The following is a 144179-nucleotide window of genomic DNA, read 5'->3' as shown; positions in this document are numbered from 1 at the left end:
AATTTTACTTAGTATGTTAGTTGTGTTGTTGTGGACTCTATGATGCAAATAAAAGTTAAATGGTTCAAGTCGGCATTGAAATTGGTTGTAGGGTGTCGTAGGAATTAATGTGATTTTAATATGGTTTTATGTAGTTGTGAGAATGAAGTTGCTAAAGTATGAATTTTTGTTGTAGTTTATGAATTTGAACGAAGGAAATGTGTTGTTGTAGCTTTTGTTGCATTTGTAGAGTTTCGGGTGGAATAGAGTTGGTTGGATTGTTTTGAATGTTGTGCGGGTTACTAATATTAGAATATGTTTCAAATTGATTGTTGGTGCTGTTGAAATGATTGTTGGTATGGTTGTTGATGAATTTGGCCGAGTTGGATTCTCGGGGTTAGTTGTATTTACAGGGGAAATGCTGCCGAAATTTCTGTAAACAAAGTGTTAGTTGAAGATTAAACTTCTAAGTATCTATAGCTAATGTTTGGTATACACTAATATTATTGTAGATCTTGCGGGGCCAAAGACTTGAATTCGGATTAGTTAGGGAGCGGGCTAAGGTATGTAAAGCCTAACCTTTCTTTCTTTTGGGATGTCCTAGTTGCAAGTAAGCTATGATATGAGCCTCGGGGTAATTCCATTCATAAGATCCGAGCATGCCTACAATTTTTATTCACTTCTTGATGTTAGCATTCCTAATGTAATCGAACTATGGTCTTTGTGTCTTTGGTATGATTGGATAATAAATAAGTGTTAAGAATTTTATTCCAAAAAGTTTTATGTTGGATAATGGCTCTAACTTTCATAGACGAGCTCGGATCGCTCCGATACGTTCTTAGGGAGTCTTAAAGAGTATAAGGTCTGTAATCTTCGTAGGCGGTTTCCAATTGCTTTGAATCTCGTGGTAAAACTTCAAATGCCTCATAACTTTCTTATACTAAATCGGAATGACCCGAAACTTGTTTCGGAGTCTTCAAGCGTCGGTAAGTATTCTTATCCATCGAGTCTTAAAAGTTGATTTATGTGCATTTAGTTTCTCACTACCCTGCTCGTGCATATGGTTGTTAACTTTCTTATGCTAACTCGGGCTTACATGAAATGTGTTTATGGTGTACTAATGATTTCAAGAAAACTCGTTTTGTACTAAAAGAAGCATAAAGTTGATTTTCAAAACCACTCCGAAGGGGGTGCGAGATTTTACTATTTCATTTCAGTTACGATTTATGTTTACTCTCCACGCCATTATTATCATTAAGCCGGAAGCGGCTGCCCAAAGGGGCCATTATTATTATTAAGCCAGAAGCGGCTGCCCGAAGGGGCCATTATTATCATTAAGCCGGAAGCGGCTACCTGAAGGAGCCATTATTATCATTAACCCGAAAGCGGTTGCCCGAGGGGCCACCACTATCATTAAGCCGGAAGCGGCTGCCCGAAGGGGCCATCATCGTCATTATACCGGAAGTGACCGTCCGAACGGACTTGTGTGATACTAAATTTATATGGTGCATTCTAGAATTTGCGTATGCTGTACTTATATTGCGCATGCTAGAGTTTGGGTAAGGGCCACAGGACTTGGTTCAGAATGCCATTTCAGGTTACTTACAGTTTGACTTCTAAACTTGTTTACTGCTGCACTCTCCTTGTTTATGATTCCGTGATGCTTTACATACTTGGTACATATTCCGTACTGACCCCCTTTCTTCGGGGGCTACGTTTTATGCCCGCAGATTCAGGGACGCACTTCGACAATCCAGCTACCTAGGAGGGATCAGCACTGAGGGTCAGACAGTTCCACTTGCTTCGGAGACTGTTCCTGTTTTGGTATAATTTTGTGTATGTATTGTGGGTCATACTCTTTAGAAGTCTGCGAATGGCGTGGGTGTCATGGATCACTGTTTGGCCTTGTCGGCCATTATTTTGCTGTACAGAAGTGTTGGTAGCCTCATTGGCTTGCCTTGTCTTATGTTATGTATATACATAAATATGTTTTGGTATGTTTTGAGTTGTAAGTCGACTTCGGTATTTTATTTTCAGTTTTCAGACTAGTTAAATAAACCTTGTCGAATGCCATGTTTGAGTACAGGTAACATAGGTTGGGTTATCGGGCAGGTTAAGCTCGACCGCTCGTCATGGCCTCAAGTTGGGTCGTGACATATTCTTTATCGGCACTTTATTCAGTTGCCTATAATCAATACACATCCGTAGGGAACCATCTTTCTTTCTCACAAATAGGACAGGTGCTCCCCATGGTGATGAACTAAGCCTAATAAACCTCTTCTCAAGCAAACCCTTCAGTTGTGCCTTTATCTCTTTCAACTCAGCGGGAGCCATTCGGTAAGGAGGAATAGAAATAGGCTTAGTGTCTGGTAGTATATCAATAGCAAAATCAATCTCTCTTTCCAGAGGAAGGCGTGGAAGTTCATCTGGAAATACATCCGGAAATTCATTCACTATCGGGACAGATTGAAAAATTGGTGGCTTTGTGTCACACCCCGACCTTACTAGGGTGTGATGGGCACCCGACCCTTACTTAGGGCCGAGCGAACCCTCAGACTCTTGCTGCACATAAAGTTACGTCAAACTTTTAAATCAAATCAGATAAAATACATAGTAAATTTTTTTTTTCTTTCTTTCAAAAATGTTCTTTCTCGAAGCTTCCAAGCGAACAAATCTATAGTCATACAAAATTCAATACATAACACAGATCGACATATCGGCTGACGGAGCCGCTTACAGACTGACATACTATACCCACGACGCTGTCTGCAAAGTCTCTAATACCATACAGAAACCATAACACATATACCATACCCTGACTTGGCAGTCCTCCAGGAGCAAATGGAGTTCGCCACCACTGCTGAAATATCTTTTATAGGGTCCTTATGTCGTCTGGGAGTACCTGCGCGGCATGAAACGCAGCCCCCAAGGAACAGGGGTCAGTACGGAATATGTACTGAGTATGTAAGGCATAGAATACAGAAAGCAGAACTATAATCGAAACAAACAGTACCAAGAGTACGGATGTTATCCAGATTACCAAATTACTTGTTTCTCAGACACAGTTCATACAGACCAATACCGACCAGACAGACCGACACAGACCATACCGACCAATACAGATACTACAGACCGTACAAATCATACAAAGCATAACAAAATCATACAGAGCATACAGAATGCCGACATACTTACTTTCCAGACACAGATCGCACATACCGATACCAGATGTCAGAAGAAGTGTGGCACGTACAAAACGCACAGATAAGGTCATACGTCAGACGGAGTACAGAACGTACTGAATACTCAGATGATGTCATATATCAGACGGTACACAGAACGTACAGATTACTCAGATGATGTCATATATCGGACGGAATACAGAACGTACAGATTACTCAGATAATGTCATATATCGGACGGAATACAGAACATACAGATTACTCAGATGGTGTCATATATCAGACGGAATATAGAACGTACAGATTACTCAGATGATGTCATATATCGGATGGAATACAGAACGTACAGATGATGTCATATATCGGACGGAATGCAGAACATACAGAATACTCAGATGATGTCAGAACATACAAAATACTCAGAATCGTATGTCACATATGCGTATAACAGAACCCGGCCCTGTGATAAGGGACGCGGTAAACAGAATCATCATATATCAAATTCATGTATCATATATGCATATATCAGAACCCGACCCTCCAGTGAGGGGTGCGGTAACAGAGCCCGGCCCTCTAGTACGGGACGCGGTGAACAGACAGATCATATGCTGTCCTGGCCACCACCCCATATCAACATATCATCAAACCATATAACAGAGCCCGGCCCTCTAGTACGGGCCGCGGTGAACAGACAGATCATATGCCATCCTGGCCACTACCCCATATCAACATATCATCAAACCATATAACAGAGCCCGGCCCGCCTATGAGAGACGCGGTGAACAATGCATAGGAATGCGTACAATAACAGAACCTGGCCCGGGACGCAGTGAATCATATCGTAGCGGACACACGAGGACATAACAGAACCTGGCCCGGGACGCAGTGAAGGATACATTGAGTCATGCACGAGCAGAGTCGTGAGAAACCACATGCATAGGAATCAAGACCCGACAGACCAGTATACTTACCGATACCTGGGGGCTCGGAACAGATTTCAGGTCAATCCGACGTAGTATGAGAAAGTTACGTGCGTTCGAAGTACAGAACGCTTTATAAGCGTTTCAGAAGCCTTTTTCGGAGAATCAGAGTCATAGTCATATCAGGCACCTTCGGATGTCCTTACGAATCAGATCAAATAGAGATTTTGGAACCACACTTACGTATAAGAAAATTATGGACGTCTTGATACAGAAACCTCTTCGAACATTTCAGAGCAATCCGAGATCGTACACGGAAGTTAGGGACGTTAAATCTTACAGAAGTTCTCGAACCAGAATAAACATATCAGAACGCTCATATCAGAATACTGATTTCAGAATTCTCATATCAGGATACTCATATCAGAATGCTTATATCAGCAAACTTACATCGAAATACTTATATCAAAATACTCGTATCGAAATACTTATATCAAGGACTGACATCAAAATACTTATATCAAAATATTTATATCAGAATACTTACATCAGAATACTTATATCAAAATACTTATATCAAATACTTATATCAGGGGATGAACTAGGATCACAAACTCAGGTCAAGAAGAAGAATCATGATTCATTTTAAGCTACTACTCAAAAGTGCCACCATCCTCATATAACCGATCTTCCACTTCCTTTCGTAATCTAAGTCTTTCAACTTCTCAATACTTTAAACAACTTGGAATGATCATAAAAGTTACCTTTGATTGAGTAGGAATGAGCTTTGAGTGGAAACACTTCACTTGAGCAAAACACTATTGTTATACCCCGTAAGAGTCCATGCTATTTTAATTAAGACAAGAAAGAATGAGTTAAGAAAGTTCAAGGAAAGTTAATCGAGTTAGTAAGAATATCGTTATATATATATGGTTGCCTTAAGTATCCCGAGGTGACATCGTAACCTAAAGGATTTGAAATCGCGTTATGAGCGTATATGAGTATGTATATGTATGTATAAGAGGTTACATGAGGGTCGGAAGAGGATTAGAAGTTAAACGAAGCTGAACGAACTGAATCCAAACAACTTCAGTAAAATCTCAGACCAGATTTTTAGCCCATATTGTTGGGGGCATATCTCCTATTATATGAGGAGTTTTAAGGTGTTTCAAAAGCCTAAAATGAATTTCATCGAGTCTAGTTTCCAACGCAATAAACCGCTCGTCAAAAATGATATTTGGATAAGGAGATATGGACGATGCAATTTGGGCTGGCAGGGCAGCAAGTTTGGACCCGACCCAAACACTAATGTTTCGGCCCATGAGGCCCATTAACGTTAATATATATGGCAAATTCACTTGAGGGCTGATCATTTTCAGCTAATATCCTCCAAAAACATTAGAGAGAGAGAGAGAGAGAGAGAGAGATCCTAGGCTAAGGAAGCCATTTTGATCAAAATCCGAGCTCCGAATCCCGAAGCTCATGAAGAGAAAAACGTTGTACGTTGCGTTTCCTTCAATTTGAGATAAATATTGGTCTTGGGGGATGAAATTTTCGTGGTGGAGCTTCTGATAAGGTATTTATAAAATTCCTTTTATGTTTTTAAAGTGTTTATTTAGAGTTTTAACGAATTAGAACGGAGAAAACAACATTATAAACTCGTTTGTTGTTTTGTTGAAATTTATGGGTGAGGGGCTGTTTTAATTGAAATTGATGGACTGATTTGAATTAATATTTTGGTTGTTGTAATCATGGATATGTGAAGAGAGTGAAGGAATTTAATGGTTAGAGTTGGAGTTAAATTGTTGTGGGTTGTTGTAAGGATTATAGAGATAATAATGTGGTTTTATTGCACATGAGTAGATGATGTGGTGTCGAGTGGCTGCTGTTGTATTTCCCTGAAATTTTCTGAAAATATTGCATGAAATAAGGTATAAGAAGTGCATATGGGCTGCTTGGTGTATTGCAAGTGTTCGTTAGAATTTCGGGCATCGTTATGTTATAGTTGGGGGCTGTTTTGATATGTTGTTGTTCTTGTTGAAATAAAAGAATTGAAGATATGGTTGTGTCCATATGTTATTGTTGGTATTTCTGTGTCAACAGGAGAGCAATTGGAAATTCGGATAGGCGAGTTTATAGGGGAAATGCTGCCGAAATTTCGGTAGGCAATTATGTGATTAAGCTTAGATTCTTGAAAAGCTTGAAATTGACAATTGGTAAACATGACCATTTGTAGATTCTGGACGAAATTGGAATTGAAGCCAAGCGAGCATAAGGCGCAATCGAGGTATGTAAAGCCTTCCCCTTTGTTCTTTGGCATGTCCTAGGTGTGCTAGGTGGAGATTTTAGCCTCGGGGGCAATTCTGCTCATCGGAAACCGAGATTGATTTCTTGGTACTATTCATTCAATTCAATTGAACTTCAAAAGGTGCTTTTGTTGAAAAAAAATGGTTAAACCTCCATAACTTTCACAAATGTAATCCAATCACTCCGAAACTTTCCTGGATGACTCCGTAGAGTCTAATGGGCGTGATTCATGTCTGCCACCCCGACTTGACCCGAGGTGGGCCCGTTACCCCCGGCGCCCCTCCTATGGTTTTGTTTGTCTCACTTCGGTGCGACAAGTCTAGGGACTTATGGCTATTGTCCCGACTACTAAACGGGAGATATTTTATCTATCCTGAGACGGATTTTAATTATTATTGAACCAACTGCGGGGACAGAAACCCTGATATGTGTTGTATGGCTTTAGCCAATGTACTCTTGTCCGGAGTTCGCAGGTAACTCCTGGTTATTATGCTATTTACTATACGATAGGTGTTATGACTACCTTCATGAGCGTTATAAAATGTTTTTGACATCTAAAACGTTTTGAAAACCTTACCCTGATAATTTGGATAAACTACTTATCTTCTGTATTTTGTGATGTACGATTTTAGCATACCTGAATCTTGTGTGATGCATGATCCTAGCACGTGTGATTTATGTTTGGGAAGTAGTGATTTGGTATCCTGTATGGTTGTTTTCTGTTTCACCGAGTCCCGGGCCGGTTATGTGAATATGCGCATATGTAATATTGGCCGCTGGACCCTCGACCGCGGCGTGTCCGACATTGACAGCTGGACCCTTGACCGCGTCATGCCGGACGTGTGGCATTGACTGCTGGACCCTTGACCGCGTCTGCCGCACTTGTGATTGTGCCTGACATAGACCGCTGGACCCTTGACCGCGGTATGTCAAATGTGTGATTGTGACCGCTGGACCCTCGACCGCGGTATGTGTGATTGTAACCGCTGGACTTTTGGTCCCGGGTATGTGTGATTATAACCGCTGGACCCTTAGCCGCGGTACGTGTGATAGTGACCGCTGGGTACTTGGCCGCGGTATGCGTGGTAGCGACCGCTGGACTTATGGCCGCGGAAATTGTGTTTTGATTCTTTTATATGTGTGAAACAAAAATGTTTTTCAAAAGAAAGTAAAGAATTTTGACATTCTAACTGCCGTATTTGCCTGCTGGAACCTCTTGGGTATGACTTGTGCACTAGAGGCGACCCTGTGGCGACCTGGTTATTCGTGCACACCCCAGTGCACTGTCCATTGCGCCCCTCACTAAAGGGCCGAAACTTGAGGTAAATGTATACTACCTGTGCTTGTGTAAGTTTATGATTCTGCATGCATGGTTCTGCCTGTTACATTTCTGGACAGCGGATTCGAAGAATGATTCTGTTGGTGTTGCTTCTGCATGATTGAGCCGGACTATGCTTCAGTCGGCTATAGTTCTACACCCCTAGCTTCGGTTGCGGGTATGTCAGTCGCACTCTGTGCCCCGATCCGCACGATGATCCTGCCAGTTAGGCTTTGTACCACTGTTTCATATCACGATTTAGACGGCTACACCCCGTGCTAATGATATATATCGTGGTCCTGGCCACACACTCTGTATTTCCGTTTCGGACTAGGATCCGATACTACCTGTTCTAGTTCTATACTTCTGGCTCGGTTTTGCTTATATTGTTATATTTCTGCTTTACATACTCGGTACATTTCCGTACTGACCCCCTGTTCTTCGGGGGCTGCGTTTCATGCCGCGCAGGTACTCCCAGTTGAGTTGAGGATAGATGGAAGATGTTCCAGTGCAGATAGCAAGCTCCATTTGTTCCCGGAGTGCTGCCGAGTCAGATTCTGTATGTTATGCTTTTGGGATCTTACTAGAGACTTTGCAGACAGTGTCGTGGGTATTGGTTGTCGGTCTGTGTACGTAATGAATTTTGTATGATCACAAATTTGTTCGGCTTCAAAGCCACGAGAAAGAATATTTCTGAAAGAAAAGTTTTGCTATGTACTTTATTATTTGTTTTAAAGAAAAAAAAAAGAGTTGACGTGATTTTATGTGCAGCGAGAATCTGAGGGTTCGCTCGGCCCTAAGTAAGGGTCGGGTGCCCATCACACCCCAGCGAGGTCGGGGTGTGACAACTATGTAACGACCCGCCTAGGGGCCGTGACGCGTATCCGGGGCTAACCACCGAGCACCACTCGTTCTGCTACTCATCATGCTCACTAAGCCTTATTTTATCAAATTCATATTTAAATCATAAGATAATCATCTTTCATTTGAAACATAAACACTTTTATATAAATAAACCTTTCGGCCATCAAAATAATATATATATATATATATATATATATATATATACATACGTTAGTAATCTCGTGAGACCATATAACCCACACTGCGTATCTACGAGCCTCTACTAGAGTACTAGACATATGGACTGGACAAGACCCCTTCGTGCCCATAATACATATATATATCTATATACACAAAAGAATGAACCAAGTAGCACCTCCGGAATAATAGAGTGCTCTCAAGTCAGCTACTGGCTCCTACGAGTCTGGATCAAGATCATCTCCCTATCTACCTGTGGGCATGAACACAACGTCCAAAGAAAACGGACGTCAATATGAACATTGTACTGAGTCTGAGAGGCATAAATAATGAAGATACGTCAACGAGATAAAGAAAGCATCAGTAAGGAGAAACTGTATATGATTGTCACTTATAAAAGAAATAACACATGTTGTCTTACTCATAATTATCATCATATCATATATGCATAAATGTATAAGTTGCCCGTCCAAACCAGATCGGTGTGATAATCATTAGCTTGCGTCCAGGACTCCCGCGTCCGGGGTATCATCTCATGCCGCCCACTAGTGGTGTCTGCCCATGTCACCTGGACATGGTGTATACATATAGCTGCACGCCTTAGCGGTGTCTGCCCGGACATATAGGCGCGGTGTAATATCATCAACATGTACTCACCATAATGCATGCATAGAGACTCAAGATAGCTATACTTTATCGAGGTGACTTAAGGTCGTGAACCCCCAATTCCATTATGGAACATTTATAAACATTTTGCCTCACCTTGAAAGAAATAGTAAATAAGGTTAGTGTATACAACAAACGACATCAATAACTTTATAGAAACATCATATCATAAACTCTAGAATCTTTAGACTCAAGCTCATCATCATCATTATTAGGCTCATAACGTATCTCTTATCTCATATAGCTATTCATGAACATAAACTCATAGCTTTCCGGAATGTAGGAGAATCATGAAGAGGAAAGAAAAGTCATGCTATAGGATTCATGCCATAGAAAGAAAGAACTACCCTCACATACCTTTTACGCTTAACTAATCTATCGCTTGATCATTCTCCTTCGATGCTCGCGTTTTTACCTTCAAGAGGATTCGCATTAACATTAGTTAATCGGCTATAAGAACGTTTTACTATTTCTAGGAAAAATTGGGCAGCATTTCCTTTGTTTCCACTACTTTTCCGACATTCTATATCAACTCCCAAACGTTCATAACAATATTCACAATATGGTAAACAATAATCATCAATCATCTACATTTCCCACAATTCACCATATTCCTTCAATTTCTCCACAATTATGGTTATAGCTCACTATTGCGTTTTCTCATATATAATACTTATTCCGTGGTCTAAATGTCATTAATAACATATTTACAATCACAACATATCGATAATCATGACTCAATCCAAACCTCTACCCAACAATGTCACTATTCCCATGTTTATGACCCATTTTCTATATCTTTCTACAATCCATGGGTTTTTAACTTTTAACACCTTAAACAATCAAGAATGATCATAAAACTCAGCTTAGATGATGGATGAACAACACTTGAGTGGAGCTTCTCTTCTTGGACCAAAAACCCTAACTCACTTCCCTTGCGTTTTCTTAGTGTAGATGAACTTTTACTAGGTCTCATACACTTGATTTCATGGATTGGGTGTAGTTGATCATGGACAAAGTTCTAGAGGCTTCTTGGTGTGTGGAGAAGTGGAAATAAAATGAATTAAAATGAGAGAAGTGTCCTTATATAAAATCTTGAAATCAGTCCCGACCGAGATATACGGGGCGTCAATCTGATCGTCGAAGTCATTAAATTTCCAGTGAGCAACCTTTCGTTTCCTTTCATTCTACAGTGAGAAGGACGGTCCGTCGAACTGATCGACGGAGCGTCGATCTGATCGACGGAGCGTCGATCTGATATGTCGAATTGTCTTCGCGCTAACTCAATTCTACGACACAATCGACGAATCGTCGGCTCGTCGACGGTACAAAGAACGACCGTTGAACCCCCCTTTCGCAGAACTGCACTGGAGTTTCATTTGACGAACTATTCTCCCTTGCCTCTAACTTCTTTGGAATCTTAATTAGAATCATTAAACATCCCTTCTTACTTGTAGGGACATCATGTACACCTTAATTTACGTTAGTCCATTCACCGCTCAGCAACCCAAAGTTCCGAGGTGTAACACCCTAGTTGATACAAGACTAACTCCATCGAGCTTCATGAAGATGGAGTCTTTGAAGATCATGGGAGGTCCACATACGATGACCATCAAGATATGGGAGATAGCTTGGATGGAAGGCTTCAAGAACGTCACATTCAAGATATGGAAGATAGCTTGGGAGGCTATTTGGAGAAGGAGGCTATGCATGCAAAAGGGGCTAGTACTTAAATACAAGCCTTTTCAAGTTTCACTTCCATGGAAGACATCCAACAAGGCCCTTACTTCATTAAGGGTATAATTGTAATAGAGCTAGTTGTCTTCCTTATTTTCTTAGTATAAATAGTAGACTAAACATTTCAATAGGGGACTTTTGATGAATTGATTAATTGATGAGTGATTTTGAGAGTTGTCTCTAGAGAGAGAAACTTGTGAGAGAGGCCATGGATGGCTCTTGTTGAATCTTTGATTGTTGAGAGGTTGGTTGCTTGGGAATTTAATTCCCTTGAGGTCAAGACTTTAATATAGTTTTGGTTGCTTAATTCTCTCTAATCTTCTGTCTATCTTTCTATCTTTTCTTTCCCTTTTGTTTATCTTCTTAATTTCTCGCTTTCGCGTATCCGTTATTGTATCAATTGGTATCAGAGCTTAGTTTAGGTTTGTTCCACCAAATCTAATCTTGGGTTTTGATTAAAAAAAAAAATCAAAATTCAAAAAAAAAAAATTGAATTTCGTGTTGATTTTGTTGAATCTAGTGTTAGATTAGAGTTTCTTAGTGTTTCTAAAGTCTAAATCTTCAATTCGAGTCAATTTGGAGTTAGGGTTTGTGTTCCACCACTGTTGAGCTTCAAAGCTTCAAGAACAAGGTTGGTGGGTTTGAAGAAGGTGAAAAATTGAGGGCTCAAGTTGATTGGGGTTTGTTCTCTAGTTGATAAGGACTCTAAATCCGAAATTTGGAGGTATTTGGCTAAGGATTGAAGGATCTACCATTTTTGAAATTTGAAGCTTTGAAAACTTCAAGAACTTGAAAGTGGCTCTTGTTGAAGAAGGTGAAATTGTGGGTTGAAACCTATTGGGCTTTGTTCTCTACATTAAAGAGAACTTAAATCCAAAATTTGAGCCAATTTGGAGTTGATTTGAGGGTAGTTGAATTTTTGAATTGTTCTTGTGTTCTTGAAGACCTTCAAATCTTCATAAGGAAGAAGACTCTCCAAAGGGCCATTTGATCCAGAAGTTGTCAAACAAAGTTGTGAAAAAGTGTTATAAGACCCAAAAGAGGAAGATACCAGGTTTTGTGGGCCCAAGTACAAGGAAAATTCAGAGGAAAAAAAAAGGCATCGAATTGGCCCATATGCGACACTACATGCGACACATGCGAGTCGCAGGTGGTGTCGCACCTTGTGACAGAGACTTGAACGTTTTTGGGGGTGCATCATCAGCGCGACGCAGATCACCATCGCAGGTAGAACCTGCGAGTCGCAGGTGGTGTCGCACCTTGTGATAGAGACTTGAGAATTTTGGGGTGCATCATCTACGAGACGCGGATCACCATCGCGTGTTGAACCTGCGAGTCGCATGTGCTGCACAGGTGTCGCAGGTTGCACATTTCAGGTTTTTCAACTTTAATTTTCTTTGATTCCATTTCTCAAAAAAATCTCTTGATCCTTAGTTGATTGTCTTGTGTCCCTAATCCTTTGGTAGGGAACAAAAAAAAAAATTCGTAATTTCAAATTGATACCTTGGATCAATTGGGGCTTCCCGGTCGTGTTTTCAAGTTATCACCTACCCGGGCCTGAAATTTTAGTTATTTTCCCGATTTTTGCATTCCATTTTCTTGTGTCTCTCAACTAGTAGCCATTTAGTAGTTGTTCCTACTTGTGTTTGCTAGTTCTTGTGTCCGCATTTCTTTCGTGCTTTTCTTCGTTTTGCTTCGTTGTTAATTTCTTGGTTCAAGTCCATTAGATTGAATAGAGTCGTCCGTCTTTCTTCGAGTCTAACAAGAATCCATTCCGACCTCAAGTAGCAATTGTGCACCTTGCAAGCAACCGAATCCAATCGAGAATCAACCTCGGCTAATCCATTTGAGTGGTAAAAGGCAAGAGTGTGTGAGTTCATTTGAGTGGTGCTAGCCGAGCACAAACGAGTGTAAACACGAGTGTGGTGAGGTTTATTTACTACTAACGTGTTCGCTAAGTGTTCTTTGGAGGTACTTCTCCATGGATTCTGATTCATGTGGTGGCGATTATGATTGTTATGACGATGATGGTTGTAGCTACGAAGGGGAGGACTATGAGAGCTATCAAGGGTGTGACGATGGGGAATATGAGGGCTATATGGGAAATGGTGATCATGAGGAAGTTCAAGGAGAGAATTACTATTTTGACGGAGAATATGATGAGAGTGGTTCTCATGTGTCTCATGAGGAAGATGGGGATGAAGAAGAACCTTGTTATGCTTTGTATGATGAAGATAATAAAGGTGAAGAGTCTTGTGCTATACCTCGTGATGATGAAGACGACTTGAAATATGACTCTCCTTCGCATGTGTCTTATGGGTCTTATGGGGAAAATCCTTATACAAATAGGACTCGTGGAGGGTATGTCTATGGAGGTAGTGAAAGTGCTAAAGTTGATTATGGAAGGACTTCTAATGGGAATGCATATGCCACGTCTTGTAGTACTTCCTTTCCGAAGCAAAATGGCATGGGTGGGAATGTGAGTACTAGTTGGAGTTGTCCTATGCTAAAGAAAGTGGTTCCAAAGAGGCGATTCATGGAGACCAAGGTAAACCTTTGTGGTAGAGAGGGAATCCTTGTGCTTGATGATGATTGTTACACCAATTTCATCACCCCTCATGCAGTTGAAGAGTTAAGGCTACCTTGTGTGATTAGGCGAAATCCTTACTATGATGAGGGAGGATATGGGGTTGATAGGAGGGTGATGGTATCCATTTCACTTGGCGAGTACCAAGAGGAGGTTTGGTGTGATGTGCTTCCAATGGATAATTGTCATGTATGTTTAGGAGTCCCTTGGTTCCAAAAGCATGGAATCCCACATGAACAAGATTGGCATCAATTTGTAGTGGACAAGAAAGGAAAATTTCTCTTTCCATGCATACTTACTAGGAATAGTCCAAGTGTAAAAGTGTGAGATACCCATGTGAAATGGCCTACCTTGGCTAGGGAAGCTTGTGGAGAAGAATATGAGAAATGGGAATCCATAATAGATGAAATCTTCACTAGCTACAACTATTCACAAGAAATGAAGATGGACTTAGCCGTTCAAACTTTTGACTCAAAGCTTGTCAACTATTGGGAGTATGTGAAATGTTGTGGGAGACAAGTGAGGAGTCCCATCAAGACTTGGGAGGACATAAAAAGGATATTGAGAAGCCAATATCCCAAGCCACATGTGAGAAGAAATGAATCTTTGAGGGGTACCTCTTTTGAGAGAACCCCATGCTTGAAGGCAAGGACGGCGGCCACAACCATTCCTTCCATTGGTCAAAGGAGCTTGCATGAACACCAAGGTAAGATCACTTATCCTTATACTCCTACATCTTTGTGTGATTTTAATGTCATGTCAAGCATGAAAGTTAGTTTACCTTGCGTTAAGCCTAATGCTTCTTTGTCGTGTATTAGTAATGCCATTGTTGAAAGTGTCCCCACACTAGTTGATCCTATTGATGATCGAATTGTTCCTTCTTGTAAGGTCGATTTGTGTCCACCTAGTGTTGACACTTGTGCTTTCAATGATAGTGCATTATTGAATGAAGGTGCTCAAACACTAGTTGATCCTTTAGATGACAAAATTGATTCTTCTTGCAAGATCGATTTGTGTCCACCTAGTGTTGGCACTTGTGAATTGATTGGTAGTACAATGTCATATGGTCATCATGTTAGTAATTCTTGCGAGTTTGACATACTACCAACTCGTGTTGAAACTTGTATTGATCAACTTGCTTGTAATGATAATTCACTACTTGAGGATCTTTGTGATGTGTTTAAGGTACCTCTAGTTAGTGATAATGTTGATATAGTTGGTCAATTGAAAGAATGTGACATCTCACCCTTGTTTGTTTCATGTCAAAACGAGTCTCTTGATCGTACTTTAGTGTCACGTGATAAGACTCCAATTTGTAGTGGTGATGTGTGTCATGTAGATAGTCATGTGAGCGAAAACGCATTGAAAGACGACATTGGTTCTTTTGAGAGTGAAATGACATGCTTTGACTCCTCATTGTTCATGAATTACTCTCTTATAAAGGATAATGTTTTATTTGAGGATGACATGACTATTGAGAGTGAAATACCTAGTGGGATGTTTTGTAATGTTGAAAGCGTGGCCACTTTTGGTGACTACATGGTATTTGACAATCCACTATGGGATGATAACTCTCTTCCCTATGATGGAGATCCTCCCTTGAGGAATTGTGACCCACTTATTGGGAGGGGAAGTGTTCAAAAGGAAGGTGAAACTTGTCTGCAAATTGCTAATTCTTCCTTGGGTGTTCCGAATAGTAGTAGTATGATTGACCATGCTTTTGAGTTTAATAGTGAAACTACATTTGAGGACAACACCCTAGATGAAGTTATTTTGCATGACACCTTTCTTTATTACCTTTTTGCATATGATGACATTCATGATCTTTTTGGGAGTGCATCTTATGGAGGAGGGAGTCCTATCGGGGTACTCAGTTGTTGTATTACCCGTGATATGTGGGTATCTTTTCCCTTTGATCCCGGTGAAGTCTTAACTTGGTGTGAATGGTGTTATTTTGCAATTGAGGGTCATTTGTATGTCCTGCCAACTTGGTGTCTTGAAACCCTTGGCTCTTTTAGAATATCTTCATTTCTTAATCTTTGGGTTAGCCAAGTTCTTAGTGCTCTATTTGAGAGTTTATGTTGCTTGAAAATGGTTGATAGTGGCTATATCCCAAATTTGTGCTTACTTGGCATGGTGGTAGGTTAGTCCACCCTAACACCAACCCTCATCCTTTGAGGACTTGGTTTTTGTTTGTCTCCTTTAAGGTTTTTCAAGGTTTAGATTCGAGGACGAATCCTTTTCAAGAAGGGGGGAATGATACAAGACCAACTCCATCGAGCTTCATGAAGATGGAGTCTTTGAAGATCATGGGAGGTCCACATAGGATGACCTTCAAGATATGGAAGATACCTTGGGAGGCTATTTGGAGAAGGAGGCTATGCATGCAAAAGGGGCTAGTACTTAAATACAAGCCTTTTCAAGTTTCACTTCCATGGAAGACATCTAAACAAGGCCCTTACTTCATTAAGGGTATAATTGTAATAGAGCTAGTTGTCTTCCTTATTTTCTTAGTATAAATAGTAGACTAAACATTTCAATAGGGGACTTTTGATGAATTGATTAATTGATGAGTGATTTTGAGAGTTGTCTCTAGAGAGAGAAACTTGTGAGAGAGGCCATGGATGGCTCTTGTTGAATATATGATTGTTGAGAGGTTGGTTGCTTGGGAATTTAATTCCTTTGAGGTCAACTTAAGAGTTAGGTGCTAATTAGTTGTGTAATTAGGAGGTCAAGACTTTAATATAGTTTTGGTTGCTTAATTCTCTCTAATCTTGTGTCTATCTTTCTATCTTTTCTATCCCTTTTGTTTATCTTCTTAATTTCTCGCTTCCGCGTATCCGTTATTGTATCACTAGTTCCACCTCCAATAAGATTCCTTGTCTTGGATGAACCCTAATGAGTTTCTTGCACTTGATTCTCATAGTTTGATGAAGTTGATCATTAGTTTCTCTGGAATTCTTATAGGATAAGTGTATGGAACTCTCTAGAAGCCTTGAGAGAGATGGAGAAGTGTGGGAAATGACATTAGTGAAGTGGGATCACATTTAAATACTTGAACTTAACTCAGCCAGTCGGGTGTTCTACAGACACTTATATGGTCCGTACAACATTATACGGTCCGTATAAGTGACCGTACTTCACCATCAAAGAAATAATATTTCTGTTGGGTGCTATACGAACCCTTATACGGACCATATAAGCGGTCGTATAACCCCACCTCCCAGAAATCGTTTTCGTCCTTCATTTGATCTCCAATCCTTATGGAACCTTCTTGACAGTTGTTTAATACTTCATTACCAATCTAAGTATCATTATAACTCTTCCTTAAGACATCATTAAGTCAACATTAGCTCGGTACTTTACAGATTTTTTTTTCCAAAACTGTTACACCTCAGAAAATCTTCCGTTGGAACGCAAGTGAATGAGCTAGTGATGCATGCAAATGGATGTGGATGATTAAAATGAGAAGTCTAAGAAATATGAAAAGTTGCAGATTTGAAATCTGCCCAGTGGTCGTAAAGTGCAAAATACGGACCGTAAATTGGTATACGGTCCGTAAACTAACTGGTCGTAAACTGCCATGCAAGGCTTCAACTTTCTGCCCAGTCGAGAAATGGTAAAATACGACCAGGAGGACGGACCGTAAAGTGATTTACGACCCGTAAACCATGGTCGTAAATCACCATGCATGCAGCCAAAGTTTCTGGTTCTGGAAATGGTTAATGACGACCATGAGGGACGGTCCGTAAAGTGGCATACGGACCGTAAACCTCCATGGACGACCACTGTTCACGCAACTCAGATTTTTGCAAGTCATTAAATAAAGGGACCAACACTTGTTTTATTTCATTACAACATTACACCACTTCTCTCTAAAACCTCTCTCTACATTTATTATACAAGTTTTCAAGGATATTTAAGGATCAACAACATAAAACAAGGTGAATCAAGAGTAAGAACATCATCAAAGATTATCTAGGTCAAGAAATCCAAATGGAGAAAAACTAGGGTTTTGCTCAAAGTGGAGTATCATTAACCAAAGCTTGTTCCTACAACTTCTAAGGTAAGATTCCTGATTTTTATATGATGTTTAAGATATTGGAGAGTTGAAATGCATGGATTGTAGAAAATATGGTCAACTAGGTCATGAATGATGAATAGTGACATTTTGAGGAATAGTTTGAGTTGAATCACGAATGTTGTTGTGTTGTGATATGAATGTATTATAAATGGTATTAAGATCATGAACTAGCCACTCTAGACGAATGGACGAAGTTGGATGATATGACCATGAATGTGGGTGAATTAGAGGCAAATTAAGGAATCTAGATAATGTGGATAATGTGAATGACTAATGACCATTGTTATGATATTAATGAAGGTATAGATGCTAGCATTGGAAGGAAGCGTGCAAGTGTAGAATAGTCCGACGAAAAGGTATGTAAGGCTAACTCTTCTTTCTTATGGCATGGTTCCTTGGCCAAACTCTTAAATCCTCTATATGAGTATGTTATATTCAAATGATTGACACTCCGAGCTCATAAGCTCACGATCCTCGATATGTGCTATGATTGTACTACGCACCCCATATGACGAATAAGCATAAGATATAGACGTAGCGAAAATGATGATGATAGTGATGACGATGATAATAAAAATGATGCTAAAGGTGCCTACGGGCTATTATACTTACATGTGCCTATGAAGGGCTATAATGACACCCCGAGCGTATAACGCCGGGTAGGATATATGTATATGAATATGTATAAAGTATGTATACGATTACGAAACGCGCGCACACCTCTGCAGATGGTACGGATAACCCTGAAGCCTTGGTAGGGCCAGGTATGAGTAACCTTGAGCCTTGGTTGGCCAAGTATGTATGAAACACCGATCCTATGAGGTCGGGTATGTTATGTAAATGCTATGTAGATGAAATGACTATGTATATAATACGAATAGGAATGTGATAAGACTATGTATAAGAATACGAATAAGGACATGTATACGAATATGAGCACAAGTATGGTACGAGTACTATTATGGAATACGGATGATGACGTAGGTGTACAAATACGTATGAAAAATGGGAAGTCCTACGAAAGGCAGGTAAGCACTATGACGATGATATTATTGTATCCCCCTCCTATGCTATTTCATATGTTGTTCATGATGCTTATTTATTGATGTTGCTCATGCTTTACATACTCAATACATTCTTCGTACTGACGTCCTTTTGTTTGTGGAAACTACGTCATGCCCGCAGGTGCACAGGGAGACAGACTTGATCCATAGCTGCCTATTCGGAGATTACATAGAGAGCTCCATTTCCTTCGGAGCCATATCTTTTGGGTACTCATTCTTTTGTGTATATAATTATGGGCATAGCGGGGTCCTGTCCCGCTAATGTTATATGTTATACTCTTAGAGGCTCGTAGACATGTGTGTGTGTGGGTAGATGTGTTTGGCCTTGTCGGCCTATGTTTTGTATATCATTTTGTCGTCCACGTTGGCCCATGTACATTGATGTGGCATAGATGCCTATAATGATATAAATGTGTTGTTGTCTAAATGGGACTAGTTGACGAATGAATGGAAATGCATGTATAATTATGTGACGCACCTAGATGTAAGCATGCGAGTAAGCTAAGAGGGTGCCCGGGTGGGCTAGCACCGGGTGCTCGTCGCGGCCCCGAGTCGGGTCGTGACAAAAGTGGTATCAGAGCAGTTCAGTCCTAGGGTGTGTCTACGAGCCGTGTTTAGTAGAGTCTTGGTTATGGGTGTGTTGCGCGCCACACTTATAAACAAGAAGCTGCGGACATTTTAGGAATAAATGACCTTCTTTCTTCATAAGAATCGTGCGATAGAGCTATGATGTAGGAAATTCTTGCTCCTAAATCGTGTGTTGTGTATTTCAGAGATGCCTAAAAAGGGAAAGACTACGGCAGCCCAAAAGGGCAAGACGGTAGCAGCGAAGCGGGCTAAGAAAGCACCGCCACCGGTAGTAGAGGAAAGTGAGTCCCAAGGTGCGGCTCAATCTCAGTCCTCCCAGACAGTGCCCGTCTATGAGGAGCGTGAGGGAGCCTCAGCCCCAGCTCCAGCACCTCCAGCTCCTCCACCGAATGCTTCGGGCCAAGAGGTAAAAGAGGCCATTACTTTGTTGACTCAATTGGTTGCGTCCTAGGCTCAGAGGCATAGTTCAGGGTACGGCGATAGGGCTGTTAGTGCAAGAGCCCGTGATTTCAGTACTTTGAACCCTCCGGAATTCTTTGGGTCAAAACCGGAGGAGGATCCCCAGGACTTTATTGATGGTATGCTAAGGACGCTCCGGTTGATACATGCTTCGGACACCGAGTCAGTGGAGCTAGCGTCATATAGATTGAGGGATGTCTCGATCCAGTGCTATACGGTATGGATGGCTTCACGGGGAGCAAATGCACCTCCCCCGGTATGGCAAGAGTTTGTTGATGCTTTTCTCCGTCATTATATGCCCCCAGAAGTTCGGCGAGCTAGGGCCGATAAATTCTTAAATTTGAGGCAAGGTAGTATGAGCGCCCTCGAGTATAGACTCCGTTTTAACTCCTTGGCCAGGTATGCTTCGGCTATGGTAGCAGATATGGGCGACAGGGTACATCGGTTCGTAAAGGGCCTAGGGCCACATTTGATGGACAAATGCTTGACTGCGTCCCTTCAGGACGGTGTGGATATTGCACGCATTCAGGCACATGCTCAAAACTTAGAGGAAAGATTACAGCAGGAGAGAAGTGAACGTGAACAGGATAGGGGACATAGCAAGAGGGCCAGATCTTCGGGCCTAATAAGTGAGTCCAGAGGCGGACACAGGCAACAGTTCCCTAGACATTCGGGCTATTCTATGACCAGTGCACCTCCACGGTTTTCAGGCCAGAGCCTTGATAGATCTACTCATCCCGGGCAGAGTCAGAGTTATTCGGGGTCCCAGATTAGAGGTGATTCAGGCCAGTCAAGGCCACCTATACCACGATGTTCCCAGTGTGGGAAGTCGCATTGGGGTCAATGCCGATTGGGTTCAGATGGTTGCTATTCATGTGGTCGACCAGGCCATATTATGCGTGATTGCCCCTCAGTACATGGTAGAGGTAGGGCCCAACCATCAGTGTCGGTAGCCAGATCTTCGGCATCTGTACGCCCTACGGGGCCAGGTTCACATGCGCCAGTCGGCCATGGTAGAGGCAGATGGAGAGTCCGCAGTACTGGCGGTCCTCAGCACCGTATTTATGCCTTGGTTGGATGCCAAGATCTAGAGTCTTCTCCTGACGTGGTCACAGGTATATTATCGGTATTCTCTCATGATGTGTATACTTTGATTGATCCGGGATCCACGTTATCATATGTTACTCCTTATATTGCGGGTCAATTTATAGTTGAGCCGGAGTCGATCAAACCTTTTGAGGTGTCCACACCCGTGGGTGAATCGGTAATATCTAGCCGAGTATATAGGGATTGTATAGTCACGATTTGTGACCGTCGTACCATGATTGATTTGCAAGAGCTAGAAATGGTAGATTTTGATGTTATTATGGGCATGGATTGGTTGGTGTCACGACCCAACCCCGTGGGCCGTGACTAGTACCCGATCTGGGCACCCAAACACATATATCCAATGCTATCTCAACTGTTATCAAACGCATTCAAGTATAAAGAAGAAGCCGTCAAGGCTATATTTTAAATTTAGATAATTTCCAGAAAATTTTTGGCAGAGTTTCCTTTGTTTTACAGACTATCCAAAATAACCCTGCGCACAGAAAATACCAATAAAGGCCACACCGGCCAATAAAGCAACATATAAACATATGCGGACCGGCCGCCGCGGCGAATGGGGTCGCCCCAAACACAACATATACACACATCCGTACAGAAAGACCCTAACCCACAAACATATCTACAGGCCTCTAACAGACTTACAGAGTCATATGACGGGACAGGGCCCCGCCGTACCCGGAGTTGCCATACATACAGAATATACAGAAGACAGAAGGTATATACCAAAAGTACACGCTCCGGACCAAAGGAGATCTTCAAAATAGCAGTATCTGAGCCCTAGACTGGCGGCGTATCTTCAGGTGCGTCTGTACCTGCGGGCATGTAGCGCAGCCCCCGAAGAACTGGGGGTCAGTACGAAAAATGTACCGAGTATGTAAAGCAGAAACATAACAAACATAATCATAGCATGAACCGGAAGCACAGAAGTATAACGGACAGAACCATAAATCAAACGGACGGACAGAATTATGGTCCAGACGGACGGGCAGAATCACAATCCATACGGACAGGCGGAATCAGAATCCATATCAGACAGACAAAATCAGAATCCAATCAGACAGACAGAATCATAATAGGGCACAGGAACGTGGTCGCCACTCCTGCCTCTGGCGCCACAACATATCATATTTCAGAAGATTTCATATCTTCGAACATCTCCGTCACATAACACATCATATCATAACCACGGTAACCCCAGGGACAGATCACACGCCGGGAAACCGGACACATCATACTTCGTAACATATACACGGTAACCGGGAACGACATATACCACAGTACCTCGGAACCGGACACATCATACTTCGGAATTAATACATGGGACCCGGCCCCCGACAAGGGACTCAGCGGCCCATCCGCACGATATAAACCGGCCCGGGATCCGATGAAAGGAAGCATTGAGACATCCACGAACAGATTAATGAGAATCCACATACATACAGATCGTTATACCGACTCAATCAAACTGAAGTAGGCCAAATGGCGAGTCAAATCAGGGTATTCAGATAGCGTTCATAATATGCGCCTATATCCTGCTTGGGAAGGCACGACGGATTATTACCAGAATCAGATTTTCAGATGTCAAAGCCATTTTGTAAAATTTATATAAAAAGTAGTCATATCATGATCAGAATAATAGTCCAGATGTTGTCTGAGAAAGTCGGACAGAAACAAAGTAGTTAAAGTTATACAGAAAGTATCGGGCCTTGAGGGCCCACCTCGGGCCAACCCGAGGAGACGTACGTAAATTACAGATAGTAGACCTTATGAGGTCGTCCATAATCATTTGGAAGTATTCCGACTCCGTTTAGGAAGGTTGCATACTTAAAGCTCACTTTGAAGACAAGTTATAAGGAAAATGATTCAATCTCACTGAAGGAATTGGGGCGGATTTCCATCTCGAATTTCGAGGAACGGAGTCGTATCTAAGGCTCGCGGTCGAGCCTATTATGTTCAAAACATGCCTAAGAATGAAGGGGTAAGGTTTACATACCTCGATTGCGCCTTATGCTCGCTTAGCTTCACTTCCAATTTCGTCCAAAATCTACAAATGGTCATGTTTACCAATTGTCAAATTCAAGCCTTTAAGAATCCAAATTTTATTACTTGCCTACCGAAATTTCGGCAGCATTTCCCCTATACATATAGCCTCCCCGAGATTCAACTCGGCTCAACACAACCAACAACAACCCAACAACAACATCAACAATTTTCATAATTCACAATATACGCAATTAGTCTACTTTACGACATAATGCAATAATCCTGATTTCGACTTCACACTTCCAAATCAATACCAACATATGCCGTAAAACAGCCCGCACATTATTTTCCAAATTTTCCCAACCAACCAATTCGCGATATAACTATTTAATAATTTCGCAAAGAGGACAAAATTAACACTAACAACATCAATAACAACATCCTCCACATTCTACAAGTTAAATACATTTGTTTTCATCCAAAATTTTCTTCAAACCCCATTCTACAATTCAGCCATACCAACAAACGAATTTATCACGTTATTTCTTCGTTCTAATCCGTTAAAACTCTAAATAAACTTGTTAACAATAAAAAAAAAAGCCTTATTCATACCTAAAGTGCACAGCCACCACGTCCACCCTCTTATTTTTAGTTGATTTTTAGCTCAAATCGAAGGCAACGCGACGTAGAACACTTTTCTCTTCATGGGCTTCGGGATTCGGTTCTCCGATTTTGGTCAAAAATTGATTTGTTTTCTCTAGGCTCTCCTCTCTCTTTTTCTCTAGAGTTTTCCAGGTTTCTTGATCTGAAAATGAGGGAGAGAAACTGATTTTTTTCTATTAAAAGCGTGGGTAATGGGCCTGACCCGAATTGGAATCGGGTTGGGCCCATTTCACTGCCCAGCTTGACCTTTCGACCTTAAAACGTCCATATCTCCTTGTACCGACGTCGCCTGGGAGCCCACGACCTTCCGTTGGAAATCTATTTCAATTATCTACAACTTTTATTTCTGGGCGTTTTCCCAAATTCCAAACTTATAATGCCGTTTTTGCCCCTCCAAGTTAGGTCATCCGAAAACGTTTTCTTAAAAATATTCGTTTGGAGGGCTTCCACTTTGATTTGGCCCCAGGGCCCTTCACGGGTTGTGTTTAACTTTACATATACGATTCATATAACTTTTCACATGTCCCAAAAAAATCTTGATGTGTGGGCCCCACCTCAGCTTACAAATAATTCGACGTTCGAAAATGCAGGATATAACAGTTGGCTTCTTGTTATGCCAATGTTGATTGCCGAATGAAGATGGTTCGTTTCAAGTTTCCGGGAGAACCACTCCTAGAATGAAAAGGGAATGCGGCATCACCAAAAGGTAGATTTATTTCCTATCTAAAGGCAAGGAAGATGATCACGAAAGGATGTATTTATCATCTAGTGCGAGTTCAAGATGTAGAAGCTGAATCGCTGACTCTTCAGTCAGTTCCCGTAGTGAACGAATTTCCGGATGTGTTTCCGGAAGAGCTTTCAGGCCTTCCTCCCGAAAGGGCGATTGATTTTACCATTGATGTGTTGTCAGGCACCACACCTATATCTATTCCTCCATATAGAATGGCACCCGCAGAATTGAAAGAGTTGAAGGAGCAATTGAAGGACTTGCTTGATAAAGGCTTTCATTAGGCCTAGTTCATCTCTGTGGGGAGCGCCCGTATTCTTTGTCCGAAAGAAAGATGGCTCCTTGAGAATGTGCATTGATTATAGGCAATTGAATAAAGTGACAATTAAGAATAAATATCCTCTCCCGAGGATTGATGATTTATTTGATCAATTGCAAGGTGCCAAATGGTTTTCAAAGATCGATTTGAGGTCCGGGTATCATCAAGTGAGAGTAAGGGAGAAGGACATCCCCAAGACAGCTTTTAGAACAAGATATGGTCAATTTGAATTTCGGGTGCTGTCATTTGGGCTAACTAATGCACCAGCGGTGTTTATGGACCTAATGAATAATGTCTTCAGGCCCTTCTTGGATTTATTTGTGATTGTATTCATCGATGACATCTTGGTGTAATCTGGGTCCGAGGCAGAACATGCGGATCATTTATGTATTGTCCTTCGAGTTCGAAGAACTCGAGAGTTATGTGCAAAATTTTCCAAGTGCGAGTTTTGGTTGAACTCAGTGGCATTTTTGGGGCATGTCTTTGCAGCCGATGGTATTCGAGTGGATTGCCAAAAGAGTGAGGCAGTGAAGACTTGGCCAAGGCCCACAACTCCTACGGAGGTTCGTAGTTTTCTAGGCTTAGCAGGTTATTATAGGAGATTCGTTGAAGGTTTTTCTTCTATTTTTGCACCGCTCACAAAGTTGACACAGAAATTAGCAAAGTTTCAGTGGACAGATGCTTGCGAACGTCGTTTCCGAGAGTTAAAGGGTCGATTGACTTCTGCCCCAGTTCTAACACTTCCAGAGGGATTGGAAGGATATGTCGTTTATTGTGATCCTTCAGGCGTTGGGCTAGGCTATGTATTGATGCAACATGGCAAAGTGATTGCGTATGCTTCAAGGCAATTGCGGAAACATGAGCAGAATTATCCTACCCATGACTTAGAATTGGCCGCGGTGGTCCATGCATTAATGATATGGAGACATTACTTATATGGTGTCCATGTGGATATTTACACAGATCATAAGAGTCTTCAATACATCTTCAAGCAGAAAGAGTTGAATGTTATATCCCGTATTTTATACGCTCGGATATTCCAAAGTGGTCGTGACGAAGTAAAGGGAATGACCATTTTCAAAAAATTTATTATAATGTATAAGTTGTTGTGAATATTATTTACGAACATTGGTAGTATGAAAATATTGAGAAAGGTTAAGGGTAAAAAGGGAAATTCGCAAGTGGTCAATGGAAATAATGTGGAAGGCTAGGCGTAAAATGGGAATTTCGCCAAGTTCATGAAAATTCAAGAGAAGGCCACATGGTCACATGGTGTGTGGTGTATGCCATATTTAATTAATAATGGTAATTTTGCATGTGCATGGTTGAGGCTTGTAAGAGATGACAATTGGTCTTCTTAAATTAATTTCAAGAAAAATCAAGAAAAAGGTGGAAAACTCTAGAGAGGGAAGGAAAGGGACATGAGGCCATAAGTGAGGGACTAAAACATAAATATGGAAAAATGGGGGAAGGCATATATATATATATATGCAAGTTCATCTTCTAATGGAAGAAAAAAAAAAAGGAGAGAAGAGAAGAGTCTCGGCCAACATGGCCAAATTTTAGGCCATGAGAATTGATGAAGAAAAATTAGTTTCTCCTAGTATTCCTACTAATTTGAAGGTCCTCTACAACATGGAAGGGTTGTTGGAACAAGAACATCAATCATTTGCACAAATTCATAACTTTAGCCAAGTGAAGAATCAAAGGAGAAAGGTAAGGTTTCATCTTCCTTGTGTATGTTATGGATGGTTTATGAGTAGTATAGTGTGTGAAAATGGATGAAATTCATGAAATATGAATATGTATGGTGGTTGGCCGAAAATGTGTTGCATGGTATAGGAATAATGAATTAATTTTATGTAGTATGTTGGTTGTTGTTATAATGTATAGAAATGGATGAAAATTCATGAGGATATGTGTGTTGTTGTTGTGGCCGTGTGCATGGTTAAGGGTGGAATTAATTGTTCAATGATTTTATGTAGTGTTTTAGTTGTTGTTGTTGTGGATTCTATGTGGATAATGAAAGTGCGACGATTTTAGTTGAAGTTGTAAATATTGGAGCTTGGCCTTATGATATATATGTTGTGTAGGAAAAAATGAATGAATTTCTATGTAGTATTTTGATTGTTGTTGACATGTATGCTACGACGGAAATGAGGACTTGATGATTTAAATTGTTGTCAAAGTAAATGTATGGTTGAGGTTGAAGTCGAAGGTCTCGGAAGAAATAGTATGTTGATTAAGTTGTTGGAATGTATGTTGAATGGAATGTTAATGTTGTTGATAAGAATTGTTGGTATTGTTGATAGTTTGGCCGGGTTGAATTCCCGGGATTGTTGTTGATTAGAATTGGCCAAGTTGAACTTGGTGGGATGGCATATTTACAGGGGAAATGCTGCCGAAATTTCGGCAGACAAAGTGTTACTTTCAAGAATCAACTTCTAAAGGCTCTAATCAAGTTTTTGTAAACATGACCAATTTGTAGATTTTGGCGGATTTGGAACGTGAATTTGGAGTCGCATAAGAAGCAGAAAAGGTATGTAAGGCTTTACCCTTCTTTCTATGGCATGTCTTAGACGGAATATGTTGGATATGAGCCTCGGGAATAACTCTACCCTCCGGAATCCGCGCATAAAGTTTTCTTTTTTCAATCAGTAGAATTGAACTAAAAAGTGTGGAAAATGTTGGAATAATTTCCTAACCCTCTAGAACTCGCATAAATAGGACCCGACTACCCTAAAACCCTCACAAGTAACGCCATGACATGTAACATATGTAAATTTGGTACGCCACCTCATTTGACCCGAGGTGGGCCCATAGTCCCCGGATTTTCCTTATTGTTCCGTTTGACCTATTTTGAAGCAGAATCCAAAGAAAACTTCTGATCCTTATCCCGTTCACCGAGTGACAAGTACTATAACTATGCTAACGAGGATACTTCTATGATGACAATGATAATGATGATGTTAAGAAAGGGGATATGCTTATGATAAGTACGACAAGAATGATTCCATGACTAAGAGTCTTGAGCTAAGAATCTAATGAGAATGTGGAAGTGTTATACTAGTTCTTGAACCTCAATTCTATTCCTTAGCTATGACACTAGTTTCTAAAAGACTTCAAAGCATATGAATTGGCTGTTATAATGCCCATGATTTCATTCTATGCTCTCTCTTAAGGCTATTTTCCGTTGATAGTCTCACCTTAAAATACTCGTTCCTACAAGGTGAGACAAAGTGACCATGATTATTCCATAATGTAATCGGAGGTCACCGACCTTATGTCACTCCGATGGACACATGACTTTCTTTGGGCTCTCGTGCATGCCCATTTGTATGACATATGTATATGAATGTGAATATGTATATGCATATGTATATGGGGAAAGGGGAAGGGCCACTGTTATATCACCACCTGATTCAGCTGGATTTCGTCCCGTACGCGGGATGCCCGGACGCGGGATATGGGAGAGACGGATACGACGTCTGTATATGTGATATACGTATATATTATGTTGGGACACTGTTGGGGAGGGGGGTGGGACAGCCGATGTACTCGGCGTCTGTGAATGTAAATAAAGGGCACCGTTTTCTGAAATGTTCTGTTTTCTGTATATGTAAATAAGAAGCACCGTTTCTCTGAATAAGAAACTAAGCATTCATGGCATCCGCAGAAAGGTATTCATATGTACAGGTTACATCTGTCCCAGGATAATCTCCATATGTCTATTCCGTTATTATTCATACTGCATATTCCTTTATTATGTCACTATTCATGCCTTACATACTCAGTACATTACTCGTACTGACCCCTCTTCTTCGGGGGCTGCGTTTCATGCCGCGCAGGTACTCCCGGATGATTAGAAGACCTTACTAAAGATGTTCCAACGGAGATGGCGAACTCCATTTGTCCCGGAGAATTGCCAAGTCCAAGTATATGCTGTGATGTTCTGTTCTATGTTAGAGACTTTGCAGACAAAGCAATGGGTATTGGGTTGTCAGTCTGTAAGCGGCTCCAGCAGCCGATATGTTATTATGTTTCATGTCACGAGGCTTATATGATGTCAGATTTTACTTATGAAAAAAACAAATATATGTGGGGGAGCTTACTATGTATTTCTTTCTTAATTGATTTAAGAGTTTCTATATGTAACAAGAGTCAGCGGGTTCGCTCGGCTCCAGATATGGGGTCGGGTGCCCATCACACCCTAGAAAAGTCGGGGTGTGACAAAGTGGTATCAGAGCAGGTCGGTCCAAGGGTTGTCTGCAAAGTCGTGTCCAGTAGAGTCCTGTTTATGGGTGTGAAGCCGGCCACATTTATAAACAGGAGGCTGCGGGGCATCTACGAAATGTTGACCTTCATTCAGTCTTAGATCGTGCAATAGAGCCAAGCCATAGGAAATGAGATTCCTGGTACTAATCGTTAATTTTCGCAGACGTCCAATAGCGACGGAAAAAGGCGAATGACGATATAGTAAGACACAAAGGTAAGTTGGGATATTTGTTCTGTTACTTAGGACAGGAAGTTCTGAATGGCTGGAATATGTCATACAGCTGTATGTTCTGTAAAGTATCGTCGATAATTGTTACGTACAGATTGTGAAGAGTAGGAATGGTAACGAAGATTCTGTAAGAATGGATACGCCTAACAGGAAGGCGCGTGGGAAGGAAATATTGCAAACCGGCAATAGGTGAGATGCGTTGCTCCAGAAAGGTCATGGATTTGGTATGGCAACGGAGGTGTGGACGTTACTATCGAGGATCTGGAAGTCCAGGATAGGGGGTAGTCATATACACAGGCGGGAGGTGAACATTGGAAATCAAGGACGGCAAAACGGTAATTATAAAAGAAAGGACGTGTTACGAAAATGGTTCGGAGCCTGTAAGACTTCGACTTGCCCCAGAACAGGTAATAAAGGTCATGTGAGGGAGCTGACGCGAAAATATCGGCATTAAGGCACCGAATTTCAGTGATGCTTTTGGGTTAAGCGTGCTCAGGTAGGAGCAATTCCATGATGGGTGACCCCCTGGGAAGTTTATAAGGAATTTTACATATTCGGACATAAAAGACAAATGGAAAACTAGAATAGCCTACGTGAAACTACGACATATAAGGTGGCTGGAGACCATAGGAAGACACGTAGAACAAGGCAGACTAGCTCGGTGAAAGGACAGAAAGTGCACCACAGTCCCGGGATTAGGATAGGCTTGCACAGCGCTTGGGAGTATCTTGTGAACTAGTTGATAGTAAATATGTATGTAGACATGAATGTGTAAGATATCCCGCATATGATTGTATCGGTGGCGTGCGAGCCCCAGCAACCGAAACTACGGGGAGAAAGGTATTGATTACGTAAAGGTACCGGAGTACGAGTGACAACAACAATAAATGGTACAAGTGTGGCAAGTGAACTGTTATTATTTTACTATAGGTTGAGGTCGGAAATTCTAGTATAACGATACTCGGAAGAAGAAAGTGAGTGTGAGTAAATGGAAGATAGGAAGCTTAAATGTCGGAAAAGGGGAAAGTTAAGAAAATCTTAGTAAGTGAAACCCCCGCGAGAAACTAATGATAAAAGTGCGAGACCACTGGGATGAAAATTCAAGTAGGCATGTGAGACGAGATAGAGTGAGGTGAAAGGAAACAAGGAGAAATGTGGAGAGGTTGAGAGTTAATTTCAACAAGTAGGTCTAAGAGAATGGTGACCAGGGTAAAGGAATGTGAAGTAAGAGAAGAAATGCTCAGGATGGTGATGGTGTTAAGGTGAAAGATCTGTAAAAGGACAAGTATGTAGCTATAGTAATATGCTTAGAGGTTTAAAAAAGTAACGGGACGCTTAAGAAATACGGACGCACAGCTACAACATGAACACGTAGTTAAGAAAGAATTACGAGCAAGAGAGCTAAGCAAGTGAAAGGACGAATAAAGGATAGAAAGGTATGGAAATGTGGACAAATGAGGACCTAAGCAGTAAGTAAAAGAAAAGCTTAAGATAAGAAGTTTTCGATATGTTAGGTACAAAGCTGGAAAAGAAGGTGAGGGATAAAGGTATAAGCGAAGACTTCATGAAGGACTATGAGCATGTAAGGAACCCCTTAAAGGGGGGGAGGCCATATCGGGCTTACAAGGAATGACGATAAACGCAACGAGCACCAACACATGAAGTCAAGACAAGTGTACCTGTATTGAGAGATACGAAAAGAGACTAAAGAAGAGTTGTAGTAAAAGTCTAAAGGTGTGGCTTTTGTTAAGATATGGTCATGGAGCAGTAATAGAAGAGAGATGATCTGAGAAAGACAAGGATAATACGTTGGCCCAACAAAGTAGAAAGCCCAAGACACGGGGAGAAGATTCATGTAAAAGCCTAGAAGTTCGATTATAAAGGGAATGAGGTAAAGGACAAGGAGTGAGCGTCAAGGAAAGGACGACTGCAAAGTGATCCTCCCGAACTATTATGACACCCCATAAGACCAGTTGACCATTCGAGGATGAATGTTCTAAAGGGGGGGGAGGATGTTATATCCCGTATTTTATACGCTCGGATATTCCAAAGTGGTCGTGACGAAGTAAAGGGAATGACCATTTTCAAAAAATTTATTATAATGTATAAGTTGTTGTGAATATTATTTACGAACATTGGTAGTATGAAAATATTGAGAAATGTTAAGGGTAAAAAGGGAAATTCGCAAGTGGTCAATGGAAATAATATGGAAGGCTAGGGGTAAAATGGGAATTTCGCCAAGTTCATGAAAATTCAAGAGAAGGCCACATGGTCACATGGTGTGTGGTGTATGCCATATTTAATTAATAAGGGTAATTTTGCATGTGCATGGTTGAGGCTTGTAAGAGAAGACAATTGGTCTTCTTAAATTAATTTCAAGAAAAATCAAGAAAAAGGTGGAAAACTCTAGAGAGGGAAGGAAAGGGACATGAGGCCATATTTGAGGGACTAAAACATAAATATGGAAAAATGGGGGAAGGCATATATATATATATATGCAAGTTCATCTTCTAATGGAAGAAAAAAAAAAGGAGAGAAGAGAAGAGTCTCGGCCAACATGGCCAAATTTTAGGCCATGGGAATTGATGAAGAAAAAATATTTTCTCCTAGTATTCCTACTAATTTGAAGGTCCTCTACAACATGGAAAGGTTGTTGGAACAAGAACATCAATCATTTGCACAAATTCATAACTTTAGCCAAGTGAAGAATCAAAGGAGAAAGGTAAGGTTTCATCTTCCTTGTGTATGTTATGGATAGTTTATGAGTAGTATAGTGTGTGAAAATGGATGAAATTCATGAAATATGAATATGTATGGTGGTTGGCCGAAAATGTGTTGCATGGTATAGGAATAATGAATTAATTTTATGTAGTATGTTGGTTGTTGTTATAATGTATAGAAATGGATGAAAATTCATGAGGATATGTGTGTAGTTGTTGTGGCCGTGTGCATGGTTAAGGGTGGAATTAATTGTTCAATGATTTTATGTAGTGTTTTAGTTTTTGTTGTTGTGAATTCTATGTGGATAATGAAAGTGCGACGATTTTAGTTGAAGTTGTAAATATTGGAGCTTGGCCGTATGATATATATGTTGTGTAGGAAAAAATGAATGAATTTCTATGTAGTATTTTGATTGTTGTTGACATGTATGCTACGACGGAAATGAGGACTTGATAATTTAAATTGTTGTCAAAGTAAATGTATGGTTGAGGTTGAAGTCGAAGGTCTGGGAAGAAAAAGTATGTTGATTAAGTTGTTGGAATGTATGTTGAATGGAATGTTAATGTTGTTGATAAGAATTGTTGGTATTGTTGATAGTTTGGCCGGGTTGAATTCCCGGGATTGTTGTTGATTAGAATTGGCCAAGTTGAACTTGGTGGGATGGCATATTTACAGGGGAAATGCTGCCGAAATTTCGGCAGACAAAGTGTTACTTTCAAGAATCAACTTCTAAAGGCTCTAATCAAGTTTTGGTAAACATGACCAATTTGTAGATTTTGGCGGATTTGGAACGTGAATTTGGAGTCGCATAAGAAGCAGAAAAGGTATGTAAGGCTTTACCCTTCTTTCTATGGCATGTCTTAGACGGAATATGTTGGATATGAGCCTCGGGAATAACTCTACCCTCCGGAATCCGCGCCTAAAGTTTTCTCTTTTTCAATCAGTAGAATTGAACTAAAAAGTGTGCAAAATGTTGGAATAATTTCCTAACCCTCTAGAACTTGCATAAATAGGACCAGACTACCCTAAAACCCTCACAAGTAACGCCATGACATGTAACATATGTAAATTTGGTACGCCACCTCATTTGACCCGAGGTGGGCCCATGGTCCCCGGATTTTCCTTATTGTTCCGTTTGACCTATTTTGAAGCAGAATCCAAAGAAAACTTTTGATCCTTATCCCGTTCACCGAGTGACAAGTACTGTAATTATGCTAACGAGGATACTTCTATGATGACAATGATAATGATGATGTTAAGAAAGGGGATATGCTTATGATAAGTACGACAAGAATGATTCCATGACTAAGAGTCTTGAGCTAAGAATCTAATGAGAATGTGGAAGTGTTATACTAGTTCTTGAACCTCAATTCTATTCCTTAGCTATGACACTAGTTTCTAAAAGACTTCAAAGCATATGAATTGGCGGTTATAATGCCCATGATTTCATTCTATGCTCTCTCTTAAGGCTATTTTCCGTTGGTAGTCTCACCTTAAAATACTCGTTCCTTCAAGGTGAGACAAAGTGATCATGATTATTCCATAATGTAATCGGAGGTCACCGACCTTATGTCACTCCGATGGACACATGACTTTCTTTGGGCTCTCGTGCATGCCCATTTGTATGACACATGTATATGAATGTGAATATGTATATGTATATGTATATGGGGAAAGGGGAAAGGCCACTGTTATATCACCACCTGATTCAGCTGGATTTCGTCCCGGACGCGGGATATGGGAGAGCCGGATACGGCGTCTGTATATGTGATATATGTATATATTATGTTGGGACACTGTTGGGGAGGGGGTTGGAGAGCCGATGTACTCGGCGTCTGTGAATGTAAATAAAGGACACCGTTTTCTGAAATGTTCTGTTTTCTGTATAAGTAAATAAGAAGCACCGTTTTTCTGAATAAGAAACTAAGCATGCATGGCATCCGCAGAAAGGTATTCATATGTACAGGTTACATCTGTCCCAAGATAATCTCCATATGTCTATTCCGTTATTATTCATACTGCATATTCCTTTATTATGTCACTATTCATGCCTTACATACTCAGTACATTACTCGTACTGACCCCTCTTCTTCGGGGGCTGCGTTTCATGCCGCGCAGGTACTCCCAGATGATTAGAAGACCTTACTAAAGATGTTCCAGCGGAGATGGCGAACTCCATTTGTCCCGGAGAATTGCCAAGTCCAAGTATATACTATAATGTTCTGTTCTATGTTAGAGACTTTGCAGACAAAGCAATGGGTATTGGGTTGTCAGTCTGTAAGCGGCTCCAGCAGCCGATATGTTATTATGTTTCATGTCACGAGGCTTATATGATGTCAGATTTTACTTATGAAAAAAACAATATATGTGGGGGAGCTTACTATGTATTTCTTTCTTAATTGATTTAAGAGTTTCTATATGTAACAAGAGTCAGCGGGTTCGTTCGACTCCAGATATGGGGTTGGGTGCCCATCACACCCTAGAAAAGTCGGGGTGTGACATTGAATTTGCGGCAACGACGATGGCTAGAGTTGCTAAAAGACTATGATATTGGGATCCTGTACCACCCCGGAAAGGCAAATGTGGTGGCTGATGCTCTTAGCCGTAGGTCGATGGGAAGTCTACGTGATGTACGACCAGAAAAGAAAGAGATGGCCCGTGAGCTTCAACAGTTAGCTAGCCTAGGAGTCCGAGTAGTGGACTCAGGTAGCAGCGGAGCTACTATCCAGAATACAACAGTCTCGTCGCTAGTAGCAGAAGTGAAGGAGCAACAATATGAGGATCCCATGCTAATGCAGTACAGAAATACACTCCCTCAGAAAAAGGAGTCATCATTTGACATTTCAGGAGACGGAGTTCTCCGATGTAGAGGAAGATTATGTGTTCCCGATGTGGCAAGTTTACGCCACCAGATTTTGAGAAAAGCTCATAGTTCCTGTTATTCTGTTCACCCCGGAGCGACGAAGATGTATCATGATCTTAAGTCTATATATTGGTGGAATGGGATGAAGAAAGATATAGCGGAATTCGTAGCCCAGTGTCCTTATTGCCAACAAGTGAAGATTGAACACCAAAAGCCGGGTGATTAACATGGACTTCATTTCAGGCTTACCCCGTTCTCGACGTAAGTATGATTCCATATGGGTGATTGTGGATAGACTCACCAAGTCAGCTCATTTCTTACCGGTCAGGATGACCTATGAGGCAGAAGATTATGCGAAGCTTTATCTTAAAGAGATAGTAAAACTCCATGGCGTCCCGGTATCTATTATCTCCAACAGAGGGACTCAGTTTACAACTAAGTTTTGGAGGTCTTTCCAAGAGGGTTTAGGGACCCGAGTTAGCCTTAGCACGGCATTTCATCCCCAGACCGATGGACAAGCTGAACGTACTATTCAGACTCTTGAGGATATGTTACGAGCATGTATGATAGATTTTGGAGGAAATTGGGATGATCATTTGCCACTCATTGAATTTTCTCACAATAATAGTTATCATTCCAGCATTCAAATGGCACCATATGAAGCTTTATATGGGCGGAAGTGTAGATCTCCAATTGGGTGGTTTGAAACCGGAGAAACTAAATTGATAGGGCCAGACTTGGTCCAGCAAGCTATAGAGAAAGTCAAGCTTATTGTTATATCCCGTATTTTTATACGTCGAGTTATTCGCAAGAGAATCGACTCAAGTTAAAGACGGGATCATTTTCGGGCACGAAACAGAAAATCTTTAATTTCCGGTCTCTATTAGAAAATGAATTGTTTATGAATTTTACTTAGTGTAAAAATATTAATGGAAAGTTGGGATTAATTTACCATGATTAGATTATTAAGTGGGGATTAAAAATTTAATTATTCAATAAACAATTCACTAGTGCACTAAGTGGGCCCCACCAAGACATGTGGCCAAATTTAATTGGCTCAAGCCTTGAGTGGGACACTTGTCACTCCTAGGGGCTGAAAATATAGTGAAAAATCTGTTCCCAAACCCTCATTTTCATCTTCCACAATAAGCTAGAGAGAGAGAGAAAACAAAAGCCATGGCATTCGGCCATGGCTAGCAAATTGGAGCTCAAATTTGTTGATCCAAAAGATCATATTTTTCCAAGTATTCCAACCAGTTAGGAAGGCTATAATAACATGGAGTAGTCATTTGGAGCAACAAGAACAAGTATTAGTTTATTTCACAACTTCTAGCCAAATTAAGAAGCCAGCTTGTTAAGGTAAGAATTGATCATTTTTCTATGTGTTTGAGGATGAAGTTGGACATGTGGTGAATGTGTAAATGTAAATTGTATGTGTGAAATTATATGTGTTGGTGTTGAAGCATGGTTGAAGCCACAAAATTATGTATCTTGATGTTGAAACATAGTTGTAACTTGGTAACACGAATTGTACGAATGTTGGAATGTTGTTGAATGCCATTGGGGCTGTTTTTAATTGAAATTTGCTGGACTGATTTGAATTAATATTTTGGTTGTTGTGATCATGGATTATGTGATGAGAATGAAGGAATTTAATGGTTAGAGTTGGAGTTAAAATTGTTGTGGGTTGTTGTAAGAATTATAGAGATAATAATGTGGTTTACTTGCATATGAATAGAGGATGTGGTGTCGTGTGACTGCTGTTGTATTCCCCTGAAATTTGCTAAAACGATTGCATGAAATAAGGCATAAGAAGTGTATATGGGCTGCTTGGTGTATTGTAGGTGTTCGTTAGAATTTCGGGCATCGTTATGTTGTTGTTGTGGGCTGTTTTGATAAGGTTTTTGGTGGAAAATCTCATGTGATTATATGGCTATTTGAGGTTGTCATTGTTATGGTTAAATTGTAGTTAGGGGCTGTTCTCGAGGAATTGGAGAACTCAGGATAGTTAAGAATTGTATTGTGACGTTATAATGGATGGGGCTGTTTTAGAACTTGTTGTAATGTTACGATAGTTTTCTTGCATATAGAGGTTGATGTTGTTGCTGTGTTGTTGCTGATGTGAATCATCAAACTTGGAGGAAAGAAGCGTATAAAATATCGTATGCGAAGTGTGTCGATCTGCTTGGTATATTCTTAGATGTTCATGAGATTATCGGTCATTGTTATGTGGTAACTAAGGGCTGTTTTGGGGCTGTTTTGTAATGAATTTCGTGGCTGTTTTATGATGAATTTCATGGCTGTTTTATGATGAATTTTGTGGCTGTTTTGGGGCTGCTTGTTATAAATTTCGTGGCTGTTTTGTAGTGACATTTTGGGGGCTGTTTGTTGTAATTTTCGTGGCTGCTCTTGTTGAGTCGAAATGCAGGAATTATAGTTATGATTATGTACAATATATGTAGTATATTTGCTGGAGTATGGGCTGTTCTTGATGGCTGGTCTAACATTGTTAAAGGGGCTGGATAAACATAAGGAATTAGTGTATTAATCACTTTGTTGTTGTGGTTGTTGTACTCCATGGATGTAAACAGAAAGAATGATAGAAATGGTGTATGTAGTGCATATGGGGCTGATTTTGTTATGTCCTTGAGTTGTGTCTTGATCTTGATGTTGTTGACCTCGTATGTGAGTTGTGGATGTATGCAAGTAGTGGAAGTGCTGCCCACTTGTTTTTATACAAGAACGAGTTATCGTTTACTAGCAACCACCAATTTGACGGACATGCTACCATTGTTATAGGTTGAAGTGCCAATCGAGACAAGTTTAAATTATTGAATTGGTACAGACGACAAACGGTATGTAAAGCCTACCTTTCCTTCTTTTGGCATGACCTTTATGAAAAGAACAAATAACGTATATGTATGCTTCTAAAGAAAATCCTATTCTTAGAGCCACTAGGATGGCTAACATCTTTGACTTCCATAAGCTATTCCATATGACTTGATACGTATTTATGATGTTCGAAGATTCTAGTTGTTATGTTTCCGAATGTTGTTCGAAAGAAAATCGAGATGACTAAAGTCTTTGATGAATATTTCGATATGAAAATATGGTCTTAAAGTCCCCATTTGATTTGATCCATAATGTTATCCGTAAGTTTCCTAATATGAATATGTGATCCATAATGATGTCCGAAAAATATTTGATATGGCTAAAGTTTCGGATACATATATTTTGATACGTACATATGATCTTAAAGGCTCCATTTGATTTGCTCCATAGTAATGGTTGAAAATTCCCCTAATATGAATGTCACTTGAATTTTCGAAAAGAGCTTCTGAAATGCCTTTAGAAAGTTCTGTACTTCAAAAGTTTGTAACTTTCGTATACTAACTCCGATTGACCCGAAACTGATTTCTGAGTCTTCGGATGCCGTAAATATATTTGTTCATCGAGTTTTGAAATTTATTTATTTATATGCATATGGTTTCCGCACTACTCTGCTCGTGCCTACTACTATGATATCGTTCGCTGGATCCCGGGCCGGTTTTGTGATCGTGCGCACTATGATATATTCGGCAGTATGCTGTGTTACGGTTCCCGAGACCTCGCCATAGGGCCAGGTTCCGTTTATGGAGTTATGTTGTGATATGGCTTATGATTTGTTGTGATGATGTGTTATGTACGGGGTTGTACGGAGATTTGAAACCTTCTGGAGTTATGCTGTGTTGTGGCACCAGCGTCGGAGTGGTGACCACATTCCTGAGCCTTATGCATGATTTTGATTTGCATTACTTATACATATGATTTCCGTACCGGTTTTGATATACTGATTCGGTATTCCCTTCTGTACCTTATGCTTCAGTTATGGTTGGATTTCTGTATCTTATGCTTTGCATACTCAGTACATATTTCGTACTGACCCCCTTTCTTCGGGGGGGCTGCATTTCATGCCCGCAGGTACAGACGTTCGTTCCGGCGACCCGCCAGTGTAGGATCCCTATTCTGCTATTTTGGAGTACTCCTTTGATCCGGAGCCCATATATTTGGTACATATCTTTTGTTGTACATGTTTCTGTATATATGACTATTTGGGGTACGACGGGGCCCTGTCCCGTCATATGTTTCTGTTGTGGTTTGTAGAGGCCTGTAGACATATATGTGGGTCATGGGTCATGGGTCGTGTTTGTTCGATTATGTCTGTGACTTGTGCCTTAAGCGGTCCCGTTTGATATTATGGCCAAAACGGCCCATATGTTTGTATATCTTGGCGATGTGTATTCTGCCAACCTTCCGGATTTGATATGATGTTTCTGTACGGGCGGCCGCATAAGATGATATTTGTTTTCAGTATCTGTTTAAAATGACATATGATAAGTTTGAATAAACCTTTGATATGTCGATCTGGTACGTAAGTTTGTTTGGGTGTCCAAATAGGACACCAGTCGCGGCCCACGGGGTTGGGTCGTGACACTTATACAAGATCGGTTGTTAGCAGCCTAAAGTCGTCAGAAGTCCTATGCAGATAATCGTCAAAGAGACTTGGAGTTCAAAGTGAAGGATTGGATATTCTTGAAAGTGTCGCCAATGAAAGGCATGATGAGATTTGGCAAAAAGGGGAAGCTTAGTCCCCGGTATATTGGACCATATGAGATTGTGCGCAAAATAGGCAATGTGGCCTATGAGTTAGATCTACCTCCAGAATTGGAGTCAGTCCATCCAGTATTTCATGTCTCGATGCTTCGAAAATGCGTTTGAGATCCCAGTAGGATCGTCCTAGTAAATGATGTGCAAGTGACAGAGGAACTGACTTATGAAGAGGTACCCATTGCCATATTAGACAGCGTGGACATGAACACAGCGTCCAAAGAAAACGGACGTTAGTACGAATATTGTACTGAGTATGTAAGGTATGAATGAAATGGACATAATAGAGAAGTCATGAGACATAAGATGAAGATATAACGTAACTTTTAAGGGTGGATACCTTTCATGCCTATATCATATATAATCACAGTACATGTATCATCATAGCGCATATATCGTCGTATCATATATGTATATCATATTACAGTATCTGCTCATACACATTAAATGTCATCCGTATTCGGCCACATAGTGGCTCGACAGTATCACATAAATATCCTTCGGGCTTTTCATACATTCTAATGCATAGTAGTATCGTACCCGATCATATAGGTTCGGTGTCTTACGTACCCAGCTATAATAATGCCTGGTGTTATACGTGCCTAGCCCTACCAAGGCTCAGTGTTGTCCGTGCTTGGCCCTACCAAGGCTCAGTGATATCTGCACCCGACCCTACCAAGGTTCAGTGGTATCCGTACCCAACTGCAGTGGTGCGCGCGCATCATCCTATATATATATATATGTATTCTACCCGGCCATATAAGCTCGAGGTTTCATAATAGCTATACATAGGCACATATACATAAAAGCCCATAAATATCCTTACCATCATCATTATCGTCATCACTATCAACATCGCCATCGTTATGATCACATATATCTCATAAGCTTATCATAACCTTTCATAGGGCATGCATTTGAATTTAAAGACATTCTATGAAAATCATATCATATTCGCAGCATGAACTTCGTATAAATATCTTATGATAGACTTTATAATCTCTAAACTTAGGCTCATCATTACCATCATCGTATCTATGGCATATCTCTTACCTTTATCCCATATGGAACACCATATGAACATAGACTCGTAACTTTTTGAAACATTGGTCATAGGTCATGCATTAGAGCTTATAGACAATCTATAACGATGTTGGGGTGACGTAAGGTCGAGAACCCCCGATTACATTATGGAGTAATCATATTCATCATATCTCACCTTGAAGGAACTAACATTTTAAGGTGAGTGTACACCATGAACAACATCAAGGGATCGTAGGAGGATCTTTAACTTCATAGACATCATATCTTGCTTTAGAATCTCTAGGCTTAAACTTACAATCATTATTTTCGTATTCATGACACATTTCTCATCTTTATCTCATAAGAAGCTCTTTATCAACTTTAACTCATAGTTCCCGGAATGTAAGAAAGTCCTAGAGAAGTTGGGAAAATAATATCATAGGAATCATATATAAGGATCATTAGTTTCGTAGGAATATCGTATCATGAGCTTTAGGACATCTAGACTTAGATTCATCATCGGTATTGTCATGCTCGTAACGTATCTCTTTTTTATCTTGTATAAAGCTCTTTATAATCGTAGACTCATAATTTCCGATATGTGGGAAAATCATGGAAAGATAGGAGGATTCATACCATAAGAGTCATGCCTTAGAAAGAAGGGACTAGCCTTACATACCACTTTCGTTTAACAATTCCATCACTTGATTGTTCTCCTTCAATGCTCATGTTTCTTCCTTCAAGAGAATTCGCATTAACATTAGCTAATCGATTATATGAATGTGCTTACTAAAGCTAGAGAAAATTGGGCAGCATTTCCTTTGTTTATACAACCTTCCCCATATTGTATATCAACTCCCAAACATTTATAATAGCGTTCACAATCTCATAACCAACAATCTTCATTCATCTACATTACCCTCATTTCACAATTCCACTTCAATTCATCCATAATCATGGTCGTAGTATGCTAGTACTTTTTCTCACATATTATACTTATCCCATGTCCTTAATATCATTTATAACATAACCATATCACAACACATCAAGAATCATGACTCAATTCAAGCTATTACTCAAAATTTTTCTATATTCTTCTACAATCCAAGTGTTTCAACTTTCAAATACCTTAAACAACATGGAAATACCATAAATCTTACCTTAGATGGTGTAGGAAAGAACCTTGGGTGGAAACTGTTATAGCCCGTATCTTGTGTGTTTGGAAATTCCAAAGTCGTCGTGGAAAGTTAAGGGCGAGACCATTTTCAAAAATTATTTTAATGTACAAGTTGGTTATGGATATTATTTATGGATATTATTGTATGGAAATATTGAGAAAGGTTAAGGGTAAAAAGAGAAATTCACAAAATGGTACATGGTAACAATGTGGAAGCTTAGGGGCAAAATGGTAATTTCACAAAGTGTTCAAGAAAGTTCATAAAAAATTCCAAGTTGGCCGTGTGGCATGTGTGGTGTATGTCCACATTTTTATTATTCAATGGGGGCTAATTATAAATTGTAAATGATGTATGGGCTAAATTTTGTAAAAGAAGACACTTAGTCTTCTTTGTATTTTCAAGAAAATTCTAGAAAAAGGATGAAGGAGACATGTGTCACGACCCGTCTAGGGGCCGTGACGAGTACCCGATACTAGTACCTAGCACCCTTTGTCTATCGTTTTACCTTTACCTCTTAGCAAGCCATGTAAACAGAGCCATTTTTTTTTTTTGAACATTAACATTAGCGGCGTCTTTCTGAACATAGACTAACAAACTTCGTTATCACTTATACATCAACATTAGCATGCCAAAACACCATATACCTAACTATACTTAACTGACTGTACATATCTGTCTACGAGCCTCTAGACGTAGTACACTTATACATAGAAAGGGCTGAGTACTGCCATGCCCGAATATATGTACACAAAATAGTACCAAGGAAGTGAGGCTCCGGAATAACTGGAGCACTGTCAACACTGTTGGTAGAGCTTTTAAGGATCAAATCCGCCTGTCTGCTGACCTGCGCGGCATGAAACGCAGCGTCCACAAGAAGGGACGTCAGTACGAATAGTGTACCGAGTATGTAAGGCATGAATAGTAATATACAGAAAATATGAATCATGTATAATGACATAAGAGAGTTACAACACATGTCCTGGGATAGAAACATAACCTGTATATATATATACCCTTGGCAGGTGCTATGCGTACTTAGCTTTCCTTTAAGAATCTTTCCTTGTTCATATACATATACATATAAAATAGGACATCTCATATTGCCGAGGCGTCGGCAGCCGATCCATTTAACCATAAATATACACATCCCGTGTCCGGGACGATATCATATCATGTAATGCCAACTGGTCAGGTGGATATGCGTTCATAACGCTCTGCCCTTACCTCCATTTTCCCCGTATACACATGCATATATCATGTACATATATCAGCGTCTATAGCGCTCTAGTTCTTTTATCATATACATATACGTGTGTCGTGTAGGTACATCAGCGTCTATAGCGCTCTAGCTCTTTCGCCATGTGCATGTTTTAAAAAAATATATACACATATCTTACACACATTGACATGTCTTATATGCATTTACGTATCCTATATACATATGTCTCATAGGCATGCAGGAAAGCCCAAAGAAGAATCATGTAGTCATCGGAGTGACGTAAGGTCGGTGACCTCCAATTATATTATAGAATACTCGTGATCGCTTTGTCTCACCTTGAAGGAACGAGTATTTTAAGGTGAGACTACCAACGGGGAATAATATTAAAGTAAACGTAGAATGAAATCGGGGCATCATAGATGACGGTTCATAGACTTTGAAATCTTTTAGAAAATAAAGTCATAGCTGGGAAATATAAATAAGATTCAAAAATTAGTTTATCATTTTCATGTTTACATAAGATACTTAGCTTAGTCATCTTAGTCATAGAGTCGTTCCGGTAGTACGTATCATAGGCATATTCTCTTATCTAACATCACTGTTATCATTATCGTCATGGAAGTGCCCTCGTTAGAGGAGTCATAGTATTTATCATTTGGTATCGAAATCGGGATCAAAGGTTCCCTTTGGATTCACTTCAAGTAAGTCAAGCAAGACTGTAAGGAAAAATCCAAGAGTAGCGGGCCCACCTCGGGCCGGATGAGGTAGCGTATACGATTTACGTATGTTACGTGTCATAGCGTTACTTGTGAGGGTCTTAGGGTAATCGGGTCCCATTTATACTAGTTCTAAGGGTGTAGGAGGTTTTTCCAACAATTGGCACACTTTCTAGTTCAATTCTATTGAACAAAAAGTGGAAAACTTTAGGTGCGGATTCCGGGGAACCGAGTTGTCCCCGAGGCTCGTACCCAACCTATTTCAACTAAGACATGCCATAGAAAGAAGGGTGAAGCCTTACATACCTCTTTCCGCTTCTTTTGATATTCCGAATTCACGTTGCAATCTCGTCAAAATCTGCAAATTGGTCACATTTACCCAAACATTCATTACGGTACTTAGAATTAGAATCTTAAGGAACCACTTGGCTACCGAAATTTCGGCAGCACTTCCTCTGTAAATATACCATCCTCAACATTCAACATAGCCAAATTCTCATCAATCACAATCCGGGAATTCAAACCCGGCCAAACTATTAACATAATTCAACAATCACACTAAAAATTCACATATTCCATTCAAGGTGCATTCCAACACTTCAATTAACATTCTACCTCCTTCAATACTCTCCAATTCCAATGAAACAACAATAACCTTATAATACATATATTCCAACAACATCATAGTAATACCATTACATGTCTTCCATACAAAAACATTATTTTCAATTTACACAAACTTCCAATTGCCAATACTTCACCAAACTTGTCAAGTCTTTATTTGCGATATAACATCTACAACACAACGATTAAGATATTAATTACAACTCGCTCATTATTCTTTCACAACTCACCAATATACACGACTATACATCAAGTATACACGGCCACATATACCATGCACACTCACACGGCTCCAACATGTATACACCACTACAATCTCTCCAAACTCATTCAACTTCCATTTTCCACATATCATTCACAATAATAACAACTAAACACTAATTAAAATAATTGAAGCATGACTCCCACACACATATATATATACACGGTCATATACTATATTTCTCTCCTTCATGAATTTCATCCATTTTAGCATACTACAACACATATAAACCATATATAACACATAAAACAAGATCAAAACTCACCTTTCTTCTTCAACTTCTCACATGACTACAACTTGACAACTTGTATGATTTTCAATTTTTCTTGCTCCAACAACAACTCCACCTTGTTAATCACCCTTTACTTGGTAGAAAATGATTTTTGGAGAATTTTTGCAAATTTTTCTTGTGAAAATTGCTCTTGGCCGAAATGGCCTTAAGTTTTTCTCCTCTCTCTTGTTCTTGCTTTTCTTGAAATTTCTAGAACATTATGTGGAATAAGATGACTTAGTCATCTTATTTATTGACCAAATTTTATTTAATATGGGCTTGGGCCAAAACCATGGCCGGTTGGGCCTCACAAATTTGGGCCTTATTTCTTTTTTGATTTTTTTGGGCCAACTCGGTTTGGTCCCGAGTTGGGCCTAGCCCACTGACCTTTCGACCTTAAAACGTTCATATCTCCTTGTACCGACTTCTCATATGTGATTCATATGAGTTTTCAGATGTCCTAAAAAAATCTCGATGTGTGGGTCCCATCTCAGCAAATAATCTGACGTTCAAAAATACGGGATACAACATGTGACCATAATTGAGGGGACTAAACATAAATAAGTAGAAGTGGAGGAAGATAAATATATATATGACTTATTAGTCATAATTCTCATCAAAACTCTAGAGAACTAGGAGAGAAAGAAAGAAAGAAAGAAAGGAAAAAAAAGGGGAATTCGGACAAACAAGGCCAAGAGGGTGTGAAGGAGGAAAATATTTTTCTGCAAGTATTCCTATCAATTGGAGGGTCCTCTATGACATGGAAGAGTTGTTGGAGCAAGTAGAACACATATTCTTGCAAGGTTATAATTTTAGCCAAGTGAAGAATCAAAAGAGAAAGGTAAGGTTACAATCTTCTTATATGTATTATGGATGGTTATGCATGTTGTGATGTATAGAAATGAATGAGAAGTATGGACATGTTGTGTGCTTGTGTTGGCCGAATGCATGGGTGTTGTGTAGAAAGATGGAATGATTTCTATTTGGTAGTTTGATTGTTGTGTTGTGAAATCCATAATGTAAAATGAATGAAAAACCATGAATGTAATATGTTGGAATGGTAGTCGTATGGAGTAGTGTTGGCCGTGTATATATGTTGTATTGAAGAGAAGATTGAGTTAATTCTATGTAGTATGTTGCTTGTTGTTGTAATGTATAGAAATTATGGAACATTTCATGAAAATATGAATGTAGTTGTTGTAGCCGAATGGGGTATGCTTTGGCAAGTTGTGGTGCCTTAACTCTAATTGATATTTTAGTGTTGTTGTTATGGATTCTATGATGAAAAATGAGAATTTAATGATTGAAAATGAAGTTGGAGTCGGTTGTAAGTTATTGGAGGAGATAATGTGATTTTCATATAGTTCTTGTGTTATTGTGGTTAATGTTGTCAATGTGCGGAATGTTTATGTAGTTTATGAATTTGGAGGGTGTTGGACGAAGTAGTATGTTGATTAAAGTGCTTTGAAAGTCATATGAATTGAATTGAATTGAATCGAGTTGAATTGAATTGAATGTTGAAGTGTTGCTAAAATGATTGCTAGTATTGTTGTTGGTTTGGCCGGGTCAAATTCCCGGATTGTTGTTGATTGAAATTGGTCAAATTTGATTTTTAGGGATGGTGTATTTACAGGGGAAGTGCTGCCGAAATTTCGGCAGACAAAGTGTTTCTTTGAGAATCAACTTTCAAATGCTTTAACTAAGGTTTGGTAAATGTGACCTAATTGTAGATTTTGGCAAATTTGGAACATGAATTTGGAGAAGCGTAAGGAGCGGAAAAAGGTATGTAAGGCTTCACCATTCTTTCTATGGCATGTCTTAGGCGTAATAAGTCGGATACGAGCCGCGGGGACAATTCTATTCTCCGGAATCCGCGCCTAAAGTCTCCCCTTTCCCATTCAGTAGAATTGAATTAAAAATGGTGTAAAAAGTTGGAAAAACTTCCTAAGCCTCTAGAACTTGCTAAATAGGACCCGACAACCTTAAAACCATCATAAGTGACGTCATAGAATGAAATGTACACAAATTTGGTACGCCGCCTCAGTTGACCCGAGGTGGGCCCAGTTTTTCCCGGTTTTCCTTTGTTGCCTCGTTTGACATGTTTTGAAGTTGAATCTAAGAGAACTTTTGACCCTTGTTCCGATTATTAAACGGCAAGTACTGTACCATTCTAATGGAAATATGTCTATGATGACCGTGATAACGATGATGCCAAGAAAAAGAATACGTCTATGACAAGCACGACAAAGATGATTCCATGACTAAAATGATGAGTATGATCTTATAATGATAACGATGTAGTCTAAAGTGAGAAAATGCCTATGGTAGATATGTGACGATATGTTCTGCTATGAAAAGGAAAATATAAAAATGTTAAACTATATCTTGATACCCTAATTCTGTTACAGGTAATGACTACTCTAAAGTTTCTAAGTAAATGAAACTATACCTTATGACCCTATTTGATGTTTTTCTCATAATGACACTTTTCATTGGTAGTCTCGCCTTATAATACTCGTCCCTTCAAGGTGAGACAAAGCGACTATGATTGTTCCATAATGTAATCGGAGGCTACCGACCTTACGTCACTCCGACGTGGACATGGTTTTCTTGGACTCTCGAGCGTGTTGTATGCATGTTATAAGTATTTGTATATGATAAAAGAACCAGAGCGCTATAGACGGTGATGTATGTACATGACACACGTATATGTATATGATAAAAGAACCAGAGCGCTATAGACGCTGATGTATGTACATGACAAACGTATATGTATATGATGAAAGAGCCAGAGTGTTATAGACGCTGATATATGTACATGATGTATGCATATGTATACGGGGAAGATGGAGATAAGGGCAGAGCGTTATATACGCATATCCACCTGATCAGTTGGCATTATATGACATGATATCGTCCCGGACGCGGGATGCCCGGACGCAGGATGTATATATTTATGGTTAAATGGATCGGCTGCCGACGCCTCGGCAATATGACATGTTCTATTTTTATATATATATGAGCAAGAAATGTTTTTTTCAAAGGAAAGCTAAGCATGCATGGTATCCGCCCTCAGCAGCCCTCATATGTACAGGTTACGCTTTTATCCTATGATATGTTCTATGTTTCCATACAGTTATTGTTCATACGCATATTTCTTGCTAAGTTACTAATCTTGCCTTACATATTCAGTACATTGCTCGTACTGACCCCTTTTCTTCGGGTGCTGCGTTTCATGCCGCGCAGGTACACCCAGATGAGTTGAAGCTAATATAGAAGATATTCCACCAGAGTTGGCAAGCTCCAGTTGTTCCTGGAGTGCTACCGAGTCAGAGTACATGTGCTACGATGTCTGATAAATGTTAGAGACTTTGCAGACAGAGTCGTGGGTATAGAGTGTCAACTTTGTAGACGGCTTCGCCTGCCGATATGTTATTATGTTTCATGTCACGGGTCCCATATGATGCTAGACCTTACTTATGAAAAAAAAAATTGAGAGCTTACTATGTATTTTATTCTTAATTGATCCACGAGTTTATATGTAATAAGAGTCAGCGAGTTCGCTCGGCTCCAGATATAGGGTTGGGTGCCCATCACACCCTAGGGAGATTGGGGTGTGACAGAGTGGTATCAGGGCAGGTCGGTCTAAGGGGTTGTCTGCAAAGTCGTGTCCGGTAGAGTCCTGTTTAGGGGTGTGAAGCTGGCCACATTTATAAACAGGAGGCTGCGGGGCATCTAGGGATTGTTGGCCTTCTTTCTGTCTCAGATCGTGCGATAGAGCCAAGTCATAGGAAATAAGATTTCTGATACTAACCGATGATTTCCGTAGACGCCTAGCAGCGATGAAAGCAGGCGAGTGACGATATGGCAAGTCACAAAGGTAAGTCTGGATAATTGTTCTGTTACTTGGAACTGGAAGTTCTGATGGCTGGAATATGCCACATAGCCATATGTTTTGCGAGGTATTGTCGATATTTGCTACGTACAGATCTTGAATAGAAGAAATGGTAAAGGAGATTCTACTAGCATGGATACGCTTAACAGAAGGAAACATGGAAAGGAAATGCCGCAAACAGACAGTAAATGGGATGTGTTGTTCTAGAGGACCTATGGGTCTGGCATGGCGACGAAGGTACAATCATTGCTATTGAGAATCTGGAAGCCCAGGACAGGGAATACTCATACACACCGGTGAAAAGTGAACATTGGGAACCGAGAAGGGTAAAATCGTAATTATGAAAGAACAGACGTGTTACGAAAATGTCCCGGAGCCTGTAAGACTTCGGTTTGCTCCAGAACATGTGATAAAGGTCATGTGAGGGAGCGGACACGAAAATATCAGCATTAAGACACCGAATTTCAGTGAAGTTTTTGGGTTAAGCGTGCTCAGGTGGGAACAATTCCAGGATGGGTGACCCCCTGGAAAGTTGGCAAGAAATTCTATAGATTGAGACATAAGAGACAAATGAAAGCTAGGGAAGTCTAGGGAAAACTAGGATATATGAGATGGTTGGAGACCATAGGAAGACGCGTAGGACGAGACGGACTACCTCGGTAAAGGGATAGAAGGTGCATCACAGCCCTAGAATTAGGATAGGCTTGAACAACATTTGGACGTACTTTGTGGGTTAGCTGATAGTAATTATATACATATATATGTGAAGATGTAGGATATTCCGAAATGATTGTATAGGTGAATCTCAGAGTTCCAGTAACCGGCACTATGACAAGGAGGGCATTAATCAAACAAAGGAATAGTTCACGAGCTTTAGAACCCATATGAAGAAATAGCAAGAGAAGGAAGGTACTCGAAGACGGTTAGTATAAAAGGAGCCCCTAAAGGGGGGGGGGGGGGGGGAAACCGTATTATATTAGACCTAAAATGGAATTGCAACACTATTAAGTGCCAGAAAAGGAAATCTATTAGCTTGGAATCAGAGTTTAAAATATGTCGGCGTGTCGCAAGAATACTTGGGAGAAGAGTAGAAGCGAAATAACAATGAGTATACTAAGAGATAGACCTGAGGATAAAGAAATAGCCTACGGCTACATTGAAATCGTTAAGTAAGGATTGCGTACTAAGACATGGCTTCCGTTAAGGTACGGTGACGAGACAATAATATATAGAAAAGGAAGGACCCGGAAAGAACAAGGATAATGAGGTGACACAGTGAGTTAGAAAAACCTATGACATGGAGCAGTGACTCATGAAAAGTCAAGGAGTTCGATTATAAGGAAAATAAGGTAAAGGATAAGGAACGGGCATAATGGAAAGAGCAGCTATAAAAGAAACCCATGACATGGAATGAGGACCCATGTAAGGATCCAGGAGTTTGATAGTAAGGAAAGTAGGATAACAGATATGGAATGGACATGGAGGAAAGGGCAACTATAAAAGAACCCCCTCCTGAAGTGCAACAAGACACCACAAGGTCAGTTGAACATTCGAGGACGAATGTTCTAAAGGGGGGGGGGGGGGGGAGGATGTTATAGCCCGTATCTTGTGTGTTTGGAAATTCCAAAGTCGTCGTGGAAGTTTAAGGGCGAGACCATTTTCAAAAATTATTTTAATGTACAAGTTGGTTATGGATATTATTTATGGATATTAATGTATGGAAATATTGAGAGAGGTTAAGGGTAAAAAGAGAAATTCACAAAATGGTACATGGTAACAATGTGGAAGCTTAGGGGCAAAATGGTAATTTCACAAAGTGTTCAAGAAAGTTCATAAAAAATTCCAAGTTGGCCGTGTGGCATGTGTGGTGTATGTCCACATTTTTATTATTCAATGGGGGCTAATTATAAATTGTAAACGATGTATGGGCTAAATCTTGTAAAAGAAGACACTTAGTATTCTTTGTATTTTCAAGAAAATTCTAGAAAAAGGATGAAGGAGACATGTGACCATAATTGAGGGGCCTAAACATAAATAAGTAGAAGTGGAGGAAGATAAATATATATATGACTTATTAGTCATAATTCTCATGTAAACTCTAGAGAACTTGGAGAGAAAGAAAGAAAGAAAGAAAGGAAAAAAAAAAAAAAAAGGGAATTCGGCCAAACAAGGCCATGAGGGTGTGAAGGAGGAAAATATTTTTCTTCAAGTATTCCTATCAATTGGAGGGTCCTCTATGACATGGAAGAGTTGTTGGATCAAGTAGAACACATATTCTTGCAAGGTTATAATTTTAGCCAAGTGAAGAATCAAAGGAGAAAGGTAAGGTTACAATCTTCTTATATGTATTATGGATGGTTATGCATGTTGTGATGTATAGAAATGAATGAGAAGTATGGACATGTTGTGTGCTTGTGTTGGCCGAATGCATGGGTGTTGTGTAGAAAGATGGAATGATTTCTATTTGGTAGTTTGATTGTTGTGTTGTGAAATCCATAATGTAAAATGAATGAAAAACCATGAATGTAATATGTTGGAATGGTAGTCGTATGGAGTAGTGTTGGCCGTGTATATATGTTGTATTGAAGAGAAGATTGAGTTAATTCTATGTAGTATGTTGCTTGTTGTTGTAATGTATAGAAATTATGGAAAATTTCATGAAAATATGAATGTAGTTGTTGTAGCCGAATGGGGTATGCTTTGGCAAGTTGTGGTGCCTTAACTCAAATTGATATTTTAGTGTTGTTGTTATGGATTCTATGATGAAAAATGAGAATTTAATGATTGAAAATGAAGTTGGAGTCGGTTGTAAGTTATTGGAGGAGATAATGTGATTTTCATATAGTTCTTGTGTTATTGTGGTTAATGTTGTCAATGTGCGGAATGTTGATGTAGTTTATGAATTTGGAGGGTGTTGGACGAAGTAGTATGTTGATTAAAGTGCTTTGAAAGTCATATGAATTGAATTGAATTGAATCGAGTTGAATTGAATTGAATGTTGAAGTGTTGCTAAAATGATTGCTAGTATTGTTGTTGGTTTGGCCGGGTCAAATTCCCGGATTGTTGTTGATTGAAATTGGTCAAATTAGATTTTTGGGGATGGTGTATTTACAGGGGAAGTGCTGCCGAAATTTCAGCAGACAAAGTGTTTCTTTGAGAATCAACTTTCAAATGCTTTAACTAAGGTTTGGTAAATGTGACCTAATTGTAGATTTTGGCGAATTTGGAGAAGCGTAAGGAGCAAAAAAGGTATGTAAGGCTTCACCATTCTTTCTATGGCATGTCTTAGGCGTAATAAGTCGGATACGAGCCGCGGGGACAATTCTATTTTCCGGAATCCGCGCCTAAAGTCTCCCCTTTCCCATTCAGTAGAATTGAATTAAAAATGGTGTAAAAAGTTGGAAAAACTTCCTAAGCCTCTAGAACTTGCTAAATAGGACCCGACTACCTTAAAACCCTCATAAGTGATGTCATAGAATGAAATGTACACAAATTTGGTACGCCGCCTCAGTTGACCCGAGGTGGGCCCAGTTTTTCCCGGTTTTCCTTTGTTGCCTCGTTTGACATGTTTTGAAGTTGAATCTAAGAGAACTTTTGACCCTTGTTCCGATTATTAAACGGCAAGTACTGTACCATTCTAATGGAAATATGTCTATGATGACCGTGATAACGATGATGCCAAGAAAAAGAATACGTCTATGACAAGCACGACAAAGATGATTCCATGACTAAAATGATGAATATGATCTTATAATGATAACGATGTAGTCCAAAGTGAGAAAATGCCTATGGTAGATATGTGACGATATGTTCTGCTATGAAAAGGAAAATATAAAAATGTTAAACTATATCTTGATACCCTAATTCTATTACAGGTAATGACTACTCTAAAGGTTCTAAGTAAATGAAACTATACCTTATGACCCTATTTGATGTTTTTCTCATAATGACACTTTTCATTGGTAGTCTCGCCTTATAATACTCGTCCCTTCAAGGTGAGACAAAGCGACTATGATTGTTCCATAATGTAATCGGAGGCTACCGACCTTACGTCACTCCGACGTGGACATGGTTTTCTTGGACTCTCGAGCGTGTTGTATGCATGCTATAAGTATATGTATATGATAAAAGAACCAGAGCGCTATAGACGGTGATGTATGTACATGACACACGTATATGTATATGATAAAAGAACCAGAGCGCTATAGACGCTGATGTATGTACATGACACACGTATATGTATATGATGAAAGAGCCAGAGCGCTATAGACGCTGATATGTGTACATGATGTATGCATTGTATACGGGGAAGATGGAGATAAGGGCAGAGCGTTATATACGCATATCCACCTGATCAGTTGGCATTATATGACATGATATCGTCCCGGACGCGGGATGTATATATTATGGTTAAATGGATCGGCTGCCGACGCCTCGGCAATATGACATGTTCTATTTTTATATATATATGAGCAAGAAATGTTTTTTTCAAAGGAAAGCTAAGCATGCATGGTATCCGCCCTCAGCAGCCCTCATATGTACAGGTTACGCTTTTATCCTATGATATGTTCTATGTTTCCATACAGTGATTGTTCATACGCATATTTCTTGCTAAGTTACTAATCTTGCCTTACATATTCAGTACATTGCTCGTACTGACCCCTTTTCTTCGGGGGCTGCGTTTCATGCCGCGCAGGTACACCCAGATGAGTTGAAGCTAATATAGAAGATATTCCACCAGAGTTGGCAAGCTCCACTTGTTCCTGGAGTGCTACCGAGTCAGAGTACATGTGCTACGATGTCTGATAAATGTTAGGGACTTTGCAGACAGAGTCGTGGGTATAGAGTGTCAGCTTTGTAGACGGCTTCTCCTGCCGATATGTTATTATGTTTCATGTCACGGGTCCCATATGATGATAGACCTTACTTATGAAAAAAAAAAATTGAGAGCTTACTATGTATTTTATTCTTAATTGATCCACGAGTTTATATGTAATAAGAGTTAGCGGGTTCGCTCGGCTCCAGATATGGGCTCGGGTGCCCATCACACCCTAGGGAGATCGGGGTGTGACAGAAACACCCCACTTGAGCAAAACCCTAGTTTCACCTTCCCTTGGATGAACTTTAATGGGTTTCTTACACTTGATTCCCTCGGATTTATGATATTGATCTTTGATTTCCCTAGAATTCTTTTGGATGAAGGGTGTAGAATGTTCTAGAGACTTGGAGAGAAGTGGAGAAGTGAGAAAAATGAAAATAATAATGTGGGCTCTTGTATTTATAATTGGAAAAAATCTGACCCGTCATGCATTTTGCGGACACTTATACGGTTCGTATAAGAGACCGTGAAATCGTCCCAAAAACACATCGTTTTTGTAACAATTATACGGGCCGTATAACTTTATACGGTCCGTGTAAGTGACCGTAAAATCACCTCTTCAACATCTTGCCTCTGTGACCATTATACGGCACATTATACGGGTCGTATAACTTTATACGGTCCGTATAAGTGACCGTATAATCTCACCAATGAGGGACTTCACTGTAACAATTCTGCGGTTCATTATACGGACCGTATAACATTATACGGACCATATAATCAGCCGTGGCACCCATCTTTTCTCCAATCTTGTTCTCGTCACTTCGTTTGATCTCCAATCCTTATGGAACCTTCTTGATACTTGTTTAACACCTCATTAACGATCTAAGGGACGTTATAATTCTTCTACAAGGCACTATTAAATCATCATTAACTTGTTACTTGTAAATCCTTTTCGATACCTATCGTATGCCTTGCCTTTTCCTTAACAACTTTCGTCTCTTACCTCAAATGTCTTTGGAATCTCATTTAGAATCATCAAATATTATTTCTTCCTTATCAAAACATCGTATACATCATGCCTTTCGTCAGTCTATTCACTGTGCATGAACGGAAAATTTTTCGAGATGTAACAACTGTCACGACCCGACTATGGGCCATGACGGGTACCCGGGGCTAACCATCGAGCATCGCTCGTACCATTACCCATCGTACACATCAAGCGTTCATTCATTAATCTTATACTCAAATCATAGGAAAACCATTTTTCACTTTGAACATAATTACCTTTATATACATATAATAAGGAAATCGTGAGACCATGCTACCAACACATACGTATCTACGAGCCTCTACTGGAGTACTAGACATAGGGACGGGACAGGACCCCGCCGTGCCCAAAATACATATACACAAAACAATAAGTAATGGCACCTCCGGAATAATAGAGTGCTCTCAAGGCCTGCTAACAGCTCCTACGAGTCTGGATCTTCTCCCTGTTTACTTGTGGGAAAAAACACAGCGTCCAAAGAAAACGGACGTCAGTAAGAACATTGTACTGAGTATGTAATGCATGAATGAAATGAACATAATAGAGAAATAATAAGACATAAGATGAAGCCATAACCTGCTTAACCTTTAAGAGTGGATGCATTTCATACATATAACATATATAGTCGTAGTACATATATCGTCATAGCACATACATCATCGTTAACCTGCGTTCGGGTAACCATCATATGCCGCCTACTAGTGGTGTCATGCCCGGACCTCTAGGCTCGGTGTAACCATAGCAGCCCGTTTTAGCGGTGACATGCCCGGCCATTTAGGCACGGTGGAATCGTATGCAGCCCGCCTTCGTGGTGACATGCCCGGCCTCTAGGCACGGTGGAATCGTATCGTCATATAGCCATCGTGAGCACCTCATAGACTTATCATTATTATACATCTCATAGGAATATCATGACCTTATCATCACTATATCTTTATCATCAAAACATACATTAGAACTTGAAGACAACTATGGCTATGTCGGGGTGACATAAGGTCGTGAACCCCCAATTACATTATAGAGTAATCCTAATCATCACATCTCACCTTGAGGGGACTAACATTTTAAGGTAAGTGTACACAAGGAAAAGCATCAATGGAACCATACTTAGGATCACATCTCACGGACATCGTATCTCACTTTAAGATTCTTTATACTTACTCATCGTCATCATTATCATCGTATTCATGGCATATTTCTCATCGTTATCTCATAAGAAGCTCTTTATCAATGTTGACTCATAGTTCCCGGAATGTAAGAAAGTCATGGAGAGGTAGGGAAAATACTATCATAGGAATCATATAAGGTTCATTAGCTTCGTAGGAATGTCATATCATGAGCTTTTGGACTTCTAGACTTAGATTCATCATCAGTATTGTCATGCTCGTAACGTGTCACACCTTGGAAAATTTCTCGTTAACGCACAGTGAATAGGCTAGCGAAGGGCACGACGTATACGATGTTTTGATAAGTAAGAAATAGCATTTGATGATCTTAATTGAGATTCAAAGACATTTTACGTAAGGGAAGAAGGTTGTCAAGGAAAGCAAGTGATATGTTACGTGTCAGGTAAGAATTATGAGCGACAAGTTAATGATTGTCACGACCCAGCTAGGGGCCGCGACGGGTACCCAGGGCTAACCACCGAACACCGCTCGTTCTATTACCCATTATACGCATTCAACGTTCCTTTATCAATTTCATACCCAAATTATAAGAAAATCATCTTTCATTTGAAAACACAAATACTTTTATATACTTGAGCCCTGCGGCCATCAAAATAATATATATATAGTAGCAACCTCGTGAGACCACATAACCCACACTGCGCATCTACTAGCCTCTACTGGAGTACTAGACATAAGGACAGGATAGGACCCCGTCGTGCCCAACATATACAAATATACACAAAAGAATAATCAAGCACCTCCGGAACAAAGAAGTGCTTTCAATCAGCTATCAGCTCCTATGAGTCTGGGTCAAGCTCGCCTACCTGTCTACCTGTACTGAGTATGTAAGACAAGAATGAAATAAATATAATGGAGGGATCGTGAGCCATAAGAGAAAGATATAACCTGCATGAGTGTCATAGGCAAATACAATTTGTACATATATCATATTTTACAAAATTGTGGTGCATATGTCATCACATCACATATATCATCAGATCATAATCCTCATCGTTAACCCGCGTCCGGGTAACCATCATATGCCGCCCACTAGTGGTGATCATGCCCGGCCCTCTAGGCTCGGTGTAAACATAGCAGCCCACCTTAGCGGTGACATGCTGGGCCATTTAGGCACGGTGGAATCATACGCAGCCCGCCTTAGCGGTGACATGCCCGTCCATTTAGGCACGGTAGAATCGTATCGTCATATAGTCAATCATAACCCATCATTATTACACATCTCATGAACATATCATAATCTTATCATAGCTTGGCATTTTCATACATAACATAGGCATATTACACGCTAGAATTATTGATCATCTTATAGACATATCATGACTTAATATAATTTCAACATTCACAATATCGCACACGACAATCATCATTTATCTACATTTACCACAATTCACCATTTCCCTTCAATTTCTCCACAATTATGGCTATTACTACCTATCGCGTTTTCTCACATATAATACCTATTCCATGGTCTAAATGTCATTTATAACGTATTCACGATCACAACATGCATACATTCATCATTCATTCCAACAATTATTCAACAATGACACTATTTACTCATTTATGACCCACTTTCTATGTCTTTCTACAATTCAAGTGTTTCAAATTATCAATACTTCAAACATCATGAAAATACCATAAAAATTACCTTAGATAGTGTAGAAACAAGCCTTGAATGAAAACACTCTTCTAGCACCAAAACCCTACTCCTCTCACCTTGAGTTTTCTTGGTGTAGATGAACTTTGGCTAGGTTTCATACACTATTTTCCATGGATTTGAAGTAGTTGATCTTGGTTTTCCTTTTGATTTCTTGTGGATGAAGAGTGGAGAGAATATTCTAGAGGTTTCTTGACTCGTGGAGTGAAAATGAAATGAAAATAAAATGAGAGAGAGGTCCCTTATATTAAGTCACAGTTTGTCCCGACCAGAACATACGGAGCAACATACGGTCCGTATATTTTTCACTGACCGTATGTCTGGACCGTATTTTTGGTCCAGTGAAGTATGCCATTCTTGGCTGAACCTACGGCTTGACATACGGTCCGTGTATTTTATACGGCCAGTATGTCTGGCCGTATAATGTCCACCTGTCCGGAACTTGTTCTTGTCGTCTCGTTTGATCTCCAACCGTTAAGGAACCTTCTTGACACTTGTTTAACACCTCAATACCAATCTAAGGGACGTCATTACTCATCTCTAAGATATCATTATGCCACCATTCACTCGTCGCTTATAATTCTTACCCGACGCGCAACATATCCCTCGCTTTCCTCGATAACCTTCTTTGTCAAACTTCTTCCTAGACATCAAATGTCTTTGAATCTAGGTTAGGACCATCAAATGCTATCTCTTACTTACCAAATCATCGTATACGTCGTACTCTTCACTAGCCTATTCATTGTATGCTAACGGGGAATTTTCCAAGGTGTAACATTCTTCCCCCCTTTTGGAACATTCGTCCTCGAATGTTAAACACTCGGGAATTCTGCGTAAATTTCGCCAGAGTTTCCCTTGTAATATGGCACTACCAACCTGGCACAACAACCCATAATATAATTGCCTCACGGGGCTACAACATAATAGCATTATAAATTAGCCACACACGACCCATGTACATAAAAGAAAAACATACATACCAAATTGTTGGTGTTTCATCTTGAATCTCTCTTGGGGATTAGAATAAATGTGTCACGACTCGACTAGGGGGGGGGGGGGGCGACGAACACCCGGTGCTAGCCCACCCGGGCACCCCTTAGCTTACACTTGGGCTTGCATCTAGGTGAGCCACATCATTAATCATACATTTCTAAGCATCAGTCATACTAGTCCCATTGGACGACAACATTTTCAATCATCATAAGCATTTATGCCACAACAATGTACATGGGCCGACGAGGCCAACAAAATGATATAAAAAATATAGGCCGACAAGGCCAGACATATACCACATACACGTGACTACGAACCTCTAAGAAGAGTATAACATGTCACATCAGCGGGACATGACCCCGCTATGCCCATAATTATATACACAAAAGAATAAGTACCCAAAAGCTATGGCTCCGAAGGAAATGGAGCTCTGCTATGCAATCTCTGAATAAGCAGCTATGGATCAAATCTGTCTCCCTGTGCACCTGCGGGCATGACGCAGCGTCCACAAATAAAAGGACGTCAGTACGAAGAATGTACTGAGTATGTAAGCATGATCAACATAAATATAGAAGCATCATAGACAATATATGAAGTGGCATAGGAGGGAAGACAATAATATCATCATCATGGCACTTACCTGCCTTTCATAGGAACTTTCCATTTCTCATGCGTATTTCATAATAGTGCTCGTATTCGTATACATGCCCCTATTCGCATTCATATACATAGTATTTTCACATTCATTTCATATTATATACATAGCCATACACTTATATACATACATAGCGTACCCGACCATAAGGTTCGGTGTTTCATACATACTTGACCAACCAAGGCTCAATGTTATATCTACCTGGCCCTACCAAGGCTTCAGGGTTATCCGTACCATCTGCAGATGTGTGCGCGCGTTACGTAATCATATACATACATATATATAAACATATACTCTACCCAACACTATAGGCTCGGGGTTTCATTATAGCCCTTCATAGGCACACATACATCTAATAGCCCGTAGGCACCGTTAGCATCATTATTATTATCATCATCATTACTATCATCATCATTATCGCTACGTCTATATTATAGGCTTACTCGTTATATGAGGAGCGTAGTACAAACGTAGTACATATCGAGGATAGTGAGCTTATGAGGTCGGAAGGTCAATAATTTGGAGACAACATACTCGTATAGAGGATTTAGAAATTTGGCCAAAGAACCATGTGATAGAAACCAAGGAAGCTTAATTTTCGTTGAAGACTAAAAAATATCAAGATGCTTTAATGGGCTTCATTTGGTAATGACATGTCATGTAATGGAGTAATAGTTCCAGCCCAAAGGAGATCTTTAGGGAAAGTCTTAATACTAATTGGAGGCCCAAATTGAAAACCAAGATGAGTTGGATTATGGCCCAAAACATGCCCAAAGAAGGAACAAGTTCAGCAGCCCATACTTGTGTTTCTAGAAGATCATTTAATGCTATGTTGACTACATTTAATGTTTTTATTGAACAAAGTGTTGGTGGTCTTCTATGCACATTGGAACAAATGTTTGGTGGTCTTATATGCACATGGGAACAAATGTTGATGGTCTTCTATGCACTTTGGAACAAAGAATTGGTGGTCTTCTATGCAGCTTGGAAATTGCACCTTAATTAATTTGGTTTGACCAAATTTAATGTCAAGAATATTCTTTATTTTATTTAGGGTGGCAGCCACCATTTCTCCTATATAAAGGGGTGTTTTCTTTTTCATGGTAACTAAGTTTGAATATTAATAATATTAGCCTTGTGCTTGTGGAGACCTTTGAGGTTCTCTTTTGGGTTATGCCCTTTTTGTTCTACTTTGAACCGCAACTCGGATTCTTCGATGGTAAGATTCCTTGTTTGAGTTCCCTCCCTCCATTTCTTCTTCTTCTTAATTGATTCAACTCCTTCTTTCACTATTAAACAACATTTTAAGTATCAAATACTTGAACTTGTGTTCTTCTTTCTCAAGAATCAATCCTCCCCCCTTTCTAATTTTCAATTCTAAAGTCTTCCGCTAACCGTGTTGTTAGCACCATGCCTTATGAAAGAAGGGTTGGCCTTACATACCTTTTCGTCGTACTATTCTACACTTGCGCGTCCCCCTCCAACGTTAGCGTTTCTACCTTCATTAACATCATAACAATGGCCATTAGTTATTCACATTAACCACCTTCCTTAATTTACTCCTAGTTCACCCATATTCATGGTTGTAACCTTCGACCTCGTCCACTCATATACAATGTCTATTCCATGATCTTAACGTCGTTTATAACACATTTATATCACAACTCAACAACAATCATAATTCAATTCAAACTATCTCTCAAAATGTCACTATTCATCATTCATGACCCATTTTACCATATTTTCTACAATCCATGTATTTCAACTCTTCAATACCTTAAACATCATATAAATATCATGAATCTTACCTTAGATGTTGTAGGAGCAAGCTTTAGTTGATAATACTCCACTTTGGGCAAAACCCTAGTTTTCCTCCATTTGGATTTCTTGGCCTTGGAGGATCTTTGATGGTTTCCTTACTCTTGATTCACTTGTTTTTATGTTGTTGACCACTAAATATCTTTGAACTCTTGTGAAATAAATGTAGAGAGATGTTTTAGAGAGAAGGGGTGTGATGTTGAAGTGAAATAAAATAAGCCTTGGTCCCCTTATTTAACAACTTGAAAATCTGTGTTGAAGTGAACAGTGGTCGTAAACATGGTTTACGACCCGTATTCCATTTTACGGACCGTCCTCCATGGGCGTATTACCCATATCAGAACCAGAAACTGAGACTATAACCATGGTGATTTACGACCATGGTTTACGGGCCGTAAATCACTTTACGGTCCGTAAACCAGGTCGTATTTTACCATTTCCTCAACTGGCAGAAAGTTGAAGTCTTGCATGCCAATTTACGACCTGCCAATTTACGGACCGTATACCATTTTACGGTCCGTATACCATTTTACGGTCCGTATTTGCACTTTACGACCACTACGAAGATTGCCAATCTGCAACTTTTCATATTTCTTAGGCTTTTCATTCCAATCATCCACATCCATTTGCATGCATTGCTCACCTCATACCTTGCCTTATCTTAGCCAACTTTCTCATCTTACGTCGGATACCTTTGAAATCTCACCTAAGGTCATCAAACGTCGTCGCTTACTTATGGAGCATCATGCACTCGCACGCCTCACTAGTTCATTTGCTTGCGTTCCAACGGGAAATTTTCCGAGGTGTAACATTCTCCCCCCCTTAAGAACATTCGTCCTCGAATGTTAAAGTCTTCGGGGATTCTATAAAAATTTTCCAGAGTTTCCCCTATAACATGGCATTACCATCCTGCCACAACAACTCATAATATCAATGCCACATAGGGCTACAACACAATAGCATACAAAGTTTGGCCACACACAACCCAAAGGCATAAAAGGAAAGCATACATACCTTAGAATCTTGACGTCTCGTCTTGGACTTCTTCCAAGGGCTGAAATAAATGTGGGTATTTGGACCGCATACTCTCTTCTGCTTCCCACGTCATTTCCTCTCGTTTGCTATCTCTCTATAGAACCTTAACCGAGGCTAGTTCGTTGTTACTAAGCCTCTGTACTTGCCGATCTAATATGGCAATGGGTAAATTTCATCATAAGTTAACTTTTCTGCCACTTGAACATCATTTACTGGGACGATCCTCATAGGATCTCCAACACATTTCCGAAGCACCGAGACGTGGAAAACTGGATGGACTGACTCCGAATCTGGAGGTAAATCTAACTCATAGGCCACCTTGCCTATTTTTCGTACAATTTCATATGGCCCAATATACCGGGAACTAAGCTTCCCCTTTTTGCCAAATCTCATTACGCCCTTCATTGGAGACACTTCCAAGAATACCCAATCTTTCACTTCGAACTCTAAGTCCCTTCGACGATTATCCGCATAGGACTTTTGACGACTTTGAGCCGCTAGCAACCGATCTTGTATGAGCTTAACTTTCTCTATAGCTTGCTGAACCAAGTCTGGCCCTATCAATTTAGTCTCTCCTGTTTCGAACCACCCAATCGGGGATCTACACTTTCGCCCATATAAAGCTTCATACGATGCCATTTGAATGCTAGAATGATAACTATTATTGTAAGAAAACTCAATGAGTGGCAAATGGTCATCCCAGTTTCCTCCAAAGTCTATCATACATGCCTGTAACATGTCCTCAAGAGTCTGAATAGTACGTTCAGCTTGTCCATTGGTCTGTGGATGAAATGCCGTGCTAAGGCTAACTCGGGTCCCTAAACCCTCTTGGAAAGACTCCCAAAATTTAGCTGTAAACTGAGTCCCTCTATCGGAGAGAATAGATACCGGAACGCCATGGAGTCTCACTATCTCTTTAAGGTAAAGCCTTGCATAATCCTCTGCCACATAGGTCGTTCTGACCGGTAAGTAATGAGCTGACTTGGTGAGTCTATCCACAATCGCCCATATGGAATCATACTTACGTCGAGTACGGGGTAACCCTGAAACGAAGTCCATGTTAATCACTTCCCACTTCCAAGTTGGGATTTCTATAGCTTGTAACAATCCACCCAGCTTTTGGTGCTCGATTTTCTCTTGTTGACAATTAGGACACTGAGCTACATATTCCGCTATATATTTCTTCATCCCGTTCCACCAATATATAGACTTAAGATCATGATACATCTTCGTCGCTCCGGGGTGAACAGAATAACGGGAACTATGAGCTTCTCTCAAAATCAGGTGGCGTAAACTTGCCATATCGGGAACACATAATCATCCTCTACACTGGAGAACTCCGTCTCCTGAAATGTCAAATGATGACTCCTCTTTCTGAGGGAGTGTATCTCTGTACCGCATTAGCATGAGATCCTCATATTGTCGCTCTTTCACTTCTGCTACTAGCGACGAGACTGCTGTATTTTGGATAGTAGCTTCGCTGCTACCTGAGTCCACTACCCGGACTCCTAGGCTAGCTAACTGTTGGAGCTCACGGGCCATTTCTCTTTCTTCTGGTCGTTTATCACATAGACTCCCCATCGATCTACGGCTAAGAGCATCAGCCACAACATTTGCCTTTCAAGGGTGATAAAAAATATCAACATCATAGTCTTCCAGCAATTCTAGCCATCGTCGTTGTCGCAAGTTCAACTCTTTCTGCTTGAAGATATACTGAAGAATCTTATGACCTGTATAAATATCCACGTGGACACCATATAAATAATGTCTCCATATCTTTAGCGCATGAACCACCGCGGCCAATTCTAGATCATGGGTGGGATAATTCTGCTCATGTTTCCGCAATTGTCTTGAAGCATACGCAATCACTTTGCCATGTTGCATCAATACACAGCCTAGCCCGACTCCTGAAGCATCACAATAAACAACGTATCCTTCCAATCCCTCTGGAAGTGTTAAGACGGGTGCAGAAGTCAACCTACCTTTCAACTCTTGGAAACTACGTTCGCAAGCATCTGTCCAGAAACTATGGGTCAACTTTGTGATTGGTGCAGAAATAGAAGAAAAACCTTCAACGAACCTCCTGTAATAACCTGCTAAGCCCAGAAAGCTACGAACCTCCGTAGGAGTTGTGGGCCTTGGCCAAGTCTTCACGGCCTCAATCATTTGACTATCCACTCGAATACCATCGGCTGCCAAAATATGCCCTAACAATGCCACTGAGTTCAACCAGAACTCACATTTGGAAAACTTTGCAACCAATTCTCGAGTTCGAAGAACTCCAAGGACAATACGCAAATAATCTGCATGTTCTGCTTCGGATCTAGAATACACCAAAATATCATCAATGAATACGATTACAAATAAGTCTAGAAAGGGCCTGAACACATTATTCATCAAATCCATAAATACAGCTGGCGCATTAATTAGCCCAAATGACATCACCCGGAATTCAAAATGACCATATCTTGTCCGGAAAGCTGTCTTGGGGATATCTTTCTCCCTTACTCTCACTTGATGATACCCGGACCTCAAATCAATCTTTGAATACCATTTGGCACCTTGCAATTGATCGAACAAGTCATCAATCCTCGGGAGAGGATATTTATTCTTAATCGTCACCTTATTCAACTGCCTATAATCAATACACATTCTCAAGGAGCCATCTTTCTTTCGGACGAAGCATACGGGTGCTCCCCACGGGGATGAACTAGGCCTAATGAATCCTTTCTCGAGCAAGTCTTTCAATTGCTCCTTCAACTCTTTCAATTCTGCGGGTGTCATTCTATAGGGAGGAATAGATATAGGTTTAGTGCCTGGCAACACATCAATGGCAAAATCAATCTCCCGCTCGGGAGGAAGGCCTGGAAGCACTTCCCGGAACACATCCGGAAATTCATTCACTACGGGAACTGACTTGGAGAGTCAGCGACTCAGCTTCTATGTCTTGAACTCGCACTAGGTGATAAATACAACCTTTTGTGATCACCTTCCTTGCCTTTAGCTGAAATAAATCTACCTTTTGGTGACGCCGTATTCCCTTTCCATTCTAAGACTGGTTCTCCCGGAAATTGGAAACGAACCATCTTCATTCGGCAATCAACATTGGCATAACAAGAAGCCAAAAAATCCATGCCCATAATGACATCAAAATCTACCATTTCTAGCTCATGCAAATCAATCATAATAAGACGATCACAAATCACAATCACACAATTTCTATATACTCGGCTACCTATTACCGATTCACCCACAGGTGTAGACACCTCAAAAGGTTTGATAGACTCTGGCTCAATTATAAATCGACTCGCAATATATGGAGTAACATATGATAATGTGGAGCCCGGATCAATCAAAGCATATACGTCATGAGAGAATACCGATAATATACCTGTGACCACGTCAGGAGAATACTCAAGATCTTGGCGTCCAGCCAATGCATAAATACGGTGCTGAGGACCGCTAGAAGTGGGAGCTCTCCCTCTACCTCTACCATGGCCGACTGGCGCATGTGAACTTGGCCCCGTAGGGCGTACAGATGCTGATGATCCGGCTGCCGACCCTGATGGCTGGGTCCTACCTCTACCCTGTACCGAGGGGCAATCACGCATGATATGGCCTGACTGACCACATGAATAGCAACCATCCGAGCAATCTCGGCATCGACCCCAATGCAACTTCCAACACTGGGAACATCATGGTACAGGTGGCCTTGACTGGCCTGAATCATCTCTGAACTGAGGTCCTGAATAACTGGGACTCGGCCCTGAACGAGCATATCTATCAAGGCTCTGGCCTGGAAACCGTGGAGATGCACTGGTCATAGAATATCCTGAAGGTCTAGGGAACTGCTGCTTGTGTCCACCTCTAAACTCGCTTGTCGGACCCGAAGATCTAGGTCTCTTGCTATGTCCCTGATCTTGCTCACACTCACTTCTCCGCTGTTGTAGGCTTTCTTCTAAGTTCTGAGCATGTGCCTGAATGCGTGCAATATCCATACCGTCCTGAAGGGACGCAGTCAAGCATTTATCCATCAAGTGTGGCCCTAGGCCCTTTACAAATCGGTGTACCCGGTCGCCCATATCCGCTACCATGGCCGAAGCATACCTAGCCAGGGAGTTAAAGCGGAGGCTATACTCTAGGGCACTCATACTACCTTGCCTCAAGTTCAAGAATTTATCGGTTGTCATACCCCGACTTTACTAGGGTGTGATGGGCATCCGACCCCATATTCGGAGCCGAGCGAACCCGCTGACTCTTATTACATGCATAATATCTTTGGACTCTTAAATCGAATAAGAATGAAATACATAGCAAGCTTTCAGAATCTTTCTTTTCCCTCGTACTCAGATCAAATGGAATCTGTGATCACATGGACTTTATAACATAACATAAGATGACACATCGGCTGGTGGAACCGTTTACAATACCGACACTCTATACCCACGACTATGTCTGCAAAGTCTATAACTTCGAACAAGACATCATAGCACACATACTCTGACTCGGCAGCACTCCAGGAACAAGTGGAGCTTGCCAACTCCGCTGGAACGCCTTCTCTAATAGCTTCAGCTCATCTGGGTGTACCTGCGCGGCATGAAACGCAGCCCCCCGAAGAAAGGGGGGTCAGTACGAGCAATGTACCGAGTATGTAAGGCATGAATAGTAACATAGTAAGAGATGTAATTATGAACAACAATAGAATAGAGATATAGAGCATATCATGAGATAAAAGGGTAACCTGTACATCTGAGTTCCTCTTAGGGCGGATGCCATGGATGCTTAGCTTTCCTTTGAAAACATTTCTTTTTCATATACATAGAAAATAGAACATGTCATAGCGCCGAACAACGTCGGCTCCCCCACATATATCCCGCGTCCGGGATGATAAGTTACGCCAACTGACCAGGTGGCAATGCGTCTATAGCGCAACATATGGCCCTTTTCCCCATATCCCCCATATACATATACATATACATATATCATATACATATATCATATAAGCAGCATGCATGAGAGCCCAAAGAAAGTCATGTATCCGTCGGAGTGACGTAAGGTCGGTAACCTCCGATTACATTATGGATTAACCATGGCCGCTTTGTCTCACCTTGAAAGAACAATTAATATAAGATGAGACGAGCAATGAATAACAACATATATAAACCAACCCTGAAGGCTCAGAAACATGTTTCAGGTCAACCCGAATTAGTATAAGAAAGTTATGAGCGTTTGAAGTACAGAACCTTCTACGAACATTTCGGAAGTTATTTTTGGAAAATCAAAGCAATAATCATATCAAGTACCTTTCGAACCTGAAATCATACTTATCATAGTCATCATAGAAATATTCTCATCCTCGACATCATCAATGTCGTTGTAAAACATATCCATCGTTATTGTCATTAAAGCTTACAATACCATAAACCTTTGTTTTGGAAAAATACGGACATTTTGGAAAGCATTGACGGGTTATCGGAAAAGAATCATGCCATGAAATCATAAACATCTAACTTTTGAAAACAAGGAGAATATGGAAGAAATTATGAGATCATAACATCGGAATCATGCCTTGGAAAAAAAGGGGCGAGCCTTAACATACCTGTTCCGCGTCCTATTATTAGCTACGCTTAATCGTCCAAGCTCGCTATCGCTAGTCTACATTCAAGAAAATTGACGCAATTATTAGATTCATCACCATATACTTGTCTTAATCCTTCAAATGAATTCATTTATAATCTGCCGAAATTTCGGCAGCATCTCCCCTGTAAATACACCATCCCCGAGAATCTAACTCGGCCCAAATCATCAATCAACAATCCGAGAATTCAACTCGGCCAAACTATCAACAACAATACCATCAATCATAACAACAACATCAACAATCAATTCAAGACGCATTCTAACATTAACAACCTTTGTCATACAATTTAACGACATTTCATTTATATTCAATTCAATTCACATAACATTCAAAACGACTCAATCAACATACTACTTCACCCGAAACCTTCCAATTCCAACAAGAACAATAACAACCCATTTCCTTCTTTCAAATTCAATCACAACAACCCAACATACAATCTTCCAAACAAATGTCTCACTTCCAAATTCAGGAATTCCACCAACATTTTACATTAACAACTTCATTTATACAAACATAAGAATTCATGCTAGTGTCATAGTAGCTTCCACAACGACACCACAACGGTTACAACTTCATTTCAAGCCATTAAATCCTCATTTTACATCATGGAATCCACAACACAACAATCAAACTACTAAATAAAATCAATTCATCACATCTCACCCACCTAGCTACTATTCGGCCAACACCCACACACATATATTACATGAATTTCATCCATTTCTTCATACAACAACATGCATAAACCACCCATAACATATGTAAAAGAGGATTGAACACATACCTTTCTCACCCAACTTCTTTACTCGGCTAGGGCTTGTGAACTACACAAATAAAGGCTTTGCTTGCTCCAACAACTCCTTCATGTTAATGAGGGCCTTCAAATTAGTTGGAATACTAGAAGAAAATATTTTTTCTTGATCAATTCCATGGACTCAAATTTTTGGCACCGTGGCCGAACACTACTATATTTCTCTTCTTTCTTTTTCTTCTTCTCCAAACGTCTTGTCTTGAAAGATGATTATTTCTTATTTTCCCCCACTTGTTTATATATATACTTAGCCTTTCCAATACCAAGTGGCCACCTACCCTTCTTCTTGAAGCTTCTTTAAATTAAAATAAAGATGACTAATGTCTTGCCTTATAAGCTTTGGTCTATACACATAATTTAGCTCCACCAAATAAAAATATGGACACATATTCCCTCACCTGTCACACGGCCCTAGTAACTTCATGACCAATTTTTTTTTAAATTCCCCATTTTGCCCCTAGCCTTCTACAATATTACCATGAACCATTTTGTGAATTTTCCTTTTTACCCTTAGCCTTTCTCAATATTTTCACACTAATAATATTCATAAATAATATTCATAACCAACTTGTACATTAAAATAATTTTGGATGATGGTCTTTCCCTTAACTCACCACGACTACCTTGAAATATCCGAATGTACGAAATACGGGATATAACATCCTCCCCCCCCCCCCCTTTAGAACATTCGTCCTCGAATGTTCAACTAATCTCATGGGGTGTTATAATACTTCGGGAGGGTCCCTTCTATAGTAGTCCTTTTCTTCAGGCCCATTCCTTATCCTTTACCTTATTTTCTTTATCATCGAACTCCTCAGTCCTTACATGAGTCCTCGTTCCGTGTCATTGGTTTCCTAATCCATTGCGCCAACTTATTATCCTTGTCCTTCCCAGGTCATCTTTTGACACAAGTATACTTGTCTTTGATTTCTTTGTATTGGCGCTTGTTTCGTCCATCGTTATTTCTTGTTGGCTCTCCGGTGTGGATCCCCTACAAACATGATTGAGTATCGCTTCACGTCGATGATTCATACAATTCCATAGCGTACATTCTCATGCTCCGTACAATTAATTGTCCATGAACTATTCTCTAGTGTCCGATGAACTCTTTTGTTTCATTCATAGGCACTACATTCTTTCTTTCTTTCAAAAATTCTCAGACTACCAATTATTGATACTTTCGTTATAATAGTCGTCGTCGTTCGAAACATTCTTTACTTACTCCCGATGTACCGACATATTTTAAACTTTGGCCCCGAACTAATAAGTTTCCTTTTCTAGTACTTGAAAATATTGTGATCCCTTTTTGGCCTAATATAATATGGTCTCCCCCCCCCCCCCTTTTTAAGGGCCTCCTTATGCGCCAACAGTCTTCGAGTACCTTCGTCTACGACAATTGCCTTATTCCTCGTGCTTCTTCCCAACTCTGTACATGACGTATCGGAAACTTCTCATCATCCTTATTCTTTCCTTGGTGCGTGATCAGATTCCTACCGCTAACTTACCAGAACATCCCTCTTACTTCTATGGTTAAAGATTTCCGGTTACTTTCCTCCTAACATCGTCACAACGCTTTATCATTCTTTCTCTTACTTCACATTCCTTGTCGTGGACACTATTCCCTTAGCCTTACTTATTGGAACCGGTCCTCGAACTCCACACATTCCTCTTCGTTTCACATGACCGCACTTTATCCTTCTCACATGTCTATCTTTGAAGTTTTACCTAAATAGTCTCGTGCTTTGCCAGTAGTTTCTCTCGGGAGCTTCACTCACTGAGGTTTCTTACCTTTCACCTTCTTCCGACACTTTGATTTCTTTATCTTCCATGTACTCACTCTCTCTCTTTTCCAAATATCGCTGTATTTGAGTTTTCCAATCTTAGCCGGTAGTGAAAATGACATCAATTTACCTTGTAACACTTATATCATTTATTCTTGCTATCACTCGATCTTCGGTACCCTTACTTGATTAATGCCTTCCTTACCATAGCGCCGGTTGCTGGAACTCCCATGTCCACCGATACAATCATATGTGAGATATCCTAAGCATTCATATATATATATATATATAAATATTTACACTATCAACTAGCCCACAAATACTTCCAAACGCTATTCAAGCCTATCCAAATTTCCAAAGCTGTGACGCACTTTCTGTCTCTTCTCCAGTCTAGCCTACCTCGTCTTACGCGACCTCTTTAGGTTTCCAGCCATCCCGTATACTTTAATTTCCCTTAGGTGATAACAACGAGGTTAGGGAGATCCCAAATTTATAATTAAAATATAAGAAGTGCGGAAGCAAATATAGAAAAGAATCTAAAAACTAGAAAATAAAAGATATGGGAAATTCGAAGGAACAATCCACGAATTTCCAAGAACGTTAGTTCTAAAGTCTTGACAAGATCCAAGTAACAACGTATAGATTTATAGGAAGAAATCTAACGCCTTTACTTGAGATAACAAATCAAAAACAGTAGATTAGGATCCTGACCGCTTTGTGAGTAACTTAAGACAACAATTAGTATTTAGAACTAACCGCCTTCGAAAGAATACCAAAAAGAAATCAAAGATATCAAGGAAGAAATTATCTTACTACCTTGAACTAGGAACTAGTTAGGTTAAAAGATAAATCCTAAAGTAATGCCACAAAGGTTCAAAAGAACTCACAATATAATATATTCTTCAAAATCTGATTTACAATGGATGACAATCACCCCTATATATAGTTGTAAAGGAAGGAACTAGTCAAAATAGAAATAAATGGGAATTATCTTCCCTAGTAACATAGAAGACTTCCCACACTAGGACCAATGTAGTCAACATAGATTAAAACAACCTAGAAGACTACCCACACTTGGACCAATGCAAGTCAACATAGATTAAAACAACAATTAATTATTTATTCTAGAAACTAATTTGGGCCAATTTGGGCTGCTGGAAACTTCTTCTTTTGGGGCTGATTTGGGCCTCCTTTCATCTCACTTTGGACTTTAATTTGGGCCTCCAAATAGGTGTAAGACTTGAGGAAAAAAATCTGAATATGGCTGGAGGTCTTCTGCCATCACAAGACAATTTTTTTAATTGCTAATTGAAGCCCGTTGATCTTGACATAACATTTCCTTGTCCTTCAATGGAGTTGAGCTTCCATGGCTGCTATCATTCTCCCCCTCTTAAAGAAGATTTGTCTCGAATCTTGGTGGTGACCTTATTTTCTATTTAATGCATTTGAGCCTTCATGATTGCTATCATTCTTCCTCTCTTAAAGATTATTCTCGTCCTTGAATCTTGATATTTTCCTGCAACCAACATGATAATCACAATAAGAAGAAAAACACAACAACCACTTGGTATGAGTAACACAAGGTAGTGACCATGCAACCATTTAATCCACTTATTATTTTTATGCACAAACACTCCTTTTAAAAGTCCAAGTATAACATCAGCTAACAGGAAAATGTAATCACCAACACAAGCACTAAAAACACAATTCATAAGCTCTTTAAATTGCAGAGGGTCATTAGCTAGATCAAAAGCGTATGAATACAAGGAAAACATACCATATTTGCTCTTGCTAAATAATTTAACCTCACCATTAGATATACCATAATCAAGATATGGACCAAAAGTAATTGCCTCATAAAGTGGCTTGGAATAAACCTGCAAAAAAGGATCGACGAAACAAGATAAAGATATTGTGAAATTAGCAATATGTGAGCACTTATCCTTTTCCACACTTGAGTGACTATATCCTGCATTTAGCTCAGCTTCCTTAATATCTAAGACACCAAAAGCTTCATGTGTCTCATTATCTTCATTGGGAATTTCACCATCTTTTCTTCCTTCATTGGTATCCCAAAGTGGACAAAAATAAACTGCAAACTCATCTTTATTATCATCCTACAATGGGTTATCACACAATTTAAAACCTTGACTAATGAGATTAGTCATATCCCCTTCCATTGCTACAACTAAAAGATTACTAGCATAGTGCACATTAGACATGAATGAGTTCTCATCAACAACTGCATCACTAGAGTCAAATAAAGAATGACCTAAACAAGTAGAATAACTCTCATCCATAGGTGATGAAACAACAGATTCAAAAATTGAATTATCATAACTCTTACCTATAATTCCTTCACATTCAATGGCTTTTAAAGCACATAAAGTATTAGGTTTAGCCATTTTACCACAAGTTGCTTCCTTAAAGGATCCTCTACCTTGGTCTACATGTGATGTATCACTTGAAAATTTTGCGGAATCTTCTTGGCAACATAAGGTCTTTATCTCTTTTCTTTGCTGTTCTAAAGACCGCATGGGCGCTTGTTCCGAAACCTGCAATGTAGATTCAAAAACACTAGAAAGAAAAAGAGTAAGGAGGTTAGAAGATAAACAAGAACCATTCTCACTTAAGCTCTCTTTTGATTCTCTCAATTCTTGTAACAAAACACTTTTTGTTCTAACATCTCTGCCTTCATTCTCATTCTTTTCACTCTTTCTTTTGTTTTTATCTCCATTCTTTTCTTGTGACAACTGACTCGCTTTTCTCAACTGAAACTTTCCTTTTTCCTCTCTTGAGTTACCATTTTGCACTCCCTTACTCCACCCAATTTTGTATCTCTCTTCCTTATAATTTTATTTTTCACTCAGTTCTTTTATTCTCTCATCTTCTCTTTTTTCTGGAGGTTTAGGAACTTCTGTTAGTGTAAGAGAAGTTACACATGATGAAGAGTCACTCTTTTGTTCACAACTTGACTCCTCCTCTTGGAAGATTACATACTTAACCATCTTATTGGAACGAATAGGAATTTTGGAGTTAGCTTCATCTTGGGACAGTGTTATAGAATGAATGCGCCTCAATTTCTCCTTTAAATCACTCCACGTCAAAAGTAGCCGATTAAATTTCACCCAATGAGGGTTACGATAATCATCGACTATCTTCCGTAATTTCAAGGACAATGCCCTTGTGGCAAACTCCAATTTTTCCATCTCCCAAAAATTGTTACAAGCAAATATATGCTCCATATAGTATTCCCATTGTAGGTAAGTTTCTTTACTAGCACACATGCACAATCTTGGTAGTACCACATGATTACAGCCGCACTTGGCCAATCCTTCATAATCATAGATTCTTGCAATTGGGAAAGACATAGTTATTTTAAAGAAAATGTATCAATCAGTTTTTTTTTGGGGCTTTTTTCCTCAATTATTCTCACCCACTCTTGCCTTTTTCCCCTCAAATAACCTTTGGGAAAACACTTTGTGGATTTGTAATTAAACCCCACTAGAATCAAGCCCTTAGTAGTAAAATAAAGAATTTTAGGGCACTAAAAAAAAGTGAAGAACCAATCCTAGAAAGAATTAGAATTTAGTTGAAACAAGACTCGAACAAAAAGGACTTTTTTTTTTAACAAGATAAAAGGAGCAAGAAAAAAATTGATTGCTTCTTAGCTTTAAAGATCTAGGATCCCCTCTTCTTATTTTCTATCTTAAAAAAAACAAATGGATGGAAGAAATTTCTTGGAGAGCAAACACTAAACTTTTTTGTCGTCACTGTTCACTGCTACAGTACTTTTTTTTTTTGCTCGTTTTTTTTTCTTCAAGAAATCCCCAAGATTATCAAGAACGAAACCTTGATAGATCCCAAATTTATAATTAAAATATAAGAAGTGCGAAAGCAAATATAGAAAAGAATCTAAAAACTAGAAAACAAAAGATATGGGAAATTCGAAGGAACAATCCACGAATTTCCAAGAACGTTAGTTCTAAAGTCTTGACAAGATCCATGTAACAACGTATAGATTTATAGGAAGAAATCTAACGCCTTTACTTGCGATAACAAATCAAAAACAGTAGATTAGGATCCTGACCGCTATGTGAGTAACTTAAGACAACAATTAGTATTTACAACTAACCGCCTTCGAAAGAATACCAAAAAGAAATCAAAGATATCAAGGAAGAAATTATCTTACTACCTTGAACTAGGAACTAGTTAGGTTAAAAGATAAATCGTAAAGTAATGCCACAAAGGTTCAAAAGAACTCTCAATATAATAGATTCTTCAAAATCTGATTTACAATGGATGACAATCACCCCTATATATAGTTGTAAAGGAAGGAACTAGTCAAAATAGAAATAAATGAGAATTATCTTCCCTAGAAACATAGAAGACTTCCCACACTAGGACCAATGTAGTCAACATAGATTAAAACAACCTAGAAGACTACCCACACTTGGACCAATGCAAGTCAACATAGATTAAAACAACAATTAATTATTTATTCTAGAAACTAATTTGGGCCAATTTGGGCTGCTGGAAACTTCTTCTTTTGGGGCTGATTTGGGCCTCATTTCATCTCACTTTGGACTTTAATTTGGGCCTCCAAATAGGTGTAAGACTTGAGGAAAAAAATCAGAATAGGGCTGGAGGTCTTCTGCCATCACAAGACAATTTTTTTAATTGCTAATTGAAGCCCGTTGATCTTGACATAACATTTCCTTGTCCTTCAATGGAGTTGAGCTTCCATGGCTGCTATCATTAGGTTATTCTAACTTCTCATTTGTCTCTTATGTCTGGATATATAGAATTTCTTGCATACTTCCCAGGGGGTCACCCATCCTAAAATTGCTCCCACCTTAGCACGCTTATCCTCGTAACTTCGATGGAAGCCGGTGCCTTAATGTTGATATAACCGCGTCCACTTCCTCGCATGACCTTTATTACATGATCTGGGGCGAGTCGAGGTCTTACAGATCCCGAGACACTCTCGTAACACGTCTTTCTCCTTTACAATTACTATTTTACCCCTTTCGACCCTCAACCTTCATCTTTCGCTTACGTGCATAACTATCTTTCGTCCTGGATTCCCAGATTCCCGATGGCAGTGATCTCACCTTCATCGCCATGCCAAATCCATAACCTTTCTGAATCAACGCATCTCACTTATTGCCTATTTACTATATTTCCTCTCCACGCTTCTTCCTGTTAGGCGTACCCATTCTGGCAGAACCTCCTTTACCACTCCTACTACTCAAGACCTGTATGCAGCAAATATCGACAATACCTCACAGAACATACGACTATATGACACATTTCAGCCATCCAGTGTTTCCAGTTCCAGGTAACAGAACAGAATACCAATACTTACACCTGTGACTTTCCATATCGTTTCTCACCTTCTTTCGTCGTATGTAAGGTTTGTATAAGAAATTCCATTTTCCTATGACTTGGATCTATCGCACGATCTAAGACAGAAAGAAGGTCAACAATCCCTAGATGCCCCGCAGCCTCCTGTTTATAAATGTGGCCGGCTTCACACCCATAAACAGGACTCTACTGGACACGACTTTGCAGACAACCCCTAGGACGACCTGTTCTGATACCACTTTGTCACACCCCGACTTTACTACGGTGTGATGGGCACCCGACCCCATATTCGGAGCCGAGCGAACCCGCTGACTCTTATTACATGCATAATATCTTTTGACTCTTAAATCGAATAAGAATGAAATACATAGCAAGTTTTCAGAATCTTTCTTTTCCCTCGTACTCAGATCAAATGGAATCTGTAATCACATGGACTTTATAACATAACATAAGATGACACATCGGCTGGTGGAGCCGTTTACAATACCGACACTCTATACCCAGGACTCTGTCTGCAAAGTCTCTAACTTCGAACAAGACATCATAGCACACATACTCTGACTCGGCAACACTCCAGGAACAAGTGGAGCTTGCCAACTCCGCTGGAATGTCTTCTCTAATAGCTTCATCTCATCTGGGTGTACCTGCGCGGCATGAAACGCAACCCCCCGAAGAAAGGGGGGTCAGTACGAGCAATGTACCGAGTAGTAAGAGATGTAATTATGAACAACAACAGAATAAAGATATAGAGCATATCATGAGATAAAAGGGTAACCTGTACATCTGAGTGCCTCTTAGGGCGGATGCCATGCATGCTTAGCTTTCCTTTGAAAACATTTCTTTGTCATATACATAGAAAATAGAACATGTCATAGCGCCGAACAACATTGGCTCCCCCACATATATCCCGCGTCCGGGATGATAAGTTACGCCAACTGACCAGGTGGCAATGCGTCTATAGCGCAACATATGGCCCTTTTCCCCATATCCCCCATATACATATACATATATCATATAAGCAGCATGCATGAGAGCCCAAAGAAAGTCATGTATCCGTCGGAGTGACGTATGGTCGGTAACCTCCGATTACATTATGGAATAACCATGGCCGCTTTGTCTCACCTTGAAGGAACAATTATTATAAGATGAGACGAGCAACGAATAACAACATACATAAACCGACCCTGAAGGCTCAGAAACAAGTTTCAGGTCAACCCGATTTAGTATAAGAAAGTTAAAAGCGTTTGAAGTACAGAACCTTCTACGAACATTTCAGAATCTATTTTTGGAAAATAAAAGCAATAATCATATCAAGTACCTTTCGAACATGAAATCATACTTATCATAGTCATCATAGAAATATTCTCATCCTCGACATCATCAATGTCGTTGTAAAACATATCCATCGTTATTGTCATTAAAGCTTACAATACCATAAACCTTTGTTTTGGAAAAATACGGACATTTTGGAAAGCATTGACGGGTTATCGGAAAAGAATCATGCCTTGAAATCATAAACATCTAATTTTTGAAAACAAGGAGAATATGGAAGCAATTATGAGATCATAACATCGGAATCATGCCTTGGAAAAAAAGGGGAGAGCCTTAACATACCTGTTCCGCGTCCTATTAGCTACGCTTAATCGTCCAAGCTCGCTATCGCTAGTCTACATTCAAGAAGATTGTCGCAATTATTAGATTCATCACCATATACTTGTCTTAATCCTTCAAATGAATTCATTTATAATCTGCCGAAATTTCGGCAGCATCTCCCCTGTAAATACACCATCCCCGAGAATCTAACTCGGCCGAAATCATCAATCAACAATCCGAGAATTCAACTCGGCCAAACTATCAACAACAATACCATCAATCATACCAACAACATCAACAATAAATTCAAGATGCATTCTAACATTAACAACCTTTGTCATACAATTTAACGACATTTCATTTATATTTAATTCAATTCACATAACATTCAAAACGACTCAATCAACATACTACTTCACCCGAAACCTTCCAATTCCAACAAGAACAATAACAACTCATTTCCTTCTTTCAAATTCAATCACAACAACCCAACTTACAATCTTCCAAACAAATGTCTCACTTCCAAATTCATGAATTCCACCAACATTTTACATTAACAACTTCATTTATACAAACATAAGAATTCATGCTAGTGTCACATTAGCTTCCACAACGACACCACAACGGTTACAACTTCATTTCAAGCCATTAAATCCTCATTTTACATCATGGAATCCACAACACAACAATCAAACTACTAAATAAAATCAATTCATCACATCTCACCCACCTAGCTACTATTCGGCCAACACCCACACACATATATTACATGAATTTCATCCATTTCTTCATACAACAACATGCATAAACCACCCGTAACATATGTAAAAGAGGATTGAACACATACCTTTCTCACCCAACTTCTTTACATGGCTACGGCTTGTGAACTACACAAATAAAGGCTTTGCTTGCTCCAACAACTCCTTCATGTTAATGAGGGATTTCAAATTAGTTGGAATACTAGAAGAAAATATTTTTTCTTGATCAATTCCATGGACTCAAATTTCTGGCACCATGGCCGAACACTACTATATTTCTCTTTTTTTTTTTCTTCTTCTCCAAACTTCTTGTCTTGAAAGATGATTATGTCTTATTTGCCCCCACTTGTTTATATATATACTTAGCCTTTCCAATACCAAGTGGCCACCTACCCTTCTTCTTGAAGCTTCTTTAAATTAAAATAAAGATGACTAATGTCTTGCCTTTTAAGCTTTGGTCTATACACATAATTTAGCTCCACCAAATAAAAATATGGACACATATTCCCTCACATGTCACACGGCCCTAGTAACTTCATGACCATTTTGTTTTTTGAAATTCCCCATTTTTCCCCTAGCCTTCCACAATATTACCATGAACCATTTTATGAATTTCCCTTTTTACCCTTAGCCTTTCTCAATATTTTCACACTAATAATATTCATAACCAACTTGTACATTAAAATAATTTTGGATGATGGTCATTCCCTTAACTCACCACAACTACCTTGAAATATCCGAATGTACGAAATACGGGATATAACATCGGCCCTAGCTCGCTGAACTTTCGGAGGCATATAATGACGGAGAAAGGCATCAACAAACTCTTGCCATACCGGGGGAGGTGCATTGGCCCCCCGTGAGGCCATCCACACCATATACTACTGGATCGAGACATCTCTCAATCTATATGACGCTAACTCCACCGACTCGGTGTCTGAAGCATGTATCAATCGGAGTGTCCTCAACATACCGTCAATAAAGTCCTGAGGGTCCTCCTACGGCTTTGACCCAAAGAATTTCGGAGGGTTTAAAGTAATGAAATCACGGACCCTCACACTAACAGCCCTATCACCAAGCCCTGAACTTTGCCTCTGAGTCTGGGCCGCAACCAACTGAGTCAACAAATTAATGGCCTCTTTCACATCTTGACCAGAAGCATCCGGTGGATGAGCTGGAGGTGCTGGAGCTGGGGCTGTGGCTCCCTCACGCTCCCCAGTAATAGGCACTGTCTGGGAGGACTGAGATTGAGCCGCACTCTGGGACTCACATTCCTCTACTACCGGTGGCGGTGCTCTTGTAGCCCGCTTTTCTGCCACCGTCTTGCCCTTTTGCGCCGCTGTAGCCTTTTTCTTTTTAGGCATCTCTGAAATACACAACACACGATTAAGTTCAATAATTTCTTACATCATAGCTCTATCGCACGATTCATATGAAGAAAAAAGGTCATTTATTCCAAAACTGTCCGCAACTTCCTGTTTATAAGTGTGGCGCGCAACACACCCATAACCAAGACTCTACTAGACACGGTTCGTAGACACACCCTAGGACTGATCTGCTCTGCTAGCCCACCCGGGCACCCCTTAGCTTACACTTGGGCTTGCATCTAGGTGAGCCACATCATTAATTATACATTTCTAAGCATCAGTCATACTAGTCCCATTGGACGACAACATCTTCAATCATCATAGGCATCTATGCCACAACAATGTACATGGGCCGACGAGGCCAACAAAATGATATACAAAATATAGGCCGACAAGGCCAGACATATCCAACCACATACACGTGACTACGAGCCTCTAAGAAGAGTATAACATGTCACATAAGCGGGATGGGACCCCGCTATGCCCATAATTATATACACAAAAGAATAAGTACCCAAAAGCTGTGGCTCCGGAGGAATTGGAGATCTGCTATGCAATCTCTGAATAAGCAGCTATGGATCAAATCTGTCTCCCTGTGCACCTGCAGGCATGACGCAGCGTCGACAAATAAAAGGACGTCAGTACGAAGAATGTACTGAGTATGTAAAGCATGATCAACATCAATATAGAAGCGTCATAGACAATATATGAAGTGGCATAGGAGGGAAGACAATAATACCATCATCATGGCACTTACCTGCCTTTCATAGGAACTTTCCATTTCTCATGCGTATTTCATAATAGTGCTCGTATTCGTATACATGCCCCTGTTCGCATTCATATACATAGTCTTTTCACATTCATATTCATATTATATACATAGCCATACACTTATATACATACATAGCGTACCCGACCATAAGGTTCGGTGTTTCATACATACTTGGCCAACCAAGGCTCAATGTTATATCCACCTGGCCCTACCAAGGTTTCAGGGTTATCCGTACCATCTGCAGATGTGTGCGCGCGTTACGTAATCATATACATACATATATATAAACATATACTCTACCCGGCACCATAGGCTCGGGGTTTCATTATAGCCCTTCATAGACACACATACATCTAATATCCCGTAGGCACCTTTAGTATCATTATTATTATCATCATCATTAATATCATCATCATTATCGCTACGTCTATATTATAGGCTTACTCGTTATATGAGGAGCGTAGTACAAACGCAGTACATATCGAGGATCGTGAGCTTATGAGCTCGGAAGGTCAATCATTTGGAGACAACATACTCGTATAGAGTATTTAGAAATTTGGCCAAAGAACCATGCCTTATGAAAGAAGGGTTAGCCTTACATACCTTTTCGTCGCACTATTCTACACTTGCACGTCCCCCTCCAACGTTAGCGTTTCTACCTTCGTTAACATTATAACAATGGCCATTAGTCATTCTTTAGTATCTATTTTTGGTGCATAAAAATGGGGTCTTGACCCTTTTATAGGTGGGTAAAGTCGGTGGCACTGTATGACTTAATATAGCAGTACTGTAGTGGTTACTGTAGCGCGCGTTTTCTACTCTGTCAGCCTAACTTTTAACGTCCTTAATTCTCTACTCCGATGTCTTATCGATCAGCGGTTTGTTGCGTTGGAAACTAGACTTGACGAAATTGAATTTAGGCTTTTGAAACGTCTTAAAACTCCCATTATACTAGGAGATATGTCCCTCAACAATTGACCCAAAATTCTGTCTACTTTTTTTTTCAAATTTTCGACAAACTTATTTTCTTTGATTTGCTTGATCCCGGAACCTTTAGACTCTTGCTTAACACTTGGTAAGAGTATTCATTAACCTTATAAGGGTTCCATGACCTCTTCGATCTTATGTTAGCTACTCGGAATTTTTTTCGAGGTGTAACAATCTTCTACTCCCTCCAATCTTCAAAACAACTCCCAAAGCACAATAAAGCCTCAACAATTTGATAATCTTTTGATTACATTAAAACTATACTCAATTCAATCCCAAAACTTCATTTCATAATCAATCCATAACAACAACTTCATACAACCCCTTATACACAAGTGTATACGACCATTCCTTAACATTGTTATTATCCCTCATAACAAGATTATGCTCAAAACATACTAATAATTACTATAACTCAAGTTAATTCCCAACTCAAAATATCATCAAATGCATATTTGACCTTTTCCTCCAATTTTTTTCTCCTCAAATCTTTACATAATTACCAAACAAACTCATAAACATGAAACTACGATGAAATCTTACCTCAAAATTCAAGAACACTTCAATTCCATGGTTACTCCATATTAAAAATACTCACCCAAATATCTTCAAGAAAAGGAGACAAGTGCAGGCCTCACTTGGAAACCTTAACCACTCTAATCTTCAGTTGGATCTTTGGTTTAGGCTTGGAAATATGTTGGAATATGTTTGGAGAGGTTTCTAGGGCTTTCTAGGACTTGGGGTTATGTTAAAAATGAAATAAAAAAGACCAAATTCCCATATAGACTTGTAGGAATATATGTGCATGTTGTAGAAGTTGGGGAAATGTTCTAGAGGATTTGGGATATGTTTAGGGGGGTTTGGATGAAGAAACGAGGGGTAAACCCCCTTTTATAGTGCTCTAGTGTAGGTTGGGTCCGATCTAGAATTTTTGGGTACTGTAGCTGCACGTGTTGCACACTGTAGCTGCGCGTTTCTGCTCTGCAAGCCTAACTAGACATCCATAACTCTCTACTCCGATGTTATATCGATGAGCGGTTTGTTGCATGGAAACTAGACTTCATGAACTTCAATTTAGCCTTTTTTTTAACTTCAAAACTCCTCATATACTAAAAGATATGCTTCTCTAAAATTGACCCAAAATTTCTGCCCAAAAGTCTGCAAAAGTTTTCCAAACTTTCAACAAACTTATTATCTTCGATTTGCTTGATCCCAGAACCCTTACACACTTGCTTAACACTTGTTAAGAGTACTCCTTAAACTTTTAAGGGTTCGATGACCTCTCCAAGCTTACGTTAGTTTGCAAATGACATGAAAATTTTCATGGTGTAACGCAGCTCTATCGCACGATCTAAAATAAGAAAGAAAGGTTGCTAAGCCTTAAAGTCTTGTAGCCTCCTGCTTATAAGTGTAGCGCGCTACACACCTATAAACAAGACTAAACTAGACACGGCTCATAGACATCCCTAGGACAAACCTGCACTGATACGAAGTTTGTGACACCCCAAACTCGAGGGGCATGACCGGTACCCGACTTAACTCACGAAGTACCACTTGGCCATATAATGTATATACTATCTTGTCTATTTAGGAATCAAGTGAACGTACAGTACACGGGAAACATAGCAAAGTCCAACTGCATACAGAAAAGTCCCGACATATCATAATTTCTGTACAAGCCGTCAAGGCTGTCACAGAAAGCTACATGTAAACAAAAGGCCAACGAGGAAACCAAGAGCATATAGACATCACACTAGGGTTGACAAGGCCACAGATGACATCTATACCCATGATACATTCTATGAGCCTTTAAGAACATACATACACCTCATGTTGGTCGGGACAGGGGCCCGCCATACCCGTAATGCAAATATTACATAAATACATACAAACTTTGAGGACCACCTAGTATACACACCTCTACAACAACTCCAGGAAAAGCGGAGCGTAACCATCATCGTGGAATTGAGACTCCTATCACGAAAGTCCTTCTGTCGAGCTATCTGGACCTGCGAGCACGAACGCAACATCCCACCAATAGGACTTCAGTATAGAATAATGTACTGAGTATGTAAGGTAGGAATACATATATATAAAGACAATAAATCAAAGAAAAGTAGAGAAGGATGTAACCTGAAACTCTGGGAACATGTGACATGCATGCATTAGTTTGAAACCATATACAAAATACATATATATGTATATAGATAAGTCACACCATCATCAAGCCGCTCTTTGGGGCTAATCATCATCATAATATCGTACCTGGCCTTAGTGGGACTTGGTGTTATTATACCCAACTACAGTGATGTGCACAATAGGTGCCATATCCGGCCGACTATATCCCGGCTCGGTGTAGTAAAATAGATACATATATGTATATAATGCATGATGAACTCGTGGAACATGATCTGAGACCATCGGAGTGATGTAAGGTCGGTAGCCTCCGAATGAGTTATATAACTAACAATGTCACATGTGACTCATCTGTAAACTAGAAATAAGGTTTAAACAAATCAAATAACATTTTGAAACATGAAGATCATGGAGCTTATAAGCATTAGAATAGAAGTTTCTTCTTATGGGGACATTCGTTAGCTAGTATCGTTGGATTCGTGCCAAAGAAAAGAAAGAAGAATCTTACATACCCTGTTAGTTTCCTTGTCAGTCCAACCTCGCAATTTGTTTAGTGGTTTAATCTATAATAGTGATAATGTCTCTCATTATGCTAAGGATATACTTGGTATATCATGTATATCAAATGACCAACTTGTCGTATCATGAATCGGACAACATCTCCCCTGTTTCTATTACTTTCCCAAGTTCACAACACCATGAACAACAATAACCATACTTAATTTACCATAATTATCCTGAAACAAATTTCATACAGCCCACACAATACCAACAATGACAAATGTTCTTAAGGGGGGGAGAATATTATGTCCCGTCTGTTCGTATAGTTGGAAATCAGGAAATAATTACGATTTGTGTGTTATAAGGACATATTTTGATTTTAGTGAATGTGACTATGTTGGTTATGGAATTATTAATGTTAAGACCTCGGGGAAGGCCGAGGATAAATTTGGAATTTCGGAAATTAGTTCCGGGAATTACAAAATGGGACTTTTCGAGAATTGGGCCAAGGAAAATATGACACAAAGTTTAGGCCCAAGGGATTAGGGTGGCCGGCCTTAGCAAGGCCCAAACCCATTATGTTGATGTCATGTGCATAGCACATGACTCTTAAAAGGATATATATCATGTACACTTGATAATTATCAAGAAAATAGAACAAACATTCAAAGAACACCACAAAAGAGGGTTCGGCCGAAGGCAAGGAGAGGAGAAAAAAAAATTATCCAAGCTTTGTTGTTGATCCAAAAATCTCAATTTCTACATAGTTGTGAAGTACTCAAGGCCCTCTTCAACGGGGTATAATTAGTTTGGCACAAGAACCTCGTTTATGACAAGTCGGGTTTTCAAGAAAAGGTAAGATTTGATAGAGTTAGACATGCTTGAGTTTGACGTTATTATGGGTATGGACTGGTTGTCTTCCTGTTATGCTAATGTCGACTGCCAGCAAAAGGTAGTCCGTTTTCAGTTTCCAGGGGAACCAGTCATAGAGTGGTTCGGATCTACAGCATCGCCGAGGGGTAAGTTTATTTCATACCTCAAGGCTAAGAAGATGATCCAGAAGGGGTATATCTATCATTTGGTTCGTGTGCACGATACTGCAGCGGAGGTACCTACCCTTCAGTCTGTTCCGGTCGTCAGTGAGTTTCCAGATGTATTTCCTGACGAGCTTCCTGGCCTTCCGCCTGAGCGGGAGATTGATTTTACTATCGAGTTGATGCCGGATACGCAGCCTATATCTATTCCTCCGTACAGGATGGCACCAGCTGAGTTGAAGGAGTTGAAGGAGCAGCTGAAAGATTTGCTGGATAAGGGTTTTATCAGACCCAGCACATCACCCTGGGGAGCGCCGGTGTTGTTTGTCAGAAAGAAAGACGGGTCACTGCGGAAGTGTATCGACTACCGGCAGCTGAATAAGGTGACTATTAAGAATAAATATCCCCTCCCCCGGATTGATGACTTGTTTGATCAGCTGCAGGGTGCTAAATATTTTTCGAAGATAGATCTGCGCTCAGGTTATCACCAGGTTCGAGTTCGGGAGTCAGATATCCCGAAGACTGCTTTCAGGACCCGATACGGGCATTATGAGTTCAGAGTTATGTCTTTCGGGCTGACTAATGCTCCAGCGGTATTTATGGATCTGATGAACCGGGTATTTCGGCCTTTTCTGGATATGTTTGTTATTGTGTTTATTGATGATATCTTGATTTACTCGCGATCAGCCGAGGAGCATTCAGATCATTTGAGGACGGTACTTGGCGTTTTCCGTCAGCAGAATTTATATGCTAAATTCTCTAAATGTGAATTTTGGTTAACTTCTGTGGCATTCTTGGGCCATATTGTCGGCGCAGACGGCATTCGGGTCGATACGCAGAAGATTGAGGCTGTGCAGAATTGGCCCAGGCCTACTACTCCGACAGAGGTGCGCAGTTTTCTGGGATTGGCTGGGTATTATCGCAGGTTCGTGGAGGATTTCTCTTCTATTGCAGCACCACTGACGAGGCTTACCCAGAAAGCAGCAAAATTCCAGTAGACAGATGCCTGCGAGCGCAGTTTTCAGATGCTGAAGGAGAGATTGATTACAGCACCAGTTTTGGCTCTTCCAGAGGGATCTGATGGATATGTTGTCTATTGTGACGCCTCTGGTATTGGGATAGGTTGTGTATTGATGCAGCATGGTCGAGTCATAGCCTATGCTTCCCGGCAGCTCAGACCGCACCAGAAGAACTATCCCACTCATGATCTTGAGTTGGCCGCGGTGATTCATGCTTTGAAGATTTGGCGGCATTATTTATATGGGGTCCATGCTGATATCTATACGGACCATAAAAGTCTCCAGTATATTTTTAAGCATAAGGAACTAAATTTGTGGCAGCGGAGATGGCTTGAGCTACTAAAGGATTACGACGTTGATATTCTGTACCATCCGGGGAAAGCCAATATGGTAGCGGATGCACTTAGCCGCAAGTCTATGGGCAGCTTGGCTGATGTACCGTCTGGTAAGAAAGATTTGGTTTGTGACATTCGTCAACTGGCCAGCCTCGGAGTTTGTTTGATAGATTCTGGAGATTCGGGGATTTCTGTCCGTCCAGTTGCTGAGTCATCTATTATTCAGGAGGTAAAACAGCGCCAGTTCGAGGATCCTCTTTTGATTCAGTACAGAGATGTGGCCCTTAATAAAGCAAAGACTCAGTTTGAGATCTCGCCTGACGGAGTATTATTATATGACGGCAGATTTTGTGTACCGGACGTTGCGGGCTTACGGCGGCAGATTATGGGCGAGGCCCATAATGCACGGTATTCTGTTCATCCTGGTTCCACTAAAATGTATCGGGACCTCAGGTGTTTGTATTGGTGGGACGGCATGAAGAAAGACATTGCTGAGTTTGTTAGTCAATGCCCGAACTGCCAGCAAGTTAAGATCGAGCATCAGAAGCCCGGTGGACTGCTACAGGAGATCGAAATTCCAGCCTGGAAATGGGAGATGATTAATATGGACTTCATTGTTGGGTTGCCGCGTACTCTACGCAGGTACGACTCTATTTGGGTTATTGTTGACAGGCTGACGAAATCAGCCCATTTCCTTCCGGTTCGGACTACCTATTCGGCTGAGGACTATGCCAGATTGTATATCAGAGAGATAGTCAGACTTCACGGAGTCCCTATATCTATTATTACTGACCGAGGTACCCAGTTTACAGCAAATTTCTGGAGGTCATTTCAGGAGGGATTAGGGACTCAGGTGAGCCTCAGTACAGCTTTTCACCCTCAGTCCGACGGACAGGCCGAGCGCACTATTCAGACGCTCGAAGATATGTTGCGGGCCTGCGTTATTGATTTTCGGGGCAGCTGGGATGATCATTTGCCGCTTATTGAGTTTGCCTATAATAACAGTTATCACTCCAGCATCCAGATGGCTCCGTACGAGGCCCTTTATGGCAGGAAATGCAGATCTCCTATTGGTTGGTTTGACGTGGGCGAGACTAAGCTGATTGGGCCAGATGTGATCCAGGAAGTTGTAGATAAGGTAAAGCTTATTCGAGAACGATTATTGGTTGCTCAGAGTCGACAGAAAGCTTATGCAGATAGACGACGTCGACCGTTAGAGTTCCAGATTGGCGACTGGGTATTCCTGAAGGTGTCGCCCATGAAGGGTGTCATGAGATTCGATAGAAAGGGTAAGTTGAGCCCCCGGTACATTGGGCCGTATCAGATCGTTCGAAAGATAGGCGAGGTCGCCTACGAGCTAGACTTACCATCCGACTTGGAAGCCGTACACCCGGTGTTTCATGTGTCTATGTTGCGGAAATGTATTGGTGATCCTTCCAGGATATTCCCAGTTGATGACATTCAGGTGACGGAGCAGTTATCCTATGACGAGCAGCCTGTATCTATTCTGGATCGACAGGTGCGGAGACTACGCACTAAAGAAGTGCCCTCCGTCAAAGTCCTGTGGCGCAACAATAATCGGGAGGAGATGACTTGGGAGGCGGAGGACGAGATGAAAAGGAGATACCCTCACTTGTTCCCGACGTCCACAGGTAATCTAATTTTTTTTCAGTTTGTTGTGTTGATTGATAAAATGAATTATGTATGTCATTATTAAAAAGGGACACTCCTGCCTTGATCATAAGACCTTATAAGATTAATTTAACATTCGGGGACGAATGTTCTTAAGGGGGGGAGAATGTTATGTCCCGTGTGTTCGTATAGTTGGAAATCGGGAAATAATTACGATTTGTGTGTTATAAGGACATATTTTGATTTTAGTGAATGTGACTATGTTGGTTATGGAATTATTAATGTTAAGACCTCGGGGAAGGCCGAGGATAAATTTGGAATTTCGGAAATTAGTTCCGGGAATTACAAAATGGCACTTTTCGAGAATTGGGCCAAGGAAAATATGACACAAAGTTTAGGCCCAAGGGATTAGGGTGGCCGGCCTTAGCAAGGGCCAAACCCATTATGTTGATGTCATGTGCATAGCACATGACTCTTAAAAGGATATATATCATGTACACTTGATAATTATCAAGAAAATAGAACAAAAATTCAAAGAACACCACAAAAGAGGGTTCGGCCGAAGGCAAGGAGAGGAGAAAAAAAATTATCCAAGCTTTGTTATTGATCCAAAAATCTCAATTTCTACATAGTTGTGAAGTACTCAAGGCCCTCTTCAACGGGGTATAATTAGTTTGGCACAAGAACCTCGTTTATGACAAGTCGGGTTTTCAAGAAAAGGTAAGAATTTTGCCCCTTTAATGTTATAGAATTGATATGAATATGTTAAAGATTGGGAATAGAGGAGAATCCCGTAACTTTGATGTAAATAGAAAGTCGTGGGTGTGTGTGTATATTGTGTGTTGGCCGTGAGCCATAGGGAGGAGAAAGTGAGGTGAATTGATCTTGTTAGTTGGTATAATGTGTTGTTGTGATCCTTGTGTCGTAAATGATTGATTGATGAATTAAATTGGCGTTGGAAAATGATTTCGGATATTATCGGAAAGCGTATACCTTCGGTATCATTATGTATATCATTGTATATTTAGAGTGCTAAAGACTTTAAATATGAATTTATAATGATGTTAATGAATTCGGAATGAAACGACGCAAGTTAGAATGTTCGTCGTGACTTTTGGTGTTTTGAAAGAATTATGGAAAGTAATGGATTTTGGGCAATTTCGTGTATGGCTTGGAATGTATTTGGAATGTGATGGCATAATCTTGAATGAGTAAATGAATACAATAATATGGATATAGATTTGGAATTTTGAAGTTTGAATGAAAGATTTCCAACTTGCGTAGTAAGGTAGACTTTTGAAGTTTGAATATGGTTTATATTGTTTGATGATGTTTGGGTTGTTGTTGTTGATGTATTCTGAGCCGAGCTAAGCCTCGGGGATGTTAGATTTATAGGGGAAATGCTGCCGAAATTTCGTTAGGCAAGAATGAAGTTAAAGGCATTTTTTTAGGCCTAAGAGTCTCAATTGGTAACTTTGACCATTTGCAGATTTCGGGCGAAACGGGACTTGACTTTTGGGAGAGCATACGACGTCTGTAAGGTATGTAAAGATTCCCACTTCTTCGTTTGACATATCTTAGTATGATAGGCAAATATGAGAACTTCCGGAGCATCTCTGCTCCTCGAAACCCGATCCACAGAAGAGTTACTATTCATTCAATTCAATTGAAGCCTAAGGGCTCTATTTTGGCTAGAAAGCCACCACTCGTCCGAAACCTATCGAAATGTGGTCGGGTAACTTAGAAATGATGATGTATGACCTTTGGCATATAAATATTCGTAAAATGTGTTCGCCACCTCAATTTGACTCGAGGTGGGCCCGCTAACCCCGAGACGCCCTATTTGTCTTATTGGGCTGTCCTTTGAAATAAAGTTCGAAATGATACTTTCGATTTCGGAACTTCCTCCTACGGGATATGTTTTGAATATTACGATACGCTAAGTTACGTTTTGAGCTATACGTACTACTTTGGAAACGTTTTGTGAAACGAAACCTTATATCGACTAAGTATCCGATTATTTTGTATTATGAAATGACTTATGGGATTACTCTGTTTTGAAAGACTATTTTCAAGTATGATTTGCATTTGTTTGCTCACGACTCTGCTCGTGCCTTATTATGACTTCGTTCACCGGTTCCCGGGCCGGTTATGATTCGTGCGCCTTATAATAATTTGGCCGTATGCTGTGTTACGGTTCCCGAGGCTTCGCCATAGGGCCGGGTTCCGTTTGGAGTTATGCTGTGATATGGCTCGTGATGCGATACGCTCACCTATGATTATGTTTGTGTTCGGGGATGTACGGAGATTTGAAACCTTCTGGTGTTATGCTGTGTGTGGCGCCAGCGTCGGAGTGGCGACCACGTTCCTAAGCGTTTGCATGATTTCGTTTGCATTATATATACGTATATGATTTTGATACGGATTTTGACATACCGATTTGTATTCCATTTTGTTATCTGATTTGCTTTCAGTTTTGATCCATATTTCTGTACTCCGTGCTTTACATACTCAGTACATATTTCGTACTGACCCCCTTTCTTCGGGGGCTGCGTTTTATGCCCGCAGGTACAGACATTGGTGATCCTCCACAGTAGGCTTCACTTTTTGCCGTTCCGGAGTACTCCTCTTTGATCCGGAGTCCACTTTTGGTACAGACTCCTTTTGCTTTGTATATATTCTGTACATTTGACTATTTGGGTACGGCGGGGCCCTGTCTCGCCATATGTCTTTGTTTTGAATTCGTAGAGGCTTGTAGTCATATATGTGGGGTGAGGGTCCTGTATATGTTAGTTTGATTTCGTTTTCTGGTCTTAAAGCGGTCTGCTTGTTATGATGGCCCCAAATGGCCCTTATGCTTATGTTTGCACTTTTGACCGGCGATGTCTATTTCGCCGCTCAGTTTGTATTTGATTTGTGCGACCGCTTAAGACATATTTCGATAAGTTATGTTTGATATGATTTTTATGAAATTCTGAAATAAGTTTCGATTTGGCAATGAATACGTAATTTGGTCTGGGTACCCAAGTAGGGTGCCAGTCGCGGCCCACGGGGCTGGGTCGTGACAGTCAATTAACAAAACTAGTACCAAACACGACCAGCAGTAAGCTCGGTTTGCAACAAATAACCACCCCTTTTCCCCTATCTTCTTCCCTAATTTTAACACAACAATAACATGGACAGCATATATATAACAAATTTACATGATATCTAGCCCAATATTCATCACAAGAACCACATCAAACAACCGCCACGACAACAACAACAACAATTTATACGATTCCCCGCTATAAATTCTAAATTTCTCATATCACAATTTAGCTATGACCTGAACTTAAATATATTTAGGAGAGGAGAATTCATACCTTATATGTCAAGAACTACTCTTCTTCCACCTTACTTCACTTAGAAGAAGCCCGGATTCAACAACACGACAAGACTTAACAACGAGATTGAAGTGGTGAGCGAAAATAGTAACAAAATTGGTTAATGTTACTGTGTATATCTATTCATGGAATAACATTGATATATGTGTATTTATACACTAAAATACGTTGTTGCCTCCTGATTTTCAATTTAAACAACCACAATTCTTATGCATTCAAAATGATAAGTTTAGTACACAAAGATGATTATGTATTTCTCCACTATATGGAATATGGGGCCCACTTGTCTTTTTATAACTCTGGACAACTATTTTGTGCAAAAGATGCCACCAAAAACTAAAAAAAAGTTTGTCACAATATGCTCTTTTCCCATGTAGCACATGGAAGTGTTTTACAACACTTATCCATTAATTAATTAATTAATGCTACTGTCCATATAAAACCAATTGTGTGCATAATTAATTTCTTGATCTCAATTCACTTAAATAGTAATTATCTTTAACACACTTTATATGTTCATTATCATGATCATCTGATACATCACTAGTCCATAACCTCTTTATGCACATCCCAAAATATTATTTCCAACTATCGTCGTCCCATTTTTGAGTCGTTTCATTTTGGAACTTCATCGCCTTATACAACGAGCCCTTTATTTGCATACTTGAATATGACCAAATCCTCCGGGATCGGGTAAGTTTGCTCATGTTGGACGGTTCAATTTCCGAGTTCGAAAATACAGGGTATTATAATTTGGACCGTATTTCATTCAAGTAAATGTCGAAGCTTGACGAAACTTATTTTCTTCAATTTGTTTAACTTCTAATACTTATGATATATCCGTACTATTATTCTAACCACCTATAAGCTTGGGGATAACCTCATTTTCTGCTACTTATGTCGTCTAACTTGAACGCTTTCTAACTCACGAAAACACAGGATGCAACAATCATCGAGCCGCTTGTTGGGCCTAACATCATCATAACGTACCCAACTGCAGTAGTGTGCACAATAGATGCCGTACCCGGCCGACTATAGAGCGGCTCGGTCTCATGAGAAAGATATATATATACATATACATATAAATATACACATATAAAGCATGATAGATTCGTGAAATAACATTCTGAACCGTTCAGAGGGACGTAAGATCGGTAAACCTCTGAACATTTTATGTGAGCTAACTTGTCAAAATATGATGTCATAAGAGGCAAAAAATACCATCTACATACAATACATTAGGAATCAAATATCAATGTAGCACGGATCAGATATACATCATGGAAGACAATGAACATGAGCTTCTAAACTACTAAGAGTAGAGTCGTTTATGAATATCGTTCATTTACGTTTCGTTCATTCGGAATCATGCCAAAAGAAAGAAAGAAGGTGCCTTAACAAATCTAATATCGAACCACGATGTATCAAGCCGTAATAAGACTCCTTCATGCTTAAGTCTACAACCAACAGTGAGGGTACTAACATTAATTACGAGTAGTTCGAAAATTCCTTGTCGAGAGGCAAGCTCGTTGTATGTAAAATCGGACAGCATATCCTCCGTTTTCCTTACTTTCTCAAGTCTGTAAAAACTATAACAACACATACAACCTTCAACTATATACTTGCAGTACCCCAACTGTCACGACCCAGCCCCGTGGGCCGCGACTGGCACTCTACTTGGGTACCCAGACCAAATTGCATATTCATTTATCAAAACCAAACTTATTTCAAAATTTCATAAAAGCCATTTCAAACATAATTATATCAAAATCTGTCTTAAGCGGTCGCGTGCATCAAAATATCATATCAAATTAGAAAGAAGCGGCGGAATATCCATCGCCGGTCATAAGTGCAAATATAAACATAAGGGCCATTTAGGGCCACCATAACAACGGACCGCATTAAGACCAAATATCAAAAGCATACGAATACATATAGGACCCTCGCCCCACATACATGACTACAGGCCTCTACGAATCCAAACAAAGACATATGGCGAGACAGGGCCCCGCCGTACCCAAATAGTCAAATGTACAAAAGTATATACATAGCAAAATATGTATGTACCAAAAGTGGGCTCCGAATCAAAGAGGAGTACTCCGAAATAGCAGAAGATAAGGCCTACAACGGTGGATCACCGGCGTCTGTACCTGCGGGCATGAAACGCAGCCCCCGAAGAAAGGGGGTCAGTACGAAATATGTACTGAGTATGTAAAGCACGGAGTACAGAAATATAGGCCACAACTGAAAGCAAATAAGATACAAAAGAGGAGTCCGAACGGAGTATCAAAATCTTGTATCAAAATCATATATATATATAATGCAAACAAAATCATGCAACGCCCAAGAACGTGGTCCCCACTCCGACGCTGGTGCCACACACAGCATAACACCAGAAGGTTTCAAATCTCCGTACATCCCCGAACACACATATGTGAGCGTATCGCGTCACCATCCATATCACCGCATAACTCCAAACGGAACCCGGCCCTATAGCGAGGCCTCAGGGAACCGTAACACAGCACACGGCCGAATCATCATAGGGCGCACGAATCATAACCGGCCCGGGAACCGGTGAACGAAGTCAAAATAAGGCACGAGCGGAGTCGTGAGCAAACAATGCAATTTGTATATTCAAAATAACCTTTCAAAATTTGAGGATTTCATAAGTCATTTCATTAACCAAAATAGTCGAAAATTAACTAGTACAAATTTTCATTTCACAAAATGTTTCCCAAAGTGGTACGTATGGCTCAAAACATAGCTTAACATATCATAATGATCAAAACATATTTCATAGAGGGAAGTTTCAAAATCGAAGATTCCATATCGAATTTTATCCAAAAAGAGAGCCCGATAGGACAAATAAGGCTTCTCGGGATTTGCGGGCCCACCTCGGGTCAAGTCGAGGTGGAAAACATAATTTATGGACATTTAGGGTCTATGGGATCATACATAAGGATTTCAAAGTGACCCGATCACATTTCCATAGGTTTCGGACGATTGATTGCATTCTAGCCGAAATAGGGTCATTAGGCTTCAATTGGATTGAATGAATAGTAGCCATTCTATAGATCAGGTTTCGAGGAGCAGAATTACTCTGGGGGTTCCGATATCAACCTAACATACTAAGACATGCCAAACGAAGAAGTGGGGAGCTTTACATCCCTCGAACCGCATATATGCTTTGGCCAGCCGCCAGGATCAGGAGGCTTCGCCAAACGTCGTCACAGGTACATTGCTGGTTTTCTCCAGATCTGTATATGCATTGATTGACCCTGGCTCTACTTTATCATATATCTCCCCGCTTGTTGCTAGTAAAATTGGGATAGTGTCTGAGCCTATAGAGCCGTTTGAGGTAGCTACGCCAGTTGGGGATTTTGTTATAGCAAGACAGATCTATAGAGATTGTTCTGTGACCATTTATGATCGTAGCACTAAGGCTGATCCGATAGAGTTAGATATGCTTGAGTTTGACGTCATTATGGGCATGGACTGGTTGTCTTCTTGTTATGCTAATGTCGACTGCCAGAAAAAGGTAGTCCGTTTTCAGTTTCCAGGGGAACCAGTCATAGAGTGGTTCGGATCTACAGCATCGCCGAGGGGTAAGTTTATTTCATCCCTCAAGGCTAAGAAGATGATCCAGAAGGGGTATATCTATCATTTGGTTCGTGTGCACGATACTGCAGCGGAGGTACCTACCCTTCAGTCTGTTCCGGTCATCAGTGAGTTTCCAGATGTATTTCCTGACGAGCTTCCTGGCCTTCCGCCTGAGCGGGAGATTGATTTTACTATCGAGTTGATGCCGGATACGCAGCCTATATCTATTCCTCCGTACAGGATGGCACCAGCTGAGTTGAAGGAGTTGAAGGAGCAGCTGAAAGATTTGCTGGATAAGGGTTTTATCAGACCCAGCACATCACCCTGGGGAGCGCCGGTGTTGTTTGTCAGAAAGAAAGACGGGTCACTGCGGAAGTGTATCGACTACCGGCAGCTGAATAAGGTGACTATTAAGAATAAATATCCCCTCCCCCGGATTGATGACTTGTTTGATCAGCTGCAGGGTGCTAAATATTTTTCGAAGATAGATCTGCGCTCAGGTTATCACCAGGTGCGAGTTCGGGAGTCAGATATCCCGAAGACTGCTTTCAGGACCCGATACGGGCATTATGAGTTCAGAGTTATGTCTTTCGGGCTGACTAATGCTCCAGCGGTATTTATGGATCTGATGAACCGGGTATTTCGGCCTTTTCTGGATATGTTTGTTATTGTGTTTATTGATGATATCTTGATTTACTCGCGATCAGCCGAGGAGCATTCAGATCATTTGAGGACGGTACTTGGCGTTCTCCGTCGGCAGAATTTATATGCTAAATTCTCTAAATGTGAATTTTGGTTAACTTCTGTGGCATTCTTGGGCCATATTGTCGGCGCAGACGGCATTCGGGTCGATACGCAGAAGATTGAGGCTGTGCAGAATTGGCCCAAGCCTACTACTCCGACAGAGGTGCGCAGTTTTCTGGGATTGGCTGGGTATTATCGCAGGTTCGTGGAGGATTTCTCTTCTATTGCAGCACCACTGACGAGGCTTACCCAGAAAGCAGCAAAATTCCAGTAGACAGATGCCTGCGAGCGCAGCTTTCAGATGCTGAAGGAGAGATTGATTACAGCACCAGTTTTGGCTCTTCCAGGGGGATCTAATGGGTATGTTGTCTATTGTGACGCCTCTGGTATTGGGATAGGTTGTGTATTGATGCAGCATGGTCGAGTCATAGCCTATGCTTCCCGGCAGCTCAGACCGCACCAGAAGAACTATCCCACTCATGATCTTGAGTTGGCCGCGGTGATTCATGCTTTGAAGATTTGGCGGCATTATTTATATGGGGTCCATGCTGATATCTATACGGACCATAAAAGTCTCCAGTATATTTTTAAGCATAAGGAACTAAATTTGTGGCAGCGGAGATGGCTTGAGGTACTAAAGGATTACGACGTTGATATTCTGTACCATCCGGGGAAAGCCAATATGGTAGCGGATGCACTTAGCCGCAAGTCTATGGGCAGCTTGGCTGATGTACCGTCTGGTAAGAAAGATTTGGTTTGTGACATTCGTCAACTGGCCAGCCTCGGAGTTTGTTTGATAGATTCTGGAGATTCGGGGATTTCTGTTCGTCCAGTTGCTGAGTCATCTATTATTCAGGAGGTAAAGCAGCGCCAGTTCGAGGATCCTCTTTTGATTCAGTACAGAGATGTGGCCCTTAATAAAGCAAAGACTCAGTTTGAGATCTCGCCTGACAGAGTATTATTATATGACGGTAGATTCTGTGTACCGGACGTTGCGGGCTTACGGCGGCAGATTATGGGCGAGGCCCATAATGCACGGTATTCTGTTCATCCTGGTTCCACTAAAATGTATCGGGACCTCAGGTGTTTGTATTGAAGGGGACGGCATGAAGAAAGACATTGCTGAGTTTGTTAGTCAGTGCCCGAACTGCCAGCAAGTTAAGATCGAGCATCAGAAGCCCGGTGGACTGCTACAGGAGATGGAAATTCCAGCCTGGAAATGGGAGATGATTAATATGGACTTCATTGTTGGGTTGCCGCGTACTCTACGCAGGTACGACTCTATTTGGGTTATTGTTGACAGGCTGACGAAATCAGCCCATTTCCTTCCGGTTCGGACTACCTATTCGGCTGAGGACTATGCCAGATTGTTTATCAGAGAGATAGTCAGACTTCACGGAGTCCCTATATCTATTATTACTGACCGAGGTACCCAGTTTACAGCAAATTTCTGGAGGTCATTTCAGGAGGGATTAGGGACTCAGGTGAGCCTCAGTACAGCTTTTCACCCTCAGTCCGACGGGCAGGCCGAGCGCACTATTCAGACGCTCGAAGATATGTTGCGGGCCTGCGTTATTGATTTTCGGGGCAGCTGGGATGATCATTTGCCGCTTATTGAGTTTGCCTATAATAACAGTTATCACTCCAGCATCCAGATGGCTCCGTACGAGGCCCTTTATGGCAGGAAATGCAGATCTCCTATTGGTTGGTTTGACATGGGCGAGACTAAGCTGATTGGGCCAGATGTGATCCAGGAAGCTGTAGATAAGGTAAAGCTTATTCGAGAACGATTATTGGTTGCTCAGAGTCGACAGAAAGCTTATGCAGATAGACGACGTCGACCGTTAGAGTTCCAGATTGGCGACTGGGTATTCCTGAAGGTGTCGCCCATGAAGGGTGTCATGAGATTCGGTAGAAAGGGTAAGTTTAGCCCCCGGTACATTGGGCCGTATCAGATCGTTCGAAAGATAGGCGAGGTCGCCTACGAGCTAGACTTATCATCCGACTTGGAAGCCGTACACCCGGTGTTTCATGTGTCTATGTTGCGGAAATGTATTGGTGATCCTTCCAGGATATTCCCAGTTGATGACATTCAGGTGACGGAGCAGTTATCCTATGACGAGCAGCCTGTATCTATTCTGGATCGACAGGTGCGGAGACTACGCACTAAAGAAGTGCCCTCCGTCAAAGTCCTGTGGCGCAACAATAATCGGGAGGAGATGACTTGGGAGGCGGAGGACGAGATGAAAAGGAGATACCCTCACTTGTTCCCGACGTCCACAGGTAATCTAATTTTTTTTCAGTTTGTTGTGTTGATTGATAAAATGAATTATGTATGTCATTATTAAAAAGGGACACTCCTGCCTTGATCATAAGACCTTATAAGATTAATTTAACATTCGGGGACGAATGTTCTTAAGGGGGGGAGAATGTTATGTCCCGTGTGTTCGTATAGTTGGAAATCGGGAAATAATTACGATTTGTGTGTTATAAGGACATATTTTGATTTTAGTGAATGTGACTATGTTGGTTATGGAATTATTAATGTTAAGACCTCGGGGAAGGCCGAGGATAAATTTGGAATTTCGGAAATTAGTTCCGGGAATTACAAAATGGCACTTTTCGAGAATTGGGCCAAGGAAAATATGACACAAAGTTTAGGCCCAAGGGATTAGGGTGGCCGGCCTTAGCAAGGGCCAAACCCATTATGTTGATGTCATGTGCATAGCACATGACTCTTAAAAGGATATATATCATGTACACTTGATAATTATCAAGAAAATAGAACAAAAATTCAAAGAACACCACAAAAGAGGGTTCGGCCGAAGGCAAGGAGAGGAGAAAAAAAATTATCCAAGCTTTGTTGTTGATCCAAAAATCTCAATTTCTACATAGTTGTGAAGTAATCAAGGCCCTCTTCAACGGGGTATAATTAGTTTGGCACAAGAACCTCGTTTATGACAAGTCGGGTTTTCAAGAAAAGATAAGAATTTTGCCCCTTTAATGTTATAGAATTGATATGAATATGTTAAAGATTGGGAATAGAGGAGAATCCCGTAACTTTGATGTAAATAGAAAGCCGTGGGTGTGTGTGTATATTGTGTGTTGGCCGTGAGCCATAGGGAGGAGAAAGTGACGTGAATCGATCTTGTTAGTTGGTATAATGTGTTGTTGTGATCCTTGTGTCGTAAATGATTGATTGATGAATTAAATTGGCGTTGGAAAATGATTTCGGATATTATCGGAAAGCGTATACCTTCGGTATCATTATGTATATCATTGTATATTTAGAGTGCTAAAGACTTTAAATATGAATTTATAATGATGTTAATGAATTCGGAATGAAACGACGCAAGTTAGAATGTTCGTCGTGACTTTTGGTGTTTTGAAAGAATTATGGAAAGAAATGGATTTTGGGCAATTTCGTGTATGGCTTGGAATGTATTTGGAATGTGATGGCATAATCTTGAATGAGTAAATGAATACAATAATATGGATATAGATTTGGAATTTTGAAGTTTGAATGAAAGATTTCCAACTTGCGTAGTAAGGTAGACTTTTGAAGTTTGAATATGGTTTATATTGTTTGATGATGTTTGGGTTGTTGTTGTTGATGTATTCTGAGCCGAGCTAAGCCTCGGGGATGTTAGATTTATAGGGGAAATGCTGCCGAAATTTTGGTAGGCAAGAATGAAGTTAAAGGCATTTTTTTAGGCCTAAGAGTCTCAATTGGTAACTTTGACCATTTGCAGATTTCGGGCGAAACGGGACTTGACTTTTGGGAGAGCATACGACGTCTGTAAGGTATGTAAAGATTCCCACTTCTTCGTTTGACATATCTTAGTATGATAGGCAAATATGAGAACTTCCGGAGCATCTCTGCTCCTCGAAACCCGATCCACAGAAGAGTTACTATTCATTCAATTCAATTGAAGCCTAAGGGCTCTATTTTGGCTAGAAAGCCACCACTCGTCCGAAACCTATCGAAATGTGGTCGGGTAACTTAGAAATGATGATGTATGACCTTTGGCATATAAATATTCGTAAAATGTGTTCGCCACCTCAATTCGACTCGAGGTGGGCCCGCTAACCCCGAGATGCCCTATTTGTCTTATTGGGCTGTCCTTTGAAATAAAGTTCGAAATGATACTTTCGATTTCGGAACTTCCTCCTACGGGATATGTTTTGAATATTACGATACGCTAAGTTACGTTTTGAGCTATACGTACTACTTTGGAAACGTTTTGTTAAACGAAACCTTATATCGACTAAGTATCCGATTATTTTGTATTATGAAATGACTTATGGGATTACTCTGTTTTGAAAGACTATTTTCAAGTATGATTTGCATTTGTTTGCTCACGACTCTGCTCGTGCCTTATTATGACTTCGTTCACCGGTTCCCGGGCCGGTTATGATTCGTGCGCCTTATAATAATTTGGCCGTATGCTGTGTTACGGTTCCCGAGGCTTCGCCATAGGGCCGGATTCCGTTTGGAGTTATGCTGTGATATGGCTCGTGATGCGATACGCTCACCTATGATTATGTTTGTGTTCGGGGATGTACGGAGATTTGAAACCTTCTGGTGTTATGCTGTGTGTGGCGCCAGCGTCGGAGTGGCGACCACGTTCCTAAGCGTTTGCATGATTTCGTTTGCATTATATATACGTATATGATTTTGATACGGATTTTGACATACCGATTTGTATTCCATTTTGTTATCTGATTTGCTTTCAGTTTTGATCCATATTTCTGTACTCCGTGCTTTACATACTCAGTACATATTTCGTACTGACCCCCTTTCTTCGGGGGCTGCGTTTTATGCCCGCAGGTACAGACATTGGTGATCCTCCACAGTAGGCTTCACTTTTTGCCGTTCCGGAGTACTCCTCTTTGATCCGGAGTCCACTTTTGGTACAGACTCCTTTTGCTTTGTATATATTCTGTACATTTGACTATTTGGGTACGGCGGGGCCCTGTCTCGCCATATGTCTTTGTTTTGAATTCGTAGAGGCTTGTAGTCATATATGTGGGGTGAGGGTCCTGTATATGTTAGTTTGATTTCGTTTTCTGGTCTTAAAGCGGTCTGCTTGTTATGATGGCCCCAAATGGCCCTTATGCTTATGTTTGCACTTTTGACCGGCGATGTCTATTCCGCCGCTCAGTTTGTATTTGATTTGTGCGACCGCTTAAGACATATTTCGATAAGTTATGTTTGATATGATTTTTATGAAATTCTGAAATAAGTTTCGATTTGGCAATGAATACGTAATTTGGTCTGGGTACCCAAGTAGGGTGCCAGTCGCGGCCCACGGGGCTGGGTCGTGACAGTCAATTAACAAAACTAGTACCAAACACGACCAGCAGTAAGCTCGGTTTGCAACAAATAACCACCCCTTTTCCCCTATCTTCTTCCCTAATTTTAACACAACAATAACATGGACAGCATATATATAACAAATTTACATGATATCTAGCCCAATATTCATCACAAGAACCACATCAAACAACCGCCACGACAACAACAACAACAATTTATACGATTCCCCGCTATAAATTCTAAATTTCTCATATCACAATTTAGCTATGACCTGAACTTAAATATATTTAGGAGAGGAGAATTCATACCTTATATGTCAAGAACTACTCTTCTTCCACCTTACTTCACTTAGAAGAAGCCCGGATTCAACAACACGACAAGACGGAACAACGAGATTGAAGTGGTGAGCGAAAATAGTAACAAAATTGGTTAATGTTACTGTGTATATCTATTCATGGAATAACATTGATGTATGTGTATTTATACACTAAAATACGTTGTTGCCTCCTGATTTTCAATTTAAACAACCACAATTCTTATGCATTCAAAATGATAAGTTTAGTACACAAAGATGATTATGTATTTCTCCACTATATGGAATATGGGGCCCACTTGTCTTTTTATAACTCTGGACAACTATTTTGTGCAAAAGATGCCACCAAAAACTAAATAAAAGTTTGTCACAATATGCTCTTTTCCCATGTAGCACATGGAAGTGTTTTACAACACTTATCCATTAATTAATTAATTAATGCTACTGTCCATATAAAACCAATTGTGTGCATAATTAATTTCTTGATCTCAATTCACTTAAATAGTAATTATCTTTAACACACTTTATATGTTCATTATCATGATCATCTGATACATCACTAGTCCATAACCTCTTTATGCACATCCCAAAATATTATTTCCAACTATCGTCGTCCCATTTTTGAGTCGTTTCATTTTGGAACTTCATCGCCTTATACAACGAGCCCTTTATTTGCATACTTGAATATGACCAAATCCTCCGGGATCGGGTAAGTTTGCTCATGTTGGACGGTTCAATTTCCGAGTTCGAAAATACAGGGTATTATAATTTGGACCGTATTTCATTCAAGTAAATGTCGAAGCTTGACGAAACTTATTTTCTTCAATTTGTTTAACTTCTAATACTTATGATATATCCGTACTATTATTCTAACCACCTATAAGCTTGGGGATAACCTCATTTTCTACTACTTATGTCGTCTAACTTGAACGCTTTCTAACTCACGAAAACACAGGATGCAACAATCATCGAGCCGCTTGTTGGGCCTAACATCATCATAACGTACCCAACTGCAGTAGTGTGCACAATAGATGCCGTACCCGGCCGACTATAGAGCGGCTCGGTCTCATGAGAAAGATATATATATACATATACATATAAATATACACATATAAAGCATGATAGATTCGTGAAATAACATTCTGAACCGTTCAGAGGGACGTAAGATCGGTAAACCTCTGAACATTTTATGTGAGCTAACTTGTCAAAATATGATGTCATAAGAGGCAAAAAATACCATCTACATACAATACATTAGGAATCAAATATCAATGTAGCACGGATCAGATATACATCATGGAAGACAATGAACATGAGCTTCTAAACTACTAAGAGTAGAGTCGTTTATGAATATCGTTCATTTACGTTTCGTTCATTCGGAATCATGCCAAAAGAAAGAAAGAAGGTGCCTTAACAAATCTAATATCGAACCACGATGTATCAAGCCGTAATAAGACTCCTTCATGCTTAAGTCTACAACCAACAGTGAGGGTACTAACATTAATTACGAGTAGTTCGAAAATTCCTTGTCGAGAGGCAAGCTCGTTGTATGTAAAATCGGACAGCATATCCTCCGTTTTCCTTACTTTCTCAAGTCTGTAAAAACTATAACAACACATACAACCTTCAACTATATACTTGCAGTACCCCAACTGTCACGACCCAGCCCCGTGGGCCGCGACTGGCACTCTACTTGGGTACCCAGACCAAATTGCATATTCATTTATCAAAACCAAACTTATTTCAAAATTTCATAAAAGCCATTTCAAACATAATTATATCAAAATCTGTCTTAAGCGGTCGCGTGCATCAAAATATCATATCAAATTAGAAAGAAGCGGCGGAATATCCATCGCCGGTCATAAGTGCAAATATAAACATAAGGGCCATTTAGGGCCACCATAACAACGGACCGCATTAAGACCAAATATCAAAAGCATACGAATACATATAGGACCCTCGCCCCACATACATGACTACAGGCCTCTACGAATCCAAACAAAGACATATGGCGAGACAGGGCCCCGCCGTACCCAAATAGTCAAATGTACAAAAGTATATACATAGCAAAATATGTATGTACCAAAAGTGGGCTCCGAATCAAAGAGGAGTACTCCGAAATAGCAGAAGATAAGGCCTACAACGGTGGATCACCGGCGTCTGTACCTGCGGGCATGAAACGCAGCCCCCGAAGAAAGGGGGTCAGTACGAAATATGTACTGAGTATGTAAAGCACGGAGTACAGAAATATAGGCCACAACTGAAAGCAAATAAGATACAAAAGAGGAGTCCGAACGGAGTATCAAAATCTTGTATCAAAATCATATATATATATAATGCAAACAAAATCATGCAACGCTCAAGAACGTGGTCCCCACTCCGACGCTGGTGCCACACACAGCATAACACCAGAAGGTTTCAAATCTCCGTACATCCCCGAACACACATATGTGAGCGTATCGCGTCACCATCCGTATCACCGCATAACTCCAAACGGAACCCGGCCCTATAGCGAGGCCTCGGGGAACCGTAACACAGCACACGGCCGAATCATCATAGGGCGCACGAATCATAATCGGCCCGGGAACCGGTGAACGAAGTCAAAATAAGGCACGAGCGGAGTCGTGAGCAAACAATGCAATTTGTATATTCAAAATAACCTTTAAAAATTTGAGGATTTCATAAGTCATTTCATTAACCAAAATAGTCGGAAATTAACTAGTACAAAAGTACATTTCACAAAATGTTTCCCAAAGTGGTACGTATGGCTCAAAACATAGCTTAACATATCATAATGATCAAAACATATTTCATAGAGGGAAGTTTCAAAATCGAAGATTCCATATCGAATTTTATCCAAAAAGAGAGCCCGATAGAACAAATAAGGCTTCTCGGGATTTGCGGGCCCACCTCGGGTCAAGTCGAGGTGGAAAACATAATTTATGGACATTTAGGGTCTATGGGATCATACATAAGGATTTCAAAGTGACCCGATCACATTTCCATAGGTTTCGGACGATTGATTGCATTCTAGCCGAAATAGGGTCATTAGGCTTCAATTGGATTGAATGAATAGTAGCCATTCTATAGATCAGGTTTCGAGGAGCAGAATTACTCTGGGGGTTCCGATATCAACCTAACATACTAAGACATGCCAAACGAAGAAGTGGGGAGCTTTACATACCTTTTAGACGTCTTATGCTCACCCCAGACTCAAATCCCGTTTCGTCCAGAATCTGCAAATGGTCAAAGTTACCAATTAGAGATTCTTAAGCTTAAAAATGCCCTTAACTTCATTTTTATTGCCTACCGAAATTTCGGCAGCATTTCCCCTATATATCTAACACCCCCGAGACTTAGCTCGGCTCAATAAACATCAACAACAATAGCCCAAACATCACAAACACATAAACCACAACTAAATCATTCTAACTTCAATATTCTTCTTTACTATATAAGTTGGCAACTTTCATTCAAACTTCACAATACCGAACCAATGTCCACATTACTATATTCATTCACCCATTCAAGGTTATTCAAACACATCCCAATTATATTCCAACCAATATACACAATTTCAAGAAGTTCATTACTTTCCATATTTCATCCGAAACATCAACAATTCCGACGAACATACTAACTTACATTGTTTCATTCCAAATTCATTAACAACAACCATAAGTCACATTTAAAACCTTAATATCATAAATATACAATGATATACACGAATATACCGAAATCATATACTTTCCCATAATAATTCGTAACCATTTTCCAATGCCAATTCGATTCGTTAAATATTCATTCACGTCATAAATGTCACAACGACGCAACTAACGAACTAACAAATCAATTTCACCTTGCCCTACACACCTTGTGGCTCACGGCCACTTCACTAAACACACATGCACACACGGCTTCATACACACACATCAAAACTACGAATTTCTCGTCTATTCTCAATCCTTAACACATTCATACCAATTCCACAACATTAAAGTAGCAAAATTCATACCTTTTCTTGAATTCCCGACCTGTCGCAAACGTACTCCTTTCGCCAAACTAATTGTATCCCGTTGAAGAGCGTCTGGAGTACTCTACAAATATGGGAAAACCAAGATTTTTGAGCCACAAACAAAGCTAGGAAATTTTTTTTCTCTTAGGTTCGGCCGAGACCTTCTTTAAGGGGGTTCTTCAATTTTTTTTTTCTTGTTTTTGATAAGGTTTCTTGATAATTCCAAATGAAACTTGATATATATATCTAGATAAGGATCATGTGCATAACACATGACTTTTAAAAATGGGTTTGGGCCAAGCCTTGTGGCCGGCCACCCCACATCTTTGGGCCTAAATTCTTGTTTCAATTTTCTTGGCCCAATTCATTAGAATCCCGTTTTGTAATTCCCGAAACTAATTTACGAAATTCCAAATTTGCCCTCGGCCTTCACCGATGTCTTAGCACCAATGATTTAATAACCAACATAGCCATATCAACTAGAATCAAAATATATCCTTATAACATACAAGTCTTACTTATTTCTCGATTTTCCAATTATGCGAAAACACGGGACATAACATTCTCCCCCCCTTAAGAACATTCGTCCCTGAATGTTAAATTAATCTTATAAAGTCTTATGTTCATGGCGGGGGAGTCCCTCTTTGAACGATGACATACGTAGTTCATTTCATCAATCAACACAACAAACTGAAAGGTTTAAATTACCTGTGGACGTCGGGAACAAGTGGGGGTATTTCTTCTTCATCTCGTCCTCCGCTTCCCAAGTCATTTCCTCCCGATTGTTGTTGCGCCACAGGACTTTAATAGAGGGCACCTCCTTAGTGCATAGTCTCCTCACCTGTCGATCCAGAATAGTCACAGGCTGCTCGTCATAAGACAACTGCTCCGTTACTTGAATGTCATCCACTGGGAATATCCTGGAAGGATCACCAATACATTTCCGCAACATAGAGACATGAAATACCGGGTGTACGGCCTCCAAGTCGGATGGTAAGTCTAGCTCGTAGGCGACCTCGCCTATCTTCCGAATGATCTGGTACGACCCAATGTACCGCGGGCTCAACTTACCCTTTCTACCGAATCTCATGACACCCTTCATGGGTGACACCTTCAGAAACACCCAGTCGCCAATCTGGAACTCTAACGGTCGACGTCATCTGTCTGCATAAGCTTTCTGTCGACTCTGAGCAGCCAATAATCGCTCCCGAATAAGCTTTACCTTATCTACTGCTTCCTGGATCACATCTGGCCCAATCAGCTTAGTCTCACCCACGTCGAACCAGCCAATAGGAGATCTGCATTTCCTACCATATAGGGCTTCGTACGGCGCCATGTGAATGCTGGAGTGATAACTATTGTTATAGGCAAACTCAATAAGAGGCAAATGATCATCCCAGCTGCCTCGAAAATCAATAACGCAGGCCCGTAACATATCTTCCAGTGTCTGAATAGTGCGCTCGGCCTGCCCGTCGGTCTGAGGATGAAAAGTTGTACTGAGGCTCACCTGAGTCCCTAATCCCTCCTGAAATGACCTCCAGAAATTTGCCGTAAACTGGGCACCTCGGTCAGTAATAATAGACACAGGGACTCCGTGAAGTCTGACTATCTCTCTAATATACAATCTAGCGTAGTCCTCAGCCGAATAAGTAGTCCGAACCGGAAGAAAGTGGGCTGATTTCGTCAGCCCATCAACAATAACCCAAATAGAGTCGTACCTGCGTGGAGTGCGCGGTAACCCAACAACGAAGTCCATATTAATCATCTCCCATTTCCAGGCTGGAATTTCCATCTCCTGCAATAATCCACGGGGCTTCTGATGTTCAATCTTAACTTGCTGGTAGTTCGGGCACTGACTAACAAACTCGGCAATATCTTTCTTCATACCGTCCCACCAATACAAACACTTGAGATCACGATACATCTTAGTGGAACCAGGATGAACAGAATACCGTGCATTATGTGCCTCACTCATAATCAGCCGCCGTAAGCCCGCAATGTCCGGTACACAGAGTTTGCCGTCATATAATAATACCCCTTCAGGCGAAATTTCAAATGGAGTCTTTGCTTTATTAAGGGTCACACGTCTATACTGAATCAGAAGAGGATCTTCAAACTGACGCTGCTTTACCTCCTGAATAATAGATGATTCAGCAACTGCACGAACAGAAATCCCAGAATCTCCTGAATCTGACAAACGAACTCCAAGGCTGGCCAGCTGATGAATATCACGAACTAAATCTCTCTTACCAGATGGTACATCAGTCAGACTGCCCATGGACTTGCGGCTAAGCGCATCCGCTACCACATTGGCTTTCCCAGGATGGTACAGAATATCAACGTCATAATCTTTCAGTAACTCAAGCCATCTCCGCTGCCGCAAATTTAGTTCCTTCTGCTTAAAAATGTACTGCAGACTCTTATGGTCCGTATAGATATCAACATGGACCCCATATAGATAATGCCGCCAAATCTTCAAAGCATGAATCACCGCGGCCAACTCAAGATCATGAGTGGGATAATTCTTCTCGTGCGGTCTGAGCTGCCGGGAAGCATAGGCTATGACTCGACCGTGCTGCATCTACACACAACCTATCCCAATACCAGAGGCGTCACAGTAGACAACATACCCGTCTGATCCCTCTGGAAGAGCCAAAACTGGGGCCGTAACTAGTCTTTCCTTCACCATCTGAAAGTTGCGCTCGCAGGCATCGGTCCACTGAAATTTTTCCGCTTTCTGAGTAAGCTTCGTTAGTGGTGCTGCAATAGAAGAAAAATCCTCCACGAACCTGCGATAATATCCGGCTAATCCCAGAAAACTGCGCACCTCTGTCGGTGTAGTAGGCCTGGGCCAATTCTGTACAGCCTCAATCTTCTGCGTATCAACCCGAATACCATCTGCGCCGACGATATGGCCCAAGAATGCCACAGAATTTAACCAGAATTCACATTTGGAGAATTTAGCATATAACTTCTATTGACGGAGAATACCAAGTACCGTCCCCAAATGATCTGAATGCTCCTCGGCTGATCGCGAGTAAATCAGAATATCATCAATAAACACAATAACGAACATATCCAAGAAAGGCCGAAATACTCGATTCATGAGATCCATAAATACCGCTGGAGCATTAGTCAACCCGAACGACATAACTATGAATTCATAATGCCCGTACCGGGTCCTGAAAGCAGTCTTCGGGATATCAGATTCTCGCACTTGCACCTGATGATAACCTGAGCGCAGATCTATCTTCGAAAAATGTTTAGCACCCTGCAACTGATCAAACAAGTCATCAATCCGGGGAAGGGGATACTTATTCTTTATAGTCACCTTATTCAGTTGCCGATAATCGATACACAGCCGCAGTGACCCATCTTTCTTTCTTAGAAACAATACCGGCGCTCCCCAGGGTGATGTGCTGGGTCTAATAAAGCCCTTATCCAACAAATCTTTCAGCTGCTCCTTCAACTCCTTCAATTCAACCGGTGCCATTCTGTACGGAGGAATAGATATAGGCTGCGTATCCGGCATCAACTCTATAGTAAAATCAATCTCCCGCTCAGGCGGAAGGCCAGGAAGCTCGTCAGGAAATATATCTGGGAATTCATTAATGACCGGAACAGACTGAAGGGTAGGGGTCTCGGCTGCAGTATCGTGCACACGAACCAAATGATAGATATAACCCTTCTGGATCATCTTCTTAGCCTTGAGGTATGAAATAAACTTACCCCTCGGCGATGCTGTAGATCCGAACCACTCTATAACTGGTTCCCCTGGAAACTGAAAACGGACTACCATTTTCTGGCAGTCAACATTAGCATAGCAGGAAGACAACCAGTCCATACCCATAATGACATCGAACTCAAGCATGTCTAACTCTATCAAATCAACTTTAGTGCAACGATCATAAATAGCCACAGAACAATCCCTATAGACCTGCCTCGCTATAACATGATCCCCAACCGGCGTGGCTACCTCAAATGGCTCTATAAGCTCAGACACTATCCCAATTTTACTAGCAACGAGCGGGGAAATATACGATAAAGTAGAACCAGGGTCAATCAATGCATATACAGAGCTGGAGAAAACCAGTAATGTACCTGTGACAATGTTTGGCGAAGCCTCCTGATCCTGGCGGCTGGCCAATGCGTATATGCGGTTCGAGGGACCGCTAGAACCTGAAACACCACCGCGGCCTCGACCGCGTCCCGCCGGTGCCGGCATACCTCGCCCTGCAGGGCGTGCAACAGATGGAGCAGATGATGAACCGGCGGCTGACCCTGTCGGCTGAGCCACACTACCAGAACCGCTAGCCAACGGACAATCTCTCATAAAATGGCCCTGACCACCACACGAAAAACAAGCTCCAGTAGCTCGATAGCACTCCCCAGGATGAGACTTCCCGCAATGAGAACAACGGGGCCTGGCTGGTCTGGCCTGGCTAGGGCCTCTGGACACCTGTGAACCTGCCGCCCTAGAGCTCTGGCCGGCCCCAGACGGTCCCCCACTATCAAATCTCCTGCCTCCTGACTGAGTACTCCGGCCGGACGGAGGAAGCTGTCTGCCTGACTACTGCTGCTGAGGCTGTCCGCCTCTAAAATCTCCAGAATATCCCGCGGACCTAGCCCTCTTGGGCGGCCTCCTGTCCCGATCTCTACCAGAATGATCAGACCTGTGACGGTCCTCCATACCCATCGCATAAGCCTGTAGTCGGGCAATGTCCATATCGGTCTGCAATGACACAGCCATACAACCGTCAATCAAATACCGATCCAATCCCATAACATATCTGTGCATCCGATCGGACATATCTGCTACTACGGCAGGTGCATACCGGGCCAGGGAATCAAACTCCAGATTATACTCACGAACACTCCGGCCCCTCTGCTGCAGATGTAAAAATCGATCAGCCCGCGCCCTTCGCAACTCTGGGGGCAGAAAGGGGCGGGTGAAAGCAGTCACAAACTCGCCCCAAGTTGCTGGAGGGGCACCCTCACCCCTGGATAGCTCCCAGGTCTCATACCAGTGAGTAGCAACGTGCCGAAGTCTGTGCGAGGCCAACTCGACCGACTCGGTCTCTGAAGCCCTGACCAAGTCTAGCGAGCGCCGCATCCCCCGAATAAAGTCATGGGGGTCCTCGTCGGGCTTAGACCCAAAAAACTCTGGAGGGCCACATAATAAGAACTCCCGAACTCTCAGGCTGTCCTGCCTGTCATCGTCATCATCGTCCCTCCGCCCGCGTCTGCGAGCCTGCCCCACTACCAATGTGGTCAGTAACTGAACAGCCTCCCTCAGGATCCTATCCTCCGCCCCTGGCTGAGGAGCTGGAGTCTCAGGAGCGAGTACTCGGGCCTCTGGAGCTGCTGAAGGACCTGCTCGAGGCTGTACCAATGGTGGTGTAGCGGACCCCTCAGAATGAGGCACAACCTCAGGCAAATCATAGACACGAGCCCGGGTAGATCGCTGTGCCTGACTAGTCTCTCCCATCCTTGCCTTGCCCTTCTGGGCGGCCGCTGCCTTCTTCGGAGGCATCACTGCAAACACAATAACGGGTCAGATCAGAATCATCCTAACAGCACAGCTCTATCGCACGATCTAAGATTTCCAAAGAAAGTAACATCCTAAGTGCCCTGTAGCCTCCTGTTTATAGATGTGGTGCACAACACATCGATAAAAAAGACTCTACGAGACACGACCTGTAGACATTCGGAGGACAAACCGCTCTGATACCACTTTTGTCACGACCCAGCCCCGTGGGCCGCGACTGGCACTCTACTTGGGTACCCAGACCAAATCTCATATTCATTTATCAAAACCAAACTTATTTCAAAATTTCATAAAAGCCATTTCAAACATAATTATATCAAAATCTGTCTTAAGCGGTCGCGTGCATCAAAATATCATATCAAATCAGAAAGGAGCGGCGGAATATCCATCGCCGGTCATAAGTGCAAATATAAACATAAAAGCCATTTAGGGCCACCATAACAACGGATCGCATTAAGACCAAATATCAAAAGCATACGAATACATATGGGACCCTCGCCCCACATACATGACTACAGGCCTCTACGAATCCAAACAAAGACATATGGCGAGACAGGGCCCCGCCGTACCCAAATAGTCAAATGTACAAAAGTATATACATAGCAAAAGATGTATGTACCAAAAGTGGGCTTCGGATCAAAGAGGAGTACTCCGAAATAGCAGAAGATAAGGCCTACAACGGTGGATCACCGGCGTCTGTACCTGCGGGCATGAAACGCAGCCCCCGAAGAAAGGGGGTCGGTACGAAATATGTACTGAGTATGTAAAGCACGGAGTACAGAAATATAGGCCACAACTGAAAACAAATAAGATACAAAAGAGGAGTCCGAACGGAGTATCAAAATCATATATATATAATGCAAACAAAATCATGCAACGCTCAAGAACGTGGTCACCACTCCGACGCTGGTGCCACACACAGCATAACACCAGAAGGTTTCAAATCTCCGTACATCCCCGAACACACATATGTGAGCGTATCGCGTCACCAGCCATATCACCGCATAATTCCAAACGGAACCCGGCCCTATCTAACACCCCCGAGACTTAGCTCTGCTCAATAAACATCAACAACAACAGCCCAAACATCACAAACACATAAACCACAACTAAATCATTCTAACTTCAATATTCTTCTTTACTATATAAGTTGGCAACTTTCATTCAAACTTCACAATACCGAACCAATGTCCACATTACTATATTCATTCACCCATTCAAGGTTATTCAAACACATCCCAATTATATTCCAACCAATATACACAATTTCAAGAAGTTCATTACTTTCCATATTTCATCCGAAACATCAACAATTCTGACGAACATACTAACTTACATTGTTTCATTCCAAATTCATTAACAACAACCATAAGTCCCATTTAAAACCTTAATATCATAAATATACAATGATATACACGAATATACCGAAATCATATACTTTCCCATAATAATTCGTAACCATTTTCCAATGCCAATTCGATTCGTTAAATATTCATTCACGTCATAAATGTCACAACGACGCAACTAACGAACTAACAAATCAATTTCACCTTGCCCTACACACCTTGTGGCTCACGGCCACTTCACTAAACACACATACACACACGGCTTCATACACACACATCAAAACTATGAATTTCTCGTCTATTCTCAATCCTTAACACATTCATACCAATTCCACAACATTAAAGTAGCAAAATTCATACCTTTTCTTGAATTCCCGACTTGTCGCAAACGTACTCCTTTCGCCAAACTAATTGTATCCCGTTGAAGAGCGTCTTGAGTACTCTACAAATATGGGAAAACCAAGATTTTTGAGCCACAAACAAAGCTAGGAATTTTTTTTTCTCTTAGGTTCGGCCGAGACCTTCTTTAAGGGGGTTCTTCAATTTTTTTTTCTTGTTTTTGATAAGGTTTTTTGATAATTCCAAATGAAACTTGATATATATCTAGATAAGGATCATGTGCATAACACATGACTTTTAAAAATGGGTTTGGGCCAAGCCTTGTGGCCGGCCACCCCACATCTTTGGGCCTAAATTCTTGTTTCAATTTTCTTGGCCCAATTCATTAGAATCCCGTTTTGTAATTCCCGAAACTAATTTCCGAAATTCCAAATTTGCCCTCGGCCTTCCCCGATGTCTTAGCACCAATGATTTAATAACCAACATAGTTATATCAACTAGAATCAAAATATTTCCTTATAACATACAAGTCTTACTTATTTCTCGATTTTCCAATTATGCCAAAACACAGAACATAACACCAACACGCAAACAACACAAATCAATCTACACAACAATAAGTGCACAAATGTCACCAACGAAAGTACTATTTATCACGATGAGCGGGAAGCTCAGATTTGAACCAAAAACCAACTCTTCTCATCTCTCCCATACTTACAACACCATCAAAAGGTCCAGCATCAAGAGTTAATAATAACATAAACAACTTCAAGGTGTTATATGGCCATTTCCCCTTTTAGATTATAACACCATCTTTATAACCCACGCAAATACAAGCATTAAAAAAAACCATAATATAACCAAGATATTTTACATAATTTCCGGCCATTAGAAGTCATATATATCACCCCAAAGCATTCCAACAAAAGACAACAACATCTTATGCTATGTCAACTACTATCTTGCCGATTCTTCACTAAAAAAACTTAACCAACACCTAGATAAGCTTAATCACAAGAAATAGGGTGTTATAATTACCATAAATAGTTATAAAACCCTGGAACCAAAGCTTCCCTTAGCTTACAATCACCCTCAAAGCCATCACAACACCATGGAAACAATTTTCTTCACTTAAACTAGCTTTTGAGGTTGAGTTTAGGTAAAACCACCTTGGATTCACTTTGGAACCTTGGAGAATTGTTAGAGAGGTATTAGGAGAGTGTAGGGACAGGCCGTGGTCTAAAATGACCAAAAATGAGCCTTCCATCCACTTTAAAATGTTCTAAGGTCTGCCACCGCCTAAGTGGGTCCCAAAAGGGGCTGTCTGTGCAGTCTTACGAAAATGTAAATATCTCTCTACTCTGACGTTACATTGATGAACGGTTTAATGAGTTGGAAACTACACTCGTAGACCTTCAATTTGGTGGGTAGATCACCCCGTAAATCGAAGTATATCTTTGTAAAGGTTGTTAACACTTCTTTTAACCCATCATTATCTTTGTAAAGGCCCTTAAACCCTCAGGCTCATATTGATTCACTTAAGATGAATTCAAACATGAAAGTATGGGGTGTAACATCCTTCCCTCTTAGGAACATTCATCCTTGAATGTCGGGACGTATCGGGGTATAATCAACTCATAGTGAATCATGGAACATTTGGACAATGTCTTTCCTTAACAATTTCCTCTCGCTAGATTATATAATACAATATATTTTTCTCTTAAGTTTCGCATTGATACCAATCATCAGTCATAATCGCTTAGTCACGATCTTACCTTGTACATAGGTACTTCCTCATCTGGTCATGCCATTCTTTGACCTTAGGTGTCACCGACGTATGGAACGAGAGATTTGTATAATATTCTTGTGACATACCGAGGTATACACATTTCATATGGAAACTTTGAATTGAGTAAATGAGTTCTCCTTTAGCTTCCTTTGAAGTCATCTTTCCCATTCTCGTTCCTTATCGCTATTTAACCTCTTTCTTGTACTTGTCACGCCCCGAACCATGACCTGGACGAAAAACGGCACTTGGTGCCTTACTATATGTGACAGAGAAAACCACATGGCTCGCTGAATCATCATAAGGCATACATGAGCGGAATGTGGCATAAATGATCAGCCTAAATATGGGATATCATAAATATCAAATAAAATACTTGTTTTAAGAAAACATGAATATGGATCGTCATAGATAATGAGCCAAAGACGGCTATACGACTCTAAACATCTGACATAGCATAACTGTCTAGTCTATCAAACCTCTAACATAAGTTTGAACTGCTCAATGTAACTACTGGGACAAGGCCCCCAACATACCTTAAATGCATAACTAACATAAAGTAAATAATGAGTAAACCCCGAAGAAGATGGGGCTCACCAAAAGCTGATATGTGGGTGGTCCTATGGAGTAGATCCGTCGTCCTGTGTATCTGTACCTGCATCGTGAAATGCAAGCCCCCGGGCAATAGACTGGGGACGTCAGCACATTGAATGTACTGGTATGTAAAGCAACTGAATGGAATCAACATGGCACATAAAATAACATGATGAGAGCTAAAACTGAATCTGAAACATTGTCATGAACATCTGTATCGGACATGGATATAAATACATATGTAACATGGGTAAAAACATTTTTAAGTTAGGAGAGCATTAATATAATCGACATGTAACCACCATGTTAACAAGTGGCATCTAATCTCTGCCCGACCAGCTAAGCCATCATGTACCTTGCCGGGGTACAAGACGTGAATATGACATGAATGGATCCAAATCCCTCAATGGGGAATATAGGAAGGAATTATCCTACTGGGCAGAGCAATCTTTATGCTACGTTGGCATATGTTGTTTTAGGTATAAAAACTTTCTCGGTAATCTGTGCAACTCCGAAATTACATGAACATGATATAGTTGCCTAAGAAGCCAATGAATTGGATAAAACATGACTTGTATTAAACATGAGTATCTTGTATCATGGCATGGATATAATAATATAATATAATTTCATGAAAACTTATAGACATGTAGGATATTCATGAAATAAGCATTACATTTAATAACGTGCACGTAGGAACCCATGGAATGCAAAGTATGGGTTTTCATGGATTACAGACAGATTCTCAATAGCCAAAAAGGGACTATTAAGAATACAATAACAAAGTAATCATATAATTATAGTATATCATGGTACATGTACTTAGGGTTACCATGAACATGGATAAAATACTAGTTTTGGTATAGCTTGTATGATCATGGAAGAACGTGGAGTGGGGAAAAACAAGATGTTCGCACACGTGGATAGAAATTCTACATACCTGGTAATGCTCCAAAACATGTATTAAAAACATGAACTTTGAAAAAATTTCCAAAATCTTGAATCTTTAACCTTGAGATGGGTTTTTCTAAAAACCCTAGGTTAGGAATAATGATTTGTTGTTTAGATTACAAGGAAATATATTAGAATAGACTTGGAATAATTAGAATAGGCTTACCTTGGTGTTATTGATGATGGGAGAGGGTAGGAGGTCATTCTGGGGCCTGAAGGAATGAAAAATAATGATTTGGATTGATATGGACGAATATATATTGTTCTGGAACATTAAATTTTATGCCCAACAAAATACTGGTTGTATTTTGAAAGAACGGCTGTATTTCAATCCGTATTTTGTTTGTACTACTCTGTGAATCTTTAGTAAAATAGCCATAACTCTTTGCACAGATGTCCATTTGACCCCATAATATACGGTTAGAAAGGTATTTTAAAGCTCTACAACTTTTATCAAGAAAGTTTTCCCCAATTCCAATCACAATTGTTAAATACGGGCCGTATTTCAAAATATGGTCTGTATTTAACAATGTATATCCCCCAAGCCAAATTCCATAATGCTCAGCGATTTAGATGGCAAATTATGATTTGAAATACGGGCCATAAACTGAAATACAACCCATATTCTGGGGCATAAATCACCATCTAACAACTGAAGAGAAATTTTCAATTTCCACGTTCTCTATCTAGTTTTCTATGTCTAGAATCATGGTCAAAGCTTATGTTAAAGGTACGGGATGTTACAATGTCTCCCCCTTGTGATCATTCGTCCTTGAATGATGGGTCGTGGTAAAGTTTAGGACTGGTCATGGCTTGAATACATGAACGTGAAAGAAACATGTCATAAAACATAAGAGCTTTACATGGTTACGTGGGAACGGGGTCATGGATCATGAGAACTGAATACATGATTACATAGAAACATGTACACAGGAACATGAAACTGAGTAGTACATACATGAATGAGAATCGTGAAACATTTGTCCTCGATTTGTGACTAGTGGTTAAGAATCACTACTACCTCTGGAATCTACAAAATTTATGGCAGGAGTTCCTTCATAATTCAGACCCTCACGACATTCTCAAATGCCTGCCAGCTAACTAAAGTCCCGACACACAACTCATAGGGTATCTTAATACGCATGATTTGACATAACGTGATTACTGAATCTTGAATGTGGCTAACATGAATACTGAGTTGGCTTGAACTCACAGATATGGGCTGGATGATTACATGATTACTATACATAGGATTTGGAAGAGAATCCATAGACACGAATGACATGAGTACTAGAAATAGGCACGAACATAACATGATTACCTGGGCGTGAGGCGTATGACGAGGGGCATAAATACATGAAGACTGGCTGACATGAATACATGAGTGCTAAACTGTGATGAGATACGAATACGTGTAAACATGGATATCATAACATAGGATCTGAATGTCGAAAACGTGATTGTCACAACATGAGGGTTAAATACCAAGCATGGGTAGGATTTGGATACTTAGAGACTTGATCATAGACGTTCGTATGTCACCACGGTAATATGTGCTAGGAGTATGACTTAGGCTTTTAGTGTAAGCGCAACTCGGTGTGAATGCAACATTCTTGAGTCATACAACAAGAATATGATCCTAACGTAGGTATTCATAAAGCTCTAGCATAGGCATGACATGAATATGTCGAATCTGAGTAGAATACTCCTGAGATAAGCACCATAGTGTGCAGGAAAGGAACTCTTGTTTTCTTTGAAACATAGATAGGAATACCTTGGCATACCTTGCTTATTATTGTGAGCAGATCATAAAGGATTGAGAGAAAAGGAATTGTAGGTACTAATCACGTGAGATACTTCGCTTTAAAGCACAGACCTGACATGGTGCATTGAACATGGAGAACGTAATGTGGATCATGCGTACATGGGAATGTGATTCATATGGCATGAAACGTGAATAGCATGAAATGGGGCATGGGACCATGAGCAACCTGACATTTACATGAGTATATCATAGATGCATATCGTGGCGTCTGGACCTGATTCATGAGTATTGAGCTAATAATAAGGCATAAGTGTGACTTACGTGGAGTAAAATTGTAGGCTCACTCTTGGGTACTCATAGACGTAAGGCCTGGATAAAGTATTACCTTTAGAACTTGGATATACTAAAATGATGAGACATGGTTTAACATAGTTTACTCTTATCAATGTGGGTCAACACCCTCGTTAAAATGAGGATCATGAAGGAAGGGATCACAAGCATGAATACTTCACTCATCAAACACCTAATACATGAGTAGAAAGTCACTTTGAACATACAAATGGCATACATACTTCGAAAAAGATAAGGGAATCTGTTGTGCCAAGCTACGAGATGGTTTAAAACATTATCCAGAGAAACATAAGCACGAATTACATAGAATTATGGGTAGGACATCCATCTTGATTCACCTTTGTCATTGTCTAAGAGCATCATTGTTGCGATACCACCACAAGTGGGATGCATAAAGAAATGGATTAGGGCACGAGTACGTGATAGCATAATCATAGGGGTCAAGATCATCATCAGATTTGAATGAACTTAGATGCTAGAACATGGACATGAGTATAAAAGCATGTTATATACGTGAGAGATGGGTACGGTTTTTTTTTTTTTTTTGGTTAGCTCTTACACATGAGCACAACCTGATGTGCAAAACATGAAAGAACATTTGTTTTGCATGGATTACTATCATTAGGGAGTCTTGGTTCTTGAATCATAAGCATAGAGTGTAAGAGGCTAACTTGGGCATGAAATAGCACGGAGGCATGAGTAGAGTACGCCTGGGCATAAGTACCACATGGTACAAGAATTACTTCAGAATTGGAAACGTAACGTTACTCCAAACATTTCTTTCTCGACACTTATAGATATAAGGAACACATGATATACCTTGGTGCTTTATCGTACCATCTCCCCCTTTAGTTCAAAAGCCAATGTTCTAAGCATGTGGATCCTTTAAGTCTAGAAATAAGCCGCCATTTGATCATTCTTCTGATTCTGCCTCTAAGACTATGGCCATGAGACTTATCTTTTTATTCCCTTACCTACCTCCTCTATTATCCATCAAAATAATCCTCTTAATAAAATTCGCTAATATCACACCCTCTAATGCTGCAAAAAAAAAAAACTTAATCACCTAACCTTAGAAGGACCTGTCACATCTTTTCATCTTATAGTAGTATCTATTCCTTACAGTAACTTACTAACATGGTATTTTATGGTTTTAACCAAAACAAAATTGGAAAAATTTAACTTATTCCCGGGAATTCAATATCACATGCTCTTGATTTTCATGTCGTACACCCTCTCTTTTATTTATGTAGATGGGCCATACAAACATATCTTTATTTTGCAATACCGAAACATTTTAGAACCATGAATGACTCGCCCATGGACTCTTTCCTATCCATAACTGTGGTAATCAATATGCTCTCCAGAGGCTAAAATATATCATGCTACCCCGTGGGGGCTTACGTAAGAGCTATCATCATCATACCTGTGGTTGCTTCTGAAGATGCCCCTGGGTACTGACGTCCTGCTAGAGTATATACGATGCTTCGATCTCTGCCTCTAGCATTTTGTTTTGCTCAAAGACCATCCTTAAGATAACGACTCTGTTGACCGCATCCGAAGCAACCATCCAAGCCCGAACGACACACTCCTAGGTACCTCTTTCCACACTTATTGCACATAGGGTGTTTAGAACTTCGGTGGCCCACATTAGTTTGTGGCTGTGAGTTCACTGCCCTGATAGCCCAATTGTTCTGATTAATCTTGAACCTTGGGACGGGTGTATTCACCGTAGAAAGAGCAGGTCCTGACAATCCATTCTTTAAAAACTGCTTATTTCCACCTTCACGAGATTTCCCATGGTTAAAGTTACCTATAGACTTAGCTCTCTTGCTAAATTGCCTGTCTCCCTCCTTTTGTAGCTTTTGCTCTTTTTGCATTCTGTGCTTATTACCTTTGGCGCCATGCCCAGCTGACGGGCAATCTCTCTAAACATGGCTCCTCCAGCCCCAACCATAGCATATATCCATTCATGAGCGACACACCCCTTGGTGTCTCCTACTACACTTGTTGCAGCTAGGATTCTGAAAACCCCTTTTTCCCATACTAACTTGTGACTTGGAACTTGGTGCATGTCCCTGTGCACATATGCGAACTTTATGAGTCTGCGAATTCTTACTTGGGGTAGCACAGGTAGCAGCCCTTGGGCTCCTAGATTCCATTCTCCTAGGAGACACTTTCTGAAATACATAATTCGCACGAGTTAGAAGGATTCTTGAAGGTACTCTCTAACTGCATGATCTAGAGTATGAAAGAAGTGAGACAATCCTCGATGTCTTGGTGGCCAACTGCTTATACGTGTTGGCGCCACACACATATAAAAGTAACCCCACTGGACACGGTTTCATAGACTCCCTAAGACACTTGAACCTAAAGCTCTGATACCAAGCTTTGTCACACCTCGAACTATGGCCTGAACGAAACACGGCACTCGGTGCCTAACAGTATGTGACCGAGCGAACCATATGGCTCGCTCAATCATCATGAGGCATACATGAGCGGAATGTGGCATAAACATGATGAGCCCAATTATGGGATATCATAAATATCAAATAAAATACTTGTTTTAAGAAAACATGAATATGGATCGTCATAGATAATGAGCCAAAGATGGCTATACGACTCTAAACATCTGACATAGCATAACTGTCTAGTCTATCAAACCTCTAACATAAGTTTGAACTGCTCAATGTAACTAATGGGACAAGGCCCCCAGCATACCTTAAATGCATAACTAACATAAAGTAAATAATGACTAAACCCCGAAGATGATGGGGCTCACCAAAAGCTGCTACGTGGGTGGTCCTATGGAGTAGATCCGTCGTCCTGTGTATCTGTACCTGCATCGTGAAATGCAAACCCCCGGGCAATAGAAAGGGGACGTCAGCACATTGAATGTACTGGTATGTAAAGCAACTGAATGGAATCAACATGGCACATGAAATAACATGATGAGAGCTGAAACTGAATCTGAAACATCGTCATGAACATCTGTATCTGACATGGACATAAATACATATGTAACATGGGTAAAAATATTTTTAAGTTGGGAGAGCATTAATATAATCAACATGTAACCACCACGTTAAGATGTGACATCTGATCTCTGCCCGACCAGCTAAGCCGTCTTGCACCTTGCCGGGCTACAAGACGTGAACATGACATGAATGGATCCAAATCCCTCAATGGAGAATATATGAAGGAATCGTCCTACTGGGTGAAGCGATCCTTATCCTACGTTGGCATACATAGTTTCAAGTATAAAAACCTTCTCGGTAATCTGTGCAATTCCAAAATTACATGAACATGATATAGTTGGCTAAGAAGACCATGAATTTGATAGAACATGACTTGTGTTAAACATGAGTATCTTGTATCATAGCATGGATATAATAATATAATATAATTGCATGAAAACTTGTAGTCATGTAGGATATTCATGAAAATAAGCATTACATTTAATAACTTGCATGTAGGAACCCATGGAATGCAAAGTATGGGTTTTCATAGATTACAGACAAATTCTCAATAACCAAAAAGGGACTATTAAGAATACAATAACGAAGTAATCAAACAATTATAGTATGTCATGGTACATGTACTTAGGGTTATCATGAATATGGATAAAACCCTAGTTTTGGTGTAACCTGTATGATCATGGAAGAACATGGCGTGAGGAAGAACAAAGATGTTCCCACACGTGGATAGAAAATCTACATACTTGGTAATGCTCCAAAACTTGGATTAAAGACTTGAACTTTTAAGAAGATTTCAAAAATCTTGAATCTTGAACCTTGAGATGGGTTTTCTGGAAAACCCTAGGTTAGGAATGATTATTTCTTGTTTAGATTACAAGGATATATATTAGAATTGACTTGGAATGATTAGAATAGGCTCACCTTAGCATTCTTGATGATGGGAGAGGGTAGGAGGTCGTTCTAGGGCTTGAAGGAATGAAAAATAATGGTTTGGACTGATATGGACGAATATATACTGTTCTGAAACACTAAAGTTTATGCCCAACAAAATACTGGCCGTATTTTGAAAGACGGGCCGTATTTCAGTTCGTATTTTGTTTGGACTGCTCTGCGACTCTTCCGTAAAATGGCCATAACTCTTTGCACAGATTTCTGTTTGACCCCCATAATATACTGTTGGAAAGGTATTTCATAGCTCTACAACTTTTATCAAGGAAGTTTTCCCAAATTCTAATCAAAATTGTTAAATACTGGGCGTATTTTAAAATACGATATGTATTTGACAATGTATATCCCCCAAGCCAAATTCCAGAATGCTCAACGATTTAGATGACAAATTATGATTTGAAATATGGGCCATAAACTGAAATACAGCCCATATTCTGGGCGAAAATCCCTATCGACCAACTAAAGAGAAATTTTTAATTCCCACATTCTCTATCTGGTTTTCTAAGTCTAGAATCATGGTCAAACCTGAAGTTAAAGGTACGGGGTGTTACATACATCATCAATTGGCACTACCTGCGGGGGATTTCTAATGCATTCCTTCAATATAAATACACAGATGCTTGTGCACATGTTTTAATCTGATGGAAGCTCCTACTCACAAGCCATTTGGCCAAATCTCCTCTGTATTTCTTTACATATCTTAGTTAACTTATCCTACCATGTCGTTACGTTCTTCATGGCCGAGGTTTCTTAGAAAAGCTGTTCGTTGTGTAACTGAAGATAATTTTTGACATTTCTCGGTAAAAAACCCTTGAACGCGGTTGACTTTTTTATAGGCTGATACACTATATCAGGTGCGAACAATTCTGCCCCTCAATATCTTGTGGGATATCTATATTTCTTTCCGTAACGTGCTTCATAAGGACTATCCCGTCAAGCTTAAGTATTCTCATAACCCTCACTATGATAATTATACAAATTCAATAGTCGGTGACTGATTATTCCATCCTTCCATAAAATTTGGCATCTTAGCTTGTAACACATCTTTGAGCATCTGAATTGTACGCTTCACTTGTGCTAGAATTATCTTATGTACCCAAGTTTCTTTGAGAGGACTTTTAGAAGTTATCTGTAACTAAGCACCTCTATTAGCCATAACAGAGGCGGAAGCATTATGTTTCTGAGCTACCTCCTACACCCTTCCATTTTACATAACCTTTGGTAGCCTGTCCGGTAAAAGTAAACTGGTTTTTGTCAAACTAACCGCAGTCATCCATGTGGAATCAAACTTGCTATATCTGTAATGAATCTTATGCTAATCGCTTCTCATTTCCATATTGGGTTACTTTATTTTGTGTTAACTCATTGGGTTCCTGATGTTCTATTTTGTATGGTTAGCAATAGGAATATTAAGCCATGAACCCTACAATGGTTTCCTTCATATCGTTCTACCAACGTAATCCTTTGATATCATGGTATATCTTCGACGTTTTGGGATGAATAGAATAGTGTGAATAATGGACCTATGTCCTAATATGGAATCTGCCCTGATATTAAAGATCCCTTCTTCAATAGACTCAAAAGGTGTAGTTTTCTCTTGCCGAATACCTCTTTTGACTTTCCCTAAAATGAAAATCTTCGTGTCGGCATACTTTCCTCCTTATCTATAAGAGGTGACTCTACCATAGTTCGAGCAATTATACCTTCATTATCGGAGTCTGCCAAGCGGATTCTGAACCTGCTAATTGGTGAAGACCTCTTGTCAACACTTTTTCCTTTTGAGCTTGCTCATTTATCAAACCACCCGTGACTTACGACTAAACGCATTCATTACAATATTGATTCTGCCCTTTTTATTCTAGTTCTAAGCCATCTTATATGAAACATGTAACCCATTATGGTTCTCCATTCCTCCTTATTTTCCTCACTGCCACTAGTTGTCAACGGTTTGTTATTTAGGATTATTCTGATACTCCTTATTTGCAACTCTGATCTAATTCCCACACATTCTGAATCCCTTTCTATATATATATATATACACACACGTATTCTCTCATTCTTAATTCCCATCCTCGTGTCATCCTACATGGTAAACGATAAATTCTGAACGTATTCCTTTATCGGTTGTACTCATAACCTAAAAGAAGCTAGAGCTATTAAACAATTCACCTTTACATGAATTTTTACTATTCCCCGTCCTTCACTCATTTGTCGGTATCTCCCAAAGCTTACCTTCAATACTGACTTCATCTTTCTAACTTTATGTTTTCTCCCTTCTAAACTTGTCTTAAAATGTTGTACTAGCTCCTTGTCGTTGTTGCCATCTATGCCTTTTCTCAAGGGGTCAACTCTGTAGCAGTAAAACTAATTTGGAGCGACTATGCCATTTGGATGTTATCAAGGCTTGTCTTTTATCCTCATGTGTAATCATAACTAGATCCTTCGCTAGTCCTTTGTTAAATATTTCGATTGATCTACCTTCATATCTCAGCCTCAATAATGTTTTTTTTGGATTCATATCTGCCAACTTCAACTCGTTCTTTAGGTTAACTTTCCTATGTACAATTGTTTGACTACGCTTGTCGTTAATTTGTAAACAAATATCGTCTCTTTTCCATATCGTTTGTACTCATGCGTTACTTAAAAGTTGCTTCTAACCCTTTTCTTCCCAATCCTCCCATCTTTTCGTTGTTAAACAAAATGTGCTCTCGACTTAGTGCTTTACCACCTTGTCTTCCCCTTAGGGAAATAGTTCAATGTTTCACGCTTGAAATCCTACTTGTCTTTTTTCCTTCTGTAGGTCCGTATTACTGGTAGCTTACAATTGACCTAGGGGTAACCTTTTCTCCTTTGAGACGATTTATAGGGGTCCATATAATTTGAGAGTCATACCTTCTTGCTGGCATGCCTTCCCTTGACATGTTTAACCTTTTTTCACATGGCCTGTTAAGGAGATCTTTACAAATTTCTTTTAGGGTTCTTTTCTGACTAATCCTCTTCCTCCTTCTTCTCATTCTATCACTGCGATGCTAGTTAGTGTGAGATCCCTTTGAATCTTTAATCGGTACCTTACTTCTAGTTCATCCTAAGTCATCCTTCTATATCGGCATCTCGCAGTTATATGGTTAAATTGACCTTCGGATAATCCTCGTTAAAATTATTAATCCACTTTTAATGAAAACGTGGCCCATACTGCTTTATAACCTCAAAGCTCACTTGCCTACGAATCTTATTTTACTTCTATACTTCAACTTACGTCCCTTAATAGTCTTCCCCATTCACTCATATTGCTCTATTTGGTTTCGTACCAACCTTTCGCAACATTCCACTTCTCATCTCCTTCGGAGTAATTTCAACAAAACATCCTTGATTCTCGAATTCCCATATTCTAACTAGCCTTATTTTTTAGTCATATATTATTTCTTTACTTGTTTGATAACCACATAATCTGCAGAACCTCCCCGATGATATCTTTCACATTTTTGTGCTTATCGTCTATCTTTAATACATTTGCATATACAATGATTTATCCATAAGGGTCAAAACTACCCATCTGAGCTTCCCCGCACTGTCGAGTAACATTCTACTAGTCAACATGAACATTATAAAAGAGAATTGGGCCGTGTATGTAGCCCTAGTGCATCTATGAGTAATGGGATCCTAAAGTGGCTTTCCCAGCTTTGATATGTCAGTTCAGAGGACGGTTGACCTCCATGCGTTCATAGCCTCGGTGTATCTATTGTTTGCGCTTTCGTGAGTTAGCATATGGATGATATTGATTTTTGAAACAGAAAGGATTTGTATGACAAATGGCCTAACAAATTGTAATTGACACATTTGTTTCTTTATTGAGTTACACTGAACTGGATTACTTATTTGAATTGTTTCTTAAAATTGTTTTCAATTATATATATGAATTGTATTATTTTGTTATATTAACTATTTCCCCTTAGACAGTCATTGAGTACCTAATACTCAGGCATACTATTGTTATTTTTGGTGGTATGTTAGGTCACGAAGAAAAGCAGGTTCGTGACGATCATACGGAGTAGGTGAACTTGCTGCTTTCCTGGTTTATTGGTGAGCGCACATGCTTGTTCGTGGGATCCCATCTATCTTAGATTTTATTGTTTTCAGTTTCCGGATTGAGTCCCAAAGTTAGATTATTTATTACTCCTCTTAAAAGCTCCATAGATAGACATCGGTATTATTGATAGTTGTTGAAGTCACAGTTTGACTTGTCAGACGTTTGGCCATGCTTAGTGGAAGTTTAGACTTATGATTATTTATATTATTTTGACTTTCCACTTATAATTTTCTTAATTTATTTAAACTTTAAATGCGTTGTTAAATATGAAATTGGAACAGTTCGTTGTATATTTACTTTGTAAAGTGCTTCCGGTGTGATTTCTTAGCATTGGATGCCTGTTGTGCCAGGGTTGAGTTTGGGACGTGACAAAAACCTTGTCTCTCTTTGTTCTCCACTCCTACAAAACCGTCATTTAACAAAAAAAAAATAATCCACAAACAAGAATTTCATGTGGAGAAAATAGAGAAAATAATAGCATACAAATTCAAGAACATCGACTTGTTACATCAAGCTTTCGTTAATTGTTCGGTCCAAGAAAACAACGGATCCTATGAGATTTTGAAGTATGTAGATAAGTAGCGAATCTTGAGCAAGTAAATTTTCAACGATATGATTTATGAATTTAGTTCTAAACTTCCCAAATAGAAACGGTTCACCTCCAGTTGGAAAAATAATAATTGCAATTATAATTATGGAACATAAGGATTTGTTGCTACCTTACAAAGAGCTTTCTACTTACCTTTGGTAATCTTGTATTTTCACGTGTCATTGTCTTCCAAATAAACATTGGGCAGATGCCCTCACGCACACCACGCACACGCACATCGCACGCGTTTCACATGCTATCACTTTCTTATCTGATTTTTCCCTATTTTATTAACACAATAAAAAGAAATTTTAAAAGTCCTTCTGTGGTCGTCCCCACTTGTTTTCTGTTATTATCTTTGCAGATAAAATTTTATATAATTCCACTCTAAGTAAAAAGAGCTCATTCAAACTCTTTATAACTTGATATATAATTTATAGTCATGAAAGAAAAAAAGGTAGAAGAAAATCTTTCCTCTCTTTGTATTCCACTCTTACAAAACCTTCATTTAACAGAAGAAATAAACCAAACACAAGCATTTCATGTGGAGAAAGTAGAGGAAATAATAGCATGCAAATCCACGAACATCGGATGGTTATGTCAAGCTTTGACTCATTGTCCATCCAAGAAAACTAAGGGTCATACTAGAGATTGGATTATGTAGTTAAGTAGCGGATCTTGAGCAAATCAATTTTCTATTGGTCGGGTCCAATAGAACCCATTATGATTTTTGAATTTAATTCTAAACTTCCAAAATAGAAACGGTTCACCTTCAATTGAAAATATAATAATTACAATTTTACTTTCACATAGAATAGAAGGATTTGTTGGGGGATCTAGTATCCACCGTATAGCACCAAACATAGAACCTGATGCCCGAGCTAACAGATGGGCACACTGGTTCGCTGATTTTTTGACAGAAGACAAAGAAATAGAAGTAAAGTCACACATGAGTGATTTACAATCATGAATAATAATATCAAAATAAGAGTTGTTGCCACAAAATTTCTCCAATGCTTGTTTAACCAAAAGGTTGTCAATCTCCACAGTAATAGGTGTTGATGTAAAGTGATTCTTTAGCCATCTTAGTGCTTCTTGAACACCCAAAGCCTCGGCCATAAGTGAGTCATGTGGCCTATCTAACCGACTAGAGAGACCTCTTATGAAGTTTCCATGAAAATCACACACTAGCATACCGACTCCTGCTACTCACGAAGCAAGATCAAAAGAAGCATCAATGTTGCATTCAAGAATATTCTCATCAGGTGGAAACCATTTAATTGAAAATTAAATTCCCCTCCCTATATGATTGGAAGTAGTCATTCTTGCCTTAGTCCAATCCTGTCAAAATCGGGTTGACTTTTGGATGACAACTTCGGGTCGCAGAGATTTTCCCTACGACACAAGACTATTTCTAGCATTCTAAAGTTCCCAAATAATGATAATGGCTTCATGTAATTGATCGAGAGTCACAATTTCCATCAACGAATTAAGCCAATCCAAAAGCGATGGACCAAATTGCCGCAAACCCAAAGATGATTTAAGCCATACTTGTTTCGCCGCATCAAGGTCAACTAGGCAGTACAATATTGTTTCTGTCCCTTGGTGGCATGCAGGACATAAGCAAGATTGAAGAATCTTCTTACTCATCAAATTATTGCCGGTTGGAAGGACACCATTCAAAACTCTCCCAACCAAATTCAACACCTTAGGAGGCATCTTCAATTTCCAAAGTTTTCGCCAAAATTGACCTTTCAGGACTGGTGCAGTAGCATTATGCAGCATTGAATAACCACTCTTGATGGTGTTGCATCCTTGCCTATCAAGTTTTCACATCCATTGATCATCCCGTAGAGTAAATCCCTGCGGAATTCGCTTAATGCAGTCTATCTCATCCACGGAGAAGAGTGTCTCTAACATGTGAGTATTCCAAGTTTTTGTGTCCAGTTCCCTCCTTTCGTTTCTTTCTTTTCTCTGATGTTCTTGTTAAGAGAATCTGGATAAATTGATTTGCAGAATACTGTTTATGAATCATTGATTTCCTTGAATGTTTTTGACTCTTGTTCTCTGAGAAAAGACTTTCGTCTTCTCTTGTTCTCTGTGAAAAGATTTTTTTCTACCCTTAGTGTATGTTTTTCTTTGCTCTTCGATGGCCTCCTCATCGAACAAAGATTTTGTCCTATTTTTTCCTCCTCATCGAGCAAAGATTTTGTCCTATTTTGTTAATACATTAAAAAGAAATTTATACCCACTCTAAAGTAAAATACCTCAATTCAAGCTCCTTATAACTTGATGTATGATATATAGTCAAGGAAGAAAAAAAGGTAGAAGAAAACCTTGTCTCTCTTTGTATTCCACTCCTACAAAACTTTCATTTAACAGAAGAAATAAACCAAACACAAGGGTTTCATGTGGAGAAAGTAGAGGAAATAATATCATGCAAATTCTAGAACATTGACTATTACATCAAGCTTTCACTCATTGTTTGTTCCAAGAAAACTACAGATAGTACGAGAGATTGGAGTATGTAGGTATATGTAGCCGATCTTGAGAAAATCAATTTTCTATTGATTGGGTACAATTGTAACCATTATTTTTTCCTAATTATATATATATATATATACACACACCTTTTTTATCCCACAAAAATATTTCATAACACCTTTTCGATAAAAAAAAAATTAATTCTAAACTTCCCATTTTATATATTCCTATGATTTATGAATTTTTGTTTTACCATGCCCGCCCCATGTTCCAGCGTGCTTCATGCCAACAGGTCCCACCCTAGTGGTGCCTCGCTTAAGCCTGATTGGTCACGAAAAGATGCACAAATCAAATGTCTATGCCTTAATTTAGACCACAAATCTCAATATATATATATATATATATATATATATATATATATATATATATATATATATATATATATATATATATATATATATATATATATCTTTAATTCTATCCTAGTTTGCAAATACAAAGAAACACTTGAAATCACAATTCTTGTTCCAACTAATACCTTAAAAATTTTAACCCTCAAAAATTACTAAAAATAAGCGAAATAGACATTTAACTTTGACCATGCCTTTTGGAAAATATTTGAACTTTACATTCAAAGACTGCAACTTTATTTTAGTTAGGAACCAAAAGGCTAATAATTTTTTTTTATCCTCATGATCTAGAATGTTTGAAGAGAGTTAAAAGATAATTGAAGACATGTAAAGAATAACATAGTCAAATATAATTTATATTATTAACACCAATTTTCTTAATAGGTGTGCAATAATTTCAAAAGACAACATACTTAAATTTTGTCGTACATAAGGGATATTTAAATTATTAACTGATGGAGTGATTTCCAATGGAGATGAAAGTCTCGTCTAATATTACTCCCTCCGTCCATTTTTAGTTGTTTATGTTTGATTTGGCATACCCCTTAAGAAGTAATTACTTCTTCATTTTCAATTATTTGTCTGGTTTTGAATTGACACAAAGCACAAGACAATACATAAGACTTTTGAGTCTTGTGGTCTTAAATTAAAGATATTGTAGAATACACCAAAATGGATTTTAATCTTGTAGTCTTAAACATGTCACTTGAAAAGTTAAAATTAAAAATTTGTCAAAATGTGAAAGAATTATTTTTTAAACGGACTAAAAGGGAAAAATAAGACAAATAAATTGGAACAGAGGGAATAAAAAAATGGTAAGTTTACTATATCACCTTTTGAATATAATAAATTCTGCTTTGAGAAATGCATTGTGAAATGATTATAGTTAATAATAAAGATAAATTGGAACTAAGTGATAAATTATGTTTTGATTTTTCAAACTAGATAAGTAAAATTATACATATATCTTTAGTAAAAATAATAAACAAGCAAAAGTGGACGGAGGAATAGTCTTGTATTTCAAATATAGAAATACTTTAACTATCCCTATCAATAGTTTCCCTTCAACTAATTTATTAACCATCGGATCAAAGAATAGTCATCATATCGAAGTGCTGTAGTTTTCATAAGAATCTTACTACCCATTAAACCACATAAATTCTCAACATTTTCCTTGTTCCTCTTTTTTTTCTTTTCTCTCCACCAATAGTCGGTCACCAACAATGGCCAAGCCCGAGACCAATAAGAAAATCTCACATGTCTTTCTTTCTATATTTTGTATACATAGCAAAATATAGCTCAACATGAGGCATGATGGAAATGGAACTCGTGGCAGGTATAGTTTACATGACCAGCCCAGATTAGAAGCAAACATTATGCCTTAGAATTAAAGTAGCATTTGTTGTCTATTATTACTCATTATTAGAATTAAACTACAGCTCATTGCTGAGAATTGCAACTATAAAAGGAGCCAAGAGCTCTATGTAATGATCATCGAATATCCTTTTTACTACATTTAGAAATTCAGCTTATACAATTTAAACAAACATAATTGTTCTTTTATTGATTAGTTACTTCGACTTCTTATTTCAATAAGGCTCAGAGTTCCTCCAGGGAGATATTCATTAAAGGATAATCTCCGAGACTGCTCCGGCCCAGGCTTATTTACTACTTTATAATTTCATATTTACATGAATTTTTCTACTTGTTGTTTGATATTCATTACATATTTATAACAAATCAATTCACATATCTTTAAACCAGAAACAAATTTAATTGTACTCTTTTTAGGGTAAATAGTTTGGCGGCCACCACGGGGCTAAGGATAATAGTGGTATTGATTTGTTGCTTTAATTACCTTACTTATCACTTTCAAATATTTGTCACCAGTTAATTTGGAATCAGGACAAACACTGGAAATCAAGCTAATAGGGCATTGAATAATGTCAATGCACTAGAGAGAGATCTGGCAACAGGAGAAGTCAGGGCGAGGAATGATCAAGCCCTGATTTCCCTTCGTGGATCCAAGCACACGGAAAATGATTTGACTCCTAATGATGACCATGAAGAAGGGTTGTAGATCTAGGGCTAGCGAAGATCCTTGACTTGTTGGAAAAGCAGCAAAAAGCTATTACTGATTTACAAGCGGGGAGAAATAACGCTGGTGAAAATCTATCAAATACGGACGCAGAGCACGAAGGGGTGATGGTCGAGATGGCAGAACGACACCCGACGTTATGCAATACTTGGAGGCCCTTTCCAGTCGGCTAAAGAAGAATGACAAAGAATTAAACAGTCGACTGGATCGGAACGACAAAGAATTTAAGACATTTAACTCCCAGATAGACCAGATTCCAGGGACCCTACCAGTACTGAAGGGATCAGATTCAAAAAGATATGTTCAGTTACCATTTCCGCCAACTCGCAGAGCCTAAATTGATCCCGAAAAGGTTTAAAATGCCGGACCTACCGAAATATAATGGGACCACAGATCCTCAAGAGCATGTGACCTCATACACATGTGTTGTTAGAGGGAATGATATGCAGCCGGACGAGATTTGGTCTATTTTACTCAAGAAGTTTGGAGAACATTGTCCAAAGGGGTAATCACTTGGTATTCACTGCTTCTGGAGCTTTCGATTCATTCTTTTTGTTATATCCCGTATTTTATACGTTCGGATATTCCAAAGCAGTCGTAACAAAGTTAAGGGAATGACCATCTTCCAAATGTATTTCAATGAACAAGTGGGTTATAAATATTATTCACAACATTAGTATTATGGAAATATTAAGAAAGGTTGAGGGCGAAAAAGGAAATTCGCAAAATAGAACCATGGTGATATTATGGAAGGCTAGGGGTAAAATGGTAATTTCACAAAGTTCAAGAAAATTCTAGAAAAAATAAAAATAAATAAAAAAAATAAGTAAGTAAGTAAAGAAAGGAGCATGTGGCCATTTTATATGTGAAGGGGGCAAAGTGTAAATATAGATGGATTAAAGTGTATGAAAGAAGACACTTGGTCTTCTTTGACAAAGTGAGGAAAAATCAAGAAAAGAAAAGAAACATCAAGAAAAAGGGAGAGAATTCTAGAAAAGAAAGAAATGGGGCATGTGACCATAATTGGGGGACTAAATTGCAAATATGGATAAGTGATGGAAGACCTATATATATATATATATACATAAGAGGTCTTCATAATTAAATTAGAGAGAAAGAAAGAACAACAAAAAAAAAAAAGGGAAAGAAAGAGAGAGGGTTCGGCCAAGGTATGGCCAAGCATGGCCATGGGAGATTTGATCAAGAAAAATTATTTCTTTCAAGCTTCTATACTAAGTGGAAGGTTCTCTACAACGTGGAGTATTCGTTGGAACAAGTGAATCATTCGTTTCGCAAAAATGAGGTTCTAGCCGGGAAAAGGAACTAGTGCTAAGGTAAGGTTTAAACCTTATTTTCATATGTTATAGATGATTGTGTATATTGTGGAGTGTGTAGATGAAGGAAGTTCATGAAGTTGTGGTGAGTTGTATGTTGGCCGAATATATGTGGTGTTGGACTGAAATGATGAATTAATATTATTTAGTAATTTGATTGTTGTGTTATGAATTCTATAACGTAAAAGGGATGAAAAACATGAAAACATGCATATAGAGATGTGGCCGTGTGGTGCATGTGGTGTGTTGTGTAGGAAGAATGGATTAAGAGTATTTAGTATGTTGGTTGTGATTGTAATGTCAAGAAATGGGTGAAATTCATAAAGATGTGTATAATGTTGTTGTATGGCCGAATATGTGTAGTATTGTGTAGACATGATGAAATGATTTTATTTAGAAGTTTAATTGTTGTATGGTGAAATCCATAATGTAAAATGAATGAAAAACCATGAATATAATATGTTGGAATGGTAGCCGTATGGAGTAGTGTTGGCCATGTATATGTGTTGTGTTGTGTGAGAGGATTGGAATAATTATATGAAGTATGTTGTTTGTTGTTGTAATATATAGAAAAGATGGATGAAAATGCATGAAAATATGTAGGAAGTGGTTATGGTCAAATAATAGGCGTTTTGGTAAGCTAAGGTAAATTGATGTTATTTGACATTCTAGTTGTCGTTGTTATGGATTATGTGATGAAGAATGGAGGTCATTGTTGAAGTTAGCATACATGAATGATGATGACATGCATGGTTGTTGTTGAATTGGACGGTTTCGGGCAAAGTAATATGTGGATTGAGTCGTTGAAAGATTATGTGAATTGAATTGAATTAAATGTTGGAATGTTGCTAGAATGCATTGCTAATATTGTTGTTGGTTTGGCCGAGTTCCATTCTCGGATTGTTGTTGTTAAATTTGGCCGAGTTAGAATCTCGGGGGTGGTGTATTTACAGGGGAGATGCTGCCGAAATTTCGGCAGAATATAAATGAATGTGTTTGAAAGGTTAAGGCAAGTATATGACAAAGGATCTAACGAATGTGTGAACTCCTTTGAATGTAGATTAACAAGTTGGACGAATAAGCGTAGCTAGTAAGGCGCGGCGCAGGTATGTTAAGGCTAAGCCCTTTTCTTTCTATGGCATGAATCCTATGATGTAGTCTTATAAATGTTCCCCATAACGTCCTTGTTTTCAAAAGATAGAAGTTATGAATTCAAACCATGATTTCCTTTCCAAAAGTTATAAATGTTTTCCAAAATATACATTTTTCTCCAAAATCCAAGTTTTACGTTTTTGAATGTTTTTATAACTAAAACAACGACTACGGAGTTATGATGACAATAATAAAGCCAGACATGAGAAAGTGTCTATGATGAATATGCCAAGGATATCTTCTTACCATGAATACGACGATATGAAATGTTAAGCTACTTTTGGATAATGACTATTTTGAAGGTTTTAAAGTATATGAAGTAATATGTTATGATCCTGTTTTATGTTTTCCCGAGATAATGTTCTTCAGTGATAGTCTCGCCTTATAATTGTTCCTTCAAGGCGTGACATGACGACTATGATGATTCCATAATACAATCGGAGGTTACCGACCTTACGTCACTCCGATAGACACATGACTTTCCTTGGGCTCTCATGCATGCTATATATGTATATGGGAGGGGGGAAGGGATACATGTATATGGGGATATGGGGAAGGGACACATGTTTCATCGCCACCTGGTCAGCTGGCATTATCATCCCGGACGCGGGATGCCCGGACGCGGGATATATGGGCGAGCCGACATATTTCGGCGCAATGTGGGTGAGCCGACTTGTTCGGTGCTATGATATGATATGACCCGATAAGCATGCATGGTTTCTGCCCTAAGTGGCATTCATATGTACAGGTATCTCAATCAGCCTATGATACGCTATATGACTCCCTATGATATGATATGATATGACATGATATGATATGATACGACAGGATACGATATGATATGATATGACATGATATGATATGATACGACATGATATGCTATGATATGACATGATATGATACGATATGACATGATATGACATGATATGATATGACACGATATGGTATGACATGATATGTTCCATATGAGATGCCATATGATTCCTTTGTGATTATCTCCACTGGTACCTCTCCTTGTATTGTCGTTCATGCCTTACATACTCAGTACATTGCTCGTACTGACCCCTCTTCTTCGGGGGCTGCGTTTCATGCCGCGCAGGTACACCCAGATGAGCAGAGGCCCTTATAGAAGATGTTCCAGCGAAGTTGGCGAGCTCCAGTTAGCCCGGGAGTGTAGCCGGGTCAGTGTATATGTGCCATGGTTTCCGATTGCAGTTAGAGACTTTGCAGACAGAGTCGTGGGTATAGAGCGTCAGCTTTGTAGATGGCTTCGCCTGTCAATATGTTATTACGTTTCATGTCACGCGTTCCATATGATGATACACTCTCCAAAAAAAAAATTGAGAGCTTACTATGCATTTTACTCTGAATTGATTCCAGAGTTTATTTATGTAATAAGAGTCAGCGGGTTCGCTCGGCTCCAGATATGGTGTCGGGTGCCCATCACACCCTAGTAAGGTCGGGGTGTGACAAAGTGGTATCAGAGCAGGTCGGTCTAAGGGGTTGTCTGCAAAGTCGTGGCCAGTAGAGTCATGTTTATGAGTGTGAAGCCGGCCACATTTTTAAACAGGAGGCTGCGGGGCATTTAGGAATTGTTGACCTTCTTTCAATCTTAAATCGTGCGATAGAGCTAAGTCATAAGGAATAAGATTTCCCCATACGAGCTATACGTACAACGAAAGGAAGCCAAAGAGGCTGTGGAAGCTTATAGAGGTAAGTCCTGACATAATTGTTCTGTTACCTGAACTGGAAGTACTGGATGGCGGGGATGTGCCATGTAGTCGTACGTTTTATGAGGCATTGATGACATTGGCCGCATACAGATTTTGAATAGTAGGAACGGTAAAGGAGGTTCGGCCAGGACGGGTACGCCCCACAGGAGGAAGCATGGAAAGGAAATACTGTAAATAGGCAATAAGTGAAATGTGTTGGTTCAGAAAGGTTATGGATTTGGACGTGGCGACAAAGGTGGGGTCGCTATCATCGGGAATCTGGAAGTCCAGGACAGGAGGTAGCCATACACACAGGCGGAAGATGAACATCGGGAACCAAAAGGGTAAAACCGTAATTGTGAAAGAAGGACGCGTTATGAAAGTGCCTTGAAGCCTGTGAAACCTCGACTCGCTCCAAAACATGTAATAAAGGTCATGTGAAGAAGCGGACGCGAAAATATCGGCATTAAGGCACCGAATTTCAGTGAAGCTTTTGGGTTAAGCGTGCTCAGGTGGGAGCAATTTCATGATGGGTGACCCCCTGGGAAGTTGGCAAGAAATTCTATAAATTGAGACATAAGGGACAAATGAAAAGCTAGGGTAGTCTAAGGAAAACTAGGATATACGGGATGGGTGGAGACCATAGGAAGACGCGTAGGACGAGGCAGACTAGCTCGGTAAAGAGACAGAAAATGCATCATAGCCCTGGAATTAGGCTAGGCTTGAACAGCGTTTGGAAGTAAGTTGTGGGCTAGTTGATAGTAAAAATATATATATATAAGTATAAAGGTGTAGCGTGTCCCATATATGATTGTATCGGTGGGCATGTGATTTCCAGCAACCGAAGCTACGGTATAAAAGGCGTTAATATAGTAAAGGAAATCGAATCCCGAGTAATAGCGAGAGTAAATGGTACAAGTGCTGCGAGTGAGCTGTTATTATTTTACTATAGGTTGAGGTTGGAAATTCTAGTATAACGATACTCGGAAAAAAGAAAGAGAGTGAGTAAATGAAAGATAGAAAGCTTAAATATTGGAAAAAGTGAAAGTTAAGAAAACCTTAGTGGGTGAAACCCCCGCGAGAAATTGATGGTAAAAGTACGAGACCATTAGGATGAAAATTCAAGTAGGCATGTGAGAGGAGATAGAGTGAGGTAAAAGGAAACAAGGAGAAATGTGTGGAGGTTGAGAGTTGATTTCAACAAGTAGGTCTAAGAGAATAGTGACCAGGGTAGAGGAATGTGAAGTAAGGGAAAGAATGCTCAGGATGGTGATGGTGTTGAGGTGAAAGATCTGTAAAAAAAAAAAAAAAAGAAAAAAAAAAAAAAAAAAGACAAGTATGTAGCTATAGTAATATGCCTAGAGGTTGGATAGAAAAGGATAGGGAGAGTGAAAGTTGTAAGGGTTCTGTGCTGAGAGAAAAAGTAGCAGAACGCTTAAGAAATATGGATGCACAGCTACAATACGAACACGTAGTCAAGGAAGAATTACGAGCAAGAGAGCTAAGCAAGTGAAAGGCCTATTGGCATATAAGGGACCCCTTAAAGGGGGGGGGGGGGGGGAGGCCATATTAGGCTTACAAGGAATAACGATGAACGAAATGAGCACCACCACATGAAGTCAAAGACAAGTATACCTGTATCGAGAGACACGAAAAGAGACTAAAGAAGAGTTGTAGTAAGAATCTAAAGGTGTGGCTTTTGTTAAGATATGGTCACGAAACAGTAACAGAAAAGAGACGATCGGAGAAAGACAAGGATAATACGTTGGCTCAACAAATTAGAAAACCCATGACACGGGAAGAAGATTCATGTAAAAAAAAAAAAAACCGAGAAGTACGATTATAAAAGAAATAAGGTAAAGGATAACGAGTGAGCATGAAGGAAAGGACGACCACAAAAGAGATCCTCCCGAAGTATTATGACACCCCATAAGATCGGTTGAACATTCGAGGACGAATGTTCTAAAGGGGGGGAGGATGTTATATCCCGTATTTTATACGTTCGGATATTCCAAGGCAGTCGTAACGAAGTTAAGGGAATGTCCATCTTCCAAATGTATTTCAATGAACAAGTGGGTTATAAATATTATTCACAACATTAGTATTATGGAAATATTAAGAAAGGTTGAGGGCGAAAAAGGAAATTCGCAAAATAGAACCATGGTGATATTATGGAAGGCTAGGGGTAAAATGGTAATTTCACAAAGTTCAAGAAAATTCTAGAAAAAATAAAAATAAATAAATAAATAAGTAAGTAAGTAAAGAAAGGAGCATGTGGCCATTTTATATGTGAAGGGGGCAAAGTGTAAATATAGATGGACTAAAGTGTATGAAAGAAGACACTTGGTCTTCTTTGACCAAGTGAGGAAAAATCAAGAAAAGAAAAGAAACATCAAGAAAAAGGGAGAGAATTCAAGAAAAGAAAGAAATGGGGCATGTGACCATAATTGGGGGACTAAATTGCAAATATGGATAAGTGATGGAAGACCTATATATATATATACATAAGAGGTCTTCATAATTAAATTAGAGAGAAAGAAAGAACAACAAAAAAAAAAAGGGAAAGAAAGAGAGAGGGTTCGGCCAAGGTATGGCCAAGCATGGCCATGGGAGATTTGATCAAGAAAAATTATTTCTTTCAAGCTTTTATACTAAGTGGAAGGTTCTCTACAACGTGGAGTATTCGTTGGAACAAGTGAATCATTCGTTTCGCAAAAATGAGGTTCTAGCCTGGAAAAGGAACTAGTGCTAAGGTAAGGTTTAAACCTTATTTTCATATGTTATAGATGATTGTATATGTTGTGGAGTGTGTAGATGAAGGAAGTTAATGAAGTTGTGGTGAGTTGTATGTTGGCCGAATATATGTGGTGTTGGACTGAAATGATGAATTAATATTATTTAGTAATTTGATTGTTGTGTTATGAATTCTATAATGTAAAAGGGATGAAAAACATGAAAACATGCATATAGAGATGTGGTCGTGTGGTGCATGTGGTGTGTTGTGTAGGAATAATGGATTAAGAGTATTTAGTATGTTGGTTGTGATTGTAATGTCAAGAAATGGGTGAAATTCATAAAGATGTGTATAATGTTGTTGTATGGCCGAATATGTGTAGTATTGTGTAGACAAGATGAAATGATTTTATTTAGAAGTTTAATTGTTGTATGGTGAAATCCATAATGTAAAATGAATGAAAAACCATGAATATAATATGTTGGAATGGAAGCCGTATGGAGTAGTGTTGGCCATGTATATGTGTTGTGTTGTGTGAGAGGATTGGATTAATTATATGAAGTATGTTGTTTGTTGTTGTAATATATAGAAAAGATGGATGAAAATGCATGAAAATATGTAGGAAGTGGTTATGGTCAAATAATAGGCGTTTTGGTAAGCTAAGGTAAATTGATGTTATTTGACATTCTAGTTGTCGTTGTTATGGATTATGTGATGAAGAATGGAGGTCGTTGTTGAAGTTAGCATACATGAATGATGATGACATGCATGGTTGTTGTTGAATTGGACGGTTTCGGGCAAAGTAATATGTGGATTGAGTCGTTGAAAGATTATGTGAATTGAATTGAATTAAATGTTGGAATGTTGCTAGAATGCATTGCTAATATTGTTGTTGGTTTGGCCGAGTTCCATTCTCGGATTGTTGTTGTTAAATTTGGCCGAGTTAGAATCTCGGGGGTGGTGTATTTACAAGGGAGATGCTGCCGAAATTTCGGCAGAATATAAATGAATGTGTTTGAAAGGTTAAGGCAAGTATATGACAAAGGATCTAACGAATGTGTGAACTCCTTTGAATGTAGATTAACAAGTTGGACGAATAAGCGTAGCTAGTAAGGCGCGGCGCAGGTATGTTAAGGCTAAGCCCTTTTCTTTCTATGGCATGAATCCTATGATGTAGTCTTATAAATGTTCACCATAACGTCCTTGTTTTCAAAAGCTAGAAGTTATGAATTCAAACCATGATTTCCTTTCCAAAAGTTATAAATGTTTTCCAAAATATACATTTTTCTCCAAAATCCAAGTTTTACGTTTTTGAATGTTTTTATAACTAAAACAACGACTACGGAGTTATGATGACAATAATGAAGCCAGACATGAGAATGTGTCTATGACGAATATGCCAAGGATATGTTCTTACCATGAATACGACGATATGAAATGTTAAGCTACTTTTGGATAATGACTATTTTAAGGTTTTAAAGTATATGAAGTAATATGTTATGATCCTATTTTATGTTTTCCCGAGATAATGTTCTTCAGTGATAGTCTCGCCTTATAATTGTTCCTTCAAGGCGTGACATGACGACTATGATGATTCCATAATACAATCGGAGGTTACCGACCTTACGTCACTCCGATAGACACATGACTTTCCTTGGGCTCTCATGCATGCTATATATGTATATGGGAGGGGGGAAGGGATACATGTATATGGGGATATGGGGAAGGGACACATATTTCATCGCCACCTGGTCAGCTGGCATTATCATCCCGGACGCGGGATGCCCGGACGCGGGATATATGGGCGAGCTGACATATTTCGACGCAATGTGGGTGAGCCGACTTGTTCGGTGCTATGATATGATATGACCCGATAAGCATGCATGGTTTCTTCCCTAAGTGGCATTCATATGTACAGGTATCTCAATCAGCCTATGATACGCTATATGACTCCCTATGATATGATATGATATGACATGATATGATATGATACGACAGGATACGATATGATATGATATGACATGATATGATATGATACGACATGATATGCTATGATATGACATGATATGATACGATATAACATGATATGACATGATATGATATGACACGATATGGTATGACATGATATGTTCCATATGAGATGCCATATGATTCCTTTGTGATTATCTCCACTGGTACCTCTCCTTGTATTGTCGTTCATGCCTTACATACTCAGTACATTGCTCGTACTGACCCCTCTTCTTCGGGGGCTGCGTTTCATGCCGCGCAGGTACACCCAGATGAGTTGAGGCCCTTATAGAAGATGTTCCAGCGAAGTTGGCGAGCTCCAGTTAGCCCGGGAGTGTAGCCGAGTCAGTGTATATGTGCCATGGTTTCCGATTGCAGTTAGAGAATTTGCAGACAGAGTCGTGGGTATAGAGCGTCAGCTTTGTAGACGGCTTCGCCTGTCAATATGTTATTACGTTTCATGTCACGCGTTCCATATGATGATACACTCTCCAAAAAAAAAAAAAATTTTGAGAGCTTACTATGCATTTTACTCTGAATTGATTCCAGAGTTTATTTATGTAATAAGAGTCAGCGGGTTCGCTCGGCTCCAGATATGGGGTCGGGTGCCCATCACACCCTAGTAAGGTCGGGGTGTGACACTTTTGAAATGCTCGCAGATGCTTTTATCAAAGCACATGCTGGAGCACAGAAGGTGTCAGCGAGAAAAGCGGATATCTTGAAGATTGCTCAAGGCGATGCGGAGTTGCTCCGTGAATTTGCTATAAAGTTCCAGAATGAACGGATGTTGTTGGCAGCTGTCCGGGACGTATGGGCAGTAGAGGCATTCACGAAGAGATTGAATCCTAAAAGTTCAAGTGCCTCATTGAAATTGAAAGAAAACCTATTGGAGTTTCCCGCTACAACATAGGCGGATATTCATAATAAGTATGACTAAAAAATTCGAGTGAAAGATGACTAGTTCGGGTTACTGGCTGGGTCAACTGGTCGGAGTCGGAACCATGACAGGTCTAGAAGGAATGCTGATTCTAATTCCAGATTTGGAAAAGAAAGATATTAACCATATGGTCAAGAGGAAAGGTCTCGTTCAAAACCGACCTAATTTCACTAAGTCATGCGGATACCTACGTCTCACACCTCGGTAGGCGAACCCTTAACCTAACAATCATAAACATAAGTAAAGCGGAAGAAGATAGAATAATGTAAGTCTTACGATAATAATATAAGAAAATGCGAAAGTAAGAAATACACCCCAGTAACTGCTCTAGTCATAAACATAAGTAAAGCGGAAGAAGATAGAATAATGTAAGTCTTACGATAATAATATAAGAAAATGCGAAAGTAAGAAATACACTCTAGTAACTGGTCTGGTCATACAAGAGCATCTAACTAAATACTACAAGTCTGAATGATAATAATACATCAATAGTCTCAAAATCATGTTTTAGAACGGAAATAAAGACATAATAGATAGAAGAGTCTTCAGGCAGCGAAACGTCCACATGCTCACCCCAACAGACTCAAATCAGCAGCCTCGAACTCTCAGCCACGAGGGGTAGACGTTGATCTCACTTGATACTCTGCATTCATAAAAGAATGTAGCAAGTGTAGGTCAATACAAAAAACATGTATTGGTAGGTATCACAGGCCAACTAAGATTAGCTAACATATACAGAGACAATAAAGTAAGATAAACAGGTAAATCAACAAGGTATAAGTCAACACGAGCCAGTAACGAAGTACAAGTCATCACCTATGTTATAGCATCTAAACCCAACTGTGCCAAGTCTCAATACATCCAATCCGAATCCGTATATCACAACTATATCACACGAATATCAGAAGAAGCCAAAGGTACAATGCAATGCAATAATGTATGAAATATGGATGCAATGCATATGCACCGATACACACGTACTCCGATGATGGAACATCATATCTCGGCAGCACAACCCATGGGGAACCCGCGAAGTCCATGTACCAATCCTCACAATTCCGACAAAGACCTCGGCAATCGCTACTAGCACTCATACCTCGATTCCGAGAAAAACATCGGGCATCGGTCCTCACGTCACTCTCAACCAACTGAACCTAGCTCATAACAGTGTTTCCTTGTATATCATCAATGTATTAATAGTATAACATGAAGCATGGGAATGCGTGCAATGTATGAGTTCAATGTCAATAATCAAATCAATCCCAACAGCACCACACATAGGCACGCCAACAATATCAATAAAAAGGCTACACAATAAGCCGCAATAGAATCATAATCCTTGTCTCAAAATAGTAACAAGTAAGATGCCACAATATCATCATGAAAGTCATATCACTAGTCACCAATATCTACTATCTCCACGCGGCAATGAGCCAATAGCAAATAGAACAAGATAAGTCACAACACAACAGGGTGGCTAGCCCCAAATCATACAACAAGGCCCAACCTAAGGCAATATCCAACCCAACTTCATACTCAAAGGGTTACATGATTCTCTGACAATATCGTCTACTTATATGCTTCGCTAATCAAAGTATCACCATAGGATAAACCATAACCTACCTGAAAAGCCGAACAACAAAGTCTCCAACAATCACACCTTAGTCTTTTCTTTCCTTTGAGCCTCGAGATAGTGAAATTCTAACATATCCGAATCATCGAATTAGAATCAAGAAGAAAATCATTCAAACCCTACTTCTATTCAAGACTCAAATTCCCAACATATGGCATAGGGTTTATGAACTAGAAAGGTGAAATTAGGAATCTATAGGTCTCAACATGAAATTAAAGCTCTAGGTGATCAATTTCCATCAATATCAAGCTAGAAGAACCAACAATTTACTCAAATTTGGATTCTAGGAAAAATCCCCAAATTTGGGTATAAACCCTAACTCCAAATCTATAATTTGTCCACTAATTAGGAAGGAATCATGTAATAATAGGTTCTAATCATCAATTCCATGCTTAATGAAGCTAGCCTAATGAATAAAGCAAGATTTAGAAGCCTAGAAAGAAGAACTCATTGAACCCTCTTTTAAATCATCAAACTCTTAATGAACTATCATGATAAAGGAATACTAAGGTGATTATGGAAAATGGAATAGCAAAGGAGATAGAAGAACTTACCACAATGAGTTTCCCCGAAGAATCACCCTGAAAATCTCTCAAAAACTCTAAAGTCAAAATAATAAAGGATGAGGGACTTAGGGCCTTTAATAGTTAGTTAATGAAATTATCTACCCGATACCGCTATTGCGACAACGGGACCGCGACGGCGGTCCCGCTTCGACGCCCACTCAGACCGCTACGGCGGTCAGCCAACATAGCACTAGGCTGCTGTGGCAGCAAGTCCACCACTATAGCGGTGCCGCTCATGCGGTACTAGTGCCGCTATAGTGTGCAGAAGAACTAGAAATTCCCCAAAATAATCACAATCACAACCAAAAATCTAGACTATCACCCGAGGACATCTGCTCACATACCACATACACAGACACACATAAAAACAAGCTACTAATGCACTCGTGGCCTCAAAATTCCTAATAGAGGTCTCGTTGACCGAGTCAACCCCCGATACCTCAAAATCAACTTCCCAGCCCAAGTCCCAAAATGGACTCGAGTGCATTGGGAACCGAACGGAATATACACACCAGTTCTAAAAGACCATCCGGACCTCTCGAAATCGACGGATTTCCAAAAAAGGTCTGTTTACCTAAAAGTCAATTTTGGGTCTACTCTTTTCCGCTTTATGCCCAAATTTCCCAAAAAGTCTCCCAAATCCTATCCAAATACCTCAGGAAGCGTGTTAACGGTCCTTTCGGGTCAACTGTGAATTAAACAAGCTCAGAGAAGGGGTCAAAAGTATCGAAAATACTATAACGACCAAGCGGGTCGTTATAAAACCAGAATGAAATCAAAATAATCAATATGAGAGGCCAAATTCTGACAAAAAGTTTGATTCGGGTCAAAGTAGACTAG

The sequence above is a fragment of the Lycium barbarum genome, chromosome 10, assembly GCF_019175385.1.
Source record: "Lycium barbarum isolate Lr01 chromosome 10, ASM1917538v2, whole genome shotgun sequence".
Taxonomy (NCBI): Eukaryota; Viridiplantae; Streptophyta; class Magnoliopsida; order Solanales; family Solanaceae; genus Lycium; species Lycium barbarum.
This window is presented reverse-complemented; position numbering follows the sequence as displayed.